Here is a 137,291-nt window from a genome sequence, read left to right on the forward strand (position 1 = left end):
TTTATCAGCCCTGAGGGTAATGTAAATTTTAAGCCCAATTTCCACAAGGTACTAGCTGTGGTTTTGGATTCTCAAGAAAAATATCATCCCATCCACTTCCATCTTTCAGAGCCCAGCTGAGACAGAGGAACTTGCTGTCTTCTGTGGCAACCATGTAGTTATACCACTCAGCAATCTGTTGAAGACCTTACCATTCAGCTACAAGAAGGGCAGTTAACTGACCAGTTACCACTAACACCTCTGGGAAATGCCTTGGCCCTCAAACTAAGGCCGTGCTTTTCTTGGGCAGCCCAAGCCAGTGAGTGAGCAGGTGGGGTCCTAAGCCTGGTCATTTCTGTGCAACACACAACTCCTCTGGGGGGAATATTTGCTCTAGAACCCTCTGTTCAGGCTGAGACTTTGTCAGAGCTGCATCATGCCCTCTTCCTGTTGCCCAAACCTGCTTCTTCTCCTCTTTCCCATTGTGGACGTTGCATCTGCGTCCTGGTCTAAGACTTTGCCTGTAACACGCTGATTCCTCCCCCTTTTACCTTTTCATGGGCACCATTTTCCAATAACTTTCTTGCACTTCAAACCGTGTCTCAGCATCTGCTTCCCAAGGACCCAACTAACACGCCATCTTTTGTTGTTAGGATGCATTTTTTCTGAACCATGCGTTTGGGGGGTGGCATGCGCTCAGCATGTAGAAGCTCCCTCACCAGGGATCAAATACAAGCCACAGCAGTAAGCCAAGCCACTGAAGTGATACCACTGGGTCCTTAACCTGCTGCACCGCAAGAGAACTCCTGAACCATGTATTTTCTGAAGAGAAGCCTTAAAGGGAATTTATCTGCAGGTGTTAGTTCCAACTTCTCACTTTCACGGGCTCAAGGCCTACACACTTTTCTCCTTACTCCTACTTTAGGCAGATGCAGCAGCTACTCATGTGCTTCCGAGAAGAGTGCTCGGTTTTGTCTTCGTTTCTGGCACAATAGTGTTTCCCTTTATTCCTTTTTGTATTAGCTCTGCAGTTAAAATTATTATGTTCTATCTGGAATTTTTAGGTGTTTGTATCAGGAATGTTTTGGATTTATTACTTTTTGACCAAAAATTTTAAGACAGAAATTAAGTGTATATACTTAATGTCTAAATTATACTTTTAGTGTTTTTAAATAATAAATTGTACAATACTCAGAAAGAAACTTGACAATTATGCCAAATCGGAATCTGTCATACAGTTGTCAAAGAATTAAAGCCTTCCTTATGGTCTGTAAGTCTATTGCTTCTTTTTCTTAAATTGAAGTATAATGATTTACAATATTGTGTTAGTTTCAGGTGTACAAAGTGATTAAGATTTTTTCCAGATTATGTTCTATTGTAGGTTATTATAAAATACTGAATATAGTTCCCTGTACTGTACAGTAAATCCTTGTTGCTTATCTCTTTTATGTATTGTAGTGTGTATTGGTATATCCCATATTCCTAATTCATCCCTCTCCTTCCCTCCTTTTTCCCTTTAGTAACCATAAGTTTGTTCTCCGTGTCTGTGAGTTTGTTTTGTAAATGAATTCATTTGTATGATTTTTTAATTTCACATACAAGTGATGTCATGTAATATTTGTCTTTCTCTGCCTGATCTGCTTTACTCAGTATGATAATTTCTAGGTCATCCACGTTGCTGCAAATGTCAATATTTCACTCTTTTTATGACTGAGTAATATTTTATTATTTATAAATGTTTTATTAGATACATCTCACATCTTTAAGCAGCCATCTGTTGATGGGCATTTGGGTTGTTTCTATGTCTTGGCTTTGTAAATAGTGCTGCTATGCTCATTGGGGTGCATGTATCTTTCTGAATTAGAGTTTACACATTTCAGATGTAGGCCCAGGAGTGGGATTGCTGGATCAGAGGGTAGCTCTTTTTTGAGTTTTTAAAGGAACCTCCATACTGTCCTCCAGAGTGGCTTTACCAGTTTACGCTCCCACCAACAGTGTAGGAAAGTCCTTTTTCTCTACATGCTCTTTAGCATTTATTATTTGTCGCCTTTTTGATGATGGCCATTCTGACCGTGTGAGGTGATGCCTCCCTGTGGTTTTGATTTGCATCTCTCTAACGATGAGTGATGTTGACACCTTTTCCTGTGCCTGCTGCCATCGGTAGGTCTTCTTTGGAGACATGACTATCTAGGCCTTCTGCCCATTTTTTGAATGGGTTGGGTTTTTTTTTTTAATCTGTATTGACCTATATGAGCTGTTTGTATGTTTTGGAAATTAACTCCTTATTGGCTGCATCATTTAATTGCTTCATTTGTACATGTACACCTTTATACACATTTCCAGGAACACGACATACAGGTAAGGGAGAGTCTAATGAGGTGACGGATGGAGTATGAGCAGGTGCTTGAGGAAGAATAGGGAGGCATCCATTCCATCTGCAGAGACGGGATGGCTGGTGGTGCTGAGACCTGACCTAGGGGATGAGAGGGAGGGCACCAGGGGGCGGGGGGGGGGCATGGTCTTCAGCGGGAACAGCATATGTAGAGATGAGGACGAGCACAGCGCTCTGGGAAGGGCAGGTGGTTCAGTGCATCTGGAGGGAGAGATGCAAGGGAAGTTGCAGGAGATGAGGATGGGGAAGGAGCCACCCCTGAGGGTGGGATGCTGTGCAGAAGTTTAGGTTCTCAGGGCAGGTGATGGAGTCACTGGAGGACTTTAAGTGGGGAGAGAGCTCAGACCTCTCGGAGAGGTCACCCTGGATGCAGCGGTGCAGGGTGGGGTGGGAGTCACAGACTGGAGAGCCACAGGACTTCTGGCAAGCCGTCACTGATGTGGGAGTACGCCCGATAAATGACAGAGAAAAAGAGAGAAGGTGACAGGAACCTCAGAGTTGGGGTGTCTTCCCCAGGATGGAGACGTAAAAGAGTAATAGTTACAGCAGAGGCCAGAATCTTGATGCTGTTGAAATGGTTCAGGTGCAGTCCTCACTCTACCTGTGAACACGACAATGATGCAGCACTACTACTTAAGGTAAGGTCTGAAGCCATGGCGACCATCTTTGGAAGCATCAGGAAAGATGCTTGCAAAAAGATGAAGGTAAAGAAAGCTGTCAAGAGGAGGCAGGCAGCAGATGGGTACCTTTTGATGGACAACAGAGGGTGGCTGAGATGAAGGAATGGCTGGGAACAATGCACCTCAATGTTCTCATCTTGGCCCATGATTTAGTTCCAGAACACACCCAAGCATCCCGGGGAGGACTTGTCCTGGCCTCGGAGAGGTGATGAGGGTCGTCCCGAGACGTGGCAGGTGTGGTCAGCCCAGCAATGGCCACCCTCCCCCACGCAGTCCACATCCTCATTCCCAGAAGCTGTGACTGTGTAGCCTTATGGGAGCAGGGACTTTGCGGGGGTGCTTAAATCAGGATCTTAGGACGGAGAGGTTGTTTCCGATGATCTGGGTGGGTCCAGTGAAATGCCAAGTCTTTATGAGAGGGAGGTAAGAGGGTCAAAGTCAAAAAAAGACGTGATGACAGAAGCAGAGGCTGGAGAGATTCCCTTCGAAGAGGAAGGGGCCACCAGCCAAGGAGCGCAGGTGGCCTCTAGAAGTTGGAAACGGTAAGGAAGGAATGCAGCCCTGATGACACCTTGCCCTTAGTGCCACGAGGCTCACTGTGCACGTCTGACCTCCAGGACCACAGGACCCAGCAGGCTGGTTGAAGCCATGACGTTTGTGCTGACTTGCCAGGGCAGCAGGAGGGGATGAGTGCACGGATTGCTGTCTCCGGCCTAAGCAGGAGCCCTGAGAGCAGAGGCAGAGCAAGGTTCCCGGGAATGTGCTGCGTGGGGCTTGTCTGGTCTCCTAACCACGGACGGGGCGTCCCCTTGGAGCCCCCCACCCACCCCACCCTGCCGCCCCGGTGGATTTTTTTCCATTATTTTAATTTTCATTTTCTTAAGAAGACGATGATCAAAACAAAAGAGACTGAAATCAAAACAGGAGACAGAACATAAACAACCGTTAGCTCTGGTTGGTGGGAATATGGGCATCAGCTGGCCTGGATCAAACAGCGTCAGATGGACTTCACCCCGAGACCAGGACTGCAGCAACCGCAGGCATCCCGGATCCCTTCTTGGCCTCTGCTCAGCCAAGACAAGATGCAAAGAGAAAACACCCTGCATGTTTTTCTTTGCTTTTCTTTTGTCTTTTTGCCATTTCTTAGGCTGCTCCTGCGGCATATGGAGGTTCCCAGGCTAGGGGTCGAATCGGAGCTGTAGCCACCGGCCTGTGCCACAGCCACAGCAACGCGGGATCTAAGCTGAGTCTGCAACCTACACCACAGCTCATGGCAATGCCGGATGGTTAACCCACTGAGCAAGGGCAGGGACCAAACCCGTAACCTCATGGTTCCTAGTCGGATTCGTTAACCACTGAGCCAGGAACTCCCCTGCATCTGTTTTTCTTTGATATCCTGCAATCTTTTCACCCAGCCCTTCCTATCTTCATGTACAATGCATCATGTTAAACTAGATAACAAAAACCAGACTACATTCTGAAGCAAAGTGACTAGATGGGTTTTTCTTTTTCCTCCAGAGGTCAGTTTTATCTGCAGTCAAACCTGTCTGGATTCTCCCATCTTCGCACTCAGGGACAGGACCTCCCTGGGTCCAGGGCGACCCTGTGCAAGAGGAGGGCGCTCAGAAGGCTCACCACACAGCTCCCCGGGGGGACACGCACAGAGGCATCAGCACCAAAGACGCAGGTCCAGGAACAGAACCTCCAAACCACCTTGGCGCTGGTTAGGTTTTATTTTAACAGGACGTTTCCTCTTCATTTGTTTTTCAAAATATCAGTTATATCAATATTAGAAGTGTAAACAGGTACAAAATATACAGTACATAGAAACAATTTTCTTAACTAGTCTATCGCCTAATAAAAGTACACACAAGGGAGCTGAATAAACAGAAGCCATGGCCTCCCCTTCCTCAGGGGAGACCAGTTCCCCGTGGGACACGGAACGAGCGGCTGCTTCAACACAACGGGAATGGATACTCGTGTGGCAGGGGGCAGCCTTGTGGTGGAATCAAGAAACCTGGGTGCATTTCTAATCCCACCTTTAAGAGGTCGGCTAGGGAACCAGCAAGCCTGTCCCTGACCAGCCCTGCTGCCTGGCCCCTCCCGGGGGAGAGCGCCTGCCCCGCCGGCCGGCTACCACAGCTGAGCCTCGGCTAAAGCTTGAGGCCTGAGGGTTTTGCTCAGGCAGAAGTGGGGCAAATCTTTGAAGACCTTAGGGCAAAACCCAAAAGCTTTCCTCCCCCAAACTGATGCTCCAGGAGGATGAGCTGCGTCCGCCCTGAGGGTCTTCCCTGCAGTGGGCACCAACCGTGCGCACAAGATGGGCCTCCTCGGGGTAACTTTTCCTCGCCTCCAACGAGAACGAATACTCGTCCTGCGTGCTTCGCTAGGTCACAGTGACGATCAAACCAGATTCGGTCGGAGAGCATGTGGGCAGGGAGCAGACATCACACAGAGAGCAAAGCCAAGAAGCATCTCGCTGGAGTGGAGCGCAGCCCCGCCTCCCGCCGCCCTAACAGCGATTTCAGACCCTTCTGCTGAACGAGGCCCAGGAGTCACTAACAGGGCGAGGGGCGCAGGGGGGCACGGGCAGGGCCAGCACTTCTGCGGAGCCTTTGGATGAGAAGAAACACCTCCGGGGGCGCCGGCTCAGGTCCCTCTCCCCCTGAGCCGCTTCCGCAGCGCCCAGTCTACCTCACCTCCCAGCCCCGCAGGGGAAGGTGGGGGGTCTCAACTCCCCTGGGCCTGTGCGCCAGGGCTCGAGGGGCCACGGAGGTCCAGGTGCCTCTCTGGCTGGTCCCCAGCTGGCCAGGCCTCCAGCACACTCACTGTCAGACTCGGGAAGGACACAGCCCACGAAACACACATACTCCAGAAACCAAAAGGACACTCTAAACTGGCGCTACTACTATTTTCCAGCTTTTGCTTCAAGAATTAAAAAAAAAAAAAAGAGTTCGTAATTAAATTACTGAAAACTCTATGCTGCTCAGTTTCACAGAGATTTCTGCCTGCTTCGAGGTGGAGGCTCCGGCTCCGGGGCTCCGCACAGCAGCGGGGGACGCAGGGCGCCCCCTGGCGGCGGGACAAGGGCCTTTGTACGCGCGGCCGCGGGGGCTCACAGGTCCCCGCCGTCGGTGGGTCCCAGGACACTCAGGCCGCAAGTCCAGTCGGTCACGAGGTCTGTGGCGGCCAAGGGTCCTTTGGTGCCAGGGCCCTTGAAGGGGTCCGGGGGCGCGGCGGGCGGCGGCGGCGGCGGCGGTGGCGGGAGCGGCTGGCCCCGGGCCGGCTTGGCCCCGGCCGCGTGGTTGCGCTGGTGCTTGCGGAGGTGGTCCTTGCGGATGAAGCTCTTGCCGCACACGGTGCAGGTGAAGGGCCGCACGCCCGTGTGCGTGCGGTAGTGGTCGATGAGCTTGGAGCGCTCGGTGAAGCGCTTCTCGCACTCGGTGCAGGGGAAGGGCCGCTCGCCCGTGTGCAGCATGCGGTGCCGGATGAGGTGCGCGGGGCGCGTGAAGCAGCGGCCGCACTCGCCGCACCGCAGGGCGCTGCCGTCCCGTGCGCTGCCCGCCGCCCCCGGCGCCCCGTCGGGCGGCCCGCAGCTGCGCTGGTGCGCGCTCAGGCTGACCTGCAGCTGGAAGCTCTTCCCGCAGGCGGCGCAGGTGAACGGGCGGCCCCCGGGGGGCGCCGCCGGGTGCTTCTTCAGGCCCGGCTTGTGGCCGAAGCCTTTGGTCCGGCCGGGGTATTTACAGGGGTCGGCGAAGGGGCGCGGGGCCTGGCCGGGGTCCAGCACGGCCTCCCCGCCGTCGGAGGAGGAGTAGGGCAGCCCCTCGGGCCCGGTCCGCGGGTTCAGGCCCACGGGCGGCTTACACCTGAAATTCCAGCCCCAGCGGACCCCCCCAAAGAGCCAGTCCCCGGGCGGGGCCTCGTCCTGGGCCACCGCGGGGCTGGGCTCGGCCAAGTCGCGCTGCTCGGGCCGGGCGGGCTCTCTCAGCCCCAGCACGGGGTCCTGGCTGGGGAAGGAGCTGCCCTGGCTCTCCCAGGCGCCTTCCTGGACAGGACTGGGGAAGAACCTTGTGGCTTGGCCAGGTCCGAACAGGGGCCCATGGGCTTCTAGGTCAGTAGGATGCACTGGGGTGGCCACCACCTCCTCTTCCTGGACTTCTGTTTTTATCACAATTTTTACATCTGCTGAGAAAGACAGAAAGACCAGGTATCATTCTGTCCCCGTCTCTCCTGCTGAAGGGAAGAGGTGATCTTTCATCGGGAGAGTCAGCTGCTTCTCGGCCCCACTCTCGCCACTCTGAGCCCGAGCCTCCAAGCCTGGGATCCAGCTCAGCAGAGATTGCCCAGGTGGTCGGTGGACTGCCTCAAATTATGGGTGAGGACCCTGTGTTCCAGAACCTTCACCACAGGTAAAACCACCATGGCAACTGCTCGCCTTGTTCTTGAACCTTCACCACAGGTCAGCAACCATTGCATCTGCTCACCTGTTCCACTTTCACTTTGGCTGTTATGGCTCACCAGGACATTATCCCAAGGAAGGAGCCCTGACCACTGGGGGCCAGGTGCCCGAGGGGCAAAAGCAGAGGGGAGCTCAGGTGGATCTGAGATCGACCATGGGTCCCCAGAGAGCAGCTGTGACCTCAGACATGTTCCTCTGGCAAGACCCTGTGTCTCAAAGGATTGTATTAAAATTAAACCAGAGTTCCCGTCGTGGCGCAGCAGCAACGAATCCGACCAGTATCCATGAGGTTTCGGGTTCAATTCCTGGCCTCCCTCAGTGGGTTAAGGATCTGGTGTTGCTGTGAGCTGTGGTGTAGGTCACAGACGTGGCTCGGATCTGGCGTTGCTGTGGCTGTGGCGTAGGCCGGCAGCAACAGCTCCGATTAAACCCCTAGCCTGGGAACCTCCATGTGCCACAGTTGCGGCCCTAAAAGGACAAAAGACAAATAAATAAATAAACCACATAAATATTAAGATTAAACTAGATAATGTGTGAAAACACATAGTATGCTGCTTTGCGTGCAGCAAGCCCTCAATAAATGTAGCCGGCTAGCTAATGATTAATATATTAGTAAAATAGTAAAAATGTGTTTTCCCTAAATGTACTTGAATTTCCTGAAGTCGTTGTGTTTTTCTGTTTGTTTTTGGCTGTGCCTGTGGCATGTGGAAGTTCCCGGACCAAGGACCAAACCCACTCCACAGCAGTGACAATGCTGTATCCTTAACCTGCTGTGCCCCCAGAGAACTCCTCCCCCCAGAGATCCAGGATTTTAGCACAGCTTGGGGGTGCTAAAATATGATAGAAATTGTTATTCAAATAACTGCCTTTTAAAACATAAGTAAATAAAAAACGAGTACATAAAGGCAGCAGTTCGTCCCACCCGTGGACACCTGTCTCTGGCTGTGTGTCTATCTAAGAAGTGGTTCTGGCTGGGCTGGGGTCTTTCCGGGCCAGAGAGGAGCCAGGGTTGCTGAGGCTGGGGACACGGACCTCCTGGCAGAGGAAGAGCTCGGCAGGACTGACAGGTTAACACAAGAAGGGATCCTGCGAAACACCGACCCTCTCCGCAAAGGCTGTTCCCGCCCAAGAGCTCGGAAGCGGGTGGGACAGGCCCGAGCCCCCGACAGCACCGGCGCTTGGCAGCCTGCCAACGGCCGGCCAGGGGCCGGGCCACGGCAGCCGGGAGCCCCTCCCGTCCTCCCGCGCTCCTCCCTCGGCCACCCTCACCTTCCGTGGAGGCGGCCGTGCTGAGCTTCAGCGTCCCGTCGGAGCAGGCGGAAGAGGGATGGTGGGGGGGGAGATCCGCCTGCCAGGAGGTGGGCGGGATAGTGGTTGAGAAGTTGGAGTGGACGCCTGCGGCGGGGGGAGAGAGAGGCGAGAGGCGGCAGGTTAGGGAAGGAAGGGGGCGGACCCGCGGGGGGACCCCAGGCCAGTGTCGCGGGACCTTCCTGCCTCACGACCCCCCCCCCCCCCCCCCCGCTCCCAAGCCCATTTTCTTCTGCCCCCTTCCCCGAGGCACCGCTGACTCTTGTCCCACACCCCTCTGGGACACGAGGCAGCTGGTGACGCGAATGCCGGGCGCTGGGACAGGCTGAGCAGGAGTGTGGCTGGCCAAGGGAGGCAGAGAGAAGCAGGACAAGGGCACTCTGGAACCGGAGGGGCAGCCCCTGCGGGAAGGTGGGAAACCTAAACCTCAGGCCCGCCCTTCCAGACCCCGTAGCCCCCAGGAGGCTTCTGGGAACTCCTCCTCCCAGCACAGCCCTCAGGCCCTGCATCCCTGCATCCCTGCATCTTCAGCGGCGCCACTCCCAGCCTCCGCCACTCACCGGAGGCCGTGTCGGTGGAGACGTCTCCTGCTCCGGAGTCCAGCTGGCTGAGCCCCCACGGCTCCTCCCCAATATCTGGCTGTCCGGCGGCCCAGGCCTCTACGCCCAGGGCCTGCTGCTCCTGGAGCTGGAGCTCGCCCTCCTGCTTGATCTGCATTAAGAGGTCAGGGGCAGGAACCGGGGCCCCGGAGCCTGAGAGAAAGAGAGTGCCTGCGTGTGGACATCAGAGGCCCTGGGCGGCCACACCACCAGCCGAGGGAAGGCACCGGGGCCTGGCAAAGGTCAAGGAGCGAAAAAGCCTTGTGCCAGGAGAAGGTGAGAGCACAGACAAGGGCGTGGGGGCTCCTGGCAAAGCATGAGGTGACATGACACTGAGGCAGCCTCCGAGGTGGCCTGAGCCTCTCCGGTCCTCCCGGAGGGAAGGAACCAACGCACAGCAAGGCACTCCCAGGGAGGGACCTTGGGCAAGACTGAGCTGCCCTGGGGAGGTCCTGCTCTCACTGCACACGCAGAAATGCTAGATACAATCCACCCTGTCTCCACAACCTGACCCTACCCATGTATTTACCTGAACACAAAAGAAAGATTCCAGATATAAGAATCAAAGACAAAACACAAAGTCAAATCAAGAGTTGAGTGAGAGCCAAGCACTGTTGCTGGAACAGGATGCAGGCCTCGGGGGCTGGGCTTTGAGAACAGAGCTGAGTTGCCTGCATCAGCCGGAGCTGGGAGGCTCTGTCCCATGCGGGAGATGAGGCCCAGGAAACCACCTGAGGGAGCCTCTCGGAAGCCACCTCCTGCTCAAGGCCAAGGGTGGGAAAGCCACCCGCAAGATGTTAGAATCCCGTGGCCCACACTGAGTTCACACCTACCCACATGGTGCAGAGACCCTCTGTTGAGAAATTCACAGAAAAACTGACTGAGAACCACGGCAACTCAGGAGGCCCCCGAACAGAGGCAAATTGCAAGCCCTCCCCACAGGGCAGGCCAGGCCCCCTCTTAAAAAGCTAAACGTATAAACCAGACGAGGAGTCAAATGGCCTGAGAGCCACAGCAGAACTTGCTCCCACAAACTGCAGAAAGAAAGGCTAAAGGATACATCAGCATAAGTATGTTTAAAATATTCAAAGACATAAAGGCAGGAACAGAATCTCTAAGGCAAGAACAGAAAATTATTTTTAAAAAGGCAAATGTGAAAGAGTACTAAATAGACATTCTAGAAATGACAAAAGCAGTCACAGAAATGAAAAACCCAGTGGCTGCCTTAACAACAGAATGAACATAGTTGCAAAGAAAATGAGCAACTTCGAGATGGATCTGGGGAAAGAGTCCAGAACACAACTTTGGGAGAGAAGTGGATGCAAATATGGAAGAGAAGTTGGGACGTGGAGGATTCAATGAGAAATCCCAACATATGTTGGTAGAAATTCCAGAAGGAGGGAATGAGAAATGGATGAATGGAAATAGGTAAGAAATAATAACAGAATCTTCCAAAACTGAGGCACCATAAGCCTATGGCTTGAGGGGAAACACCAATTCCTAAGTCGGAAATGAGGAATGCTATCTACCTAGATGCTGTGAAATGGAAAAACGGCAAAGACAAAAGGGATCTTAAAGGTTCCAAAGAGAAAAGAATGACATCGGACAGAAAGCACATTTCTTTCTTTCTTTTTTTGTCTTTTTGCCATTTCTTGGCATATGGAGGTTCCCAGGCCAGGGGTTGAATCGGAGCTGCAGCTGCCGGCCTACGCCAGAGCCACAGCAACACGGGATCCGAGCCGAGTCTGCGACCTACACCACAGCTCACGGCAATGCCGGATCGTTAACCCACAGAGCAAGGGGCAGGGACTGAACCCGCAACCTCATGGTTCCTAGTCGGATTCCTTAACCACTGCGCCACGACGGGAACTCCCCGAAAGCAGATTCCTATCAGCAAGTAGTACAATGTGTCAGAAGATAATATCGTCACATGCCGAGGGGAAATAGCTGTCGACTCACTTTCTGAGCCTGGTATAACTAGAGAATATACGAAAACATAAAACGATCTTTTTTTTGGGGGGGCCACACCATCAGCACATGAAGTTCCCAAGCTAGGGGTGGAATCAGAGATACACCTGCCGGCCTGCGCCACAGCCACAACCCTTTTTGTTTGTTTTGTCTTTTTAGAGCCGCACCCCACGCATATAGAGGTTCCCAGGCTAGGGGTCAAATCAGAGCTGTAGCCGCCGGCCTACACCACAGCCACGGCAACACCGGATCCAAGCCACGTCTGAGACCGACACCACAAGCTTATGGCAAGGCCGGATCCTTAACCCACTGAGTGAGGCCAAGGATTGAACCCATGTCCTCGTGGATACTTGTCGGGTTCATTACCGTTGAGTCACAATGGGAACTCCTATAAAATAATCATTTATGAACAGATACGCAAAGATTCTAAATGAAAGACTTACAAATCAAATCCAGTAAATATGCTTCAAAAAGAAGAGACAATACACTATGACCAAACTGGGTTTATCCTGAGACCTCAAGGATAAGCTCCCCTTGCAAAAGAGTAATGCGGTTCATAGACAGATGAGTGCAGAAGACAATGCCACTGTCTCAAGACACAGAAGCAGCCTGCAGCTCTTCCATTTCTCGCATATTGCTGGCGAGCTGTGCAGAGAAACTCCCCTCAATACGGAACATCTACAAATGATGGGTCAAGGGAGTTCCTGATGTGGCACGGCGGAAACAAACCCGACTAGTATCCACGAGGATGTGGGTTCAATCCCTGGCCTCACGCAGTGGGTTAAGGATCCGGCGTTGCCATGAGCTGTGGTGTAGGCCGGTGGCTACAGCTCTGATTCAACCCCTAGCCTGGGAGCCTCCATATGCCTCGGGTGTGGCCCTAGAAAGCAAATAAACAAATAAAAATGATGGCTGAAGTGTAAAAGCACAGAAATCTTTAAGGTAGATGACCGTTAAGAAGCTCTAGGAAAGCCCAGGTCAACCACAGCAAACTGGAGGGCGCGCCGGGCTCCCCCACTGCTGGGCTGAGTGACTGTGCACACGCAGGGCAGGGAGTGGGACAAGCTCAAGCACGGGGGGAAGTTGGGCTGGAGACACCCCCCCGCCTTCCACACACACCTAAACCTGGGACCAAAGGGCAGTGTTCTCAGCGCTCCAACCTGGAGCCCCCAAACCTCCACAGGTCGAGACTGTGATGACTCCAATGATCAGCAAAGGCAGACAGAGTCTCAGGGCAGCATCATCTACCTGGTGTGCGCGGCTCGCCGGCTGGATCGGGAGGAACGGGATGCCCATAACTTGCGAGTTACGGCCACAGGCCCGGGCTGGCCCCGCCGAGGGCCGAGGCCGCCTTCTCGCTGCCCGTTGCCGATGTCAACGACAACGCCCCCACCTTTGGCCGCCAGCTCTACCGGCCCGAGCCCCTGCCTCAGGCTGCACTGCCTGGCAGTTTCATGGTGCGGGAGATGGCCCAGGATCCCGACCAGGGCACCAACAAGAAAACGTAACTTCAGAATTACAATAATTAAAATAATAATTTAATTAATTAAAATAAAATAATTGAGATAGGTTAAACCACAGAATGGAAACAGCTGGACAGAGAAAGGTGAACCAACTAGAAGAGAAAGCAGAAGAAACGACTTAGAGCTCAGCAGAGGGACAGAGCTGAAGAGGTGGAGCTGTTCGTTCGGGAGCCCGGGAGGCCCACGTGAACAGTTCCGGAATAAAAGAGTAGAGGAAATGGGGGCAAGGTGATATTCAGAAAGACAGCACTGCCAAGTTTCCCGACGAGCTGAAAGATACCAATGATTAAAGCAGGATAGAGAAAAAAGAAATCCACAGCTAGACATGCTGTGGCAACACTGCAGCTCACCAAAGAGAGGGACCTAAAAGGCAGAGAAAAAAGGCAGATTATGCACAAGGACAATGGCTAGACTGCTAACTGACATCTCAAGAGCAACAAATTACCTTCTAAGGGCTACGAAAACGTAGCGGTCAAACTAGAATTACATCCCTTGAATGTAGAAAAGGAACAAAGATGTTTTCAGGCACAGAAACTCACAAACACATACAAACTGAGAGGTTAGTAGAAGCAGATCCACACCCCCTCCAAAAAAAAAACCCTTCTAAAGGGTGTATCTTTTTGGTTGTGCCTGTGGCATGTGGAACTGAACCCTCACCAGAGCAGCAACTGAGGCTACTGCAGTGACAGCAATGGATACTTAACCTGCTGTGCCACAAGGGAACTCCTAAAGGGTGCATTTTAGATGATAAAAATGTCTAAGGTCACCTCTAAAAGTACAGAAATAGAAAACACAACTTCCAAACTAATGAAAAATAATAATAGTCTGAGGAGTAAAATCTAAATGAATAATTTTCAAGGGAGGAGTGAGAAAAAAAAAAAAGAAAGAAAGAAATATAGAAAAAAGCAGGGCTAAGGTCTCAGAGCACAATTTAAGATCGTGCCTAAGAATCCGAACACAGTAGTGGCCATGGTCAGTGGCAGTGATTTAGACCAGGGCTGTCCAGCAGAGATCTAAGGGGGCCACACGCCCCACTTGAAGGTTTATAGCAGCTGCGTAACAATAAAAAGAAACAGCTGGAAGAACTTGAATCACGTTTATTTAACCCAACATATCCGAAGTATTCATTCAGACACATATTATTTCATCTTTACTTTTCAAGTCCTCGATAGTCACATGTGGCCGCAGCCCACTCTTCTGGACATTTAAAAGGTAAACTTTTTCTTTTCTTTTTTTGCTATATAGGGCCACACTCGCGACATATGGAGGTTCCCAGGCCAGGGGTCCAATCGGAGCTGTAGCTGCCGGCCTACGCCAGAGCCAGAGCAACATGGGATCCGAGGCGTGTCTGCAACCTATACCACAGCTCACGGCAACGCCGGAACCTTAACCCACTGAGCAAGGCCAGGAATCGAACCTGCAACCCCATGGTTCCTAGTCAGATTCGTTAACCACTGAGCCACAACGGGAACTCCTTAACAGGTAAACATTTAACAGGTAAGGATGATCAGACTAAAAACAAACAAGAAACTCAGCTGTATGATGTTTACAGGGGACACACCTAAACTACAAGGATGCAAAAGCACTGAGAGAGAATGAAAGCCATACTAAGCCAAATAAATAATTAAAAATTTTTAAAAATACGGTATCTGTACCATATCAGATGAAACAGACTTTAACAAAAATACTCATAGAAATAAAAGAGAATCACCGTGCAATGGTAAACTGACCAGAAAGATAAAATAATTCTGTTTCAAATATAATAATGTCACTTCAAAATCATAAAGCAAAGCTGACGGAACGCCAGGAGAAACGAACAGACCCCCTTCTCAGTGGGAGACTGACATACCACTGTCTCTAACTGATAAACCAAGCCAACCAAAGAGTACAGGACATTTGAATACTATCAACGAACGGACCAAATGGACGTAAGGAGGCTCTAAAGGCAAAGAAAACACAAGCTCCTCAAGCCACACAGAACATTAAAGAAAAACCAACACTTTCTAGGCTATAAAACAAACTTCAGTAAATTTTTAAAGATTCGTCTTTTACACAGCTATTTTCTAACTTAACACCATTAAGTTAGAAATCAATACGCTATCTCTAACCTCCCCATATGTACCAAATTTTTTTTTAAAAAAGCATATATATTTGTTTTCTAAATAACCCAAGACTCAAAGGACAAATCACAATGAAAATGGGGAGTTATTTGGAACCTAATGTAAATGAAAATATGATTTATCAAAATGCATGGGCTGCATCTGCATGGTACTTAGAAGAAATTTTATAGCCTTGTGTTTACATTAAAAAAGGGGAAAAGGTAAAAAATTAGTGGGTCAAGCAGTCAAAGCAAAATGTTGAAAAGAAATAACATCAATAATAAATTTTTAAAGTAAAAAGAAAGGAAATACTATGAGAGTATAAATTAATAAAAGAAGAAACAAAGAATGGAAAAAGAATGGATATATGAATATGCATAATTGAATTACTTTGCTATACACCTGAAACTAACACGACAAAAAAAGCAAGCATACTCCAATATAAAATAAAAACTAAATTAAGGAGTTCCCGTGTGGCGCAGTGGTTAACGAATCCGACTAGGAACCATGAGGTTGCAGGTTCCATCCCTGGCCTGCTCAGTGGGTGAAGGATCTGGCATTGCTGTGAGCTGTGGTGTAGGTCGCAGACACTGCTCGGATCCCGTGTTGCTGTGGCTCTGGTGTAGGCCAGCGGCTACAGCTCCGATTCGATCCCTAGCCTGGGAACCTCCATGTGCCGTGGGAAGTGGCCCTAGAAAAGGCAAAAAGACAAAAAAAAAAAAAGGATAAAATAAAATAAAAACTAAGTTAAACGGAAAAAAAAAAAAAAGAGGAAGAAACAAAGATAGAACACAGAGAACCAAATGTCGGTTCTTTGGAAAGGACATTAGCTAATAAGTCCCAAGCAGGATTATCAAGAGCAAAGGAGAAAGCACCAGTAATCAACACGAAGAATGAAAGAAGGACATAATTATAGATGTGCAGAGATTAAAATGATAGACTATTATGGATGCTATTCCAAGAAATTTGAAACCTCTGAGAAAATGGACAAATTCCTTAGAAAAACTAGAACTTCCCAAAACTGACTAAAGAAGAAACAGAAAACCTGAATAGTCCTATAAATGTTAACGACCTTAAATCAGCAGACAAAAATTCCCCTACAGAGAAAACCTTTCAAGGAATAGATAACTCCAATAGTATACAAACTCTCTGAGCAAATAAAAAGGAGGGAATATATTACAACATATCTTTAACCTCAAAACCAGACAAAGGCAGTCTGAGAAAAGAAAATTATCAACCAGTCTCATTCATAAACAACGATTCCAAACAAAATAATCAGCATATTAAATCCAGGAATGTGTATCAAGTATCGTAATTAAGTTGGGTTTTTTCCAAAATTGCAAGGTTGGTTCAACATTAGAAAATAACACAATTTACCATACTAGCAGGTTAAAGAAGAAAAATAATATATAACCATCTCAATAGATAACAAAATAGCATTCTATAATAATTCAACAACTTTTCCTATTTGAAACATCTAGTCAACCAGAAATATAAATGGCACCACTCAACAAAACCGTTAACAGATATTAAGTTCAATGTGAAAAGCTAAAAAGCATCTTCCTTTTTTTTTTTTTTTTTTTGGCTGCACTCATGGCATATGGAAGTTCCCAGCCCAGGGACTGAACCCACGCCTCCACGGTGACCAGAGCCAGTGCAGTCAGATCCTTAACGCACTATGCCACAGTGGGAAGTCCAGAAACAGCAGAAACCAACAGGGTGGAATACCTGTTGTCATAACTTTCATTTTAGGACTTTCTGGGAGTTCTCAGCCAGTGCAATAAAACAAAAGAAAAATAAACCTCAAAGATTTGGAAACAAAAACATTCTTATTACTCATAGGGGTATGATTACCTTCTCAGAAAACCTGAGACTCACCAGACAATTACTGGGAAAGTTATTAGCAATAATGAGAATTTTGGCAAGGTTCCTAGACAGAAATATCAGTAAATAAAAGACATTTTTGTTTACTCTTAGGGCTTTAAGGGAGCCTGTCATTTAGCACTTTTCTTCTCTGTCACAGATCTTAACAGAGAAATAAAGCAAAGGAGGAAGGCTGGGTGAGGGTGAACTCTGTTTCTTACTGATAAATGAGGATGCAGCTTTTATCTGTGGGCAAGAGGGGTCCTTAGTACTGACCCTCAGGTCAGGAAGTCACACACTGGGCCACAGTGAAGGCGGCTGTCCCCAGCCGAGCAGCAGGGACCACCTGTCCCTGGGGGTGGCCAGCTGCCCAAGCAAAGAAGGTTGAGTAGGGACTGTTCTTATCCAACCCTTGCTCCCAAAGTTTGCTCCCACACTTGCCCATGAGGTCTGTCCCTGGTGGGCCCCCTGGTGAGGGACCTAAGTGGGTGACAGAGAACAGGACGTTACATAACCAGGCCCCTGCTGCACGAGAAAAAGCCCTGAGAAAGGGTATTCCCTGCCCCCAAGCCCTCGCAACCAACAGAAAATGTGCCTTAAAAAAAGGCACCCGTGGAGTTCCCGTCGTGGTGCAGGGGTTAACGAATCCGACTAGAAACCATGAGGTTGCGGGTTCGGTCCCTGCCCTTGCTCAGTGGGTGAATGATCTGGCGTTGCCGTGAGCTGTGGTGTAGGTTGCAGACTCGGCTTGGATCCCGCGTTGCTGTGGCTGTGGCGTAGGCCGGTGGCTACAGCTCCAGTTAGACCCCTAGCCTGGGAACCTCCATATTCCGCGGGAGCGGCCCTAGAAAAGACAAAAAGACAAAAAAAACAAAAAACGAAAAACAAAACAAAACATTTGATACAATATAACATTTGTTCATGAATAAAAACGCTAGCCAGAAGCAAAAGGAGATTTCTTTTGTCTCTTTTTGTCTTTTCTAGGGTAGTACCCACAGCATGTGGAAGTTCCCAAGCTAGGGATCCAACTGGAGCTGTAGCCGCTGGCCTACACCACAGCCACAGCAATGCCGGATCTGAGCCTTGTCTGCGACCTACACCACAGCTCATGGCAATGCCAGATCCTTAACCCACTGAGCGAGGCCAGGGAGCAAACCCGCAACATCATGGTTCCTAGACAGATTTGTTAACCACTGAGCCACGACGGGAACTCCCAGAAGTGGAAGGAAATTTCTTTAAACTAACAGTATCTTCAAATGTCCACAGCAAAAATCACCCTAAATTCTGAAACTCTAGAAGCATCCCATGGACAAGGATGCCAGCTATGCCAGCTACTATTAACATGTCCTAGCCCCACTGCTACATGAGAAAAACAAAGTTATAACAATTTAAAAAGAGATAACTTTTGTGTTATCTATGGAGGGTACCATTATCTACATTAAAAAACAAGAGAATCTAAATTGACCGGTCATTAGAAGTAAAAAGAGAGTTGAGAAAATTTTTTCTTTTACTAAACAAAGTCAACAGCCTAAATGCAACAACTACTTAAAACATGCGATTTATTTAAAAGTCCCATTCATAATAGAAACCAGAACAATCAGGAGAAAGTTGTAAAGCCTCATTCAGGCACATGCAGAAGGCTTCACTAAACAAGTTTCCCATGGATGGGGGGCTTAATATTGCAATGAGGGTAATTTTCCAGAAATGAAATTATAAACGAAATGCAATGCCAATCAAAATTCCAGTAGGATTTCTGGGAACTTGACATAAAGATTTGAAATTCTTGTGGAAGAGCCAAGGTCCAAGCCTAGAGGCCAAAACAAGTTTAAAGAGCAGGTAGGGAACGCTTGGCCTGCTAGACGTCAAGGCTCACTGGAAACGAAGAGCTTCAGGGCAGAGCTAGACAAAGAGAGCAAAGAGAGGCGTCGAGAAGCCCAGGAAGGGTGCGGCCGGTTGGGAAGCTGCTTCGAGACCCAACTGGCATCGCACATCACTGGGGAGATGGAGGCTATCAGGCAAACTTCGCTGGAAAATCAGATGCCCTTGGGGTGGGGGAGGATGTCTTTAATTCTCCCTTGCAGCTTCCAGGGATACTAACTCTAGTTGGATTAAAGACAAACATGAAAAGCAAAAATGGAGTGAGGCAGGAAAGGTATTTTAGGACAGAAAAAGCACAGGTCACAAAGGAAAAGACGGCTATGCACTGGCGCCAAAAATTGAAATTTTGTCCAAGAGTGACAAGGTTAAAAGATCTGCCACGGACTGCAAGGTATCTGTAGCGCAAACATCAGACCAAGGGTTAGTATTTAGAACTGTATAAACAAGTCCTGAACCAACAAGAAAATGTGAAACAACAGAAGAGGAAAGAAAAAGCGAATTCACTGGAGAAGAAACCAAGGAAACCTCTGAAGACGACGCTCAGGGCGGCAAGGGTCCAATTCCGACAAGCGGGCCCTCCCGCCTGCAGGGGTCGGGACCCGGGGAACCACAGGACGGCCCTCTGCCCGCGGCAGAGGTGCAAGGCGGCCGTGCCCTCTGTGCCGGGGTGCCAGCTCCGGGTCCGCTCCCTAGACAGACAGCAGCACATACCCTCGACCACAGCGTTCAAGCACGCTCACCCTGGTACCACTTGTGAGGGTGAAAAATTCAAAAGAGCCTGAGCTCAACTCAACGGAGGGAGGGAAAATAAACTGCATTTTAGTCGCTTTGGGGACGCTGAGCGTCCATTAAAATGAACACGCTTTTTTTTTTTTTTTTTTTTTTTTTTGTCTTTTTGCCATTTCTTGGGCCGCTCCCGCGGCACATGGAGGTTCCCAGGCTAGGGGTCTAATCGGAGCTGTAGCTGCCAGCCTACGCCAGAGCCACAGCAACGCAGGATCCGAGCCGAGTCTGCAACCTACACCACAGCTCACGGCAATGCTGGATCGTTAACCCACTGAGCAAGGGCACGGATCGAACCGCAACCTCATGGTCCCTAGTCGGATTCGTTAACCACTGCGCCACGATGGGAACTCCAAAAGAATGAACACGCTTGATGGACATGCGCCAACAAAGATAAGGATGGAGCACGAAGTCCTGAGGGATGGATATGATGACCGTCAGGTGACTTTTCAAAACACGCAAAACCACATTCTAGATTGTTTACGGCTACACAGGTGCGTGAAGGCTTCTTGGACCACTTGGGATTCCTGCTGACGGTCTCAAGGCAGAGAGGGGAGCTGTGGGTGCCAGACAGGAGGGCGCGGGGAGAGTCTTGCCAGAAGTCCCCGCGTTTCCAGACCCCTATTCAATATTCAATCTCATCAAATGTGTGTGGAAGCCAGGGAGGCCTCCACACGCATGCGATATAATAAAACAAACCCAGCGGGAACCTCCCTCCCAAGGTCACAGCTGGCAGCTCCAGTGTCATAACCGTCTCTCCCATCCAGACAGCAGCCTGCTCTTCGTCCATTTCTCGCTTTCAGCCCTGTCCCTGGCACCTAGGGGATTCTCAACATATCTCTGTCGAGCTGAGCTGGCGAATGCTCTCCTGATGGAGGATGGGGCCGGCCCGCCCCAGTAAAGGGGAAATCTAATTTCGATGAAACAGCAAACGTGGAAGTCACGTTTCATGAATCACTAAACACACAAGACTTTTTAGAGACACAGGTGTTCAGGCGCAAGAGAAACCCAAGACAAGGGGTCTTGGGGGCAAGCAGGCTTGAGCCTGCAGAGGCGGGGTCTCCCTGGTCAAGGGACAGAGTGGCTGCACCCAGTCCACCAAGGTCTTCACGTCAGCCCTTTTGCTTTCCTCAGGCGTCCACCTGTCCTTTCCGTAACGTTCAAAAGTGTTGACAGGCCTGGGAAAATCTGAGCCCGTGGTGTCAGGTATCCAGACTCATCTTAAATAAATCCGTGGCTCTAATCATATCGAAACGTGGCTAGCCAACAGGCTACTCTTCCGCGATTCTAATCAATTTAAGACATTTGGGTCTTGGGCGGAGCCAAGGCAGACTCTTCCCAAGGCTCTGAACGAGTTACGTTTTGTCTTTACTGTCTTCTAGTACCTTCCTGTCTGTGTCCTCCTCCCTCCTCCCCCGATTCTGAGCCACTGGCACCATCTCTTTCCTGAAACACTAGGTGTGCTGCGGTGTCCACACTGGGAAGTGTTCCTGGAGTGTCAGCTAACAGGCCATGGGTCCTGATTCAACTAGCGGACAACTATGGAGGTTCAAATCAGCCTCGTTTCTCCTGGGCTCGCCCTCTCCGGCTCCTTACTTTTCAGCTCCCCCCTGCCGTCGCCCTGGCCCTGCCCCACCTCCTCACCTGGACTCGGGTCCACGGGCACATCAGGAACCTTGGGGCCAGCGCGACGCCAGCTGCACGGATCCTTGCCCTGCTCAATCTGGGAGAGGACCTCGGGCTTGGAGATGGCGTAGTCTGAGGAGAGACAGGAGGGTCAGCTTTTGTCCCGTCCCACTCAGAGCTGGGGCCAGGCAGCCCGGGAAACCAGGACGGCCCAGGAACTAGATTTCTTGATCGGCAAAGGGAGGTGGTTCTCAACCACAGACGATTTTGTCTCCCAGGGGACAGGTGTCAAAGCAGAGACATTTCTGGTTGTCACCATGGGGGCTGGGGCAGGGATGCCACTGGCATCTGCTGGGAAGAGGCGGGGGAGGCTGATAAACTGTCCTACAAGGCATAGGGCGGTCCCCTGAACGAAGCCTCACCGGGCCCCACGTCCGTGCCCAGTGGAAGCAACCCTGGGACGGGGCTCCGGGTTCAGAGGCCACACGTCCCTGCAGCCTGAACTGTTACGTCACACCCGCGCCTGCGCCCAGCCCCACTCAGCAGGCCTCGCTGCCTTCAGACCTGGGGTCACCCAGGCACCCCCCCGGGAGGTGAGAAGCACAGGAAGAAACAGTGCAAAGTCTTTCTCCAATGTGAGTTGGTCACACTGGGTCTGAGAGTGTAAGAGGCTTCTCCGCCTCAAGCCTCACAGGAGAGCAGACACGTGGGTGCTCCGAGCCTGGTTCGGAGAGCGGCCACCAGGCCCCTCGGTCTGGCAACCCATGAATGTCACCCAGCAGAAGACAGCTTTGGACTCAGTCACCCAGTGCTTATCCTTAGGAAGAAGATAAATGTGCCTGGTCCAGCTTCCCAGGATGTTTCAGCCTTGCGGCAAAAGACCACCAGCGGGAAGACAGAGGTTAAAGCTCCCCGGATCACTCTGAGCAGAGACATGAGGCCCACGCCTTACCCAGGGAGACCAGCGTCTCATAGTTGCCTCTCATCACGTGCTTGTACAGCTCCTTCTGCCACTCATCCAGCTTGCCCCACTCCTGCTCAGAGAAATACACGGCCACGTCATCAAAGGTCACGGGCACCTGGAACCACAGTGTCACACTCGCTCACCCACGCACGCCCAGGCCCAGGCCTCAGGTGTCCCGCCCCAGGCGCCCGGGGGCTCACCTTGGGGGCCTCGCCCTTGCTGCCCGGGGGCAGCCGCAGGATCCAGAAGTTGCGGTTCCTCAGCAGGTTCTCCATGTTCTCCAGGCGCCTCTGCAGCAGCCCGTACTCCTGCAGCAGCGTCCCCAGCACCGCCCACTTGCCCTCCAGCTGGTTCCCGAACTCCAGGGCCGTCTTCTCGCAGTCGGCCAGCTTCTTCTCGGCCATCCCGGTTCGACCTTCCAGGGAAAGCAGGCGGGCAGCCTGCGATTCAATCTTCCTTTCCATGGCCTGGATGGTAGCTGCCATCGTCCACGGAGAAATCTTTCAGAAATGCAAAGAAGACCAGCATCAACCATTCCACCTGCCAGGTTCCTTGAGCCCCTCCCCTAGGCATCCAGGAGCTGGGCTGGGAGCCAGGAGTGCCAGGTGGGAGTGGGGATGTTCTGTGTCACATGCCAGGTCTCAGCCTGGCGGTCAGCTCCTCTGGGGGTCTTAGACATTGCCTATGCTGGGCGGGTGGCCCCTGCTCCAGGCCCTGGCAGCAGCCCAGCAGACCCCCATCATGGACCTCACCCCTGCATCTGCCTCTAGGAGCCCCCCAAAAGCAATACTGCGTCTTTTTTTTTTTTTGTCTTTTTCTTTTGTGGCCACCCTGCAGCATATGATGCTCCCAGGTCAGGGATCAGATGCAAGGAAACCACTGTGCCGTGCTAGGGATTGAACGTGCGTCCCAGTGCTCCAGAGACACCACTGCCACAGTGGGAACTCCAGTACTGCATCTTTTCACAGCACAGTGAGTGGCCCATGGTAGGCCCTCAGCGCCATTTTGCTAAACAGTGCCATTTTGCTAGACTTGGCGCTACTGGGGTGTTTTGGTGGAGAAATAGTCAACTGTAGATTTAGCCCAGCCAGCACCTTCCATCATAATCGCACAGGATCTCTCTACTGATGATGACCTAGCGAAAAAAAAAAAAAAAAAAAAAACCACACCAAAACAGCTGGTTCACTGAAATGACACAAACACGAGTGTTGCCCAACTGCTTTTTTTAAAAAAAGCATCTCGTGTCTCTTTAATAAACAAAAAAAAACCTAATGACTAATTCCTCTCCACCCCAGGACAATCCGATTTTGTCCCCTCCCATGCAATCCCCCTCAAAAAAAACCCCTAAAAATCACTATTACTGCAAATATCCTCCAGCCAAGAGTTATACTTTTTGATACAACACGAGCCCCCTGCCCTAGTGAGACTGATTTTTTTCTCTCCTTGTTCCTACTCCTCCCAAGGAGAAGTAAGGTCTCCAACATTTTCGTAGCTGTCCCAAGACCAGTGACAACCTTACAGAGACTAGTGAGGAAGGTAAGACAAATGCCTCAAGGTCAGACTTTGATATATGCGGCAGCTACCAGACATGATAAAGAGGTAGAGGGATAAAGAGATGCCCCAGGGACTTGCCTGCCACTGGAAAAGTCACATGGTGGCTTGGATGGCCGGCAGCTGGGGACACAGAGGCAAGGGCACATTTTGCTTTGGGTGGGGCTGGCCCACCACCCTCCCGGGACACCCACATCTAAAGCTGGGACCCAAGGGTCAGAGAGCGTGTGCTGCTCTTTGCGCCTTCCAGCAGTGCCTGAGGATCAATGGTTTCTGACAGCATTCTGAAAATCCTTCCCAAGCAAGTGTTTGGGGACTATTTACAAAATGAAGAAATGACTACTAGGAAGCAGGGTGGAGTCATTTAGGGAAAGTCACTGAGAACTAGAACACGGGTGGACCCCTCCGAAGACAGTTGAGAGTTTGAGCAGAGGCAGAAGAAACTGCCAAGGATGGAGCATCAGGGATTCTGCGGTTTGGAAGGCAGCTGGACCAGATGACCTCTGACCTGAAGGAAGGGCTTTAGCGGGGCTCAAAGGATGGGGAGGAGCTGGATTGGCAGAGAAACTGGATGTGGGTGGGACTCTTGCTCAAGAGGTAGGTGGTTCTGCCCTGAGGCTGCAGGGACTGCCCTGGGCTGGCGCCTTGGGCGGGCTCAGCCTTGCCCCTTCCCCTCACTCCTCTGGATGGGTCCTGCCACACGACTGCCACCTCTAAATGTTTGCTTCAGAAGTGTCCTTTCACTTTATCACCCAGCTCCCCATCCACTGAAGTCCCACTCAACCTCCAAGAGCATCTGAGTGCCCTTATTACCATCTTGGTGTGGCTGGAAAACAGCACCTGCATAAACCCCAATCTTCTCAGCCAGGCACACAGCTTTCTTACATTTTAACAGGGCCAGGCAGCCTCACCGCGGCCTTCACACCATGTGGTGGGAGATATTTCTCCTGAAGCCCAGCGACTCACAGAACGGTGCGTGGACATGATGGGGCCGTCCTGACCCTCCTGCTAGCGACACTCTTGGCTTGAGCGCGGCTGATGCTAAAAGGACTCCAAATCCTTCAATGGCTCCCCACCCATCTGATGAAGTCCAGGCATCCAAACCCCTTCCAACTCTCTCTGCAGCCTCCTCTCCCACTGCCTCGCTACCGAAACCATCTTTTCCAGGCAAACAGGGTCCCTTCTGCCGTCTCTGGGTCCAAGCCTCCTCTCTACCAGAGAAGCTCCACCGGTCCAGCTCAGCCGGATGAAATCCCAGCCCGCCCTAAAAGCCCAGCTCAAATCACAGCAGCACAGGCCAGGGAGGTGCACGCACCTCCTTCTGTCTTGCTTCACCTTCGTCCGGGCACCCGTCTGCTCCCCGCAAGGCGCAGTGTGTGTCCCTGAACACAGAGCGACCCCGGCTTTGCACACACTTCCTGGCTGTGCGATCCTGGGTAAGTTAACTTCTTCAGGCCTCGCGTTTTGCTTGTTTCTCACGGAGGAGGCGGACCTCCCCCCCCCCGAGATGTGTGGTGAGGACACAATCACGCCTAACAGGGCTGCTGCCGGGCCCGCCTCTACCCACGGGAGCAGCTGTCTTGCGCCCCGACCCCGCGCGAGCTGGGCGCTCAGAGGGTGCTCGGTGTCTTCGGCGTCGCAGCCGCCCCGACACCTCCCAGGTGCCACCAGGCCGCTGGGGGGAGCTGGGCGGTGGGCAGAGAAAGGAGACGCGGGGTGGGGGGCGCGGAGAGCGGGGGGCCAGCGGATGGGCGGGGGCAGGAAGCCCCGGCGCCGGCAGGAACTCGGCGTGGGGCGGCCTCGGGGGCGGGCGCGGCCGGTTCCGCCCGCCCAGGCTCGGCCCGGAACGGGGGGCCCGGCCGGCGGGCGCCGTAGGCCCCGGCGGACCCCGCGCCCCGCTCGCCGGAGCCCCAGGCGCGGCGGCCCGGCCCGGCCCCCGGAGCCGCTCCCCAGGGCCTGCGGCGCCGTGTGCTGGGCCCGGGCCGCCCGGGCCCCGCGTCCGCGCGTCCGTGCGCGCGGGCCGCCCTTACCGGAGCCGCGGCCGCCTCGGCCATGGCCCTGTGCTGTCCGGCCGGGCCCGGAGGAAGTCGCCGCCAACGCCGCCGCTGCCGCGCGCGGCCCCACGCAGGCCGGCCCCCGGCCTCTCCGCAGGCGGCGCCCGCCCGGCCCTGCCGTCCCCGCCCGCGTCGCCGCGCGCCTCGCTGGTCCGCCCGCGCCGCTCCGCCCGCAGACGCGCCGCCGCCGTCAGCGCCCGGCCGGTCCACACTGCATCCTGGGAGCCGGCGCAGGCCCGTGAGGCTTCCTGGAGGCAGCGCGGCCGCACAGCCCCACCTGCAGCCCGGAGAGGCGAACGGCAGGCGCGGCGCCCGCCCCGCCCGCCCCGCCCGCCGGCCGAGCCCTGGTCCCGGCCCGCCCGCCGGCCTCCCGGGCGTCTGGCCCGCCGATCACCCCGGCCCGCCGCCCCGATCCCCCGACCCCCCGACCGCCGGCCCACCTGCCCACCTGCCCCTCGACCCGCTGACCCCCGCCGGCCGCGAGAGCCTCGGGCTCTGGTCCCCCGCGCCCCGAGGGACTCGGGAGCAGCCGGGCCGCCCCCGGGCGGGGATCGTGGCGACGGCGGCCCCTGCGAGCCCCAGCAGACCCGCGCCTTCTGCCCAAGGGCTCCCGCCACGTCGCCGCTGCTGCTTTAGGTCCCGCCAGGCGCTCTGGGCTTCTTGGGTGTGGACGCGGACGGCTGGACCTCACGTCCGCCCTTGATTTGAAATGCAAAGAAATTCTTCCAACAAGAGGAGTATAGTTCACTAAGCCCTGATAGGCAGCCGCTTAGAACTTTCTATAATTCTAAGATGACCCGTAAAAATATGTTCAACGGCATCAACAGCGGAACACAATACCATCACTTAAAATTATTGTGGTGAAGAACTTGGTATGGGAAGATGTTCATGGCATTTTAAGAGAAGTCTGTCCAGAATGATTTATGTATATATAATAATGATACTTTATGTGTGTGTATGTATGTGCATATGTGTGTGTGTATACATATAAATTGGAAGATTTGAAAGTGTATTAAGTGAAACCACAAGCCATTTTTATACATTTTCTAACTTAAATGTTCTTTATTTTGTCATAGGAGCACGAATATTTTATACCATTTTGTAATCACAAGAATAGTGTTTTTAAACCAGGGAGAGAAAGGCAAATAAATTGGAAAACTCCTCAAGAGGCGAACCGGGCTGGTGGCTGGAGGGAGCTTTGAATGGGGCCCTCGTGTGGCTGCGAGACGCATTTCCTTGCAGAATTTCCTCTTAAGTGGGACTCTCTGGATCCGCGGAACCTGCGGGCCACGTGCTCCGTGTCCTGCTGGGCTTGCGGTCTGGCAGCTGGGGTCTCAACCTGCAGATTGTTGTTTCTTGGTCATTCTGGGCTGAAGGTCCAGGAAGCGGCTTATCCCGGATGTGTTCTTCTTTATGTGTGAAAGCGGAATCTCCCCAGGAGCGGCCTGGGGCCAAGGCTTTCCTCAGACTGTTGCCAGAGGTCGTTTCCAGAGGCCTGATTTTCTTCTTCCCGCTGGTGCTGCTGGCCCAGTTGTCTTCTGAGGTCCACTTCCCGCAGCCCTCAGCTCCCAGGGATTTTGCCCCTCAGTGGGGCTGGGAGTCAGGGAGAGAGATTTTGGAATTGGAGCCCCTGCACCTTTTGTCTTTGGAAGGAAATTCCTGACCAGGCAAATTGGACCTACTCACTGTGGGAGAATGTTCTGGAATCTACTCGGAGGTTGTCTTCCAATTTTTTTTTTTTCCTCTCGCTCTTCTTCCACGTGTTTTTTATCCTTTCCAAATCATGCCTCCCCTCTCCCAGACCCCTGTTTTGTGGGCCGGAAGCTTGTATAATTCGGGGACTATTTTTAAGAAAATAAACCTTCACAGAATTACAAATTTTGAAGAGAAGGTAAGAGCTGGCGCAAGGGGTGTGCTCTGAAGCTTCCTTAGCTTCATAGTCAAGTCCTTGATTTTTCTTTTGTTCAAAGTGTAACCAAGCAGGACCCCACCTGGGCCTTCCTGGGACAGACCCCTCCCCACATCCTCTGCCCTAGCTTTCTTTTGAAGTGCCCAGATAAGGGAATCTGATGCATGTTTCCTGAGTTGTTTTATAGATGCTCAAACTCCCACCAAATGGAAGATGTTAAGTACACACGGCCCCCGGGCCTCAGAGCCTGAGGACTGACAGTGTTAATCCCGTGACACCGCCTGTCACCTCACCATCAGCCAAGCAGAGAATTGCGAGCGGGCCAATTCCTGGAGCTGCTGAATCTAAATCTCTGGGGATGGGTCCTTACTATTGTGGGGAAAGCTTTTTAGAAAGAAGGTCTATTTTTAACAAGCTCCTAGTAGGGTTTATGGGTGGGGTGGGAGTGGGGCTCGGATACACACCTGAACCTGGGGAATAACGACCCACCCAACCTGCCACTAAAGACTGGGATCCACTCACTGCAAAGCATCCTGGGTAGCTGGCCCTGCAGCCTTCAGATCTCCTTTCTCTCCTCTCCCCTACCGTGTCTGGTACAGGGTAGGTTTACAGAGCATAAATGAACCACTTCATACAAATCTTTATGTTTTAAGCCTTTAAATTTTAAAAAATTAATTATGGTTAATTTACAATGTTGTGTCAACTCCAGTCATGCATATGTTCTTTGTCTCACTTAATACGAATCTTGACTCCTTGTTCTATGCAGTGTGACGAACTATGGTCCCAAGAAGGCACTCTCCTCTGGGCTGTCACCACTCCCACCCCACCTCCTCTGCGGAGCAAGGGCACTGCGCACCCATAGCCCCCTCTGAAGGAGCCTGGCGAGGCTGGTGACCATGAGACCACATGTCAGCCCCAGGAGGGGAGAGGCTGAAGCAGGCGGTTCAGACTGTTTAGATGTGGGGGGTGCTGACCCCGGGATCTCCTGCAGGTGCCTCTGTGCTTGAGCACAGCCCGCGTTTTTCCCTCTGGTCCCTTAGTTCTGAGGTTTTCCCTTGGCACCGGGCACATGGCCCAAACGTCCAGTCCTAGGCCTTTCAGCAAGGTCATACTGCTCTTCACCCAATATTTCTAGTTCACTTCCCTGACGGATGCGGCTGGATTGTGCTTCCTGGCCTTTTCTGCCTGGATTGGATTGTGATGTGTTCTGGCCGATGAGTTGTCATTTCTGAGCTAAGCATTTAATTGGGGCCTTTCAAAGATTTCTTTCCCTTTGCCATGGTGACCGGCAATATTGGAGAAGGTGATTATTCTATCAGCCTCTATCCTGGTGACCTCGAATAGGTCTCCTAGCCAACTTCTGATGAGCACGTAGCACAAGCGTGAAACGAGCCGTTACTGTAATAAGCCCCATGACTTTGGGTTTCACAGTTACTGCAGCAGACCCCGGCCCATCCTGACCCATACCAGGGCTTGGCAGAAGTTGGCTGGGCATCAGGGAAGATGTCCTTGACTCCAGGTGGTGTCTGTTCAAGCTTGATGCCTCTCACACATGCCTTTCTCACACCCAAGGGAAAGAAGGTACCAAGAGCTTGCACAGAGAACCTGCCCTGCAGCCCTCAGAGCTGGAGAACCAGCGTTGGCTCTGGACTTCCTCTATGGGGCGGGCACTGGGTTCTTTCTAGAATCGCTCAGGAGGAGCCACAGGGGGCTCTGAGGGGCCACCTCCTTTCCAGCTCTTCTGCGGGGAGGCTCTGCCCGTCTCTAGGACCGGCTGGCTGTGGACCAGCCCTTCACAGACATTCACGCCATGGCACTCGAGGAGGGAGCCAAGACTGTGCCTGCCTTGTGGGCCGGCCACTGCGTGAAACGGCCCTCCGCAAACTGGAAGTTGTGTTGAGTCGTCATACTTTAATGATGCACAGAAATCTTGTAGCCCTTTTGTGACACGTCCACGCCTGTTTGAATTTTGAAAGATTGCATGCTTATGAACTGCTAAAAAGGGTTGATGACTTGAAACTTCAAGTCCCTCTCTTGCTCCCATTTGCCTCGTCTCTCTTGGCCTCTGTCCTGGGCCGGGGGTGGGGGGGGGCAGGGGGTGTGTCTCTGCCTCAGTCTGAGAAGCACAGCTCCAAGGAGGCTCAGTTTCCACAGTGGTGACATCACCCTCAGCCATCGGGAAGCTCCCGATGTGGCTTTAGAGAGTCTGGGGCAAGGTGGGTGTGTGGCAAAATGTGGGAGCCGTTTCAGTGCCCTGGCATTCACAATGGCCCTTCATGCTTTCTAGAATCTTCCATAGCCTCCGCTATTCTGATATGCTGAAGTGCCTGACAACAGCCTAGACAGGGACCCACCCAGGCCTCTGCATCATCCGTGAGATCAGAGCTTTGAGCCTCAGGGATGAAGAATTGAACTCCGGGACCTTCCAGGCTTCCTCGCAGAGGCAAAGGCTCTGGGCCTGGACTCCCCCTGGGGGGCAAAAGTGAGGTCACTTTGAGCCAGTAAAGTTGAGAAGCACAGCAAAGAATCTAGGTGGGTCTTACTTTAAGCAAACTCCAAATGTGGAAAAATCCAGACGTATGAAACAAGCATCAGGGCTTTTAGATGTTTTTTAAAGAATTCAAAATATTGAATTTCAGTTAGTGAATTGATTGGATTTTCCCATAACTAAGTCCTCTCTCCCACCCCAGCTTTTGAAAATTGTGTTTTATTTTAAAATAAAATTAGATTTCTCACCATGTACTTTCAGGAATACTTACTGTTCAGAACACGGCCAACCCCAGCAATGACACTGTTAATTATAACAGAAACAAGTTTATTACTCAGATTCTGACTCATGTTTACAAGAGATGTTGACGTTTTATAAGGCCGACCCTTGAGTCATCAATTTTTGATGACCTGGTGATGACTGTATTCCTTTCTGGAGGGACGCCTGTCACATCAAAGCCTAGTCAGACGAAATTAGGAGTATTTTATAGGGACACTGAGTCCTTTCTAGCTTGGCGAGGGACAAAACCTACTCAGTAGAAATTAGTCAACAAGCCCATACTGAGTATCTGCAAGTCCTCAGCCTGGTGTTGAGCATGGAGTGTGTGCAATCGAAGCGGCCATATTTTCTAAAAAAAAACACCCCAGGGTTTTTGGTATAACAAAGAATTTTTATGTCACGTTCTGGTGCTGAGAGATTGTCTGGGAGATGTAATTTGGACTCCCCCAAATAGAAAAATCTAGGACAATTTATAGGTTTCTCTGGATAAAAGAGAATATCTGAAATGACCATTGCCCCAGGAGAGCAAGCATACAAGGCTGTTAGTTGGACAGACACTGGTGAGGGTTAAACATGATGTTGACAGATGCCGCTGCTGCTGCAAAAGGAGCTGGATGCTGAGTGGGAGAGGCACCTGAGAGATCCTAGCAGGGAGACAAGGGGATGGCTGTGCAAACAACATGCAGTCGCATGCAGGACTTCTAGGTCTTTCCTGGGGGTCACGGTGGCTTTTCGACACATGCAGCTTGAGCGAAGCACTGCAGTGGGTATTTGCTAGGCAGACGAGGTGTGGGGGGTGAGGAACAGTCCAGACAAGGATCAGAATATCTGAAGCATAAGCAATGGAAATTTCAGGACTCTTCTACATAACGCACAGCAATTAGAACGTACTTTGAAACAAATGATGATGAACACAGAACGCATGTAACACCTGCGTGACACCTCACGTCACACTTAATGGACCTTTAACGCCTTCCACTCTCATACTGGAAAAGGAGGAGAGGCGGAACAATTTGCAATAGAAGCAGCCATTTCAAGAAATCAGGAAAAGAACCACAGATTAAACCCAAAGAATGTAGAAGAAAGGAGATGATGAAGATAAGAACAGAGAGCAAGTGCTCAGTGACCCAATCGACAAAGCCCAAGTCGGTGAAAAAACCAACAAAATTGGTGAGCCCTTGGCAAGACTGTGGAGAGAAAAGGAGAGAAGGCACAGGTAGGGACATGAAGCATGCTCCGTGACAGAGCCTTCAGAGCCTGGAGACATCGAAGGGATAAAAGAAGAATATTGTGAACAGCTCGATGCCAAGGCGTCCCAAAAGTTAGATATAATTTTCAAGGAAAATATCGAATCCCTTGAAAAACAACTTTCTCTCTTTCTTTTTTTTTTCTTTTCTTTTCTTTCTTTCTTTCTTTTTTTTTTTTTTTTTTTGTTGTTGTTGTTGGTCTTTATAAGGCCACACATGTAGCATATGGAAGTTCCTAGGCTATGGGTCGAATCGGAGCTGCATGCAACTGCCAGATCCAAGCCACGTCTGCGACCTACACCACAGCTCAGAGCAACACCGGATCCTTAACCCACTGAGCAAGGCCAGGGATCAAACCTGCGTCCTCATGGATGCTAGTCAGGTTCATTACTGCTGAGCCATGATGGGAACTCCTGAAAAACATGATTTCTTATAACTGACCAAGAAGAAACAGACACTTGAGTTCTTTTTGTATCTATTAAATAGACTCCGTGCCAGTACCCTTCTCAGGAGGAAAGCTCAAGTCTTGGAAGATTTCACTGGTGAAATCTTCCAAATACGGAAGGAAGAACTAATACAAATCTTATATACAATTTATCAGAGAATTAGAAAAATAAGGAATTCTTTCCAAGATATTTTATGAGCCCAGTGTGATTGATATTGAAAGCCAAGAGCTCCCTGCTGGCTCAGCAAGTTAAGGATCTGGCATTGCCACTGTTGTGACACTGGTTTGATCCCTGGCCAGGGAAATTCCTCATGACCCTAAAGCAAGACAAGAAAAAAAACAAAAACCTGGAAAGACAAGAGGAATAATATAGGTCAATCTCTCTTGTCAACTAGAGGACTCCAATAATAATTTTTTTTTAAAAATCCTTTTTGGCTACCCTGCGTTAGGTGGAGTTCCCTGGCCAGGAATCATATTTGAGCTGCAATTGCAACCTCTGTCAAAGGTGCAGCAATACAGGGTCCTTTAACCCACCGCACTAGGCCAGGGATGGAACCTGCATCCCAGAGCTCCAAAGAAGCTCTTTTTTTTTTTTTTTTTTTTTTTTTTTTTTTGTCCTTTTAGGACCCTACCTGTGGCATATGGAGTTTCCCAGGCTAGGGGTCCAATCGGAGCTGTAGCTGCCGGCTATACCACAGCTCACGGCAACGCTGGATCCTCAGCCCACAGAGTGAGACCAGGGATCGAACCCGTGTTCTCTTGGATGCTGGTCGGGTTTGTTAACTGCTGAGCCATGATGGGAACTCCCAGAGATGCTCTTGATCCCTGCTGGGCCACAGTGGGAACTCCCCAACAATATCTAAGAGGATAAAACATTAAGACCAATCAGATGCAGTCCAGGCATTCAAGGTTGAGTTGACATTTGAAAATCAATTAATACAATTCATCACATCAATAAATTCATCTTAATAGAATGAATAGAATAAAATTCCCAAAAGCATTTGAAAACGTCAACATCTATTCATGATTTAAAAAAAAAAACAAAACCAACTCTGAGCCAGCATAGTTTTCTATTATTGCTGTAACAGTCACAGATTTGGTGGCTTCAAACAACACATGTTTATTGTTTTACACTTCTGTGGCCGGAAGTTCAAGATCAGTTTCACTGAGCCAAAATCTATGTGTCCGGAGTGATGCCCTCCCTCCAGGGCCCCTACAGGAAATCTCTTCCTCGCTTCTGCCAGCTTCCAGAAGCTGCCAGCATTCCTCGGTTTGTGGCTGCATCACTCCAGTCTTGAGCTTCGTGTCCTACTGCCGCCTCCTCTTTTGTCTGTGACAGATCTTCCTCTGCCTCTCTCTTATTGGACACCTGTGTGACTGCACGGAGGGCCGCCCATGATAATCTCCCAGCTCAAGATCCTTTTACATCTTCAAAGACCCTTTCCCCCTGTGAGGTACACAGGTTTCAGGGATTACAATTTTTTTTTTTTTTTTTTTTTAGGACCACACCCGGGCATATGGAAGTTCCCAGGCTAGGGGTCAAATTGGAGCTACAGTTGCTGGCCCACACCACAGCCATAGCAACACAGGATCCTTGACCCACTGAGCAAGGAAAGGGATCGAACCCACATCCTCATGGATGCTGGTCAGATTCATTTCCACTGTGCCACAGCAGGGACTCCAGAGATTACAATTTGTTATCTTTGGGAGACATTATTCAGCCTTCCTAAAGAAGGCAGCATTATCCATCTATAAAGGGTGTTAGAAAACTTCTATAGTAAACGTCACATTTTTAAAAATTAAAGTATAGTTGATTTACAATGTTGTACCAATTTCTGCTGCACAGCAAAGTGACTCAGTCATACATATATACACACATTCCCTTTCTTGTGGTATCTTCCATCATGTTCTAGTCCAGGAGGCTGGATGTAGTTCCCTGTGCTGTAGAGTAGGACCTCATTGCTTATCCATTCTAAAGGTAACAATTGGCATCTACTAACCCCAAACTCCCCCTCCCTCCCCCGTGGCAACCACAAGTCTGTTCCTTGTGTCTGTTCTGCAATAGGTTCATAGTTTAGATTCCACATAGAAGTAATCTTACATGGGATTTGTCTTTCTCTTTCTGACCTACGTCACTTGGTATGAGAGTCTCTAGATGCATCCATGTTGCTGCAAATGGCATTTTCTGTTCTTGTTCATGGCTGAGTAGTATCCCATTTATACGTATACCCATCTTCTTAATCCATTCATCTGTTGATGGACGTTTAGGTTGTTTCCATGTCTTGGCTATCGTGACTAGTGCTGCAATGAACATAGGGTTGTGTGTATTTTTTTGAATGAATGTTTTGTCTCAATATATCCCCAGGAGTGTCATTGCTGGGTCATATGGTAGATCTATGTATAGTTTTCCGAGGAACCTCCATACTGTTCTCCATAGTGGTTGTACCAATTTACATTCCCACCAACAGTGCAGGAGGGTTCCCTTTTCTCCACACCCTCTCCAGGATTTGTTCTTTGTAAACTTACTAATGATGGCCATTCTGACCGGTGTGAGGTGGTACCTCATTGTAGTTTTGATTTGAGTTTCTCTGATAATTAGTGATGTTGAGCATTTTTTTCAGGTGCCTGCTGGCCATCTGTCTGTATGTCTTCTTTGGAAGGATGCATCACATTTAATGAGGAGATACCAGAAGATTTTCCTTTGGGATTGGGAAAAAGGCAGTGACAACCCTAACCACATCTATTCGATGATGTTTCCAAGGTCCTGGCTAGTGTGATAAGGAGAGAGAAAGGAATTAAAGTCACAAATGATTTAAAAAAGGAAGAAATAACATCGTCACTACTCACAGGTATTATTAGGTGTGCAGAAAATCCAAAACTGTACAGATGAACAACTAACATCGGCAGATAAATTACATGTCACTTGATAGAAGGTTAAAATATTTAAAAATTTATTTTTCTGTAAGACAGAAATTTAAGAGTTAGAAAATGTTCGAACAATTCTATTTACAGTAATATAAAAACTACTGAGGAATAAAGATATATACATACATCTCTTTATGAAACACTGTAGATTATCACTGAGAAAAATTAAAAGACCTAAAAAATGGTGAATATACTAAGTTAATAGAATGAAGAACTAAATACAGTAACAATGCCAGTTCTTCTCTCATCTTTATCTATAGACTCAGCAAGTCCACATAATTTTTCTGTGGATATTTATACGCTGATTCTAAAATTTGTATGGACATTCAAAAGACCAGGAACAGCAAGACATGTAGGAACAGCAAAGAGAATAAAGTTGGAGGGATTGCACTACCTGATACACCATGTACCTTGGATTCGACCCCCAGCCTGTTGAATCAGAACTACAGCTACTGGCCTATACCACAGTCCCAGCAACCCGGGATCCGAGCCTCAGCACCACAGCTCACGGGCAACCCTGGATCCTTAACCCACTGAGTGAGGCCGGGGATGGAACCCGCATCCTCATGGATCCTAGTCGGGTTTGTTAACTGCTGCGCTGCAACGGGAACTTCTAGTTTGTTACATTATGGATGAAGTTGAATTTGATTCATCAATTTAAGTGGTGTTTGACAGATTTTCTATATTCTGTTCCTTAATAATTTTCATTCAACAAATTTAGCATACATCAATGATTCTTTTTTTTTTTTTTTTTTTTTTTTTTTTTTGTCTTTTTAGGGCCGCACTCCCGGCATATGGAGGTTCCCAGGCTAGGGGTTGAATGGGAGCTGTAGCCGCTGGCCTGTACCACAGCCACAGCAATGCGGGATCCAAGCCACGTCTGAGACCTACACCACAGCTCAGGGCAATGCGGGATCTTTAACCCACTGAGTGAGGCCAGGGATTGAACCCTCAACCTCCGGGTCCCTAGTCAAATCCGTTAACCACTGAGCCGTGGCGGGAACTCCAACATTCATTAATGATTCTTATCTGAGTCAGTTTTTACAATGATGGTTATAAAACGATTGTTTTATATTTCTATCCTTTTAACATTTATAGTTTGACTTTTCTGTAAAGATTTCGTAATGTGGTCCTTTCTCTACCTAAAATGAAAAAAAAAAAAAACAAACTTACTACCCTGGATTCATGGATCATGTGATGAGCTATAATACATTCCTCTTTTGGTTTTGATGCTCAAATTGTCCCAGATTTAGCTAGTGGTGAGCCTCTTCAAGCTGGCCCTGTTCTGTTGAATGACCCATCAGTTTTTGAGCACTTTCATTCTTTCTGGCACAAAATATTCCATAGTTTATCTTTTAGGTTTCTTGTCCAGCCCTGGAATCAGCCAAACCTCTTGTTCTTTTAAATGGTTATTTAAAAACCACGATATGGGCATAAGGAGTGCTCATTGCAACTGAGTTTCTAGCACTTTTTCTGAGGGCAGAGTTACGTGTGTGTGTGTGTGTGTGTGTGTGTGTGTATTCACAAGCTACTTACAATTCCAGTCCAACTCCACAGTTCTTCCTTGCCTATCTCCGTTCCAAATTGATATCTCCTTTCTCCCACAATTAGAAATTAGGTTTTCCTAACCATCAATATATTTACTCATCTGCTGAAAATCATAGGTTCGGCAGGTGACACCCAAGTGACTTTCTAGGTCAAGTTTAGTACCTCTTTCTCCCTTAGAATGTTTACCACTGAAGGCGTTTCCTTCTTTGTGGTCATGTTATCAATGCGATATACCATAAGGTTTGGAGGTTATTTATATTTATTTTCAGGTTCATCTCTTTGTACTTGAGTTATTTTTTTGGAAATGGAAGACGTTAAAATGATATAAAAGTCGAGGCTATCTAAAAATGTACACGCAGGGAAGACCAATTCCCTACTCCATCCCTTCTCTTTCTTTGTCTCTCTCTCTCTCTTTTTTTTTTTTTTTTTTTTTTTTTTTTTTGCTTTTTTAGGGCAGCACCTGCAACATATGGAAGTTCCCAAGTTAGAGGTCCAATTGGAGCTGCAGCTGCCAGTCTACAACACAGCCACAGCAACACCAGATCCAACCTGCGTCTATAACCTACGCCGCAACTCCAGATCCTTAACCCACCGAGCAGGGCAGGGATTGAACCCACATCCTCACGGATAATAGTTGGGCCCGTTTCTGCTGAGGCACAACAGGAACTCCCGTCCCTTATATCTCTTTCCATCCACCTCTGCCTAATGTTCTATTTCTTGATCTGGATGTGAGATTACACAGGTGTATTTTTTTTTATTCATCAAGATGAACACCTATGATCGATGCATTTTTTTTTTTTTTGTCTTTTTGCTATTTCTTGGGCTGTTCCTAGGCTAGGGGTCCAATTGGAGCTGTAGCCGCTGGCCTACGCCAGAGCCACAGCAATGCGGGATCCGAGCCGCTGTCTGCAACCTACACCACAGCTCACGGCAACGCTGGATCGTTAACCCACTGAGCAAGGGCAGGGACCGAACCTGCAATCTCATGGTTCCTAGTCAGATTCATTAACCCCTGAGCCACGACGGGAACTCCATGATCGATGCGTTTTTGTACATTTCATACATGAGCGAAAAAGTGAGAAACAAACCCAGTGAGATGTGCCAGTCAGTATTCATCAGAGAAGCAGAATCACTGCACTATTATCGAACAAAGGAATTGTTATGCAAATAAGACTACGTGATGCTATCAAGAGCTGGGAGAAGTAACAGTCCAGAAGGGGGAGTTGGAGGATCAAAGAACAGTCACTTCCGAGCCTTCCTAAAGCAAGACAAGGTGGAAAAGTCAGAGAAGCCAGGAAATCTGTGCTTGGGCAGCCAAGCACATCCCACCCCTGGAGTGAGGTCATGAGGACACTGGTGAAAAAGTTGATAGAAAATTACCACCTCTGGGAGTTCCCGTCGTGGCGCAGTGGTTAACGAATCCGACTAGGAACCATGAGGTTGCGGGTTCGATCTCTGGCCTTGCTCAGCGGGTTGAGGACCTGGCATTGCCGTGAGCTGTGGTGTAAGTTGCAGACGGGGCTCGGATCGCGTAGGCCGGCGGCTACAGCTCCGATTGGACCCCTAGCCTGGGAACCTCCGTATGCCGTGGGAGCGGCTCTAGAAAGGCAAAAAGACAAAAAAAGAAAAGAAAAGAAAATTACCACTTCTGCTAGCAACTGCTTCTGTAGGTCCTCAGCCAGATATCTGGTGATGGCACTGGGGTTACTGTTGATGGACAGGCAGTTGGGAAGAGAAGCTGGACACAACAGGGGAGAGCCCGGATAGGCTGGCATCTGTGAGTGTCTGTGTCTGTCTGTCATAGCACCTAACCACAACAATGAAGGGCTCTGCTGCTTCATTCCACTTCCCAAATAGCATGTGGATGCTGATTTTGGTCAACCTTAACTTGAACTTGTTCGAGAAAAATGACCCTGGAAAAGTGGTTCCAGCTATACCAAACATAGCTGAGGGTGCTCCCTAGTCATTAGAGAAAAGCAAACTAAAACCACAACGAGATTAAAATCACCTAATATAATTACACACCTGTTTGAATAACTAAAGCTAAAAAGAGAGACCATACCTTTTTTTTTTTTTTTTTTGTCTTTTTAGGACTGCATCCTCGGCACACGGAGGTTCCCAGGCTGGGGTCGAATCAGAGCTGTAGCCACCGGCCTATGCCACAGGCACAGCAACACGGGATCCGAGCCAGGTCTGCAACCTTCACCACAGCTCACAGCATTGCCAGATCCTTAACCCACTGAGCGAGGCCAGGGATAGAACCTGCGTCCTCCTGAATGCCAGCTGGGTTCGTTAACTGCTGAGCCACGATGGGAACTCCAGGTCTTATCAGTTGTTGACAAGGATATGGAGCAACTGCAGGGCGAATACACTCTTGGCTGACTGTAAAATGTTACAATCGCTTTGATTCAGCTGATCTACTCACAGGTGTTTAACCAAAAGAAGCGAAAGCATATATCCAAAAATCTGTATGTGAGTGTCATAGCAGCTTTATTAGCAATAGCCAAACACTGGAAATCAAATAAATGACCATAAACAGGTGAATAGCGGGTGGGTACACAAAACTGAACAGAGAGAGCACTACCGAGCAATAAAAAGAAATGATACATATGCAGCAATATGGACAAATCTGAAAACAGGCTGAGTGAAAGGAGGCAGAGAAAAAGAGTGCGTGATGTCTCATTCCATTTTTATAACCAACAAGAAAATGCGAAGTGGTCTATGATGACAAAAGCAGACCAGAACGTGCTTTGTTCTGCCCGCTCTTGTCAGGGGACCCCAGCCATGATCCTCCACCTGGATGGCACTGGTTTAAATGCCCACACTTTTGTTTGGCAGGCCTAGAACCAGCCTTATTTTCAGTACTTCTCTGGGAGACCAGCCTTCTGTGTTCCCAGGGTACCAGCACCAGCTGGGCGGTGCTCTTGCCCCACAAGCTGGAGTCCCAACACGTTAGAGGGCCCCCCTCCAAGCCTCCTGCAACCTCTTCAGTTATTCTCTTAGCACTAGGGCAGCTGCTTCCTGGTTATTATCTCTGCACTGTCTCGAGGCTCTCTTTCTGCTGTGTTACTTCTCCTAAACCTAGTTAACCAATCGCCTGTATCACATTCTCTCTGCTGAACAGCCTAGAGTGCTTTCTGTTTTCCGACTATTCCTGGGCTGACATAACGATTGACATGCGTCTTCTGATCTATGACTCTCCCTTTCGCTTTCTTTCTGGAGACTCTCAGTACACAGAAATTCCTACTGTCAACAAACTAGAATCGACCAATCCTTTTCTTCATCGTATTTACGTACGTCTTAATTAATCAATCCTTCTCTTATTCCAAGGTCATAAGGGTTTTCTGTTACTTTTTCTTTTAAAAGTTTGCAGATTGGTCTCTTATACTTAAGTCTTAAATCCTTCCAGAATTTACTTTGTGTATGGCCATCCAATTGTCTTAGCACCATTTATCAAAAAACCTGCTCTTTCTCCATTGTGCTACAATGCCAGCTCTCTCGTTTATCAGTTTCTCTCTATGGAGAGGTCCATTTCTGGTCCGATTCTGCTCTATCGGTCTTGTGTGTCTATCCTCGTGCCAATACAACACCATCTTACCGATTTTATGTCTTCACATCTGATAGCACTAGTTTCTTTGCCCAGCTCTTGTTCTTCAGGAAAACACTAGCTATTCCCAGCTCTTCCTTTTCCTACATAACTTTTCTTTTTGGCCGGTACTTGCAGCATGCGGAATTTCCTGTGTCAGGGATTGAACCTGTGCCCCAGCAGTGACAACACTGGGTCCTCAACCACTAAGCCACCAGGGGACTCCTCCCACATAACTTTTTGCGTTAGCATGTCAAAGACGATAAAAATCCTAACTGGGATTTTGACTGGAATTGCGTTAAATCTCTAGGCCAATCCAGGAGCATCGACATTGCTGTGAAGTTGTTAGTTTGGGGGACCACCTAAAAGCGTGCCCTTTGCTTAGGTCCCCTGCAACGTCTTTCAGGGAAGCTTTAAAATGTTTTATTATTATTATTTTTGTCTTTTTTTAGGGCGCACCCGTGGAGATTCCCAGGCTAGGGGTCAAATCGGAGCTGCAGCTGCCGGCCTCCACCACAGCCATAGCCGCAGGGAATCAGAACCGCCTCTGCGACCTACACCGCAGCTCACGGGTACTTCACCGGCTGAGCAGGGCTAGGGCTCAGAACCATGTCCTCGTGGATGCTAGTCGGGTTCGTGACCGCTGAGCCACGACGGGAACTCCAAACAAGAGAAACTTTAATCGAGCATTTCTCCGATTCCTTCCTGGCTTTTTTTACTTTTCAGCAAGAGAGGGAACATTTCGAAGGAGCCAGAAGACCCGTGAGGGAGAATGACCGTGAGAGAGCGTCTTGAGCTGTGAACTGGCTCACCTCCGGGAGGAAGGGCTCCAACCCAAACGCGGGAGAACGTACTCGCACAAGTTTGGATAAACAGCAGCAGTGTTCACGTGGCTGGTGGTACCTGAGGTAATTTGCATTTACCCCAGACAAAAATGTCTTTGCTAGTTTTTCTCTCTTTCCTTCCATCCAACAAATAGTTATTGCAAACCAACTTTCATGCTTAGGGTTGGGCTAGACACTGTAGAAAGATACAGAGAGTGTAAAAAAATCACTGCATTAAATTGAGGGGTGATGGCGGCTATGCCCCCTTTGGCTGGGTTCCCTTCACAGGCCCCTGTGCCTTCTGAGCTTCGGTCTCCTGGACTCGGATGTAACAGGCATTCTCACCACCTCTGGGTGAAGGCCTTTTCTCTACACTTTTGGGGTCTTTGGGGCCTTTAAACCTTGGGGATAGCGTTGGCCAGGGGCCAGGTTCACCGTGCTGTGCCTCGGGCCAGGGGTTCATCCAGCATAGAGTCTCCGGTCCTGTTTCTCAGGGAGGGCCCTGGTTCTTCGGCTGCGCTGACCCCCTGGTTTGAGGTCCCCCTGAGACTGCTGGGGAGGCTCTCCAGGCCCCAGGACGGGGCTCGTCACCTCTTAGGCAAAAAATTCAAACAATTTGTCTGGATTCAGTCAAGACCTTTCTCAAAGCCAAGGACAAGTGGGGCAATGGAGCCCCAGACCATCCACAGGGCAGGGGTTTGGCGGGGGAGGAAGAGAGGGCTGAGGACAAGCTTAAGGGGCTTGCTGAGGAGAGGAAGGAAAGAAGGGGTGGTCCAGCTCTTAGCAATGATTTTTTTTTTTTTTTTTTTTTTTTTTTTTTTTTTTTTTTTGCAGCAGGTAACTTCAAAGTGGTACTGGGAAAAACGAGACTACGAGAAGGTTTTTAGGGGCCAAAGTTGGGACGGGATTTATGTGGAAGAAGAGGGCCAAAAGGTGCTCATTTTCTGGAAGGCAAAATTCCCATCTCTCCAGAACTTTCTGAGAATCGTAGAAACGGCAGTGCACAGTGGGTGTGGGCATTTCAATACAGGTGAAAGGGTATTTGTTAGACACTATACCTTGCAAGGGGGTATAGCTCAGGGGTAGGGCATTTGACTGCAGATCCAAGAGGTCCCTGGTTCAAATCCAGGTGTCCCCTGAAGGTCTCACACCAAATGGCCCTTTCAGGTTGGCTTTATTCACTGCTGAGATTGAGAGGACAACCAGTAGCTGGGGGAGGTGGGGGTAGAGAGGAAACTGGTCCCCCTCATCTCCGAGGCTGGGGCAATGGAAAGTCCCAGAACCAGAAATGTGGTTCTAGCCAAGACCATGCCAAGGCCTTACATCATAGCTCGGCTGGGCACTGTAGCTACCTGCGGCTGCTGCGGGACTTCCCCAGGCCCCTCCCTAGGGATTCGGAGTTTGTTAAGCCTGGGAAGTTTTACTTTTCAACAGCACTCTTTCTTTTTTTTTTTTCCATCCACCCACATTACAGAAACAGGAGATGATTTTCCTGGGTGCCCCGTTTGGCCAAAGTTCTGGATCATTCTAAAAGCTCTTCTAGGAGAACACTGGTGGCTTTAGGTGACTTGCCTTGAACTGGGGGGAGGGGAAGCTGCAGGGCTGCCAGGTGGGAAGGGTCAGGGCTTGGGGGAAGGAGAAAATGAGAGAGAAGGGGTTTAGTTTGCAGTGGAGCTGTCCTCCTGGGCTGATGACAAACAAACAGAAGTACTGATGAGGCCACACGGGTGCTTATCAGACAGCGATCACAAGGGAGGGGCCTGTGTGTTTGAACCACACTGACCCCATTTTGTCAGCTCCGTCTCTTGCCCCTCCCCTTCTGCAAGACAGCTTTAGCCTTCTCACCAGGAATGCACCCCAGACAGACGAGTGTCCATCAACCTCTTCCCTTGTCTGCCTCTGAAAGGCACGCTGGAAGAATATGCCTTTTGCTGACAGATGGTTAATGACTTGCAAGGGTTAATGGTTATGAGACCCCACAGGGGAGGCAAAAACCTCGGCTGCCATCCGTGCAGACACGCTTCTCCCGCAGCTTCTGTCTTTTGCTGTGGCCCCTTTAAATGCCCCTGGACCCCACTGACAGCACAGAGTGCAGCTGTGAAGGCCAGCCCCACCTGTGGTGTCATCCACAATAAACTTCATACGGCTACTCTATGGAGTTGCCTGCTTTGTTTTTCACTCTTAAAGTTCCTTCTCCGTTTGGAGGACTTTTCTCAATATCTCCACCCCTCAGTACCCCTTTCAGTTCTCTGCAGATTGAAGAAATGCCTTTTCACCTCTGGGTCCTGTGGAATTGAGTCTTCCTAGGACAGAAGAGAGCTTCGATAGTTTAGAGCTTTTGCTAGAAAAAGCCTCTCTAGCTTCTTCTTGCAGCCCCAGGTGAATTTCTCCAGGGCTGACCCGACCCCCACTCCCAGTGATGCTTATTCTCAGAGACTTGCTGATGCCGCCCTTCATGTGGGCACTGTCCCACCTCTGCCACACACAGGCATCAGCATGGGGGGAATGGGAGCTTCGACGCCTCCTGTGTGCTCCCCCACTACCGAGCACAGGGCTGTGCTTGCCGAAGGGCTGCAGGGGCTCCGTCTTGAGCTGCTTCCGCACAGAGAGAAGGGAGTTGACTGCGGGGACTGCCTGCTACCTGCTAGGGCTGCAAGCGTTTGGGCAGTGCGGCTGCAAGCAGGAGGCTGTGTGGGACTACCTCCCTGCCCCTGCCTTCACACAGGAACCTCTGTCACCTGCCTTGAACAGGGACACTGGAAATGTTCCCTGGAGTCTGCTTCCCATCTAAGCAGCAGAGACTCACAGAGCTCTCAGGCGTGAGTGAGCTTCGAGCTGTTTTCTCAGTAAGATAGGTGATCAGCTTTAGAGAGTCTTTCAGCGCTGACCAGGGAATGTTGGAGGAAGTCTGGCAAAGGCAGTGGTTTCTGTACTACTGGGTGCTGTCATTCTTTGTGGTGGCATCTAGATGGTGGACCCGTTGTCTCTTGAAGGTGCTCATATTTCAGGTCAATAAGCCCACATCATGACCACACGGGGGCGCTTCTAGCCAATTCACTCCTGCATCCGACTTCAGCGTGTGCGTTTACTGCCCTGCCTTATTCCACTTGAACCTCTTATTCTGGTTGTCAGGGGACGACTCCACTCAACCCCTCGATACACTCAGAAACAACAATATTTAAAAGTAAATATTGTCCCTACCGTGGCACAATGTATTAAGAATCCCAGCCCTATACTACTCAAAGCAATCTACAAATTTAATGCAATCCCTATCAAATTACTCATGACATTTTTCGCAGAAGTAGAACAAACAATCCAAAAATTCATATGGAACCATAAAAGATCCAGAATTTCCAAAGCAATCCTAAGGAAAAAGAACAAAGCAGGAGGCATAAACTTCCCAGACTTCAGATAATTCTACAAAGTTACAGTCGTCAAAAGAGTGTGGTATTAGCACAGAAACAGATATATTTTTCCATGGAACAGAACAGAGGACCCAAAAATAAATCCCAGACACCTATGGTCAGTTAATCTTTGACAAAGGAGGCAAGAATATAAAATGGGAAATGCACTCTCTTCAGCAACTGGGTTGGGAAAACCAGACAGCTGCATGTAAATCAACAAAACTAGAACACACCCTCACACCATGCACAAAAATAAACTCAAAATGGCTTAAAGACTTAAACAGAAGACAAGACACCGTAAAACTCCTAGAAGAGAACATAGGCAAAACATTCTCTGACATCAACGGTACAAATGTTTTCTTAGGTCAGTCTCCAAAAGCAATAGAAATAAAAACAAAAATAAACAAATTGACCTAATCACACTTACAAACTTTTGCACAGCAAAGGAAACTATATATATATATATATATATATATATATATATATATATATATAAAGCAAGCTATGGAATAGGAGGAAATAGTTGCAAACAACGCAACAGACAAGGGATTAACATCCAAAATATATAAATAACCCACACAACTCAACAACAAAAAACCAAACAAACCAATTGAAAAATGGGCAGAAGACCTAAATAGACATTCCTCCAAAGAAGGCACATAGATCGCCACCAGGCATATGAGAAAATGCTCAAAGTCACTAATTATTAGAGAAATGCTGAGGCACCACTCACACCAGTCAGAATATCATTAATAAGTCTCCAAATAATAAATGCTGGAGAGGGTGTGGAGAAAAGGGAACCCTCCTACACTGTTGGTGGGAGTGTAAATTGGTACAACCACAATGGAGAAAGGTATGCAGGTTCCTCAGAAAACTGAACATAGAACTACCATAGGACCCAGCAATTCCACTCCTAGGCATATATCCGGACAAAATTACAATTCAAAAAGAACATGAACCTATATGTTCATAGCAGCACTATTCACAATAGCCAAGACATGGAAGCAACCTAAATGTCCATCAATAGATGAATGGATTAAGAAGACGTGGTAAATATACACAATGGAATACTACTCAGCCATAAAAAGAACAAAACAATGCCAATCCCAGCAACATGGATGCATCCAGAGATTCTCATATTAGGTGAAGTCAGTCAGAAAAAAAGACAAATACCACTATATCACTTATATGTGGAATCTAAAATATGGCACAAATGAACTTATCTACAGGGCGGAAACAGACTCACAGACGTGGAGAACAGACTTGTGGTTGCCAACGGGGAGGGGGAGGGAGTGGGATGGACTGGGAGTTTAGGGTTAGTAGATGCAAACTATTCCATTTAGAATGGACAAGCAATGAGGTCCTACTGCACAGCACAGGGAACTGTATCCAGTCTCTCAGGATATAACATGATGGAAGATAATACAAGATTTTATTATATATATAATACAACATATGTATATGACTGGGTCACTTTGCTGTACAGCAGAAATTGGCACAACACTGTAAATCAACTGTACTTTGATAATATAATAATAAAAAAGAATCCCTGGCCCTCTGATGTCACCCATCTGCAGCACAGTTTGCAACTGCAACTCAGATTAAATCCCTGGCCCAGGGACTTCCATATGCTATGAGTGTAACCATTTAAAAAAAGAAAGAGAGAGAGAGAGAAAGAGAGAAAGAAAGAAAAAGAAAGAAAGAAAGAAAGAAAGAAAGAAAGAAAGAAAGAAAGAAAGAAGGAAGGAAGGAAGGAAGGAAGGAAGGAAGGAAGGAAGGAAGGAAAGAAAAGAAAAGAAAAATTCTGAAGCCAGTCCTGCATAATCCCTGCAGGTTTTTCCCTCCAAAACAAGGGGATAATAATAGCCAATAATAATATAATTGAGGCTACAACCTGCTTACACACATCAAATATTAGCCTAAGAGACATGAGTTACCACACTCTAGGAAAATAAAAAAGCTCCCAGCTAGGGAGTAGGAAGTTCACCAGCTTCCCCAGCCGCCCCCACCAGCCCCTTCCAGGTTAATGCACAGATGTGCCAACTGAAGGGATATATACCTTCAGGTGTAGGTCCTGCACATGTCTCCAAAGAGCTTGGGCAGGATCTCTTCAAGGTGCTGTTTCGTAATGAAGAACAAGAGAAAAACAAACTCTAAGTCCCTTCCAGTGGTAAATGTCAGTGCTCCTCCAGGATGCTGCTGTCACCACAGACTGAGGACAGGTGAAGGGTAGGAATGTGGGACTCTGGGACCTGGGGGAAGACCTCTCTGGGCTGAATTTTCAAAGGAATAAAGAGCTGGTCTTTCCAGCTCTCTGGACATAAATAGAAACCTTCCATCTGTAGGACTTGGGTGTGACTACAAAGGTGAAAGGTCGTTATTAGGCACCTGCACCAGGGAGGTGGGGGTATAGCTCAGGGGTAGAGCACTTGACTGCAGATCAAGAGGTCCCTGGTTCAAACCCGGGTGCCCCCTGCTCTCTTGGGTCTTCCATTCACAGAAGCTCTTGCTCCTTTTTACCTTCCTCTATCCTCCAGTTATCAGGAACCTCCCTGAGACTACTGGGAGCTACAGGTCAGCCCTCGAACAGCAGCAGTCCAGGTGCAGGGCCTCTTCCTGTGTCAACACTCTGGGTAGCCTTCCTCTTACTGGCATCTGGATCTTTTCCTTCTGTTTCTCGTTTCTCCAACTCTGTTGGATCCCCAAAGAGAAGGCAAGACTGAGACAGACTGCCGGGCTTTTTCAGGGCAGACCAGAGAGCTGTGGATGCAACTGACTTCCCGGGAGCAGACAATAGATGGTAACCCTAACTGTCACCCTCACCCCACCTTCCGTCCAAAACAGGCTCAGTGGAGTGGGGGGTGAGGCGTGGGAGTGGGGATGGGGGGGTCAGACCTATAGACACAAAGGGCTGGGAGCCCAGGTAGGGGAATGTGGGTAGTTTTGGAGACCTTTGGCCAGCTCTTGGGCTAAACCAATGGACGGGGAAATGGGCTGGGGGTTCATCAGGCAGCTTCTGTCCTTTTCTCCTTGTGGATGACCTCGCGCAGGGACTGAGGCCTGGAAGCTGCAGGCCTGAGGGAAAATGCCTTAGGAGGAGCCAAGTCTGATAGCTTCCAAAGAGAAGGGCCTGGTGGAGACAGTGTAACTTAATTGCGCAGAGTTGAGTGTCGCCACACAGATGAAAGGTGTTGTTTAAAGGTTGTTGCCAGGCCTGGGGATACAGCTCAGCGCTAGAGCACTTGAGTGCAGGTCAGGTGGCCCCAGGAACAACACTAGAGGCCTCCCAGGGTGGCATAAAGCAGGCCATGTCATGCCCCTACATGTGCAATGGCGTGTGCGCCTCCTCAAGTCCCCACGCAAGGCTGCCCTGACTTGAATCCCCTGCTGCAGAGACCAAGGCACACGTGGTAGGTTTGAGAAACTACTCTACTCAATGGATGGTCCTTCCATCACCCCGCACACCCCCTCCTGCTCCCCCAGCATCAAGGAGAAACGGGGCCAACTTGGTCCTGTGGGGGCTACTGAGCGCTGAGCTGTGTTTCTGAATTCCCAGGGTCCTCACTGGCCAAGGTGTGAACCCCCGGGCTCCTCCCCTAAGGCTGTGCATAAGAAGGACAAGGACACCTTGGAGGTGCAGGCTTGAAGGAGGCTGCAGATTGCATCCTTTGTCACGCCATGGAGTTGAGAAGGCGAGTTATTCCTTGTAACAAAGGAACACCTGGAAAGTTCCTGTGGGACATCTGGTTGGGATTACAACTGTCACAGCCTGCCAGATGCTCACAGGAATGAATGAGAGAGTGTTGTCTCTGATAAGTGGCTTGACCTCACTCGTGCCTCAGTTTCTCCATCTGTAAAATGGGGATAATAATAGACCCACCTCATAGGTTTTTTTGGTGAGAGCTTGAAGTACTTAGAACAGCAACTAGTACCCAAACATCACTTGTATCACCAGCTAAAACCTACCCTCAGGTCAACAGACAGATGGTGGCTGTGCGAGTCCTTTTCTTGTTCAACTGCTGTTTCAGGGAGTGTCTTTGAAAGGCCATGATTTTGGACTCAGCAGATGCTGAGCTCTTCTTCCAGTGGACAGGAAGCGCCAGGGCCCACGTCCTCTGGAGAAGGTCACGAACCACCGGAGCAGAGAGGTGCTTGTCTCTCTGTTCCCAGGGGCAGAGGCGCTGGGATTGGGTGGAGGCTGATTCTCTCAAGGAAAGGTCACTGGACTGCTTGTGCTGCTTGAATTTCCTTCCGGTCTCTAAAGAAGTCTCCCTACAAAGCCCAAGTTATGGAATGGGAGTTCCTGTTGTGGCTCAGTGGTTAACCAGCCCGACTAGTATCCATGAGGGTGCAGGTTCGATCCCTGGCCTCACTCAGTGGGTTAAGGATCCGGCATTGCAGTGATCTGTGGTGTAGGTTGCAGACGCAGCTAGGATACAGAGTTGCTGAGACTGTGGTGCAGGCCAGCAGCTCCAGCTCCGATTCAACCCCTAGCCTGGGAACCTCCATATGTCACAGGTGCAGCCCTAAAAAGACAAAACAAACAAACAAACAAAAACCCCCGCCACATTATGGAATAAACTCCCCGAATCTGTGTTAAGCTCACTGGGTTTGAACCAATAGCCCCTATGTGTCTGAGGACTCCAAGGCCAAGGACAGAGAAGGACCACCCTCTGTGACCTCCTCTTAGTGTTAAGAGAATGGAATCATGGTGGGGACGGGGGCGGGGGGGGGGGCGGTGCCTGACCCTGCGGCTCCCCTAGAAACTTGTGGCCAGGGAGGCTGAGTAGTTTTGATGCGGAAGCAGACCGCCCGCGCCTGGTGCAGAGGAAGGAAGCCAATGAGAAGCCTCCTGGGTGCAGGGCCTGGTCCTCGAGGGCCGGGAAGGAGGGCATTTCAGGCGGCAGGAAAGACTTCTACAGAGGCTCAGGGGTGGAGGGCCTGCTGTGGCTGGGAGGCACCTGCTTCGCTGTCACTTAGATCTTAGGGCCGAGGCGTGTCTGGGGAGAGAGCAGGGCAGGTAGGGGCTCTGTGGGCCTCACCCAGCTGGGGTTCCAGGCCGGGTCCCTCCTCCCTGCCTGCCCCCCCCTCCTCTCCCCAGTCACCCACAAGTCTCCTCCAGGGCTCCCCTTGTTGCCTTTTCCTCTGGTGGCCGCTCTTTCTCCCAGTTGCGGGCCTTCTAAGTTTGTTAGTGGGCAGAGCAAAGGCTGGCGTCTCCCGCAGAGCCCTGCCCCGGGTCTCCTTCCACCTCAGCATCACGGTCAAGGTCAGCCTCTCCCCAGCTTCTCAGCCAGGGGAGGAGGAAAAGCAACTGCTGGGCTGCCGAGGCCCCGAGGGAGAAGCTGGGGGGTGAGAGGGAGAGCTCCCAACATCGGTTTTCCAAAGAGAAGGTTCCCAGCTTCCTGGACAAGAGCAGAAGCAGGTCTTGGCGTGAGTGTGCAGACAGATTTGCCCACGGATCAGAGGGCCCCGGGGCTCAGTATGGTTCCTCTCCAGCAGCATGGCCTGGTCCTTGCATCATGTTAGCTCAGGGATAATTTGGATGATTCCTAAATTCACTCAGCCGCCTACTCCTGACGGTTCCTAGGAGTGGATCACCTCCATGATTCTCCATCTCTATTAACTGCAGAAGAGGAGGGTCATTTTTGTCCCAGACTGTAGTTTAGCAGAAAGTGCCCTGAACCGACGGTCGGCCCATGAGAGTCAGGCCTCATTAAATGGGTTTGCACAGACATCTCAGTCACCGGCAGTGTCTGTTTTTTAGGTGCCCACCATGATGGAGCCAGGCCTCTGACTCTGAAGGCCATTCTACAGCCAACGTCAAGGCTTCTCCCGGCTGCTGCTCACACCCTGGGGCCCTTGGCTGGGGCGGGGTGGGTGGACACAGGCTGCAGGGCTTTTGAGGACAGAGCTTGTTGCTTCTTAGGTGGCAGGCTGAAGAGTGGTTTGCCAGTTCCCAAAAGAGGTCCTTCCTGAAGTGGCGGCTCTTAGATTTACAGGCAGCCTGGGCGTGGCTAGACTGATGAACAGTATTAATTGTCACCACATATAGCAGAAGGGGGTATAGCTCAGTGGTAGAGCATTTGACTGCAGATCAAGAGGTCCCCAGTTCAAGTCTGGGTGCCCCCTATTTTTCCTGATTCTTGACCTTTGTAATTCATGCTGCATTTCAACTTCTTTATGAGGCACAACATAAAATTTTGTTGTTTTGTTTTGTTTTTTCTGGAACCAGCAAATGGTGAAGCTTTACTATGGTTGTTGCGGTTCTTAGTTCTAAATGTCAATGAGAAGCACCTGAAGAGTCTATGAAAGTGCCCTTTCCCAGGCCCCACCCCAGACCAATGAGCTCAGCGTGTTTGGGCTGGAGCCCAGGGACCGTCCCCACTCCCCAGAGCCCCTGGTCTGCAGCTAAGTTGAGAACTGGCTCTAGCAAGGCTTCTAGGAAGGCTGCTCAGACCCAGGTAAACTCAGCCCAGCCCTGCTGGCCCAGCCTCTTGTGTTCTGCATCTCCTGTTCCTGTTGAAGTGGCCATTATTTCTGCCTTGACCTTAATGGCTTCTTCCAGGAGCAACTGCTGGGTCAGCGTTTCTTAGTGTCCCTAGTTTCCCCCTGCTCAGCCCAGTCATTCTCTGTGGGATGGGGCAGCACTGGATTCTGTTTTGTAGCCAAACCCCCAGGGTCCGTGGCTGCAAGGAGTGAGCCCTCACGGGGCTGAGAAGCTTTGCAGAGGCCGAAATATCCACACACAGAAGTGTAAGTTTAGGTTGTGAGATTCTTGAAGACAATTTCAGGTCTTATTCAAGCTTTAAAAGTCAACTTCGGCTGAAGGCAACCATCTCAAAACTAAAGAACACGGTGACTTTTCAGGGTTTGGAGAACAAGCAGCTGGGCATCTGGGTAAAGGATCGCAGAGCTCCTTGCGGTTCAGAGGTACAGCCGTCGTTCAGAAGTGCAGTTCATGGGAGTTACCTAGTGGTGCAGGGGGTTAAGGATCCAGCCTTGCTGCCCCTATGGTGCATTGTGCTGCTGGGCGGGGCTGGATCCTGGCCGGGCAACTTCTGCAGGCCTGTGGGTGTGGTCAGAAAAAGAAAAAGCACAGTTCATGAGTTTTATTATCCTTGACACTAGTCATCTTCTATGACCTTTCTCACAGCCACCGAAAATACAGTTCGTGATGCCTCGGATTTATCTAAACACCCAAAGTCTATCCTTTAGATAGGCTAAAGACAGGTTCTCATAATAAGACTGTTTGACAACAAGTCTTAATCTCTTTACGCTGAAGGGCAGGAAAACACAGCCATTTAAGACAGAGCAGGGTCAAGCCTAGTCTTCCTTTTATTAAGTTAGTTGATGTGCAATGCTGTGTCAATTTCTGCTGTACAGCAAAGTGACCCAGTCATACACATATACACATTCTTTTTCTCATATCATCCCCCATCACAGTCTATCCTAGGAGACTGGACATAGGTTCCTGTGCTATACAGCAGGACCCCTTTGTCTATCCAGTCTCAGTGTAATAGGTTGCGTCTCCTAACCCCAAACTCCCAGTCCATCCCACTCCCCCGTCACGCCCGCTTGACAACCACAGGTCTGTTCTCCACGTTCGTGAGTCTGTTTCTGTTCTGTAGACAGGTTCATTTGTGCCATACGCTCCCTGCCTCCTTCTCTCCTCCGTGCAGATTCATGGGCTCCGGCTGAGGAAAGGGAGCTGGAATCACCTTCTAAAATCAGTGAAAATGACTGGAAACGCTATCTAGTCACTTACGATGGAGGGTAACATGAGAGAAAGAATGTATATATGTGTGCGTGACTGCGTCACTTTACTGTACAGTAGAAAATTGACAGAATACTGTAAACCAACTATAATGGAAAAAGTAAAAATCATTTTTAAAAAATAATAACAAAAAATAAAATCAGCGAAAATGTAAAAATAAGAACAGGTAAGGCACATCTGTCCTTAAAAGCTCGTCTCATTCTTTTTGCCCAGTAAAGACCTCCACCTCTGTAATGATATGCAGAACTCCTTCAGCCACTGCGATGCCCCTTCTGTCTAGTCAGCTCGAGACCTGCCCCGCCGCATCCAGATCTTCACCATCCCTCTGCTTCTGCACATCCCCTGCCCACGCCCAGCCGTCCAGGGTCAAGGGCAGGAGTGTCAAAGCCATGGCTGTGGCAGCGGAAGGCCTCGGAACCAAACTGAGGCCAGAGCGCCCCGCCCCCCAACCTGGGCTGCCGGTCACTGGGAGGAGGTGGAGCGGTGAGAGCAGGCATGGGCTTCAGGGAAATGAACTTCAAGCTCCGAGGCAGACCTCCTGCATCAGGAGAGTTGGGAGTGAGACCAAAGCACTCTAGTTACCAAACCCTGAGAAGATGCCAAAGGAGAGTGGAACTGGGAACCACCGCTTTAGCTCTGTGCCCGTTTTATGGGCTTGAAAGAGGCCGTAATTGGGAGATGTACCCAACCAAGCACGCACACCTGGTTAATAACAGGGTTGGGGCCAGAGCTACCAACCAGGGGCTGCGGTCTTCTTCCCCCAAGGGCCAACCCTGGGGCGAGGCACGACGGGGCCGGCTGCCCTCATCGGCTTCCCACTCCCCCGAACGAGCCCTCAACGGGTGCGGTGAGACAGGCCTTCCCAAGAGGTGGCCCAGAAGGCTTCCGCACGACGCTGGGTACCAAGCTCGCAGGGGCCTGGAAATGCGAACTGCGCACCTCGCCACCGGCGCTCAGATGCTCCTGCCAGGAGCCCACGGCAAACCGTTCCCCAGGGGCACCATTTCCTGCTTGCGGCCTCGGCAGGGAAGCGTCTTCCAGCAACTCAGTCGCCCCGTGTAGCTCCGGTCCCCCGTGCCCCCGCTGACCCACCTCTCCGGGTGACAAGCTGCTCCTCCTCCCTCAGCTGAGCGCCCAGAGCTTCCTCCGCCCTGCCCAGCGCCTGCCCCTCCCGTCTCCCGCTCGCCCACTTTCGCCTCCTTGGACCCCCCCCACCCCCGTTCCCTCGGCCCATTTGTTCTAGAATCCCCCCACCCCGCCCAGTCCTCCACCCCCGCCCCGCGTTGGACCAGGGACCAGACTTTGCTTCCTTTCCACCCTCTACCTTTACCTCTTCTTCTTTAGCCCAAGGCCAGTTTTGGGGGCCGCGCTTCGGATTGAGGCCACGGTTCTGGGGAGCGGCTCCACTTGCCTCGGAAGACCCCACTTCAGGGGGCGTCCGCACGCCCGGAGGGGCAGGGGTCGGGCTTCAGCCTGCCCGGTTTGAAGGCCAAACCCCAGACCCCACGGGGCTTCCGAACTGGGATGGGGACCCTCTCCCTCTGCGGGCGGTGCCCGCCTCCTCCTCTCCCTCTGCAGGGGCCTTGCATGTCCCCCTCCTGGAGCCACAGGCTGTGTCGATTCTGAACCAAGAGCACAAGGGTTCTGATGGGCGGGAAAGCCTCCCTCTCGAGACGTTTCCGTTACTGCAGCCAGTGGGTGGGGCCGGGGTGCTGCCAGCCTGGGTGCTTTGGCCACCATGGGGGTTTGGCGGCCTTTGGAGTTTGTTGGGATGTTTGCATCGAATTCTCTCCAGTCTCTCATAAATCCGCTTACAATTCCTGGAGCACTGTTCTTCCCTGCTAAATGCCCAGCGTTCACACAAGAGTCCAGGGACGCTATGAATTTGGCTGAGTGTAGCAACGGATCAGTCTGCCTCTGGGGCTCCTTGCCCTGCGGTGCCTTAGCCCTCTCAGCGCAGCCGTGGAAGCCGTGTGTCCGGCCTGTGCACAGAAGGAAGAAGCTGGGCCTTCGATCCAGCCATGCTTCGTGACCAGGATCAGCCACTCTATGGGGTCTCCTGCTCTCCACCTGCCCTGGGTTCCTGCTGACCACAGGCAACCTTTGATTTAGCCATTTTGCCTCTCTGAAGCCGATGCTAAATTCCCATCCAGGAAGGTCCAACAGGGTTTTTACTGATTTCAGTACAACTAGGTCTGACAGCCCCCAGTTCCCACCCATTTCCCATTTCCTTAAGCAGCTCTTGCCTGCAGATCACTCCTGAGACCAGTTTCTGTACAGTGGCAGCACAAGTGCTGGCCTGACTGTCCAGGGGAAACAGGCCATCAGGAACCGCAGCCTTGGAGGAGGGCAGGGGAGCCAGCCTCAAGGCGATGAGGGGCCAGAATCACAGCCAAGATCACAGCACAGCAGCTTGTGGGCAGGAGCCCCCAGACCCGGAGGGACACTGGATGCAGCCAGCAGCGCTGACTGAGGGCGGGAGGCTCCTGCCTCTGTGCGATGCTCTCTCCATGTTCAAAATCTGAGCCATGCCATGGAAATATTTTGGCAACTTGTTTGGTAACAGGTTGCAGAGCTGTGCTTTCCGCCAAGGCGCAGCACTGTTCTGGGCTTTTGCTAAAACAGAGGAAGAGGGTTCCAGCGCTGGGCTAGCAGAGTGGAAGACAGGAGTCCACTTGAGACCACAAAAAAAGGGAGTGACCAGAGCCTTGGGGTTGGGTGACGAAGCCCGGGGGGTTTGTGAGACTCAAGGGGTCCAGACCCCACCTCTTCCCTCTCATCCCCCTAGAGATTTCAATATGGGCAGACAGCAGCTGTTTCAGGGGTTAAAAAAGGGTACCCACCAGGGGGCACCTGGACTTGAACCAGGGACCTCTTGATCTGCAGTCAAATGCTTTTCCCCTGAGCTATACCCCCTCCTTTGCAAGGCTCTGGTTTATGACTATTAAGCAGTGAGGGCCACACCCTCATCCCCTAGAATCTCACACCTTTGTTCTCTGCATCCTAGTCTGCCACCCTTGGGTGCCTGGTGGATGGACCTCACTGCAAACTGACCCTTTTCTGGCAGTGAGCGCCTGGCCCTCTGTGCTTTGTGAGAACCCAGAGCCTCCTCTGCCCTGACCTGAGGTCTCCCTGCCTCCATACCCCCCTGGGGCCACTACACTGTCCCCTCTAGAGCAAGTGGATGGACTCTGGGTCTCCTTTACCATCCTCCCTCAGCCAGGGCCTTGGCAGAGCCTCCAGAGGCTTGGTTGGCACCCGGACAGGCATCTGGCTATAAACGCTGCCGCCTCCACAGCGAGGCCCAAAGGCAGTCCCAGCTCCTACAAGAGGCCCAAACCAGCGGGTGGGTACCACTGGAGAGGTGCCAAGCCCGGCCCTTTAGGCCCTGCCCACAGCAGGAGAGACCACCCCCTCTCTGAAGGATGGGCTCCTTTTCTCTGTCAGATTTGTGGCCACGATGTCACTCACTGCTCCTTCTTAGCAGCTAAAACATCAGAGGGCTGCCACCCAGTAGGCCGTGAAGGACCATGGCAAAGACCCACTAGGAATGGGATTCAATTCTTTTTTTTTCGGCTGTGCCCAAGGTATGCAGAAATTCCTGGACCAAGGATAGAACCCGTGCCACAGTGATGACAACTGCCAGATCTTTAATCCTCCAGGACACCAGGGAAGTCTGGATTCAATTATTCTTATAAAACAGAGATGTTCAGTGTGGTAAAAGGAAGAAGCCCTAAGAAGGTGGGGGGGTGTCTAAGAAGAAAGAAATGTTGCTTCTTTTAAGATTATTAAAAAAAAAAAGAACATCTCATGTCAGTTCCTTGCCTGTTGGTAACTTACAGATGTTCAACACAAATAAACAACGGAAAGGACATAAAAAATTAATCTCACCAGCAAAACAACTGCTGGTCTTAAAACGATATGGCACTAGGCTAGGGGAAACTAATTTTTAAAATCAATTAATTAATTTATAATTTCAAATTATAGCACAACTTTAAAGATTACTTTCCCTTTGCAGTTATTATAAACTGTACACCCGTGTTGTGCAGTACATCCTTAGCCTATCTTACGCCCACTGCCCCATCCCTAAATTGCCCCTCCTCCTGCTCCCCACTGGTAACCACTAGCTGTTCTCTATACCTGAGTCTGCTTCTTTTATGTTATATTCACTAGTTTGTTGCATTTTTTAGATTTCGCATAGAAACGATACCACATAGTATTTATCTTTCTTTGTCTGACTTACTTCACTTAGTACAATTCCCTCCAACTCCATCCATGTTGCTGCAAATGGCAAAATTTTGTTCTTTTTTATGGCTGAGTAGTATTCCATTGCGTATTTATCCATTCATCTTTTGATGGACACTCAGGTTGCTCCCGTGTCTCGGCTACCATAAATGGTGTTGTTATGCACACTGGGATGCACCTATCTTTTCTAATTAGAGTTTTCATCTTTTCCAGATACATGCCCAGGAGTGGGATTGCTGAGTCACATGGCAACTCCACCTTCAATTTTTTTCGGGAAGCTTCACACTGTTTTCCGTAGTGGTTGTACCAATTTACATTCCCACCAACAGTGTAGGAAGGTTCTCTTTTTGTCACACCCTCTCCAGCATTTATTATTTGTAGACTTTTTAATGATGGTCATTCTGACCAGTGTGAGGTGATGATACTTCATTGTAGTTTTGATTTACATTTCTTAACAACAGATCTTGTGGAGCATCTTTTCACATGGCCGTCTGTATGTGTTCTATACAGAAATGTCTAATTAGATCTTCTGACCATTTTTTGATGGTTGTTTTTTATATTGAGCTGTATAAAGCTGTTTATATATTTTAGACATTAATCCCATGTCGGCCACACTGCTTGCAAACATTTTCTTTGAGTCCGTAGGTTGACTCATTTTCTTTGAGTCTGTAGGTTGTCTTTTCGTTTTATTTATGGTTTCCTTTGCTGTTTAAGTTTGATTAGGTCCCACTGGCTTATTTTTGCTTTTATTTCTTTTGCCTTGGGAGAATGACCTAAGAAAATACTGCTATGATTTATGTCAGAGAATGTTTGCCCATTCTCTTCTAAGAATTTTATGGTATCATGTCTTACATTTAAGTCTTTAAGCCATTCTGAGTTTATTCCTGGGTATGTGGTAGCTTCATTGAATTACACGTGGCTGTCCGGCTTTCCCAGCATCCCTTGCTGAAGAGACCGTCTTTTCTCCATTGTGTATTCTTGCTTCCTTTATTGAAGATTAATTGAGCATAGGTGTGTGGGTTTATTTCTGGATTCTCTATTCTGCTTCATTGATCCATATGTCTGTTTTGTGCATACCACACTGTTTTGATTACTGCAGCTTTGTAGCACTGTCTGAAGTCTGGGAGGGTTATGCCTCCTGATTTGTTCTTTTTCTTCAGGATTGCTTTGGCAATTCTGGGTCTTTTGCAGTTCCATATAAATTTTAGGTTTATGGAATTCCCATCATGGTGCAGTGGAAACGAAGCTGACTAGGAACCATGAGGTTGTGGGTTTGATCCCTGGCCTCGCTCAGTGGGTTAAGGATCTGGTATTGCCATGAGCTGTGGTGTAGGTTGCAGACACAGTTCCGATCTGGCGTTGCTGTGGCTGTGATGTGGGCTGGCAGCAGCAGCTCCGATTAGATCCCTAGCCTGGGAACCTCCATATGCCGTGGGTGCAGCCCTAAAAGGACAAAAGATGAAAAATAAAAATAAAAATAAAAATAATTAATTAATTAATTTTAGATTTATTTGTTCTAGTTCTGTGACAGATGTCGTGGATAATTTGACAGGGATTGTGTTAACTGTGTAGATTGCTTTGGGTGGTGTGGCCACTTTAACAATAGGAATTCTTCTAATCCGAGAGCATGCGATCCCTTCCATTTCTTTGAGTCCTCCTCAGTTTCCTTTACAATGTCTTATCATTCTCAGAATACAGACCTTTCACCTCCTTGGTCAAATTTATTCCTAGGTATTTTTTAATGTGATTGTATTTTTTTAATGTGATCTTTTTAAACTTTCTGATATTTCATTCGTAGTGTAAAGAAGTGCAACATATTTCCGTATGTTAATCTTGTATCCTGCTACCTTGCTGAATTTGTTTATCAGTTCTAATAGTTTTTGCGTGGAGTCTTTTAGGTTTTCTATGTAGAGTATCATGTCATCTGCAAGTAATGACAATTTTGCCTCTTCCTGTAATCTGTATTTTGATTACGGATCAGAGTGGATTCTGAAAGTCTTTATTTAGACTATGTGTGAACTTTATGTATGCTAATGAATAAAACTGAATGTTTTTTAATATCATAAAAAGTGATAAAGAAATCAGTCCATTAGGAAGATATTACAACTCTAAATCTAAATGTACCCAGTAACGTAGCGTCAAAATATATAAAACAAAAATGGACAGAACTAAAGGAGAAAAAGACAAATCCTCAATCACAGTGGGAGACTAACTTTCTCAATAGCTGATACAACAGGCAAAAAATATGGCAGTAAGGATGTGTGAGAATCTGAATAACGGAACTGACACAAACATGACCTACTTGATTTTCACAAAATTATTATTTTCAAAAACATTAGGACACAAATAAGAAGAAAGGATATTGTGATAAAGAAAAGGGACACAAAGGGATCCTTGGGTGGGGTCTCTGGCAGTGTTCTAGTTTTGTCCTTGGCAGTGGCCATGTGGTTATCTGTAAGTATTAAACTGTACTAAATTGTGTATATAACCACATGTATACTGTTCTGTACTCAAAGTTCACAATTAAAAATCCATTTGCTCGTATTTTCATACATGACTGGGGAAAGTACACATCAATATGTCATTTCTGGTGAGAAATTTAGCAATACAAAGGCATAAAATGTGCACATGCAGAAATTCCACGTCTAGGAATTAATGCTAAAGCAAAACCAGATGAAAAGAGAGACACATCTTTAACAAGACCCTTTGCAGAGTTGTCTGCAAGCATGGATGGAAATTAGAAACCGCATAGATGTCCAACAAAGAAGGGATGGCTAAAAAGAGTAGAGCAGTAGCCGTATCGAGTTCTATGTGGCCACTAGAAAGGTGTTGTAAAAGTTTTTTATTGGCATGAAAAAGTAAACAAGACTTCCAATGGTAAAAGTCATCATAAAAGAGGAAGGATAGCTTCATTTTTGTAAGAAAGTTATATGCACATTGTAAAGGTATATTACCCCTGAGATGAACTATTTGCTTTTTTCCAATTTAGTTTTGCTTTTAAAAAGGACAATGGTTTCAATTGCCTGTGTCACTTAAGAGATGCTCGTGTCTGAAAAGAAACTGTTTCCAGTAAGGATTGAAATGGGTCTGTGGAGACAGGTCCTGCTCCCAGATCTCACCCACATCTCTTCCCACGGGTGTTGCATGGAAGACCCAGCATCCTGGCTGGTGTCTCAGAGAAGGGTGACATCCCGATTCAGGGTCTCTGACCTCATTTTGGTGACTCCAATGGTTTTATTATTTGGGAGAGTCTTCACATTTCTGCAGAACCAGGAAGACTTTTTTTTTTTTTTTTAACAAAGCTTCTGTCCCTCCTCACCTGCTGACCCAAATATGTCATCATGTTGCTCTTCCAATTGCTAGAAAGTAAGGAGAGAGCGAAGGCAGTTGTGTCTGTTTTTCAGCAAACTTCTTCTCTGAATTGAAGAGAAGAATTTATTGGAAACACACCACAGAAGTGCCCAGAGGCAGAGAATGAGGCTTGGAAAAGGCAGGACGGAGTCAAACGCCCAGATCCTGAAGTCAGCCTCGGAGATTGCAACAGTAACCTCACAATAAGGCCAGAGTGGACAGAGAATTGCATTGGCACAACCCAGAAGCAACCATTCTGGATGATGTGTCTCTTGTCCAAGGCTCCAATTCCAAGGACAGAGCATCTGCACGATGCAACTAGTATCAGAGCATACACATCGCTTGGTTGTAGAAAGTCCTGGAGTCCAGTCTTACCAGACTCCATCCAAGGGAAAACTGGGGTGTCATTAGGAAGGGGAAATGGATGTTGAGAAGCCAAAATACTCCCATCTGTCCACGACATTTGGTATTATTGACACATTTGCATCCAGAAATATTTAAGAATGGTTGCTGGGTTTGCAGTATAGGAAGAATTGTCACAAGTGGACATAGAAGAGAAGGGGGAAATTGGGAATTCAGTGTTTTCCTGTTCTTTATCTTTTACTTGTGCCAAATATCCCTTTGAATTCAGTTCCAGGGCTGTATCTAATTACAAAGTGCAACTTATTATTGGATATTATTGGATAAGAAACAAAGTCTAGGCAGTCACAGACATTCGAACAAGAGATGTTGAAGTTATGTGTGTGTGTGTGTGTGTGTGCACATGAGTTAGATATTTTTAAAAAGTTTTAGGGATCACTACGAATATAAAGACGTGTATACACGTCTGTAGAACTTGACAGCTAGTAAACACTAGTTCTATGCAACTACTCGGAGAGATGCGTTGTGCCTAAGCGTTTTATCGTCCTTGGCACCATCACTTGAGTAGCAGGAAACACTCTCAACAAAGACTAAGGTGGGGACAAGATGCAGCAACTTGCCCTTCAGGTTTGAGGAGGTGTCCTGATGGCCTCTTGGAAATTTTGCTGGAGTAGCTGTCCCTGAAGTGGCACGTGATACAAGAAATGGGGACACTGGACCCAACTATGACTGTAATCTGGCGATTTTGCCTTTGTTTTTCAGCAATCTCCATCATACAGCAGCACGGGCTGAGGTTTTTAGTGCAGTCATTGGGAAGTCTGGCCATTTCCATCTGTGTAGGGGGAGAGAATGCTGACATTTGAGTTTTCCAGTGTATGTCTGAGAGCTGCCCAAGGCTGTCAGACTCAGCTTGGCCCTTCATTCCACTCCAGAACAACAGCTGGTACCTGACGGTGTTGTCCAAGAAGAGGTGATTCCCAAAATCTTTAACCACGACCACAGACCCTGACCAGTCAGAATGGACGGCAGCCGGAAACAGCCATTAAATGCCTACCGGACGAACAGGCAGCCTTGGCTCCAGATGGTCAGACATATCTATGTGATCAATTACTCGGCTACTTTACCACTGACAGCCTTGGGCTCCCAGGCTCTCAGCCCTGAAGGATCGACTGGATTTCCCCTTTCTTCAGTCCCAGGTAGGCCAGAAAACCAATCTTACATCTTAAAGTTCTTTTGCCTGCAACTCACGCCAATTATTGTATCAGTCTAGGCACATGTTACTGAAACAGAAACCAGCGGGCCAATCACTGTCTGGGTTGAGGGGGCTCGTGGTACTGAAGGAAAGGCTGGGCTGGAGGTGCAGGTACGTGAAGCAGGGGATGGTCCAGGGATGCCAGCCAGACTGACGGGCAAGTCACACTGGTCGGGGCGCTGCCGGGCGGTGTCCAAGCTCTGCCAACCCTGGATTTGTGTAATATGAGTGTAATACGAGTCAGAAGGGCCAGGGGCACAGAAGGACAAAGTAGCCTTTAATTTTGGCTTCTGCCCCACTGCAAGTAGAGCCATTTCTTCACCTGAGCTCACACAACGGGGAATCCTCAGCACATGGGAAAAGTTGAGGGGGAAGAAAAAGAAAGCAACACATCTGAACTGAAAGCAGGGGCCTCTGAATCACTGATCAAATACTTTACTCAGAAACAACCAGTGGTGGTGTCTGTGAGCGTGTTTCAATTAACGAGCGGAACTGAGTTACTACGTATGAGCTGTCACCATGCCTGGCAGTATTGTGCCACTACAGTCTGTCACCATGCTACCATGGTGGCCACATCCTCCCACCTCTGCACACCTAGCCCTGGTCTATGCCGACAGCCCTGCCTCCCACCTTCCCTCGAGTCAGGAGTGCTGAAGACACTAGCCTGAAAATCACCGATGTTGACCGCGAGACCTTGTGTAGAATTACATAGGGTGGTAAGTTCCAAAATAATTTTCCCGCCACTTAGAATCACTGAATTTTAGGATCAAGTGTAGCAGGTGAATGTGCTTCCCCAAAACAAAAAGTTCCCAGGCATCTCATCAGCCCTACTAAGTCAGAATTTTTGGGGGGCCAACTATACGGAAGTATAGTTGCTGCACAATATTATATAAGTTACAGGTGTACAATACAGTGAGTCACAGTTTTTAAAGGTTATACTCCATTAATACTTATAAAATATTGGCTATTTTCCCTTATTGCCCCTCCCACCCCACTCCTCCCCCACCCCCCAGTAATCCGTATTTTTAATAAGGTCGCTAAGTAACTCTGATGCAGTCGAACTGGGTAACCTTTGATTCAGCATGTCCTCCACAACACAAACTTCAAAGAGGAGGCACCCATTAGGAACTGAAACACACGTAGATCTGCTCCAGATAGCACTAGCTCGACTGGCACAGGGGAAGAGTAGTGATGAAGGTGATTCCCGGTAGGAAAGATGCTAAATGGGAAGGTCAATGTAAAACAGATGCTGCATACCAAGGTCAATTATCCATTATCGTCTGGCAATAAGTACAGTGACCACCAGGGGGCGCCTGGACTTGAACCAGGGACCTCTTGATCTGCCTCAAATGCTCTACCCCTGAGCTACACCCCCTTGCTGATGTGCTGGTCTTCCTTAGCATATTTCACCTATGTCCTCACACTCAAGGACTCCATGGTGGGTCATACATTCTGTTCACTTCCAGTCAGTCTGTGGAACCTGGTAGACTCACCACAAACTGACCCAAGACGGCCTTTGGGCCATGAGTTCAACCTTCCGTTCCCCAGAGACCCCTCACTTGTCTAACAGGCACTTTTCTAGTCTGTAGCCACAACCGGGATTCCTTCAAAAAACGGAAGTCTCTTCTCCCCTGGCTCAGAACTTGGTGAGCAGTGCGGGGTCGGGGGTCGGGGGTCGGGGTGAAGACGTCAGAATCACAGCTGTATTGGTCAGCTATTCCCACAGTAATGCTTCAAAACAAATGACCCCCAACTTCTGATTCATGCAACAATAAGCATTTGTTTTCATGTTCACAGGGCCGTATCATGGATGCCAAACAGCGGGTCTTGGCTGGGTTTTACCCGGTGGCCCTGCTTCAAGCTGTGGGTCCATCTGTGTTTGGTTTCTCTTTTCGTGTTGGGCTCAGGCCTGCTCCCTGTCCATTCTGAAGTCCCAGCTGCAGGAGTTAGCAGCTGGCAGAGGAAGTTTATCTTGTGGCAAAGGCAGAAAGGCAAAAAGGCAAGCCCACCAATGCAAGCAGCTTTCAAGTCTCTGTATCACACGTGTGCACTAACATCCCATCAGTGGAAGCAAGTCCAGGACCAAGCCCAAAATCAAGGGCAGGGAGATAAGTCCTCCCACTTCTAATGGGAGGGTCTGAAAAATCCTGTGGCAAAGGGCACAGGCATAATAAGTGCCTCTTAGGCCCAGAATAAGAACTGAGGCTAACAGTTTAATCCACCATGGTCTGCCCTCTCAGGCATAATTATCTACATCTCTCCCACATGCAAAATATACTCAGCTTTATCCGAAGTCCCCAAAGCCTCCTTCAATCAGACAAAGTCCAGGATCTCCATTAGATTCAGGTAAGGCTGCCCTTGACCTGGAAACCTATGAACTTAAAAGACAAGTTATCCACCCCTCACACAGCCAGAAGTCAGTGACAGTGCAGGAACAGACTTACCGCAACAATTACATTCAAAGAAGGAAAAAAGTGGGAAGCACACAGTCAGAGAAATTGCCATGCTCCCTTCTACCTTGGGCTACAGTCAGAGCCTCCCTCTAGATACTCATTTTGGTAATTTGCCAGTTTTATTCACAATAAGACTGCATAGCGAGTCACTCCCCCAAACCACTACACACAACAATAAGCATTTATTGTGAGCGTATAGGTTTGCAGGTTGAATGTGAATCAGCTGGTCTGGGCTGGGCTTATCCGGGTGGGCGGGCTTCAAGCTGTGGGTCTAGCTAGCCTAGGCTCTTCTCACCTCGTTGAGCTCAGGGTTGGGTCTTGTGTGTTCAGGCTGAAGGAGAGATGCTTGCAGGGTAAGCAGATCTCACCATAAAGGCGCAAATGCCAGAGGGCAAATCCAAACTTGCAAGTGGACCCCAAGGCCCTGCTTGCGTCGTGTCTGCCAACAGCCTGTTGACCCAAACAAGTCACATGGTGTGCCAGTTGTCAGTTTATTGACTCAAGGCTCCAAATTCACCCTTTCATACCTGCTTGCTGAGGGATATCGGACTGGATCCTCGGAGCCTTTCTTCTTTAAGAGAGCACAGTGTTACAGTTGTCGCTAGAGGGCGCCGTTGGGATGCTGCAGGAGAAAGATCTCTCCCCAGTTCCCATAGCGTTTGCTTCTTCCCCTCCCCCGCTTTGGCTCCCGCTGCAGGATGCGCAGTGGTGCAGGTGCGTGAGGACACCTGAGGTGCTCTGCCCCAGGCACACGCCCAAGAAGGACATTCCTTGGTGACCTCTTAGCCCCAGCTGGGCCGATAACCACTCCTGTACCTGCTCCGCCTCAACTCTATACACCTGCCTGCCAGCCTCCACTTGCCTCTGTCCAGAGGTCTGGTTCCCACATCCTCCCGGTGCAGACCCTGCACACTCCAGGCAGGCCTCACACTTCCACGTGGCTTACCTGTGTCCCCAAAGGTTGCTTCTTCCTTGCCTGGCCCCTGTGAACAGGTCTGGCTGGGGCAGTCTGGTGATTGGGCGGCCACCCCACTTCCTTGGTGGGGTCTGAGTCCTAGCTTTGGGGAGGGGGTTTCCCCTTCTCAACTGGCCCGTGCTTAGGCCCCTCAGCCCAGTGGTACCTTTAGAGTTTTCTTCATACCTTTATAGTTACTCTCCTTTCACAGTGCAATCATTCTTTATATTAAATTTCCTCTGTTTAAATTACTATGACGTGTATGTCTCCTGACTGGCCTAGACTGGCACACGCGGCGGAGACCAGAGCCAAGCATTGCAGAGCACATCGGCCGCTGAGGGAGAAACAGGAAAGTCCCAAAGGCCTAGAAGTAGAGAGAGCTTCCTTACAGCCAAGAGGTCAGTCCACTACAAGTCGCTGTGACTGCGGAGAGAAGACACCTTGAAAACCAACAGAGTCTGGGGAAAAGCTGGTGGCAAGAAGACAGTGTTACTAAAGTAATTGTCTACCAGGGAGGCCACCTGTTTTTGTTCGGCAACAAAATCGTCTGCCAGCAGGGGGCACCCGGACTTGAACCGGGGACCTCTTGATCTGCAGTCAAATGCTCTACCCCTGAGCTGTACCCCCAGGCACGGAGGAAGCTCCTCTTTCCCTTAATTCAGGTGTGTTGCCACACCCAAGCTCTCCACACCGTCGTAAACTGTGCTCATCCCTGCCTGCCTCTGAAACTGGCGAACCCACCACAACCTGACGGGAGACCCTCGCTTTGTCAGGAGTTCACCTCTCCAGCCCCCGGAGGCCTCTCCCTCCTCTGAGAGGCATGTTTCCCTCCTGGCACAGCCAGAGCCGCCGGCACCGCACCGGGCGGGCAAGGAGGCACCAGGCTGGAGAACGAGGGCTTTTACGGCTGGAGCCCCAGCGCTCCTCGCCCTCCGCGCCGCCTGCCGCCCTTCCCTCCCCCAAAGCTCCCCGAGCCCCCCCAGCCCCCGCCCTTCCCCCACGCTCCACCTCACTCTCTGCCCTCCTCCCTCCCCGCGGCCGGTCCCCCTGGAAGCGGGGCTCCAGGTGCGGGGAACCCGCCCCTGAACCCTGTGGGCAGCACCACGCAGGGCGCTAAGGCGAGGCTCCCTCCCCCGAGGTCCTGCCACCGGCTGTCTGGTCCGCTCGGGGGAAGGCTCTTCGGTGGTAAGAGGAAATGAGCTCTGGAGCCTCGAAAAGGCAGGGAGGCACACGACGTGCATGCTGCTAAGTGCAAGAGGCCCGGCCGAGAAGTTAGGTGACTTTCTGGAAAAGGCCAAAGTGTGAGGACAGCAGACAGGTCAGGGGTTAGCAGGGGCTTGCTAGGGAGGGAGAGCAGATGAATAAGTACCCCGGGGGAATGTTTAGGGCAGGGAGACTCTCCCATCCCGTATTGTAAGGGTGGGCACTGTGGGTGAAAAATACCACTAACAGAAGCCACCCCCACTGTGCACCTTGAGGGACTGAGGATGGAGAAGAGCAGGACACTGACTCTGATAAGAAAGGTGCACACAAAGGGAGGATTTCAGGGAGCACCTTCCTCTGTGTAGAAAAGTGACAAATTCACTCCCTTGAGATGCCTGGTTCTCTTTAATTAACAGTCATCTCTGGATGTTCTGATTACCTGGACTTCTGATTCTGACTTTTGTTGCAAAACTCCTATATCCAGTTTCTCCCTTACCTCTATGGACCTGTCCCCAGAGCCATCTTGGAGGCTGCGTCCCCAGTTTAAGTCCTCAGTTTTGTCCACCACATGAAACACGGCTCTCAACTTCTGGGTTGGGCCTTTATTAGTCAACAGTTTATGATATGATGCATTTGTCAAAACCCCCAAAGCTGTACAACTGCAAAGCATGAACCTTAATGTAAACCATGCACTTTGGTTAATAATAATGTATCAATACTCATTCACCATTTTTACTAAAGGTCACAGGAATGCAAGATGTTAATGATCAGGACAATTGGGAGGGGGCAGCAGAGGTGAGGGAACAGAGGGGAGCTCTTTGTGCCTTCTGCTCAGTTCTTCTGTAAATCTGTCTACTTAAAAAAAAAAAAAAAAGCACAATGTCATGGAAACAACCTAAATGCCCATCAACAGAGGAGTGGATAAAGAAGAGGTGGTACATATACACAACGGAATATTACTCAGCCATTAAAAGGAATGAAATACCGGCATTTTTAGCAACATGGACGGACCTAGAAATTATCATGCTAAGTGAAGTCAGCCATACAATGAGACACCAACATCAAATGCTTTCACTGACATGTGGAATCTGAAAAGAGGACAGAATGAACTTTGCAGAATAGATGCTGACTCACAGACTTTGAAAAACTTATGGCCTCCAAAGGAGAGAGTTTGGGGGGTGGGGGGATGTGCTGGGGTTGTGGGATGGAAATCCTATAAAATTGGATTGTAATGATCATTGTACAACTACAAATGTAATAAATTCATTGAGTAATTTAAAAAAGGAACCCATTAAAAAATAAAAAAATAAAAAATAAAAAACTGGATAAAATGTCAAAAAAAAAAAAAAACCACAACGTGAGAGTTGTGGGTTAAGTGTTATTTGGGGCCAAATGAGGATTAGCGCCTGGGAAATTGCTCTGAGGAGGTGAGAGGGGAGCCAGGATATGTAGGAGTTTAGCAACATAGGAAAGAAGGTGGGAACAAAAGATTCCTGTTAATAACAGGAAGCTAGATATCTCAGGTTAAGGGATTTCGCGCTTTTCTGGGCATAGGAAGATGCTTGCTGACATCAGCCCTGTGATATGCTTCTCGGCTGTCTGGGCCAGGTCACATATTTTCACCATGTGAGTTTGATCAGAGCTTACCCTAGGGAGTGGCTGAAGTCACTGATGACTGCGACATCCTTTGTTTACTGACATGGCAGGAAAGTTTTATTTCTCAACCTAAAACTGCTCTAAAAAATAAAGTCCATTCATTTGTTTAACGTGACAACAGGTAGGGCCACCTGGATGATGAATCGGAGACCCGTGTTTAAATGCTCTACCTAGGAGCCGTTATTATCTAAGTCACCTTCCCACCCACAGTGGGATCTGGGTCACCAGGTGTCCACAGCCTCCATAAAGCCGGCCGGCGTCTGCTCCACCTTTCTCAGCAGGTCGCCCTCCCCTCCCCCTCCTCCCAAGTTTCTTAGGTCCCTGCAGAGGGCATGGCTTTGATAATCACTTTTAGGCAAAATGCACTTTAGAATTATCCGGTTTTGAGATAGGAGGTAGACAGGCCCCAGGCTGAGCACCTGAATCTCCCCTGTGGACAGATACTTCAAGATAAGATGACTGGAGGAGCAGGAAGGAGCTGTGCCCTTCATGGATAAAAGATAATGAGACCACATCTCATTCTTGAGGTCAAGGAGACCTCCCCAACTACACATGCGCAGAAAGTTTCAGCAGGGTCAGAGACGGGAGGGGGTGCCAGACCAAAGTACCGCCTGTGAGCGTCCCAGAGACTCCCGCTCTAGAATCCATTTTGGCTAAAAGATGCTGCGTGCACACAGGGGAGGGCCCTGAGTCAGGCCAAATGTGGCCTCAGGGCCAGACAAAGCAAGATGATTGGCAGTGGAGTTTCCTTGTAGCACAGTAGGTTAAGGACCCAACATGGTCCCTGCAATGGCTCAGTTCACTGCTGTGGCACAGGTTTGATCCCTGGCCTGAGAACTTCCACATACCTTGGGTGCAGCCAAAAATGAAAATAAAAATAAAATAAAATAAAATAAAATAGCAGTTTCCGCTGTGGCACAATGGGCTCAGTGGCGTCTCTGCAGCACCAGGGCACAGGTTCTATCCTGGACTGGTACAGTGGGTTCAAGGATCCAGCATTGCCATGGCTACACTGCAGGTCACAACTGTGGCTTGTATCTGATACCTGGCCCAGCAATTCCGTATGCCACCGGGCGGCCAAAAAGAAAAAAAAAAAGAAAGAAAATAAAAGTATCCAGATCCCTCCTCATAGACTCTGGGGCACAGGCCCAGGAAACCGCTCAGGCAATTCTCTTCTTGCTGGTGATGTTTCACGGCCACTAATTCAGTCAGATCCCTTGACCTACCCCTTTGAAAAGGAACAGTCAGCAAAAAAAGACCAAAAAAAAAAAAAAAAAAAAAAAGTAAAAAAAAAAAAAAAGGAGTTCCCGTCGTGGCGCAGTGGTTAACGAATCCGACTAGGAACCATGAGGTTGCGGGTTCGGTCCCTGCCCTTGCTCAGTGGGTTAACGATCCGGCGTTGCCGTGAGCTGTGGTGTAGGTTGCAGACGCAGCTTGGATCCCGAGTTGCTGTGGCTCTGGCATAGGCTGGTGGCTACAGCTCCCGATTCAGCCCCTAGCCTGGGAACCTCCATCTGCCTCGGGAGCAGCCCAAGAAATCCAAAAAGACAAAAATAAATAAATAAATAAAGTGAAAACAGTCAATAGGAGAGCTGACCGAACTCTCTAAGGTCAAGACCATACATTTAATTGTGGATGAAGAATGCCTCCACCAGACCATGTTCCGGGTCAGAGGGTGACCTTTCCTACCATTTCTTTTTCCCTTCCAGTCCTGTCAACTAAGCTCTTCTAAAGAAAGTACCCAAATTTCAGGGGTGGGGTTAGAGACCGGAGGTCCACACAGCTATTACCTGTGTGGATTCAGGATGGGAAGAAAACCAGCAGGGGGCACCCGGATTTGAACCGGGGACCTCTTGATCTGCAGTCAAATGCTCTACCCCTGAGCTATACCCCCACTGCTGGCCAACAGTCTTAACTAGCATCATTTCACTGTTGCAACACCCAGGCATCCTCCATTACCGTGTAATTGCCATCCAGCCTCTGGAAGCCGGCGACAACCTGCAGAACCGCATCTCTCAGTGAGGCCCTCTGATCATGACCCTCCCCTTCATTCCCCACAGAAATGCTTACTTCTTGTCAGATGATTCCTCTACAGATTACAGGTCAGCTGTTTTTTTGTTTTTCTTCTATGTGAAACGAGTTATCATTCATCAATCTGCCTTTTTTCCCTTTTTTTGCAACACCTGCAGAAGTTCCCCACCAAGGAACAAACCCATGCCACAGCAGTGACCTGAGCCACAGCAGTGACAAAATTGGATCCTTAACCGCTGGGCCACCAGGGAACTCCCTTGTCCATCTACTTTTTGTCCTGTGGGTTTATATAGGGTTTTTTAAATTACATTTATATAATTAGGAAAACTTCATTTTTAAAAATTGTATATTTACGTGAAAATATAGACATAAATAAAATTACACAGCTCTAACAGATGATCTGTATTTTAGTAGAAGTAAAAAATTCAAACCGTATCTCCAATCTCTGCAGCTTCAAATATACTGTTTGCACTGTTAAATGTGTAGGCTCTTAAAAGTACAAATATTCTCAGATTAAACCCAGGATAGTCATAATTACTAAGGATTGTTCAAAATGTATGTTTTCTCATTGTCTCTAGATTACACAATTCCTTTCTTTACTATTTGTGTATTACTTAAAATAAGTTGTAGCTAAGAATTATAATCCACAGTATTAAGCATTGATAAGCATTTCCTTTTAGCTGTGAACTATGACATTTCAAAATTAAAAAAAAAATTGATGCTTTGGTGAGAAGAACAATTGAATAATAAAGTTGTCTTTACTGATATTTTATACAATTATCAAGTAAATATTTTTTTGGTATGAATAAAAGTATCTTCCAATCTAGAATTCTGAACCCAGTAAACTAATACCCAAGCATGAGAACAAAAGGGAGACATTTCAGATGTGCAAAACCTTAAGCGCATTTGTTGGAGCAGAACCTCCCTGAATTAACAACTGAAGGAGAAAGAAGGTGGATGAAGCCAGGGAGAAACAAAGAAATGCAAAGATGGTGCAGGACTCCCGAGCTGAACCTGGAGCTGCCCTCCCTCCTGAGCTAGGGCCTGCTACTTGACATCTTCATTTAGAGATGCAACAGGCTTCTCAAACCAAATACGAGCGAGACAAATTATTAGTTCTCACTCCGAACCCAACTGTGTTGCCCAACTAAGTAAAGGCACGATTCACCCAGCCACCTGCCAGCCACCGTCAATTCATCCTTTTGCATCCAAAGCCAAGGGCAAGCCCTGTTGGTTCTGCTAAAGGACACATGCATCTGAGGACATCTGGCTGCACACCACCAGGACCTGCTGTCTAGGCCCGAGCCTGTTGTCACACTCCTCTGACAGGTCTCCATTCTACCAGTCTATTTACGTCCACTAGGTACCAAAACGATCTTTCCAAACAGCAGTTGGATTCTGTGTCCGGCTCGGTTCAGTAGCTCCCTACTCTGCTCAAAATGAAATCCAAGTCCATACTCCTTGGAACCCACAGGAGCTGGCTCTGTCTGCTTCTCCCCACAACCCCCTTTGCCTTTCTTGTCCCCACACCTGCCTCCAGCCAGACCAGTCTTTGCTATTCCTTGAAAGCGTCAAACCCGCCCCTTCTGGTCACTCAGGGCTCCGCCCAGAGTCTGTTCATCAGCAAGGTCTCTCCTCTGGCCACTCTGCCTAAATGCACCCCATCCCTTTTCAGCCCTTTGCTCGGTTTTCATTTTTCTCACAGTCCCTCTAATGACCTGCATGACAGCAATATAAATTTTCATTAATTATCAGTTATTCCCACTGCGATGGAAGCTCCACCAAGGGAGCACCTGCATCTGTTTTCTTCTATGTGCCTGCCTGGCGCTTCGTGAGCTCTCAGAAATATGTGTTGAATAAATGGATGAATAAACATTAAACAAAGAAAGAGATCAACATGCAGACAAATATATTCAAACAGCTAATAAATGTGATGATGACAATAATTTCTTTGGGTTTACAAATGTGTAGTGGTGAAGGGCTGTAAAATACTAGGTAATAACACAAGAAAATGAAATGAAAGAGGAGAGTTTGAGAGAAGTTAAAATACTCCACACTCCCTATCTTATTCAGAAGAGAGAAAATATATTAGAAAAATTAAGTATCCATGTTCAAAAATCTGGGTACCACCAAAAAAATAACATGTAACTTCCAAGTCAGGAGGAAAAGTAGGGGGAGAGTGGATAAGGAAAATGAATCAATCCAGAAAATAGTAAAAAGGATGAAGCATAGGAGAAGCAAAGAAGAAAATGGAAAAAAGGAAATGGAAAGGTGATAGGAACGAGTTCAAATCTATCAGTAATCACAGTAAATGTTAACAAATTAAACTCAAATCTATCTACAGCTTGTGGTTCATGAGAGACATTTTCAACATAAAAACAAAATCTGAAAATAAAGTGATCGAAAGGGTATACCAAGAAAATATCTTAACTAGGAGAAATTTTTACAGAAAAAATTCATTTAAAGCAAAAAGAAAAAAAACATGAATAGGAATAGAAGGATTTTGCATTATAATAAAATAATAAAAGGAACAATCCCTCAAGATAACACAATCATACTAAGCCTTAAACTATCTAAAGCAAAAATTGACAAATTATTGAAGGAAATGAGAAATCCAAATTCTTCAGGGATTTTTTTGTACCTCTGTCAGAAACTGACAGATCAAAAAAAAAAAAAAAAAAAAAAAAAAAAAGAGTTCCCGTCATGGCGCAGTGGTTAACGAATCCGACTAGGAACCATGAGGTTGCGGGTTCGGTCCCTACCCTTGCTCAGTGGGTTAATGATCTGGCGTTGCCGTGAGCTGTGGTGTAGGTCGAAGACGCAGCTCGGATCCTGCGTTGCTGTGGCTCTGGCATAGGCTGGTGGCTACGCTCCGATTGGACCCCTAGCCTGGGAACCTCCATATGCTGTGAGAGCAGCCCAAGAAATGGCAAAAAGACAAAAAAAAAAAGAAAGAAAGAAACTGACAGATCAAATAGGTGAAAAGATTAGTAAAAGCTGAAGGAGGTTTAAATAACTAATAAAATAAGTAAAGATATACATTATATATGTGTAAATCCCCACCCCACCCCATGCTAGATAAAGAGCTTCTTCAGAGCAAAAATTTATAGGAATGGCAGGCATGGCTGCAAAGGCAAATGGTAGGGCTAAGGCTTACCTTTACAGATGGGGGTATAACTCAGGGGGAGAGCATTTGACTGCAGGTCAAGAGGTCCCTGGTTCAAATCCAGGTGCCCCCTACCTGTCCATACTTTTGCTAGCCATAGCTGGAATTAAAGATCCAGTTCCTTTCTGTCATTCCAAATCTTGGGATACTGAGCCACTTAAAATCTGGGGAAAAGTCCAGGGTAACTAAAAATTCTGAAAACAAGTTCTTCCAACTCTGACTTTTCATTTTGTTTTTTTGGCTGCGCCTGCAGCATGTGGAAGTTCCCAAGCCAGGGATCAAACTCAAGCCACAGCAGTGACAATGCTGAATCCTTAACTGCTAGGCCACTGGGGAAGTCCCCAACTCTGACTTCATTACCACAGGTCTTGTTCTTCATAGGCTTGTTTCTACATGCTTTCATTGCCCCAAATCAGAAGTGTGCTGGTAAGCATCTAACAACCAGTTCTTGGGGGCGGGGGGGGGGACCCCAACACTGATTTGTAGTGTTTTCCGATTTTGTGCTGTCCATAATCTCACTATGTCCAATTTTAAGCCACAAACATAAGATCACCGATCATGGAAGTGGGAAGACATGCTAACAGGTGACTCTTTGGTGCAAGCCAGCTTGAGCACACCACTGTGCTCACACTGTTCCCTAATCCATCTTCCTGCAGTGGCAGGGGCTCTTTGACCCTCACGTTATCCTCATCTGACGCCTGATGCTTACAGACATCAGAGCTGTGGCTGACATAAACTCGCGCATTCCCTCAAGACATCTTTGAGTCCTACTCAATACCAGTCACAGGAACGACAGAGCTGAGCAAGAACTGTCTGGTGAGCAAAAGAGTCAAATGAAGACATGGTGGAGCGAATGATAAGGATAGCCAGACAAAAGAAGGGTGCTATTTGAAAATGGAAGGATTTCTGTAACTAGCAACATGTTAGACTTGATCTTCTGAAACTCCTCCTACTCAAAATACCTAGAAATGCAAGGCAAACTACAAACGACAAATATCCATTTACAGGTATAGCTGAGCTCTCTTGGCAGCAAATATACCTTGGGTTTCACGCGTGGAGGGTGAGCTAAAACCCTGAGAGCTGAATCTGAACTGACCTCAGGAATGCCTGTGGTAGCTGTGGTGAGATAACCTACATGCTTGAGTCCTAGCCACGTGAGTCCAGGAGATTAGGTCTTGGCCGTGGGATTCCTTTTCCTCATATAAACTCAGAGTCTTAGAGAGCCACGCCACTAGTAAAAGAGTGGGCTAAAGACACCAGCACAAAAAGATGAGAAAATAATGCCATTTGCAGCAATGTGGATGGAACTAGAGACTCTCACACTAAGTGAAGTCAGAAAGAGAAAGGCAAATATCATATGATATCACTTATATCTGGAATCTAATATACAGCACAAATAAATCTTTCCACAGAAAAGAAATCCATGGACTTGGAGAACAGACTTGTGGTTGCCAAGAGGAAGGGAGAGAGAGCAGGATGGACTGGGAATCCCGGGTTAATAGACGTAAACTATTGCCTTTGGATAAGCAATGCGATCCTGCTGTATAGCACTGGGAACTGTATCTGGTCACTTGTGATGGAGCATGACGGAGGATCGTGTGAGAAAAAGAGGGCATACCTGTATGTGTGACTGGGTCCTTGCTGTACAGTAGAAAATTGACAACCAACTATAACAGAAAAAATAAAAATCATTTTAAAAAAAAGGACAAGAAGTCTTTCTCTTCTCAAGAGGGAGGTGACATCTCCCAATAGAATTTATAACCACAGATTGATTCTCACACTTGTTAGGGCTTTGGATTTATAGTAACCTGCATGGCTCAGAAACTACCAAGCTGAAAGTTACCATTAAAAACTGTGTTCAGGGAATTTCTGCTGTGGCACAGTAGGTTAAGAATCTGACTGCAGTGCCTCGGGATGCTTCAGAGGTGTGGGTTTGATCCATGGCCTAGTGCAGTGGGTAAAAGGATCTGGCCTTTCCCCGGATGTGGGGTAGGTGGCAGCTGTGGCTGGGATTGAATCCCTGGTCCAGGAACTTCCATATGCCGTGGGTGCAGCCATAAAAAGACAAAACAAAACAAAACAAAACAGCCTGTGCTCACTAACAATGATTCTGGAGTGCCCTGAAGAAAAGAAGCAAATGCAAACTCTTAAGAGCATGAAAGCAAGAGGCCACACAGAATGCCACTGAAGAAATCTGGCTTAAGATGCACTCACAGTTCAAAATAATAAAATACATGAGGAATCAGTCTACCGTGAGTGAAAACCATCGCACAAAATGAAAAATGTCAGATAGCTGAATTATAAAATAGATAATATAAATTAAGTATGGTTAAAATTACTAAGTATATGAAGAATTGAGTATATGAGAATATATGATTTTTAATAAGATCAAGCAGATTCATTTAGAATGAAAAAAACAATCACTGAAATAAATAGTTTTTCTTTTTAGAGCCACATCCATGGCATATGGGACTTCCCAGGCCAGAGGTCAAATCAGAGCTGCAGCTGAGGCCTATGCTACAGCCATGGCAATACCAGATCTGAGCCGCATCTGCGACCTATGCCCACGGCTTGCAGCAAATGCTGGATCCTTAACCCACTAAGCAAGGTCAGGGATCCAACCTGCATCCTCCCAGAGACTGTATCAGGTCCTTATCCCACTCAGCCACAAAGGAAACTCCTAAAATTAATAGTTTAACAGCAGATTAGACAGAGAGAGAGAAGAGAGAGAGATCTGGGAGTGAAATAGAGTATAAATCTTAAGAGATAATCAAGAATGAAGCATAGAGGTCTAAAAAAAAATGCAAAACATAAAAGAGTGGCTAAGAAGGTTGCAGAATAGAATTAAAAGTTCCAAGAAATATCCCATATGAATTCTACAAAGAGAAAATATAAGGGAGGAGAGGCAATACTAAAAGACATAATAGCTGAGAATTTTCCAGTCTTATACAAAAACATGGATTTAGGAATCACGAGTTAAAAAAAAAAAAAAGATAAATAAAAATAAATCCAGGCATTCCCATCATGGCTCAATGGTTAAGGAATCTGACTAACATCCATGAGGACGCTGGTTGGATCCCTGGCCTTGCTCAGTGGGTTAAGAATCCGGCATTGCCGTGGCTGTGGTGTAGGCCAGCAGCTACAGCTCCCATTTAACCCCTAGCCTGGGAACCTCCACATGCCGCGGGTGTGGCCCTAAAAGCAAACCATCATCATCTGCATCTAGGTACACTGCAGAAAAACTTCGTGACGCCATAGACGAAGAGACACTCTTAAAAGCAGCCAGACAGAAAAGACAAATCTTGTGCAAAGGAATAATAATTAGACCAGCAAGAGATTGTCAACAGAAGCAATGAAAGCTGGAAGACAACAGAATAAGGTAGTAAGACTGCAAAAGAATTCTCTATTATTCAGCTCAACTATTGCTAAGGATGGAGAGAAAAATAAGATATTTAACTTAAAGCATTTACTTCTAACATATCCTTGCTGTAAAAACTTTAAAAAGTTGTACTTCAGAAAGGAAAACATGGAATCCAGAAGACAGGAAAAAGAAAAAGAAAAAATAGTGAACAAAGATACTAGTGAGCATGCTGATAAATCTAAACAGCATAGATTATGTAAACTTATACTCAAGTCCTTCTATTGTTTTGAAGGAGGGTGGGCTGTATAATACAGTTGGACTATATTAAAACAAATACGTGTGTAAGGTTTTAAAGAGTAATCATAGAAAAGGAAGGCATATATTTCAAATCCATGGAGTAAAAAGATGCGTGAAGAAAAATTAGTCGATCCAATAGAAGGAAAGAATATAGAGAAATGCATTGAAAAATCAGAATCAATATAAAGCACAAAATAAGATGGTAGAAATGAATTAAAAAATATTACCAATCACAATAAATGCAAATAGATGATTTGCCAATTAAGACGGAGGTTGTCATATTGGATTATACAACAACAATAAAATCTAGCTTCATGCTCTTATAAACCACCCACTGAAACATAAATATCTAGGACTTTGAAAGTAGTAGGAGAGGAGAAGATATATTAAGCAAATACTATCCAAAATAAGTTAGTGTAGCAATATCAAATCAGGCAAAATGGATTATAGGTTTAAAGTACTGTTCAGGATTAAAAAGAGTTAATTCATAATAATATAATAAACACTTTCAAAGGGAAATACATTTCTAAACTTGTATGCACAGTCCCAAAATATGTAAAGCAAAAATTGTCAGAAATACAAGAAGAAATTGACAAATACACAATATTGATAGGAGATTTTAACTTATCTTTCTCAGTAACTAATAAATCAAAAGGTCAAAAAAATGATAAGATATAGAAGACATACACAACACAAAACAAGCTTGATTTTAGACCTAACTAGATCCCTACAACCAACATAAGAATATATATACTCTCTTGAAGCAAACATAGAACGTTTTGAAACATTTATGGCATAACTTGGCCACAAAGCACTTATCAGAAAATCCTAAAAAAAAAAAAAAAAAAAATTTCAACATCACATACTAGTCTTTTACTACAAGGCAAAACTCAACTGCAAAAAGATAAAATTTGAAAAGACCCCTACATTTGGAAAATGAAAGGTACTTTCAAATAACCTCATAGATAGAAAAAAGAAATTTTAAAAATCAGAAAATATTCAAGTTGATTACAGCCAACACCTTTAGGGGAACCTAGATAAACTGTCTGGAAAAACTGTAGCTGGCAAGTTCACCCGAAGCCAATGCATAAAATGACCAGAAAGCCAAAAGCCAAATAGGATGAAAGTAAACCACTGAATATCAGTGTGATGAAAAACTATTTGATTGAGAATCTTAAAAATTTTGTTCCAGCTGCACTCCTCCCTTTGTCTCTGGCCAGAACTGGCAAATAAACACTTTGACCTGAATTTAGGACAGTTCACAATCATTTTTGTGATGCAGACACAGAGGTAAGGTTGGGTGCAGGCACCGGGCAGGAGGTAAAACTAAAACTGTGCACTAGAAAGGAGGTTTCTCAGTCACTGGGAGAATTGGCCATTTGCACATGGATTTCTGGCAAACTGGTCGTTCAGTAGGATGCTGCTGAATTGCTCTAAGCAACTGCTGACTCAGTCTGCGAGGGGGCCCAGGTATGGCCAGGAAGGGGGACTGAGTCAATGAGGTACTAAGACTCTGTACTGTGCTAAAGGGAAGGTGTGTCTTTCTAGGGTAGAGGCATTACTTTTTTTTTTTTTTAGTTAAGGGATTTTAGAGTTTAGGGATTCTGAGACTGCGGGTGGCATTTGGGGACGAGGTGGGAGAAGGGACACCAACAAGGAGAAAGCTGACCTTATCAGGAAGATGGGACACAGGCTCAAAGCAGAGGTAGGCACTCACCAAGCGGCGCTGTGGCCTTTAGGAATCCTGAGATCAGATGTTGACCTTCACACTGTCGTTGTCCGCACGTGAAACCTGGTGACATCTCAGATCCTCAGGACGATGCGCTACACAGACACCGGTGCTTGTGTGTGGAGGAGGGGCTTTGCCCAGGCGTGGGGCTGGGCAGTGACAGAGAGTGGTCTTCCCGCGGCCTCTCCTTGGAAGCCGGGCCAATGTTGTCAACACTATACCCCAAAGTTCTGGGAGGTGACCAGCAACAAGGCCAGCGGGGACCCACGGCAGGCTAGAGTGGCTACAGGGACCAGCACCGGGTTTTCTGGGCGTGAAACTCCCATTCCCCAAATATTGGGGAGGAAGAGAACTGCAGGGGCCTGCTCGCCCGGGAAGCGCTCTCTGCGTGGCGGGCGCCTCCTCCTCGCTAGACCCCTGCAAGCTTCCGTCTCGAAGAGCAGGTTTGGTCCCACGAGGCCAGCTTCTCCGAGCTGTCCTAACAAGGGGTCCTCTTGCTGGGCTCAGCCGGTGTCCTCTCTCCAGGAGGGGAGGCCGCCACTCCTCCCCAGCCCCGCTGCGTCCTTTCTAACCTGGAGAATATGGTAGGCTCACGCTTCATTCATTCATCACACTTATTTGAGGGTCTACTACGTGCCAGGAACTGTGGGGTTACCACAGGCAACAAAAGAGACCAGCGAATGGGCACACAGGTAGGCGCTCTGGTGAGCGCGGGAAGGGGTGACAGATCTGAGCATGCGCTGGCTGGCAGCCCCTCGGACCCACCCACCACCCCCTCCCGAGAGGTCCTGGCGGGAGCCCCCTCCCCACCTCTTGGGACCGGATCCCCCCAAGGCTTCTCAGGGGGCCCTGGTCTCCTTGGTTTAGGGGATGCGTCCTCTGGCAGTTTAATACGAGCATCCCCACCTGGCACAGAGGATGCGCTGAGTAAATGTTGGATGCAAGGATGGATGGATGGATGGATGGATGGATGGATGGATGGATGGGTGGGTGGATGGGTGGATGGATGGGTGGGTTCAGGCGTGCAAGCACACCGCAAGCCAGCCGCCTGGTGGATCCTGGCCCCTCCGCGGGGTTTCCGGCTGAGCCAGCGGGGAGGGGCGTCCACCAGGCCACCCTGGACCCGCCCCGTCCTCACCTCGCCCCTCACCCGGCCAGCGCCGCGGTGCCTTCCGGGAAGTGTAGTTCGCGCCTGCGCCCGAAGCGCCGCGGAGGCTGGACTCCCTGTCTTGGGAAGCGAGCCGCTGAGCTGGTCCAGACGCCCACCGCCGCCCCTGCTCCGCGCTCCTTGCCCCTGGCTGGGTTTCCTTCTGCGCTAACCTAAGTCGCCGCCGCCGCCGCTGAGGGTCGCCGGGCAGCCTGCGGGCGGGGAGCCGGTGACCCGGGCCGCGCCGGAAGCCAGGAGCCGAGGCTGAGCCCGGGATGGCGCGCCAGGTAAGGCGAACCGGGATCCCGCCGCGAGCCGCGGAGGACAGATGGACCGAAGGGCGCCTCCGCGGATCTCCTGCGCGTGGCGATGTGCGGACCTCGCAGGCGGGGGAGGGGGAGGGCCCGGGACCCGGCAACTTTGGGATCCGGCTGTGCATGGCTGGGGGCGGGAGAGGCTGGTGCGCAGGATTTGGTGGGGAGAAGTCCAGGTTCCCCGACGTCCCCCTCCCTTTTCCCCGCTCGGCCGTGGACATGTGCTCGGAGCCTGTCTCCACCTTTGGAAACACTTTCCTTTGAATTAAGCATCACCCTCTCTCTGGGAGCGGCGGGCACAAAGGCCTAGGAGGAATGAGTGTATCTGTTTACTTTTATTCTTGGTGGGATCCTTGACCCCGGTTGGGATCGGGGGAGGGGGGAAACAAAGTCCCAGGTTTTATCCATTAGGTAAGATATGTAGGTCTGAGAGCCGAAGGGAGAACCCATCTGTCATAGCCCGGGACCAGTTCGGGCCAGTTGTGTGCGGGGCTGACAGGGTGCTGGGAAAACATGGCAATACCAGGGGGGACTGGCTGCAGGTTCTGGGCCCTGGAGCTAGTTTGGTAATAGTAGTGGCTCCTGAGCTTGGACCAAACTCAGGCAACTGTAGACCCCAGGGTTTGAGGACCGGAGCAGAGGCGGGTGTTGGGAGAGTGGCTGGGGCAGTCCGTGGCCAGGCAGAGCAACACTGTGCCAGGACCTTGGTATCATCGGTGCCCCACAAGTTCCTGGGAGAAAGGGCAATGCCAGGCAGATTGGGTGCTGTGGAATCAGGGGCTGTCTCCTCCGCAGATGTGGTGATATGTAGTTAGGGAGCCTCAGGACACCCTGGCTCAGATATGCCCACTGGCCTCCTTCTGCCACAGTTTCCTCCTCTATAAAATGAGGGCTTGGACCCCTGATCTTTCAGATCTGATGTTCCAGGAGGTGTTGTAACTCACACGTGTAGCTTCCTGGAGAAGGGGCCCAGGAGTGGCCTGGGGGAGAGGTCAGTCTGTCAGATGAGAGAGACAGGGAGAGCCTTCTGTCTTTCTGTCCAGCACAACTCTCAAGTGCCTAAGCCTACGGGAACACAGCCCACAGGTGGTGGCAGCAGAGTTCAGGGTCTGATCTGGAAGCCCCAGTGGGAGCCTGAAGCACTGGGAGAGCTGGTCTGCACCAGGAAGGACCTAAGGGCCAATCTGTGGCCTGAGTGTTTGCACATCTTGCTCACTCCCTTCTTTGCATGTGCATTCATGAACGCACACACACTCACTCCTCTTCGTCTGCTTTTTCTGGGTAGGGGGAGACCAGCGATGGAGAGCCCCCACCCCACCCCCCCGCCCCAGCCCCGGCCACAGTCAGTTCCCGTTCCCGTTTTATGAGAACTTTGTCATAGAAGAATTTATCTTGAGGCTGACAGGGTGAATGGCCTGGAAACCATCTCTTCCGGATGTCTAAAAGAGCTGGTATATTTAGCCAGGAGATAAAGAGGCACCCAGGGTCAGGAGTAGTGTGGGTACAAGCCCCACTGTGTAGCTGGAGGTGGCAGCCTCTGACTCGCAGGGAGATGTTAGGCAGACGGATTTGGCTGCAAGAATAGGAACCCTAGCACTTACTACGTCCCGGCATTTGTTCTGGACACTTTTCCTGTGTTAATTCCTTTAGTCTTCACAAAGTCCCTATGAGAGAGGGTGTTATGATCCCAGTTTGTTTTGTTTTGTTTTTTAATGGTCACACCTGCGGCACATGGAAGTTCCCCAGCCTGGGACTGAATCCAAGCCGCAGCTGTGACATACACTGCAGCAGTGTCAATGCCAGATCCTTTAACCCATTGTGCCAGGCCAGGATTGAAAATGTGCCTCTCAGAGTTCCCGTTGTGGTTCAGTGGCTAACAAATCCAACTAGAATCCATGAGGATGAGGGTTTGATCCCTGTTCTTGCTCAGTGGGTTAAGGATCCTGCCTTGCCGTGAGCTGTGGTGTAGGTCACAGATGTGGCTCAGATCTGGCATTGCTGTGGCTGTGGTGCAGGCCAGCAGCTGTAGCTCGGATTTGACCCCTAGCCTGGGAACTTATATATGCCATGGGTTCAGCTCTAAAAAGCAAAAAAAAAAGAAAAGAAAAGAAAATGCACCTCTGCAGTGACCTGAGCCATGGCAGTCGACTGCTGCACCACAGCGGGAACTTGAATCCCAGTTGAGTTTGCTGAGCCCATAGCTAATAGGAAGCAAAGCAGGAATTGGAATTCCAGCAGCCTGGCTCCTGAAGTCAAGCCCAAACCCCCATACTCTGCCCGTTTGTGTGTCCAGAACTTCTGAACTCCTAGATGAGGCCGGCAATAGTGTAGTGAGCGCCCCGTTGCTACAGGTAATTAAGTAGAAACTGCAGAGCCCTCCTGTTTTGAGTAGAAGTTGGCGCTAAATGTTCACAGCCCCTAACGGTGTCCAGCGGTTGTGGGTGATTTCTAGTTCACAGACATGCTGCGATGGCCCGCTCACCCCTGGGGGGGAGGAGAGGGTCCTGTTCACTCCGGTGGTTTTCATTTCCAGCAGGCCGGGCAGGTGCTGCCCAGTCCTAGCCCGACTGGACTGCAGCTCTGCCCTGGCCCTGTGATCTTAAACCTAGCGTGTGGCAGAGTCACCTGGGAAGCTTGAAAATGTCGATTTCTGGGCTCTGAAAAGCACGAAACATGTCGTGATTTGGTAGATCTAAGATGAGGTGAGAAAACCAGTCCTAATTAAAAGGAAACTGTGAAGTCAAAAACCCTAAAAACCCTTTTGTTTTTTTCCGCCGTTAGGTTGTAAGTAGCTTCCGATGAGGGAAGACAACACACAGCATTTTGCACCCAGTTCGCTAAACAGAGAAGCTGTCTGCAGACTTGAACTAGCTCTCCAGCCGGAGGAGCGTGCTCGGCTCTGCTGGGCGCTTCCTCACCCCACTCTCTGCTCCAGCAGGGCCGTGCGTTTGGACTCTGCCATTTAGCGGTGGCCACAGGACCTTTTACATTTGTACTTAAGACCCTTCCCCTCCCCCCCCACCTTAAAAAACTTGTTAGATCTGGCGTTGCCACTCGGATTCAATCCCTGGCTCAGAAACTTCCTTATGCTGTGAGTGTGGCCAAAAAAGAAAGAGAAAAAAAATCATATTAAATGTTCAGCTTTTGTTAACAGGTTACTAGGAATGAGAGTGTTTGTTACCGATACTCTCATGATCTATCCCTATGAACTCTTTTTTTTTTTTTTTGCTTTTTAGGGTCGCACTGGCAGCACGTGTAAGTTCCCAGGCTAGGGGGTCAAATCCGAGCTGCAGCTGCCGGCCTATGCCACAGCCACAGCAATGCGGAATCCTTAACCCACCGAACAAGGCCAGGGATTGAACCCGCATCCTCATGGATACTAGTCGGATTCATTTCCGCTGTGCCACACAATGAACTTTATTGGGTAGTAATAATTTTCTAAAAAGAGGAGCTTTGATGCTGGGTTTGTTAAGGTTTACCACTCTCATGATTTGTTATGGTCACAGTCAGGCATGTCTGAAGGGGCACCGAGATCTCAGTGCAAAGGCCCAGGTCCTCGCCGTGGCCCCTGGCTGTCTGCCAGCTCGTGCAGCTTCTTGCTTTGGGACGTTCACCCTACTCACGGGGCGAAGCAGCTGCCTTTGTGGGGCCGTTCTGTCGATCAAATGAGAGATCCGAGGTGCTTGGGAGTGTGGTGCCATCACTCCTCTGCTGATGTTTAGGCCCCTTGAAAGCTGCCCGTGTGCGACACCCCACTTAGCATGCGTGAGAGGGTCAAGTCAGAGAGGGAGCGGGAGCGCCATGGAACTGGGAGGCTGGCCGGGGTCTCGGCACCTGGTCCATGTACAGAACACGGCATGCTGGGGAAGCAGACTCAGCCACGACCCCCAGCTCTCATCACCAGCTAGGGAGGGAGGGGTTCAGGCTGACATCACTTCACAGGGAGGCTCGTGTTCCCTAAGGAGGGGCCTTGTTAGAAAACTGGACCCCCCCCCCCCATAGCTCAGTAGATGGTACCAGCATGATCTTCCCTTGAGCAAACTCAGACCTGCTGAGCCAGCTCTGTGTGGAGCTGCCAGAGATGGAGAAGCCATGAGCCTCCAAGGCCATCTGACTTGTCTCTGCTTACCAGCCTCCTGTAAAGGGGCATGCGTGGAACTGTTGTTCTGCAGGTGCAGAGTCGGATGTCAGTCAGATGCACCCCTAGCTTATAGTTCTTAGAAGAATCGGCTTACACTAACCAGGCTCACAAAGGACAGATAGATAAATCAGAATATGCCACTTCCTTAATTTACAGTGAAAAAATAGAGCTGTCGGTCAAACTGGAACTGTATGGTGGCTGGTTAAGTCTTTGACCATCTGCCATGGAATCTGAACTGGCCAGCCAGTGTTCTTGGAGGCAAGCACAGAGGTTTGCTGCAAGAGCCAGTGGCTTGGAGCCAGAGTGGCCTGAAGCATCCACTGCCATTAGGAAGAGCCCTGCAGTGCAGGACAGACACTTGTGTCACCTGGGCAAGGCTGGGGACACCCAAATTCTTCGCTTCCAGCGCCCTTCTCTAGACCCTCCAGGCTGCAGGAACCGCACCAGCCCCTCAGCCTGCCCTCTAGCCTCCCAGACAGGTCCCCAGTCCAGGTCCTGGGCATTCCAAACTCCCCCCATCGCTTGGCCCCTCCAGGTGGCTGATCTTCCCCCAGGGCTTGGTTTGGGGGACACTTACTTTGCTCTAGTGTATTGGTCACGGTGGGAGTTTAATACATCAATGAAGCAGTTGTAACTTCCCGACCTTCTCCTGCCCCCTCCCACTTTTCCTTGGGTATGGCAGTGAGAGGATGGGACTGTTGATAAGGGGTCCCCAGCCTCTCTGACTCTGTAACCTTCTCTTTTTTGGCTATATCCATGGCATGTGGAAAGTCCTGGGCCAGGGATCAAGCCGGTGCCACAGCAGCAACCCAAGCCACAGCAGTGACAACACCAAATCCTTAACCACTAGGCCACCAGGGAACTGCTGGGTTTTTCGGCTTTTTTTTTTTTTTTTTTTTTTCTTTTTAGGGCCGTACCCGCGGCCTATAGAGATTCCCAAGCTAGGGGTCAAATCAGAGCTACAGCCTCCAGCCTACGCCAGAGCCATATCAATGCAAGATTCAAGCTGTGTCTGCGACCTACACCACAGCTCATGGCAACGCCGGATCCTTAACCCACTGAGCAAGGCCAGGGATCGAACCTGCATCCTCAGGGTTACTAGTCAGATTCGTTTCTGTTGCACCACAACAGGAACTCTGGGAACTCCTGTTTTTAAAAAATTAGCACGAAATGTTTCTTATCTTGCAAAGCTGTAAGGTAGGAGCTGGTGTTCTCCAGGGGTGAGCCTGGGTCCTCTCTGCACCCTGAAACAGACCTCAGAGTCATGGGCTCCCAGGCCAGAGGAGTGAGGCTAGGTCAGGGCGGGGGAGCTTGGTCATCTGGGAGGGATGGGACTGCGGCCTGCGTGGGCTTTGGCGGCGTCATCTCCGGCAGTTTAGTGCCTGCGTGCTGCAGGGTCCCCGTGGAGAGGTGGAGGTCCCCACAGCGGGCCAGGGCCTTGGAGGTCTAGGGAGACTGGAAAGCGAGGGCGGGCACAGACCCGGGTCTAGGAGAGCAGCTGGAACCAGAGCCCAGCTGGCTGAGCCCGAGGGTCCGTGGAGGAAGCGGGGAGTCTGCGGCTCTTCTGTCTGTCATGGGAGGCGGGTGTGGCCGGCGGGGCTGGTGGGCAGGCTCTGCCGCTGCAGACTTGAGGCCTGCGTGGGGTTTTCCTTCTCGCTCTTCCTTGGGGCGGGGCTGGGAGGAGCCATATGGACGTTTTACACGCTTGATTCTTGGCTGTTGGATCATCCCCGCTGAAAATATGGGCTGTTTGTTCTTTGTCGTATGTCTCCACTTTGCTTGTAAACTTTTCAAATGCTGTGGTGTTAGTATCCCAAGTCCTTGCTCATTCAAAGTGAAGTTTGCCTGTTGCTCAGTGAGTCTGTAACACGGTGAACTTGGGGGTGCCGGCAGTTCCCGTCCTGGGGGTGACCTTTTCCTGGGCCCAGGCCACAGGGCACGAGACTGTCTGTATTAGCTTCTCAGGGTTGCCGTAAAAAGGACCACAAACCTGGGGGACTTAAACAGTACATTTATTCCCTCACAGGCGGGAGGGGAGACGTCCAAAACTAAGACGTCGGTGGGGCCACGTCCCCTCTGCGGGGTCGCAGAGGGGGTCCTGCCTCACCTCTTCCAGCTCGTGGCGGCCCCGGGAGGTTCCTGGGCTTGTGGCCGCATCACTGCCATCTCTGCCTCCATTGTCACATGGCCTTGGCGTCCCTGGGGTCTGCCTCTGCTCCTCTTGTTCTAAGAACTGCAGCGGTGTTGGGTTCAGGACAAACCTCATCCATCATGACCTCATCTTAACTAATTACATCTACAGGACCCTGTTTCCCAATAAGGCCACAGTCACAGGTACTGGGGAGAAGACTTCGCTGCGTCTTTTGGGGGACACAGTTGACCCCCATCACTGTCTCTTGAGCAGATGCCTATTGCCCCTTGGCCGGTACCCACGTGCCGAGCACCCACTCCGTGCTCTCACCACTCCCCCCTCCCTGGTGTCCACCTGGACACACAGGCTGGGTCCCCAAGCTGGGGACAGCTAGGCCAGCCTCACCGGGAGGGAACCAGCCAACTCCCCTGAGGTTGTGCCCACAGGTGTCCATTGCCTTCCGGGACCTGGCCGTGCGGTTCTCCGAGGACGAGTGGCGGCTGCTCGGGGAGGGGCAGCGGGCCCTCTACCTGGACGTGATGCAGGAGAACTACGAGGCGCTGGTCTCCCTGGGTAAGGATGGGGAAGGCACGCGGGCGGGCACCACCCGGGGCCTGGGTCTTCATCTACACAGTGAGCACTGCTGGTGGTGGCACCTGAGAGCCTGGCACTGAGCTAGGGGCCGCCTGGCTGGTCAGCGTGCCGTCCTGTCTGTGGACTAAAGTAGAGTTCTGGGGGTGATGCTGGGGGGCGCTGAACATCTGCAGAACAGCACTGGGCTCCGAGGTTCCAGCAGTCCCTGGGGTTTGGGTGTCACAGGGACCCATGTACACGGGTGTGGGGATGTGGAGGTGGCTGGGCCGCTCAAGTGACGGTGTGTGGGGGCGGAGGCCAGCGCCCCCTCCTGGGACTGTCTCTTTTCTTCCCCAGGGACAGCGGAGCTGCTTCCACTCTCTGCCTTCCTGACTCCCATGGAGCCTGGAGGAGCCAGAGGGGCTGGGGATGGCCAGGAGCCTCCTAGAGGAGCAGGCCCCCTGGGTGAGTAACCTTTGGCAGATGAGGACTGGACCCCTTTGGGGGTCCTGGTTCCCCGGGTAGCCTGGGCCTGGTTGGACTCACTCTTGTCCCTCCCATGGTGTGGTTGTCAGCCCCTCCACTCCTGAGGGGACGCTGCGACCTCAGCCCTCCCCACCTCACCAGGCTTCCCACACTGACCCCTCCCTGATCTCTCACCCTCACCCCTCTGGGCCAGGAGCCCGGTACACTGTTGCCTGTTGCACGAAGTGCTCAGACGAAACTTGGGGTCACCCTTGGCGAGCATCCTCTCTTTGGGCCCCCTCCTGCCACTACCCCGGCAGAGCCAGCTTGGAGCCCCTGGGGGTCCAGAGACCTCGGATGTTGGATGTGGTCTGTGGGGTGCCAGGAAAGGCAGAGGGCCCGGGTGCTGGCGGGTTGGGGAGCCCTCCCTAGCACTTCCCTTGGGGAGTAAAGGGAACACGTGACAGAGCACAGAACTCAGTTACACACAGCCCCCAGCATCCTGGTCCTGGCTCTTCCCACGGGCGGGTCGCCTGCTCTGAGCCCAGGTCCTCCTTACCTGTGGACACTGGCCTCTCCTTTGCGGCCCCTCGAGCGGCAGGAGAATGACATGAATTCAGCGTGAAGACAGCAGAAGCGTGGGTGCTGTGCTGATGCGGGCGGGGTTCCCTGTGGCCTTTCCGCAGGAGGAGCCCCTCAGCACAGCCTGCACCTGACCGCCCTGGTGCAGCTGGTGAAGGAGATCCCCGACTTCCTGTTCCGGGAAGCCAGCCCGGAGAACGGGGGTGCCGGCCTGGATGGGGAGGGCACCGGCCCCGGGGGTGAGTGCACAGCGGGCGGCCCCTCTGCCTCCACAAGAGATGTGCCATGCACCTGCCGGGCCCTGGTGGAGTCGCCCCATTACACAGAGGCCCAGGTGGCATGCTGGCCTCTGAGAGTGCGTGGGTCCTGGGGAGACAGCGGCTTCTGACTTCCTCGCGGTGGTCCTACCTGGCTGCTTCCTGCCCTCGTGGCCCCATCGCCTTGTGCCCATGTGGCAGGCAAGGCCATCCCTGTCCTGTAGATGAGGAAGAGGAAGCAGAGCCTTATCCGAGTGGCCCCTAGCCAGGCCCCCCAGCCTTCGCCCTTCCTGCCTCATCAGACTCCCCTTCTTCTCCGGGCCCTGTTTGCCTGCCACACTCACCTCCTTGGGGGTCTGTGCCCACCAGTCCCAGTCCCGAGGGTTCCTCAAGTCTGCTCAGTTGATGGGAGGGTGGCCGGGGTCTCATCAGAACACGACCACTCACTGCTGGGAATCTGCCCCAGAGCCCAGGGACGACAAGGCAGAGGTTGCTGAGGTCCTGGTTGTTAGGGGGATACAGCAGGGAGGGGCCAGGATGGGACAACGCTGGGGACATGCTACCTCCTTCTGGGCTTACAGTCTAGTTCCAGTGTCCTCTCCCTCCTCCCTGACAGCAGCCGGGACAGAGGACGCATGCCCCCTTCAAGGCCTGCTCACCCACCTTCCGGACACACCTGTGGGCCAGCCCAGCGTGGCTCCCTCCCCGAGCAGCAGCTCTGACCCGCCCGGAGCCAGGGGGCAGGGGAGCCCCCTCCCCATCAGTGAGTGGGACCCAGCAAGGGGCCTTGCACCCTCTTCTTTTTCTCCAGGACTTCGTTTCCTGCCTTGCGAACTGGGGTCAGGCTCCCCAGGGCACAGGCCCCGTGCCCGGCCTCTGGGGACCAGCGAGCAAGCAGGATGCTTGGCCCCACGCCAAGCGCTGTGTGCAGTGTGCCTGTGCCACTGGACCTGACTTCTCCCCAGGGCCGCCGTAAGAGCAGGAGAGGACACGGGTGGCCAGTGCAATTTCTCTGTCTCATTTTATTTTAAAAATTGTTGCAAATTTTACATTTGTCTAAAGAGCTGTTTTTAACGAAAATGTTTAAAATTAATATGGCATGAATATGGCACTCCTGAAAAACAGACCCCATTTAGCCTGTGGTTTCAGGTCAGGCACCTTTGCACCTTTGAGAAGCAAGTACAAGCCTGGGGCCCGTGCCTTGAAGCTGTGGGCATCCCTTGCTGAGCCCCAGTCGCAGGCCGGGGTTGGGGGCGGGTCTGGGAGTGAACAACCTTGGTGTCACCTTCTCACCGGAAGGCAACTTCCCCAGAAGGAGGCGGGAACAAGCTAGCTCTGCCACAAATCCAAGTTCCTAGGACTCGGCTGCCCTTGGGGGATTTAGAGGCCAGAGAGGCCTGTCCTGAAGGACACCAGATCTGGGCGATTTCTCAGGGTCAGGATAGCCTTCCTGTCTCTCCTGCAACAGGAACTGCTGACACGCCGAGGCCTGTGGAGGAGGAAGGCCCAGGAGCCCCAGGTGAGGAGCCTATAGCCCCCAGACCTGTAGCCCTGGCTGGAGAAAGGGCCTTGGGAGTCAGGAGGGAGGGCCCGCCGGGGCAGGCGAGGGCTCTCCCACCCGGGCCTCCTGCCAGCCCTCTGAGGACTGTTCTCATGGGTGGGAAATTGCGCCCTATGGGTCCCTCAGCTGCCACCGTCGAGGCTCCACTGACTGGGCTGGCCTTGCAGGAGCCACAGGGGCCTCTCCCGGGAACAGCCCTTTGCAAGGCCTCATCAACTGCCTGAAGGAAATCCTCGAGCCTGTCCCCCAGCACCCCGAGGCACCCCTGAGCTTGCCGCCCCGAGTCCCCAGCCTGGGTGTGTTGCGGCTGAGAGCAGAGCCGGGGCGCGGGAGCCCGCCCTGGGCAGGTGAGTTCCCTGTGGCCTGTCTCCCCAGGCCAAGGTCTCTGCGCCCGTGAAAGCTCAGGCTGCAATTCTGTAGACAGTTCTCTGTAAATATAATGCCTTCCCCGAGGACCGTGGCCTGCTTGGCTGCTCCAGGACCATCCGTGTGGTATTTCTGGAGCCAGGAGGCTGTCTTAGGAGAGCAGCGCTGGTCAGCAAGTAGAAGAAAACTCAGGCCTGGACTTTGCCCCGGATCCTCTGGGTTCTTTGCTTGTCCTGACGTGGGACGTCTGAGAAGGAGCTGTTGAGTGCCGCGAAGTGGGGTGCTGGCGGGGGACTTGGGGATCGTGGCGACACAGTGGAGGCAGGAACGCCGGCCCTGGGCGACTGTGAAAGGCTGTGAAGCCTTTGAGCCTCATCTCCCGTCTGTCAAAGGGGGTAATTGTCCCTGCCTTGGAGGGGTGCTGTGAGGCTCAGGTCCACTAATGATGCTGGAGGGGGGCGGGTGTAGAAAGCTTGGTCCTCCTCGAATTAAGTTCTCTTCGGGCCCAGAGAGCCGTCTACCCGTAGGGACCTAGTCCACCCGCTTCCTCTGTTGGTACTCAGAGGAATACCACGTGCTCTGCCTGCAGGACGCACTTTGCCGTCTTCCTATCGTCCGTCCACTTTGGAGGCTGTGTAGACAGGCTTTTTGAAATCATGCCCTGAGAAGACAGCGACCTGTGCACAGCTGAGTGAGTTACAAGTCGCCGGGTAACTGTGTGTTCCTTGTCCTGCAGTGAAGACAGAGGCAGCCTCAGGGCATTGCCCCCTCCAGGGTCTGCTTGGCTGTCTGAAGGAGATCCCAGAAGCCCGGGGCAGGCGTCCCAGCCCCTCGGGAGTGGGGGACCCCCGGCCACCAGAGGACCCAGGGGCCTGGAGAAGAAGCTCTGGAGGTAAGGGCTGCTGGCTGGGCATCCTTCTCCCCTGCTCCAGACAGCGCTGGAGGTGACCCTCCCCAGGGAGACACTCAGGCCCACACGTCCCTGTGTTGGCCGGAGTAGCCAGACGTTGGGACGGTCACTGTAGGAGGAGCTGGGCATGTAGGAGGCACCTCCGCGTGGTCACGCTCCAGGTTGGCTCTTTGAGTTGGAGCTCAGGGTTCCTGAGGGAAGGGGGAGGGTTGGGAGGGAGAGAGGCAGAAAATAAGACATCACTCCTGCAGTGGACATTTGGGGACCACTTTGACATGGGGGCTCTTGTCACATCCATGTGAGCTCACTGGTGGTTGGTAGTGTCCCAGAACCTTAAGAGACAGGCCTGCTGGCCTTGGAGCAAGGACCCTGACTCGGTGCTGCTGGCTGGCATCCCTCAGTAGAAATCGGGGGGGGGTGGGGGTGATTTGGTTCACCTCCTGGTGATCAGGCAGCGGACACGTTGGAGCTGAGACTGCGGTGGAGGCCAGGGGCCTTGGAGCCCCATCCTAATCCTACAAAGGCCTCATGAGGGGGAGTTCCTGTTGTGGCTCAGCAGGTTAAGAACCCCACTAGTGGGGTTCCCGTCGTGGCTCAGTGGTTAACGAATCCAACTAGGAACCATGAGGTTGCGGGTTCGATCCTTGCCCTTGCTCAGTGGGTTAACGATCCGGCGTTGCCGTGAGCTGTGGTGTAGGTCGCAGACGCGGCTCGGATCCCGCGTTGCTGTGGCTCTGGTGTAGGCCAGTTGCTACAGCTCCGATTCGACCCCTAGCCTGGGAACCTCCATATGCTGTGAGAGCAGCCCAAGAAATGGCAAAAAGACAAAAAAAAAAAAAAAAAAAAAAAAAGAACCCCGCTAGTATCCACGAGAACATGGGTTCGATCCTTGGGCTCATTCGGTGGGTTAGGGATCTGGCGATGCTGTGAGCTGTGGTGTAGGTCGCAGACTCGGCTCAGCTCCCCCGTTGCTGTGGCTGTGGTGTAGGCCAGCGGATGCAGCTCTGATTCCACCCCTAGGCTGGGAACCTCCATATGCCCTGCAGCCTTAGGAAGAAAATAAAAAATACAGGCCTCATGGGGGGCTTCCCACAGGGCCCCGACCCCTACAGACCCCTCCTCCTGGGCCTGGGCCGGGAGCTGGCAGTGCGCTGTCTGCGGTGAAGACGGAGGAAGGCTGGGCCCAGAGCCCCCCTGCGCCTGTGTCCTGTCAGCTCAGCAAGCAGACCCACAGCCCGCCTGCTTCCTGCAGTCCCGGGGACAACAGAGGCACTGCCCGCGTCCAAGTGCCGGGCTGGGGCCCTGCAGCTCAAGGTGAGACCTGGAGTCGTCTGCTCAAGTCGTCCCGGGTGGGCCTCTCAGGACCCCAGGGTTCTGCCAGCACTCTGGGGAGGGGAACCCAGACTGTCACCCCTAGCCCCCACCCTCCTTAACCCAGGCCCTTGCTGGGACAGCCTTCTGTCGCGAGGACCTTCATCTTACGGAGAATCCCTGACTGTCAGGAAGCTGGCTGCCGCATGCGGATCTCCCACCCTGCCCCTGGCCTGGGGACAGCTAGTGTCTCCCCCAGACCCAGGAAGCAGAGAGCAGACCAGAGCCCCCACCGAAGGCTGTCCTGCCCAGCAGGCTCACACGCCGGGCGTAGGACTTGCCACTCCTGAGGAAGGCAGGCCGGGCAGCCGGCTGGGGCTGGGCCGGGGGGACGTGCCGAGGTGGTGACAGGGCCATCTCCCCCGTCCCAGCCGGCAGTGCCTCGAGCTCACCCCTGGCAGCCCTGGAGGCCTGTCTGAAGGGCATTCCCCTGAGTGGGTCGTTACCTCCCCAGCCGCCGGCCACCTCTTGGTCCCGGAGCTACCAGCCAGGAGACCCCGGGTCTCAGAGGCCCCAGCCGCCACCCCTGGGATCACACAGCAAAGGTAGACCGCGTGGCCTGGGGGTGGCATTTGCCCCTGGGCACAGAACGGGGGATGCCGCAGGCCCCACTCCCCCAGCCCCCTCTCAGGCCTGCCCCTGCCTGGGGGGAGCCAGTTAAGCCCTCTGCCGACCGCCTCCTCTGAATGCTCTCACTTACCCTCTGTGCCCCTGAGACCCGCGGCTGGGTTGACGTGGGTTAACGTGCTGCACTGTGGGCTCACTAACCTACCCTAAAGGAGGTCCCCGGGGAGAGGGGTTGGGGCAGGTCTGGGCACCGTTCACGGCCCAGGGGACTTCCTCTCCTGTGCTTTTCCCATAATGCCCACCGTGCTGCTTCCCGCAGAGGGGATCGTGGGGCCGCTGGCACTGGGCCTGCAGCGCTGCAGGGGAGACGGCCCTGCCCCCACCCAGGGCTCGCAAGGGCCCCCCTCCAGCCTCTCCTCATCCAGCAGCGCTGACGAGGACCTGGACTTCCAGAGCCCGGTGGGCAGCCAGGGGCATCGGCCCGGAAAAGGTGAGCCGAGCAGCCTGAGGCCGAGGGCGGATCCTGGGAGAGGTTGGGGGGCCGCTCCTGTCCCACCAGCCAAGTCAGGCCGCGGGCCCAGTGCTGGCAGCAGGACGGGCGTGGCCTGGCAGAGCAGGCGAAGGACCCATTTGCGGCAGGGGTCTGTAGTAGTGACTTGGCTCAGAAGAGGCAGGACAACACCTAAGATCTGTTAGAACATAAAAAATCTCCTCTAGCATCGGATTCTTCCTTCTCCCAGCCAAACAGAAGTCACAGTAACATCAGACTGGCTTCCATGAAAAAACCCCGAGGGGTTTGTGTAAAACCACCTTTACGGGCTTGCTTGGCCCCTCCACGTGGAGGCTTCTCTGTGATCTGCCACCTCCTCGGGGCCTTGCAGGGTTCCCCAGGGTCCCTCTCGACAATCCTGGTGCTTTCCTCTGCCTCATCCGAGGGTACCCCAGTCCCTGGGTTCACCTCTGTGTCCTGGCCTTGCTGCTGTCAGAGGAAAGGCACTTTGCTGGGCCAGCCCCGGCCACTGGGCAGGACAGGGGCCTCTGGTGTCCGTGAGCCTGGGTTCCTGCACCTGCCATGGTGCAGCCCCTTGGGGGTGAGGGCTTTTCCCTCCCAACATGCAGCTGGCTTTTCTTTTCCATTTTTAGTGTTTAATAGGTAACATTATCATTTCGTCTTGGTTGGAAAGCTGGTCTGCCTCCCGCCCGCCCTCCAGACCCCTGCCTCCCCAAGCCCCCCTACTGCGGGTGCCTGCGCTTGCAGGAATGCCGTGTGTGGCCGAGCTCCCTGCGCCCAGCTTCTCCCTGCTCTGTCTTCACACTCCTGAGGTCTCCCTCCGCTTGGTCTTGGCTTCCGGTGCTGCGCCGCCCCCGCCCCCTTCCCACAGCAGCGCAGCAGCAGCTCCGCGGTAGGGACACACACTCGTCATGTGTGTCCTCTCTCCGTGTACCTGATCGTCTGAGTCACCTGTACAGCAGGCGATTTCCCTCTGCCTTGTAGAAGCTTCCAGCCCAGCTCCCTCTGTTGCCCCAGAACTCAGCAGCATCCATGGGGAAAGCCATGTGCAGGGTTCCTTTTGTGACACTATAGGTCTAGCCCCACGAACATGAAGCTCTGGCAGCTTCTCTTATCTTGTCCTCTGCCTGGTTGAGCATCAGCAGACACCTTCAGGCAAGGGCATGGCTGGGCTGTCAGCTCACCTAAGAAGGGCCTTTCCTTTTCTCGAATTTCATTCCATCTAGTTCCTGTTGCTTCCACAGAGATACAACTTGTGCCCTTTGTTTTTTCCCGAGCTGAAATGCACCAGTGGTGCCCTTCTAGACCTGCATCATCATTAGCATTTTCTTTTTCGGGTACCGAAAGCAGCCTGGCATTCGAGCCTCAGGGCCTGTCTCCCTCCTCACAGCCCGCTGACCAGTTTCTCTGTAGACAGCTGATGGGGAGACCTCTCCCAGTGCTGACCAGAGGCAGGACTGACACAGTTTGGGGCCAGGTCTCCATCTGGGTTCCCTGAGCTGGCATGACGGGGCCTGTGGTCTGGGTCCGCCCCCCACCCCAGCAGCCCCAGCTGCACTGGACACGGAGCACAGGCCAGGCTCCTGGGGTTCATGGGACAGAGCTCTGACCGGTCAAGACCGTAAATGTTGGGTTTTCACAGGAAGCCCCGTGGGGAGCTCCCCGCTCCAGGGCCTAGAGAACTGTCTCAGAGAGATACCCACGCCCAGGCTGCAGCCGGCCTGGTCCTGGTCCCCAGCAGGGGACAGGGGGCCACGGAGAGGGGAGCCCAGGAACTGGACAGCAGACACGGAAGGTAAAGCACTGCCCAGTGTCTGGGGCTGTCCTGGGAGCTGCCTCCCCAGTCACTGGCAGGCCCACATCCCAGCCTGAGATGCAACGATGCCGTGGAAACGGTGGGGCTAGAGGCTTGCCAGCACCTGCGTGTGAAGGGGAGGCGGGATGGGACACCCCAAGCAGGGCCCTTGGCAGCGGCATGTCCATGTCCTGGGCATGTTGGCCCCACGTGCCTTGGTGTCTGCCACAGCCCCTGGGCTCTGGGTCCCCAGGAGTCCAGTAGCTGGTCCCGGAAAACAGAGGTCCCGGAGGATCGGGGTGGCTCCCGGGAACTGCGGGGCTGGTGTGTGTCCCACACTAGGAGCTCGTGCGCCCCAGCATCTAGCAGAAGAGTTGTTCTCTGTCCAGTGACTTCCTGGCCTCAGTGCCAACACAGGGCCCTGGGGCTGACCGGCCTCTCGGTTTCTCATTAAAACAGGACTGAGGGGCGAGGCCTGTGAACCAGCCCATCATGGGCAGCGCGTGGGGGACGTGCCTACCAGGAGCCTCCGGCTGGCTAGCCCGCAGGTGCCTGCCTCTGGCACCGTCCCTGCCTGCTACCAGCAAGGCCTCAAGGACCCCGGGACCACCAGGCCAGGACGGTGGAGGTGGCTTCAAGACGGTGAGCTGGGGTCTGCCCCGAACCTACTGGCCAGTTTCCCTCCAGATAAGATCTTTGAAGAAAGAATCAATTTCCCCTTCTGGGCCTCTGTTCCCTCCCTACCTCACACCATCCCGGGCTGCCGGCTGGAGCACGTGTGCTGCTGGCACTGCCAGGTGTGCTGGAGACAAAGCCACCCAAAGTGCTGGAGAGTTCAGGGTGGAGAAAAATAGGAACATTTTGTGCTCTGGATACTGGCCCTAGGTAGGTAAGATGCATGTCTAAGAAGTTCGGTGAGCCCAGACTCTAACATCTTCACATACACAGAAAAGCACTGAAATCATTCATTTGATGAGTTCCCACTGTGGCGCAATGGGGTCAGTGGCACCTTGGGAGCCCTGGGATGCAGGTTCAATCCCAGCCCCACACAGTGGCTTCAGGAGCTGTCATTGCTGAAGCTGTGGCTTAGGTCTGATTCCTGGCCGGGGAATTCCCCCTGCCCCCCAGAATCATTACCTTGAGGTGTCTGCTTTTGTGATTAGCGGTGATCTTTTGATGTTCCACTACTTGTTTATTTCAGCAAAAATTCCCGTTTCTCTTGGCTCCTTCTTTACCTCTTCAGAGCTGTCCCCCTGGGCTTAGTCCTCAGTAAGATCTCCCGATAAAACTGAACTTGCAACTTGGAAAAAAAGAAGCGCTGGAGAGAAGCGGGGGGAGCGCTGCCTTTATCCAGCGGTCAGGTCTCTCTACAGGCAGGAGGCTTATTTCCTTTGTACCAGTTGCCTCTGGGTGGAGGGGGGTCTTCCGCTGCCGCAGCTGCCGCTTGGTTGAACTTCCAGCAGAATCCCTCTTAGGTTGGCTGAAGCGGGCCATAGGGTCTGACTTACTTGAATAAATACAGTATTTCTAATATTGCCACGGGCAAGAGCTGCCTTTGGTGACCTACTCTGGACACCCCTTGGGCTCCTGGTCCCAAGTGAGTGCAGGTAGGCGACCCAGGGCCTGGTGGGAACTGGACTGCCAGTGATTTCCAGGGTCTTGAGACTTCTGGAAGGTTCCCGGGGGGGGCGGCGGGCCAGGCCAGGCTCTGGCTTTGCTTCTCTCCACCTCCGAGGGCCAGTGCGGAAGCTGTTCAGGGTCCACCAGAACTTGCGAGGAGCGGTCTGCTGGGCGGAAAGGGGACTGGCTCTGCCATAGGGCCGATGGACAGAGGGCTCTTCTGCTGTTGTTTGCCCAGGGCCACCCAACAAGCCCTCCCCACTGCACTGCCTGGAGAACTCTCTGAAGGGGATCCTGCCTGGGGGGCCCTTGGGCTTCGCCTGCCTGGTTGGCCCCAGCCCTGGCTCCAGCTCCTGCTCCAGTGTCAGCAGCTCAGAAGGAGAAGACTCGAGGCTGGAGCCCGAGCTCTGGCAGCCCCTCCTGCAGGGTGAGCTCCTTGGGGAGAGGAAGGCTGGAGCAGTGCCCTGGGGGGCTGGCACCCCCTGACCCCAGCCCTGTTTGTCACAGACAGGGACCGCCTTCCCAGCCACAAGGGCCTGGGCCTTCCATCCCCACCCCCTGGGGGTCTGCGCACTGCCAGCCGCCCTGGTGACGGCCCGAGGGGAGGCAAGCCCGGGGACCGCCACGGCCTCAGTGCAGGTGAGCCCAGGGTCTCCTGAGAAGGGGGCGCGTCCCCTGGAAGGGCCACACGTCCAGAGACTGAGTCGTCAGAGCCCACTGGTCACTTGGCCTTACTCTTGCCAGAAAGCTCTCTGCTTTTGTCGTACTCGAGTTCCCCATAGGATGAGCGGCCAGGAGAGGACCTGAAGCTGTTGAGGCACATGAGACCCCAGGAGTGTTATCTGAGTGTGTTTATTTGGACAGCCTGGCAGTGATCTTCATGTGTATGTGTTATAGACACAACATGTGCATGTGACACACACTTCGGTAAATGTACCGTTGCGTTGGTCCAGCCTCTGGATGCTAAGGCTCTTAGCCAGGAACGCCTGGAGCATCCTCATTCGTGGGCAGAGTCGGTCCCATAGGCTCCCCACACCCCCCGCTCTGGGCCATCGTTCTGGCTGGGCCGGCCCTGGCAGTCTTAGTGTGACGGTGGGATGTGCCAGGGCAGAAACCACCGGGGACTTGGAGGCACAGGGCTTATCACTCACAGGTCCTGGAGGGCACGGTACTCGGTGAGGGGTGGGGAGAGAGTGCGAGGTCCTGGCTCGGTCTTTATTAGGCCGATGGTAGGGTGTTTAGGGTTTAACAGTTCGCTCTTCACTGCTTTGCTTAAAGCGTGGGCGTGGAACGCGGGCCCAGGAAGGGAGAGTCACTCAAGTGGTCAGTGGTCTGGGAGTTCCTGCCGTGGTACAGTGGGTTAAGCGTCCAAATGCAGCAGCTCGGGTTGCACTGGGGGTGCAGGTTCAATCCCTGGCCCGGGGCAGTGGGTTAAAGATCCTCACAGCCGTGACTCGGATTCAGTCCCTGGCCCGGTAGCTCCCATGTGCCACACCGTGGGTGCAGCTATAAAATGAGAAAAAGAAAAAGTGGTCAGTAGTCTAGGTCACCCAGATTTGGGGGGCCACCGGGTTCCTGACCCGGTTGTATCGCCAGTAGCTGCGTCATCCAGCCAGCAGTATGTTTGTCCCAGATGGACGTCTTTGAAGTAGATGCCTCGACAGTCAAGCCTCGTGGCAGGCGCTTACACTTCATGTCTGTTCATATGGATGGTAATGATTCCCATTTAAAATTGGGGGGTAATAGACAAAAAGTGTCAAAAGTGAGGTTCCTCCGCCTGGGAGGCCTTAGAGGTTGTCCTGCCAAGAACGCCAGGAACGGCTGCCTGGCTCGCGGTCCAGACCTGACCCCGTGTTTGCTCCCAGCAGGAAAAGCAGAAGAAAAGGCGGGAGGTGGATCCCAGTTGCCCTGGAGAGACGTGTGCTCGGAGACCCCCGGCCAGCCCGGTGCCCTGGGCGACATCAGCAGAGGTAGGGGTGGCTGGGGTATAGGGTCAGAGAAGGGGGCTCCCCGCCCTCAGGCTGGTGACTCCACTAGTCCTTGACCTCTGCGCCGGCCCGAGCCATACCCGTGTTCCTCACTGCCCAGGGGGCCCCTAGCACGTCCCTGGAGGAGCCTCACTGAAGTGGCGCCTGCGGGCTGTGGCCCCTCCACCTGCTCTCTGCAGCCTCCACCTCCCACTAGAGCCGAGGCATCAGGCCGGAGCTGCAGAGGACCCGGAAATAAGCCAGTTCCCGCTCACCACGTGTGCCCTGGCCGGCTGTTCAGCCAGAGATGGGCTCCCTGACAAGCCGGGTAGATCCCTCTTGCATCTCATTGAAAAGTATTCAAAAGTTGAAAGTTTGATTTTTTTTAATTAATTAATTAGTTATTTTTGATTTTTTTTGTTTTTTTGGCCCCGGGCAGCACATGGAGCTCCCCGGCCAAGGATCAGACCCGAGCCAAAGTTGTGCCCTAAGCCGCAGCTGCATCAATGCTGAATCCTTAACTCGCTGTGCCAGGGCCAGGATTAAACCTGTGTCCCAGTGCTCCCAAGATGCCGATGCCAGTCCCATCGCGCCACAGCGGGAACTCTGAAAGTTTGAATTTTGATTTTTATTTTTTGGCCATGTCGAAATACCTGCCGTGAGAACGGCTCTGGCAAAGCGATGTGTGTCCACACCCCAGACACTCTCTGCTCCTTCTGCAGGGGCTGCTGTGGATCCCTGCCCTGCTTCTCAGCTGGAGAAAAGGCCGGGGCTGGGGTCCTGCCAGTCTCTGGGGTCAGCCCATGGGCCCCTGGCCTGGAAGCCGAAGCCTAGTGAAGAGTCCAGGGACATGGGGCCTGGAGACAGAAGACCAGGTGTTACAGGTGAACTGGTGGCTCCCCACCCTCTCAGATCCTTGGGAGCCCTGCAGGCCTGGGGGCCGCTGGGGCTCAGTGTCTGCACGGGCACCCCTGCTCCCACCCACTGTACTTCTGCTGCTCAGCTCCTGGCAGGGCCAGCCGGCCGGACTCCCCAGTCTCAGCTTGGGGACACTTCTTCTTAACACCCTTTCAGGCTCTTTGGGGTCATAGGTAGGAGTCTCTCAACTCCAGCTCACTTCAGGTTGCTTCTTTCTTTTCAGTGTTTTCCTACAGAGATAGCGGGCTTTTTCATAAAAGCACACAGACACTCTTTAGAGGCAAAACAGAAACTGAGACTTTTCCCAGAATAGATATATCCGGAATCCAAGTTTGCGGTCTGAGAAGACTTTAGAGAACAAATGAGCAAACTCGCTCGGTAATGAGTGGCCTGGCCACGTGTGTCCCCAGAGCTGTGGTTCTGCATCCCCTGGGTCCGAGGACAGCCCTAAACCGCATCCGAGACACACAGGAGGGCAGGGTTCTCTCCAGGGCCACTCTGGGACGTGTACCCAGATCTTCACACCCAAAGCCTGCAGTGGGGGCTCCCTTGTGTCTTGGTCCTGGCTCCCCTGGAGGTACAGCTGCTTTATTAGGAGCGATGGGCCGTCCAGAGGCTGCTAGACCCACTGCCCCACCTCAGGAGAAGGACACCCAGGACCACCTTCCTGAGGAGCTTGGCTGGGAGGCGTTTGGGTCCCTGGGCCCCAGTCTTCACTTTCTCTCTGACCGTGGGGGTCCTGGGAAGTGCAGGCTGGAGCCGGGCTGGGGACTCAGACGTGGCGAGAGCAGGGCTGTCCTGCAGGCCAGGTGGTAACAAGGCTTCCTTGTGAGGCTTGCCTTGGGTGGAGGCCGGTTCCAGGGGAACCTGGGGTACAGGAGCAGGTGATTTTTTTTTTCTTTTTTTTAAGTAACTTAAGACTTAAAGTCCTGTGACTGTAACATCTGAATATGGAGGGTGAAGGTCAGGAGCTGATGGGGACCCTGTGGTTTGCTCACAACCAAGAGCTCTGGGTGCTGCTGCAGTCCCCTGGTCACCCCACGGGGAACGCCCAGGCCCCTCTCGGGTCCTCTGCAGATGCTGCCCATGGCCTTGGACTCACATCGTCTGCAGTTTCTCCAGGCCCTGCCGCTGACTTCCTGGGCACATCAGTAGGGCCAGGCCTTTTCTTAGAAGGTGGGAAGGCCACTGTCCTAAGCAGGCTTGGTTACCATGGAGACCCGGTCTGTGATGTATCTGCCCATGAATTCGGAGCTCAGCCCTGATGGTCCCCAGCCTGAGTCGCTTCTGTCCATCTGAAGCCAGGCCTTAGGTGGGGACCCTGCGGGGAGAGAAGGTCCTGACAGCTCTAAGACTCTCACCCACCTCCCACTCTGGTTTCAGCAGGAAGCCACAGGAGGCCCCTTCCCCAGAGTCAGCCCGAGCCGTCCCCCACAGCCACTGTCCCTCCGGCTTTGCCGCTCGCCGCTCCGCGGCCGCCGTGCTCCTGTGGGAGTTCCCTGCAGCAGGAACTTCGCAGCCTGGGTGCCGCCCTCTCGGAGAAGCTGGATCGGCTCGCCGTGGCCCTAGCGGGCCTGTCTCAGGAAGTGGTCACCGTGAGGACCCAGGTGCATCAGCTGGGGCGGCGCCCAAGGGGCCTGGGGCCAAAGGGCCTCCCCCGGGGCCCCCGCTGGGCCAGTGGCCCTGCTCACAGACCCCGGCCCTACTGGAGGCACAAGGGACCCACCAGGCCGAGACCAAAGATCCTGCGGGGTCAGGCTGCAGAACCTTCTGGGCCCAGCTCTAGCCCTTCCCAGCAGCCCCTCTCCTCAGCATGCAGCAGGCGCGCTATGCTGACTGTGTGTCAACCCCTCGGACACACTGGGGGCCGCCAGAGTCCCCTTCCCCCTTCACTGCCCGCTGCCTTACCCTCCCAGGTGGCCCCGCCTGGGGCCAGTGCAGATGGGGAGCCCCTGGCCACAGTAGCTGCACCAGCCAGACCCCTAAACTGGCCGAAGGATCCAAGCAGCCTGTTGGCAGAGCTCCAGAGAGCCCTTGAGGGGGAACTGTGGGGTGGGGAACACAGGGACCCAAGCTGGGGGCCCAGGCCTGCCCAGGATGCTGCTTCTCCTGGGGGCCAGCCTCTCCCCTCGCCCCCCTCCAGCAGAACCTTCCCTGGGTCTGGGCCGTGAAGGGGCCGGGAGTCCGCCCTTGACCTGACTGCCTGGACTCCAGGATGCCGCTTCCTCAGCCACGCCTCTGGCCCTCTCCACTCAGGTTCATTGAAATGTCATTTCCCGTCCCCCAGATCAGCCGAAGCTGGCAGGGGGTGCACAGGCTCCGAGTGCTCAGGCACTCCCAGCAAAGGGGCTGTGAGAGAACCTCTTCCCAGCGGGTGCCGAGAGGGGCGTGGCTCCCTTCTTCCTGGTAAAGTGTGGGGAAGACCTCGGCCCCCTGGTCTAAGCTGGATGTACCTGCAGGGCAGGTGCTTAAAGGAGTTGGTTGCTACGGGGAAGGCCCCCAGGCTCCTACCGAAAGGGGTGTGGCTGAGTGGCCGTTGCCGTTGCTGTTGCCGGCAGTGGGGACCAGCTGCCTGCCCTCCTGCACCCTCGGGAAAGTTCAGCAATCTCCCGAAGGCCGCAGCACCTGTGTTGGCTTCCTGGGGGCGCAGTAACAGCACCGCAGGCCGGGGTCTTAAGCAGCAGGTGTGTTCAGTCTCATGGTTCTGGAGGCCAGAAGTCCAAGGTCAGAGGCTCGGCAGAGTGGGTTCCTTCCGAGGCCGCTCCAGGCCCCTGTCCGTGGCTTGTCCTCCTGTTCACAGGGAACAGGCTCTCCCCGTGCTCATGTCTCCAGACTTCCCTCTCCCCTAAGGACTCCATCCGCATGTCCCCACCGTGACATGATCCCTTCCGTAAAGACCTTGCCGCCGAGCAAGACCACATTCTGGTTCTGGGGTCAGGACTCTAGATGCTTGAATCTGGGGAGGTGATGGTGCAGCGTTACCTCCTAACACCGGAAGGGGCTGAGCTAATCTTGGGTCCCTCGTTGGAGAAGAAAGCATGACCAAGGCCACCAGGCTTGCCTTCCTGGTGGCCAGACTGGCCTGCCCCAGGCCCTACCAGGCAGTGCAGCAGGAACAGCCTGCCTGCCAGCCTCCCCAGTTCCCCCTCCAGGGTCGGATCTGCTCCCAGTCTTTTCCCACCCAAGGCCTTTGCCTTGAATGTTCGGAAGCTGTGCACATGTGTTGCCTAGGAAGGCTGTGCTGTCAGGGCACCTGGGTGCGGCGCTGAGCAACTCGGCACCCAGAAGGACTATAGCCATGACAGCCACACAAGGGGGACCTTGTGGCTGCTGTGTGTCCCTAACATCGGGGCTTTAGGGACACGCATGGGGCTTGGGCCCTGCTCCTCGCTGCCCCTGTGGAAGGAGCAGGCCAGTGATGCCGATGGTGGGGGCCCTGGGCCAGGCAGACAGACAGACATTAAGAGGGGCTGTTGGAATGAATGGAGTAAATCCCAAGATAACTATTTTGGAAGCTGACGTTTGTAAGACTACTGAAGTAAGATGTTTAAGATACAGTTCACAGTCAGCCATTCTCAGTAGAGAATGGGAACAGGAAAGTTCCAGGTTTTCCACCCAGGAAGGCCGGCCCAGCGCCTTTCCAGGCAGAGGGAGCCACGCGGGGCATCTTTCAGAGCCAGCACAGAGGGTGGGATGTGTGGGAAAGGGGGCAGGTGCCCGCCGGCCGTGCTCAGCCCTCCCCCACTGGCCTGCCCGCCCCCCCATCTCGCCCTCTCAGCAGGGGTGAGCAGGGTACACCACCATCCACCTCTCTCTGGCATTGGAAGGTTTGGTTTTGTGGGCTTTGGGACAAATATCAGCCTTCACACCAGTGCTGTGTGGCGGAGGTGAAGGAACGGATGGGCTCAGGGCGGGGGACTGCTCGTGGGCACAGGCCCCCGCCCCCCGGGGCAGAGCCTGGGTGCCCGGCTACTCTGCCCCCTCCCCCCCAGCACAGCCTGTCCGCCTTGCCACAGCCAGGCCAGGGGCTCCTGGTCCAACCGACCCTGCAGGACGTTGGCATCTTTAGGAATGTGGCAAATCAGTAAAAGGAATAGTGAGACGCTCCACCCTCTGCAGCCCCGCCCGTCCCCCAGGGCCACTGCCACACAGTCCAGACGCCTTTAAATGATTCACGGAAAAGCTTCCTAGAATCACTGACTTGGTGAAACATCCGCATGCGGTGTCAGAGTTTGGTACCGTGTCCATCTCCACCTACTTCATGAGGAAATGCCCCTTTGGTGGGAGAAAAGGGACATTTTTGTACTCAGGAATTCCCGGGGCTGAGGTGAGGGCAGAAAGCCTGCCTTCCTGCGGGGCTCACTCCTGTCAGGGTCCTCACTGTCCCCGCGGAGCTCATGCACATCAGCGTCCTCTGTGTCCTACCTGCCACCTGCCAGCCTGGGGCCACTGTAAGGAAAGCGGGAAGGTCCCACCTTGGCAACTCAGCCTGTCAGTCAGTGGGGCACCCCAAAGTCTCCGGGCACCCCAAGGGGTCTGGTAGAAGGGGATCTGAGGTGGAGGGGTGTGGGGGCCACGATGTCGCTGCTCTCTCCTGAGGGAGCTGGACGCACAGGTGGAGCAGACCTGCTCTTGACCTTCCAGTGACCTTGTGATTTGGATGCGGCTTCTGTAAAACAGCCTGCTTTGGGGTTTTATTTTTTAACCCAGCTTGACAAAGTTTGTTCTTTACTCAGTGCCCTTAATGCAGCTCTGTGTACTATAATTGCTGATATATTTAGATGTGAATATACCATCTTATTTTCTGCCTATGTTTGTCTCACTTGTGTTTTTTGGGGGGCGGGGGTAGTCCCTGCTTTCCTGCTCTTTTTTTTTTTCCCTGTCTTTTCTGGGGCTGCACCTGCGGCACATGGAGGTTCCCAGGCTAGGGGTCTAATCGGAGCTGTAGCTGCCGGCCTACACCACAGCCACAGCAACACGGGATCCGAGCAGTGTCTGCGACCTACACCACAGCTCACGGCAATGCCGGATCCTTAACCCACTGAGCGAGGCCAGGGATCAAACCCTCAACCTCATGGTTCCTAGTCAGATTCGTTTCTACTGCGCCACAACAGGAACTCCTATTTATTTATTTAGGCCACACCTGTGGCCTATGGAAGTTCTTGGACCAGGGGTCAAATCCAAGCCATAACTGCAGCCTATGCCCCCACAGTGGCAATACCCACTGCACTGGGCTGGGGATCCAGCCCGCACCCCGCAGAGACATCACTGACTGGATCCTTAACCCGCTGTGCCACAGTGGGAACGCCCATCTTCTCCACTTTAAAGGTAAATGTTTCTGGCTTGGTGGTCGGAGCCACTTACACAGATTCAGTCTGGAGTGGGACCTGGCATTGGTGTCTGTCTGTCCGTCTGTCACTCTATCACGTATCTGTTGACTTTCAGGTGGTAGCAAGCAGAAAAGGAGACTCTTCTTAGTCTGGGGTGCCTCTCACCACCCATCAGGTTGCCTGGGGACCAATTCCTCTGTCAAACCAAGGCAGAGCGGCTGCATTTAGGCAATTCCGATTTAGGAGGCAGTTGCTGGGATCTGGTAGGAGCTTCAGTTCCAGGGCCTTGGCGCCATCTGCAGGGAAGGTCGAGCAATTTACAGACCAAAGCCTCTGCTGGTGGGTCCAAGGAAGGCTGAGAAGCCAGGACATCAGCACCTCCTATTCCTAAATAATTTAAAGGAACCCCTCAAAGTTTCCACTCCGTGTAGGAGGACGTCCTGTGTGTGGTTCCTGGATGTGGGGCGAGCACCTGTCTTACTGTTGTCATGTTCCTCTGCCTAAAGCACAGCTTGCTGCCAGTGGCGGGGTGGGGGAGGGGGTGGGCAAGTGGCACCAGCATCCTTCAGAGACTCCCCACTGACAATGGAATCAAGTCTCAGTTCTTACCCTGACATCCAGAGCCTTCCGTGAGCTGGCCTTGACTTAGGTGAACAATCTGAATGCAGAGGGGAAGGTCAAGGTGGAGGAACACGGAGACCTGGGTCCCTCTTCTCATCCATCTACCAGACTATGGGCCGGCACTAAATGGGAGGGGAGAGCTTCAAAGTGGGTGAGGTATTAAAGTTTTGGTTAGTGCAGGCCAGAATTTTTCTTTTTTTCTTCTTCGTATGGCCACATCTGTGGCATATGGAAGTTGCCAGGGCCCTGGGAGTCGAATCAGAGCTGAAGCTGCTGGCCTACGCCACAGCCACAGCAATGAGGAATCTGAGCTGCATCTGCAACAGCTTGTGGCAACTCCAGATCCTGAGTGAGGCCAGGGATCAAATCCGCATCCTCATGGAGAAACATCGTGCTCTTAACCCACTGAGCCACAGTGGGAATTCCAGACCAGGCCTGACGCCTTCATAATTGAACACAAGGCTCTTCAAACACCTAAGACATGAGGGTTCCACCTGTGTGATGGTCCAGGAGCAGGTGTGGTAGTGGTCAACTAAGACGGCTGTGACCCTTCCCACCCAGTCTGCTCACTGCTTTGTATGCAACTTTGCAGCTGCTCCCTCCAGTGGTTGCCCACCTCTTGAACCTGGGTTGGCCTTGGGTCTTGACTTGATCAAGGGAACATACTAGAAGTGATATTTGCATATTCTGGAGCCCTTAGCTCCAGAGCCCCTTACAGATTCTGCTCCCGCCGCTGGGGATAAGAGTTGCCATGTCAGGAAGTTCAGGACAGGCCCCTGCAGCGGGAGAGGGGCCCCAGCGGGCACCGACCACCAGACACAGAAATGAGGCCAACCTGGACATCTAGGCCCCATGGAGCCCCAAAGCCGCAAGATGATAGCAGCAGGATGAAAGACCCCAGCTGGGGCCAAAAACGTCCTCAGGGCCCAGACTGCACTGCTACCCCACAGAACTGTGAGCAGGGAGCGGTGGGCACTTTGGGTCACTCAGTGTTGGAATGAGAGTCACGCAGCAGTGGAAATGCAATACAGTGGAGACGGGCATCTGACAGAATGGGCTTGAATGCGATGGTGGAAGAAAAAGGAAAGTTGCTTCTCGCTTGCCACTGACCCAGCCCAGCTCATTTAATGAACTGGTCACCTTTGCAAAAGGCAGGTACCCTGGGGTCGCTGGCAAGGTCCTCAATATTTCCCGTTCTCGAATGCCTCAGTACCCACTTGACTTCAAACAGACAATTCAAGGGAGTTCCCATTGTGGCTCAGCAGGTTAAGAACCTGACTGGTATCCATGAAGATGTGGGTTCAATCCCTGGCCTCACTCAGCAGGTTAAGGATCCGGCGTTGCCGTGAGCTGTGGTGTAGGTTGCAGACATGGCTCAGATCTGGTGTTGCTGTGGCTCTGGTGTAGGCTGACAGCAGTAGCTCCAGTTCAACCCCTAGCCTGGGAACCTCCATATGCCACTCATGCAGCCCTAAAAAGAAAAATAGACAATTCGAGTTTCTGGGCACCTCTCCTTCCCACTCAGCAACTGTTCCTCCAGTCATCCCTCTTATGGAGCTATCGAAAATGCCAAAGACCGTTCTCTAACCCCTGATGGGTGGTGACTAGCACTGGCCCCAGGAGGAGAGGAGAAGCCTGCCACCTTGACTGAGAATAGAAGCAGGGATGATGGGTGAGCTGTCCCTGCTGTGTTTCTGCCCTGAAACAAAGCATAACAAAGGCAGATGAGACACAGTGGCATGTGGGCCCAGCTGCAGCTGGAAATGAAGAGCCTCCATCACTCTAACTCCTGGCTGAACACATAGAGGCCCTGGGCTCTGGTTAAAACCCAGGTTGGCTCCCCCAGGGGTGTACTCTGGTGCCCCTCCCCAGCCTCTAGACTCAGAGGTGATGGTGGGGGGTAGAGGGGCCCTTTGGTTAATTATACCTCCTGATCTGGTCCCAGCCCTTCAGCCCACTTACGGGGGGTTCAAATACCCCCCTCTCCCGAGCCGGCTGAACAGATTGGGGGTCGAAGGGCCCAGGGGGTGATTATCCTATCCTCATGGTGGGTCCCCAGTTGCCCTTAGGCTCCTCCCCTGGTGGAGAACCAGACACCTGCCAGCAAGGTCTGCCCTGCAAAACCATGCATTCCATCTTTCCCTCCTTCCCCCCACCCCCACCCAGTCCCTTGGGAGCCTCCATCTTTTTCCAGGCCTCTGTTCTTACAGGTGCAGGATGAGGGGTTAAAATTTCAGAGAACAGGGATCTTCAAGCCAGCTTCAGGGGCCATGAAGGCTGTGGGTGTGCCTGGGGTGGGGATGGGGGTGCACGTGAAATCACATGCTAACTGTTGTTTCTTTTTTCTTTTTTAATTTTAGGGCCGAACCTGCAACATATGTAAGTTCCCAGGCTAGGGGTCGAATGCCAGAGCTACAGCCACAGCCACGCCAGACCCGAACCACGTCTATGACCCACACCACAGGCTGTGGCAACACCAGATCCTTAACCCACTGAGTGAGCTCAGGGATTGAACCTATGTCCTCATGGATACCGGTTGGGTTCGTAACCTGCTGAGCCACATGAGAACTCCTGCAAACGGTTGTCTCTGTGCACATTTTTCTGGGGAGAGTTTCAAACGTCTTAGCAACGTACTCGGTGGTCCACAGGAGGTCTACAAAGTTCTCAGGCCCTCCCAAACTAATATTTTTGGTTTTCCGTCCTGCATCCTCTCCCAAGGGAGACACCCTCCTCCTCTCAGTCTGTGTGCTGTCTTCTCACCGGGTACCGGGCATACGGAGCATCTGGAGGAATCACACACAAAGGCCACATGTTTCAAGGCACCTGATAAAACGGGGAAGAAGCAGAGTATGTGAGATAACACCAGACCCCTACCTCGGAGGGTTGCACCTGAGCAGTCAATTTAGCTTCAGCATTCTAGAAGCCAGGGGCAAAATGGATTGCTGAATATTTATTCTCTCTCCAGATTTAGGCTCTGGCTGTGACCATGACTTAGCCTGAAGCTAAGACTCTGAAAAGGCGGATTCTAGGATCTAAGGAGGGGAGAGATGGGCGGGCCTTGCAAAGGCTCCGCCTCTTCCAGCTACACAGTCCAGCAAGCATCCAGTGAGCCTACGAGGGGGCCGGACTCGCCCCCACTCGGCCTGAGGGACCAGACCTCACCCACAGAACAGCTCCACCGTCTAAACCTTAGTTTCCTTCCCTGTGAAACGAGGATAATCAAGGGGACCTCAGAGGATTAAAAGAGCCGAGGTCACGATAAGCACTCGGCAAGTTTTATTTATATTATTATTATTATTATTATTTTAATTTCAGGTGTTAGGAAGCCCACCTGACTGACGTGGCCTTGGGTACCTACAAGAGGAGATCCCTGAGGCTGGGCCCTCGGGAGAGACCACCCGGAGGAGGCCCCATCCGGGCTGGAAGAAGAGGTGGGATTTGAAAGGGGAGTCAGGGTGAGTGGACACTTCGTGAAGGAGAAACCAAGGGGAGGCAGGGAGGGGAAAGACCCGGCCGACTCGGGGACAAGAGCAAGATCATTTAGGGCTGGGGAGGGTTTGGACCCAGGAGGTTGGGGAAATAGGTTTAAAAGGTTTCTGGGGGTGGGGGCAGTGGCAGAAGGCTTTAAGTTAAAACCCCAAACATTTACTGAGTGCTGGCTGGGCAACAGATGCCAGGCTGGATGCTGGGGAAGCTTGCGACCCACAGAGGGAGCAGGACGCATCCCCTGGGACAGAAGACAATGTGCCAACTGTGCCAACTGCAGAACTTGGATATGCCGACAGAAGACGCGTCTAAATTGTAGGAAGTGACCGAAGGTTTCTAGGCTGGGGAATAACAAGTTAAAAGAAAGACCGACCTAACAGTTGGAGAATCAATTGGAATGTGGGAGAAGCTGGAGGCCAGACTGGACAGGAGGTATGGATGGAGGGTGGTCAGCAAGCCTGGGCTCAGCTTGTGCGGGGAGGACCGGACAGCATGGGGACCAGCAGGAAAGGATCTGAGGACCAGCTGCTTGGAGAGAACTAGCCTCACCCCCAAGATACGGCCCCTCTGGGAGGAAGCTGGGGCACAAGGCAAAGTCCTGGGGGCCCTGGAAGCCCTGCAGGGAAACCTTGAGCCAAGAAAGCCCAGCGAAAGAAAGGGGTGCTACCCTGTAGGAGCTGCCTGGCAGGCTTGGGGGGAGCCGAGTCCAGCGTCCGGAAAGCCTGAAGCAGCTCGTGGCGCCCTCGTGCTGTTACGTCATGACATCATGTGATGATGCTACGCAAGCCTTGGACGGAAATCCACGTCCTGGGAGGACCAGCTACGTCCCAGCCCTGAGGCTGACCTAGTCCTGCCTTGAAGTTCGGTTCTCCGTCAGGTGGTTGGGAAGGTGGTTCCTAAAAGCCATCTGAGGACAGTGCCTTGTCGTGAGGGCCCCCAGAGTCCCTGCCTTTGAAAGCCCTGCTTCTTCATGACATGAGGCCATGGCGCGGCCCTTGCCAGCCTTTCCCCAAATGACTGCTCCCAGGAAAGGACAGAGGTCCCCATTCACGACAGAGCAGTCACCTCTGATTGGGGTGAAGTACAGGCTTGTCTCTGGTCACCAAAACACCAAGACGCTAGAGAGCTTGCTCCCCACCCGGAGGCAGGGTGGGGGTCTCCATGGGCTTTTGGAGTCGCTTTCCGTCCCCCATGCTGCGACCACACACCAGGTCCCACCACAATGCCAAAGGGGAGCTCTCGAGTCTCAGGGGCCAGGAAAAAACCTTCGCTATTGGAGGCCAGTCCATCCTGCTTCAGTCTGCCGGCCGCTGTCCCTCCGTGTGCGGTCCAGAAGCCCCCAGCTCAGCACATCTCTGAGCCACCTCCACACGGCTCCTCCGTCTAATGTTTCCCCACAGACAAACCCTGGATCCGGCTGGCGCGCGCGCACACACAGTTACAGAAACACTAACAAAATAGTCACGTTTGATAGAAGAGACCACGGTTCCCAGCTGCTCCTACCGTCTCCTAAGTCAACTGTGCTTTTTCTTTGTTTACAGTCGTGTCGAAGCTACTTTCCTGTTATAGAAACGAGGGAATATAAATTTTAAAAATTGCTCGTAGAATAAAGGAACAAGGAGTGACATTTCGGTCATTGCCATTTCTGGAACGCTCTGGTGCCTCATCTCCAAAGTGTTTCCCAGCCTGTCCGGGGGAAGGTGGAAGTCGAGTTGGATCTGAGCTGGGCTGTCCACGCCCCCCTCCCTTCTCCGTGGAGCCAGCCCCACCCCCACCCTCCAACGCCAGGAGCCTGCATTTCAGTCTCTCCTCCTCCAGCTGGCACAGCATCTTGGTAGCTGTCCCTGTGATGGGCTGAAATGTGTCCCCTAAAGGATATGCTGGAGTCCCCACCCCTCGTACCTGTGAATGTGACCCTATCTGGCAATGGGGTCTTTGCAGATGTAGTCAAGGTAAGATGAGGTCATTGGGGTGGCCCTGATCCAACATGACTGGGTTCTTAGGAGGAGAAGAGACACAGAGACAGACAGACACGGAGAGAGGAGGCCACGTGAGCACAGAGGCGGTGGTTGGACTGGTGAGGCCACAAGTCAATGAACAGCAGGGGTTGCCAGCTACATCGGAAGCTGGGAGTGAGGCCAGGAACAGATCCATGCCAGAAACTTCGGAGGGAACGTGGCCCCGCTCTGATCGATTTTGGGCTTTTGGCCTCCAGAACTGAGAGGATAAATGTCTGCTGTTTCTCTTCCCCAGTTTGGGTGCTTTGCTCCAGGCCCTGAAACAAACACTGTGCCTTTGGCGAAGGAGTCCGGGAGCACAGACCCAGCTTTTCAGCCTCTGCTCTGTGGGCATCGGGGAGGCCAGCAGGGCCGGGGAGGCAGGCGGACAAGTGTCAGGCCATAGTGGGACCCAGAGGTGGGCTGGGCTGGACGGTGTCACCAAAGCCTGTGACATAGGCTCTTGTCCCAGTTACAAGCCGGTTATAGCGGACAACCACCCTTGCACATCCCGCCTGAGGGACGCCATGGTCCGCAGTCAGTTCTGGAAAGGGCACATTTTCCAGCTGATACACAAGCTCACTTTCAGTTGTTTCCTGCCTCTTCTCAGGGGTCTGCCACCAGGAAACGTGGCTCGGCTTTTCCTTTCCAGGGAGACAGACGTCTGTCAACGACGCGGCAGGTGAATGTGACCACGTGCCCACCTGGCTGAGAGCCTAGTCCGAGGAGGGGAGGTCTGTGCAACCCCCCCACCCCAGGTGCACTTCCCTGCTCCTCACCCTTCACCCATGGCCCTTGGCTTACTTCCCTTCCACCCAGACCACTAGACGCACCCACTGAGTGCCCCAAAAACCACGAACAGGAGGAAGCCTCTCTACAAGGAGACAGCATTTGTTGTTTAAAAGTACGGCTCTAGGAGTTCCTGTCGTGGCTCAGTGGTTAACAAATCTGACTAGCATCCATAAGGACACAGGTTTGATCCCTGGCCTTGCTCAGTGGGTTAAGGATCCAGCGTTGCCATGAGCTGTGGTGTAGGTTGAAGACGTGACTGGGATCCTGCATTGCTGTGGCTGTGACTGTGGTGTAGGCCAGCAGCTACAGCTCAGATTCGACCCCTAGCCTGTGAATCTCCGTATGCCGCAGATGCGGCCCTAAAAAAAAGTAAAGCTACGGCTCTAGGGAAATGTACATCAAAATCACAGTGAGAGGAGTTCCCCAGTGGCCTAGCGATTAAGGATCCAGCGTTGTCACTGCTGTGGCACAGCTTCAATTCCTGACCCAGGAAATTCCACATGCTGCTGGAGAAAAACAAACAAACCAAAAAACCAAAACCCAAACCAAAACAAAAAGCCTGCAGTGAGAGATCACTGCGCACCTGTTAAAATGGCTACCTTCCAAAAAACCCAAGATGACAAGTGTTGGTGAGGAAAACCGGGAACCCTTGAGCGCTGTTGGTGGGTGCAGAAAACGTGCCTTTTTAAAGCACGGCTCTAAAATCAAACCACCAGGTTGCTTTCCGTCACATATTCTGTGTGACTCGCCCAAGTAATTGAGACTCTTTGAGCTGCTTTTACCTCATCAGAAAAACTCTACCGAGAACAACGATGCCCTCTCAGAGGGTGGTGGAGAGGACAGGGCAGCGCTTGTCGAGCCTGGAATTTGTAGAGTCCTTAGCACCGAGCAAGTCTTGGAGACATTTAAATTTATGACTGCTGTTATTATCCCCAACATCTCACAGACTCACAGCGATGCACGTTCGTGGACTGAAGGAAGGAAGGAATGACCTTGTTCAAATGGCCTAATTGCTCTATGCTCAGTTTCCACATCTATAAAATGGGAACAATAATGACAGTTACTGTGGATGGGGCTGTGTTAATATGTATGTAAAGAACTTAGGTCAGGGCCAGGCACATAGCCAGCATGAGATGTATATTAGCTACTGCTATTATTCAGGTCATAACAACCAGCCCTCTTGCACTGCCTGCCCCTTCCCTTGCAGTTTCTTCAGGGAGGTGTGGTGCAGGGGCCCGCTCCGTAAAGGGCTGCGAGGAAGCGTGTCCTGATTGATTGATGCCTCGCTGGCAGAGGACCTGCAACGGGGTGCAGTAGTGATGTGCGGGTGGCTTGGCACTGGCCCTGAGCTAGACAACCTGTTCTCATTGCAAACAGGATGCAAATACAGTCTGGTGCTTAATTTCTTTGCACTGTTCTGGGTTCCTCCCACCTCCTCCCTGTCTCTTGCAGCCCTCACCTCCTTCAAGACTCGCCAGGACCCTCCTCCTAGCAAAGCCACCCTCACTGCTCCAGCCCACACCCTTCCCTGCTCCAAACTCCTCCAACACCTGTATCCTGTAGAACAGAGTGTAACCCCGGCCCACAACGCTGCTCATGACCATCTGCGTGTTTTGTGAAACTCAAGCATCTCTCCATCTCATGTCGTGGTTTGTATCTTGGCTTTTTCTTCTTTGGAGCGTCCCAGAGCAGCCAGCATTCTGGGCCTCAAAGCCACCCACTGCCCATCTTATATCTGGACTATAAATACCCCGAAGTCAGGATCTTCTGTTCAGTTCCCCACAGCGTTTGCACAAGGCTGGGAAGACTGTGAAGCTCGCCGGCCTTTCTGGGTAGAGTGGACGGTAATGCCACTGATTCAGCCGAGCCTGGGGAACACCTGGAATCTTTAACTCAAGATTTGCAGGGATCGAGTTCCCGTTGTGGCTTAGCAGTAATGAGACCAACTAGCATGTATGAGGACGCAGGTTTGATCCCTGGCCTTGTTCAGTGAGTTAAGGATCCAGTGTTGCCATGAGCTGTGGTGTAGGTTGCAGACGAGGCTCAGATCCGGCTTTACTGTGGCTGTGGTGTAGGCTGGCTGGCCACTGCAGCTCCGATTGGACTTCCAAATGCCATGAGTGTGGCCCTAAAAAGACCAAAAAAAAAAAAAAATGCAGGGATGTCCAGCAGGCCACTCTGACCATCATTTCTCTTTCAACCCTACAGAGGGAGAGGAAGGAGAGACTGGAGGAGCCCACACAGAAAATTCTCTGTCCTCCTAATTTTGTAAGAGGCAGACTCCACTAAAGCCTGGATCAAGGACTTAAATCCCCTGCTTCATTTTGCTCCGATTCCACTGCTGCCAAACACCCTCTTTATCACTAGTTTAGCTTCCAAAGCGCAGTGTTACCTGGATGGAAAATAGGTGCATTCAGAGGATCTGAGCATTTTCTGACACAAAGCACACCAGCTAAGGGCTTACAGGGATCCCCTGCTTTTTGAAAGTTTGCTTTACACCACTTCACTTTGACAAAAGACCTCTGTTAGTACCTGCTTTTAGGACCAAAAGGCACCAGAAGAGGGGTTTTTGCCTTTACGAAAAGCTTGAATAGCGTCCAGCATTGGTTTTGCCCTTACGAGGCAGCGCATCCCTAAGCAGCGAGGGTGACCCTGCAGAACTCCTTCCTGGGAACCACGCTCAGCATCTTAGAGGCAAGCCACCAGAGTCTTGACCCGCGTCTGAGAGCATCTGTGTTTCGTCTCCATTTATTCTGCGCATGCCTCCGCAAATGTCCTAGGGTGATTGCTTCTTCACTTTACACCATTCTGGCTTCTGAAAGTTTGCACAGGAACGCTCTCCTTTCAGACAGCGGAGGAAGCCTGCATTGAAGGCACACCTGGCTGGCTTCTTCATTGACCATCTCCCCTCCTCCTCAGAGTGGAAAGGCAACAGCAGCTTAGGAATGGAGCAGTGTGAGATTTATGAGCCAGTTCACGGGGGTGGTGCTTGAAGGAGCCAGCTGAGCCCTGGGGATGGTCTCAAAGCCCCAAGCGGGCGAGAGGCACTGTCCTCTGTCCTCTGCTGTGCTCTGACTCAGGAGGGCAGCCGGGTTCTTTCTCCCTCCCCCAGCACAGTGGTCAGCACCAGAACGGCTGCGGGGCTGGGTTCCATCTAAGATTGCCCAGGTCTTGCATATTTAGAAGACTGGGATAGGAAGGCGGTGGGAGCCTGGAAAAAGGACCAGGGGGAGGGGCGACGCCCTTGCCCTGTGCACCCATCCTCTGGGGCTAACTTTAGAGGGTTCTCATCCTGTGAACCTCCCTGGATTTTCCCTAGGTTTTGGATGCAGCTCCACAAGCCCTCTGTGCCAGCTCTACACCCACACCCCTTCCTCCTGAAAGCTCTGAGAGGGTGGGGTCCTGTCTGTCTTGCTTACTATTGCTTCCCAATGCCTAGTGCCATGCTTGGCACATAGCAGGCATCCAGTATATATTTGCTAGGGTTATTTTTGGTGGTAGTGACATTAGAATTTTAAAGGGCCTCAGTTCTCATCAACGTCAATAATCTTACCTTAATGAGAAAGCAGAGGCCCAGGAAAATGAGGGCTCTGCTCCAAGTCCTACGAGAGGCTGAAGAGGAGTTCTTTGGGGGCACAGTGGATTAAAGATCTGGTGTTGTCATGGCAGTGGCTTGGGCTGCTGCTGTGATGGCTTTGATCCCTGACCCGGGAACCTCCATGTACCACAGGCATGGCAAAAAAAAAAAAAAAAAAAAAGAGGCTGAGGAAAAGTCAAAGGTAAGTCTTCTCACTCCAACACCAACACCTTCTCCCATCACCAGCCAGCTCAGCTCTCCTGTGTGCCTAGGCTGGGGAAGCACAGCTACAGAGATGTCTGGATCACGCATCCATCATAAAGACAGAACTTACTGGGGAGTTCCCTTGTGGCACAATGGGTTAAGGATCTGGCATTGTCACTGCAGCAGCTCAGGTGGTTGCCATGGTACAAAATCTATCCCTGGCCCTCAAACTTCCACATGCCGCAAGCAAGGCTAAATGAATGAATGAATAAATAAATAAATAAATAAAATATCAAAGAGAGAACTTAATGGAAAGCGTGAGGGGAAGCAGCCTTCCTCTGTCACTAATGTCCTTTCTCACAGAGAATGGCAGGTGGGGCTGCTGTTCTGAGATCCCCTTGGGAGAGCCGCAAACAGTGGCAGAGCACCAGCGCTCCAGAGCCCAGGGTGGCAGTGGCACAGTGGCATCTCTATGGGAATGGCCAAGGAGAAGCTTGCCCCTCTCTTTGCATCCCCTATGGTTCTGGCCTTGGCTACCTGGCATGAGAAATATATACTTATGTTTCTTTCTTGTCCTATCGACTTAGCAATTAGCTGTATGGTATTTTTGTTTGGTAGAGCCCATTACCAGCAGCTGGCTAAAGTTAAGTTACCCGGTGTAGGAAGGGAGTGTCTGTGTGGATTAAGGCGGGAGACTGGATAAAATAAGGGTTCCATCTTCCAACTCATTTAACAGCCCCAGAACCTTCAGATTTTCATTTTAATGAAACTCTAACTGTATGGATAACCGTTCTTTCCCTCGCCCTGAAGAGGTTCCTGACTTAGTCCTTGGCCAAGAGTGGTCCAGGAAATGACTGCTTTCTGATGAGGTCTCTTGGTGGGGCTTTCCAGGGGCTCAGGCCTGAACTGTTCCCAGCAAGCGTTCACTCTTAGCCTGGCTTTGTCACCGTCAAAGCCGTTTATCTTTTCCAGTCTTCTCCCCAGCAAGATGGAGTGGGAAGGAAAATGGCCAGCAGGAATCCAGGTCGTCACCCTTACTTGCCCAGGAGGTGTGTCAGGCACGGGTCCCTGGATCCAGTGAGCCAAAGGCAAAGGCAGGGTCAGAAGAGGAGTGTGGGTGCCGCCACCTCGGTGGGAGTGGGCCAGGCTGGGGCCGAGAGATCGGATTCGGAGGCCGGGTGGGCGGCTCCGCCGTGGATGCGCTCGTGTCGCACCAGGTGAGTCTTGCGGCTGAAGCTCTTGCCGCACTGCGGGCAGGAGAAGGGGCGGGAGCCGGTGTGGATGGCCTGGTGGCGGACCAGGTTGGTTTTGGAGCTGAAGCGACGGGCGCATACGGCGCAGGCGTGGGGCCGACTGCCCGTGTGCACCGCCTGGTGGCGGCCCAGGTGCGACTTGCGGCTGAAGCGGCGGCCGCACTGGGCACAAGCGAAAGGCCTGGCGCCGCTGTGGGCCCTGGAGTGGGCCACCAGGTTGGGCCGCGAGCCGAAGCGGCGGCCACACTGCGCGCAGGCAAAGGGCCGTTCGCCCGTGTGCACCCGCCGGTGCCGCGCCAGGTGCTGCCCGTGGGCGAAGCCGCGCCCGCAGTCCGGGCAGAAGAAGGACCGCTCGCTCGTGGGAGCGCCCTCGGGCGCCGCTGCGCTCCGGGGCGCGCAGGCCAAGGGCTCAGTGGCGGCGGGGTCCACGGTGGCGCCCAGTGCGCACTCGTCGCATCCGAAAGGGCGCCCCCGGCTGCCGTGCAGACCCTGGTGCGTGGCGGGATTCTTCTTCCAGCTGAAGCTCAGGCCGCAGTCGGAGCAGGAGAAAGGCTTGGGCCCGGGAGGGGACTGGGCAGGGGAAGGGGGCGAGGCGGGAGCGTCGGGGGAGGGCGGGGCGCGGCCGGCCGCCTCGTGCACCCTCTGGTGCCGCACCAAGTGCTGCTTGTGCGTGAAGCTGCGGGCGCACTGCGCGCACTGGTAGGGCCTCTCGCCGGTGTGGATGCGCTGGTGGCGGATCAGGTGCGTCTTTTTGCGGAAGCGCTTCTCGCATTCGGGACAGGGGAAGGGCCGCTCGCCCGTGTGCGTCTTCTGGTGCGAGCCCAGGTGTATCTTCTGGCTGAAGCGCTTGCCGCACTCCGCGCACGGGTAGGGCCGCTCGCCCGTGTGCGTGCGCAGGTGGCGGGTCAGGTGAGCCTTCTTGCTGAAGCGCTTGTCGCACTCGGAGCAGGGGAAGGGCCGCTCGCCGCGGTGGCTGCGCTGGTGCAGCAGCATGTGCGCGCGCTGCGTGAAGCTGCGGCCGCAGTCCGGGCAGGCGCAGGGGCCCTCACCGCGGTGCAGCCTCTGGTGCAGCCGCAAGGTCAGCTGGTCTCGGAACCGCCGCTCGCACTCCCCGCAGCCATAGGGCTTCTCCGAGGTGGGGACCCACCCGGCCAGCGCTAGCCCACCCAATGTCCCTGGGACCCCAGGCTCCAGCTTATACGTGGCGGCCAGAGGCCCCAGGTCAGGCGCTGGAAAGGGGCTGGAGATTAGTGACAAATGCTGAGGCCATTCCGCCTCCTCTTCTGCCTCCTGATCCTCCTCCTCCACCTTCACCTTCCGAATCATCCACTCATCCCCTGCAAGGTCAAAACAAGATGCGTCCGTTAAGTGCCACCTTTATTCATGCCACGTTTGTTTGCCAACAGGACCACTACTTCCGAGAGCCTGGAAGCCTAGCCTCTGCTCCTTCCACTCTGCTGGAAAGTTCCTGGGAATGACTAGATCCGAAGATCACTGTAAGTGTCCCCTCCTTGGCTTGCGTGCCTCCGTAGCACATCCCTGGCTCTGCAGTAGGCAGCATGCACAAGGTTCAGTCCTCAGGTTTCACTCTGGGCTCATATGCCCACGTAGCTACCCCAGATCTTCCTCCAGCCCCCTCCTTTCTGGAACCGCAGTCTCTCATCTCCAGTAGAGCAACTCCCTTCGTGTCCTGCAAATAGTCTACATCCCAGAAGGTTTATCACCAAACACCCCACCTTCCCAGATCTAGCCCCCCGCCCCAACATTAGGCCACAAACCTCCTCCTCCTCCCAATGGGCTGGCCTTGGAAACTTGACTCACCTTTAGCGCCTCCCTGGCTTGCTAACCCCGCTCCAGTGGCCACAGAGTACCTTTGTATTCCTTCCTGTTGTTCCTCAAAGTCTCCCCCTGCTCCTTCTTTCCTGCCTCTACAGCCAGGTGGGAAATCCCAGTTCAAGAGGAGGACTGAGGGAGTTCCCTTTGTGGCTTAGCAGGTTAAGAACCCAACTAGTATCCATGAGGATGTGGGTTTGATCCCTGGTCTTGAAGTAGGTTAAGGATCCAGTATTGCTACAAAGCTTCGGCATAGGTCTCGGATGCGGCTCGGATCCTGCGTGGCTGAGGCCTAGGCTGGCAGCTGCAGCTCCAATTCAACCCCTAGCTTAGGAACTGCCTGCCATATGCCACAGGTGCGGCCCTTAAAAAAAAAAAAAGAAAAAAAAGAGGATTGAATTTACTGGCCTTGGGGAACCGATGGATGGTGCCAACCTCTGGAGAAGCAAGGTGGTCCGTCTTGAGGAAGAGTTTTGAGATGAATTCCTCCAGAGGGGCTTTGCAGTAGCCCAGCCAAGGGGAAGGGGCTCAGGGGCCAGATGGGACTGTCCACTTGGCCTCTCCTCTGGGACTCAGCAGCAGTGTGATCATGATTGAGTCACTTAAGCTCTTTGAACTAAGGTTGTTAGCTTGCTTAGGTGTCAGGGTTGGTCTAGTTCATGGTTCCTAAATCTGGTGCCAGATCATAATCTTCTGGGAAGCTTTCACAAAATGCATCCATGCGAGCAAGGCCCCTGAACCTGTTCTCTTTCTTTCAAGCTCCCCAAGTGATTCTTATTTGAGAACCTTGGAACCATGATGGGAGTTCTGGTCTGGCTCTAAAAGTCTGTAATAGCCTGAGTCTTGGTTACCACACATGGACTAGGACAATGAAATTTACTCCCGGTTTCTTTTTACTGGTCCATCAGTTCCAAACAGCTATATATCATACTGTGGTATTGCTTTTGTTTTCATTGTGCCACTCTTCTGCCAAAGAACCATCAACACCCCCTATGATTTATAGGATAAAATAAGTATAAAATAAGTTCTAGCTGCATCTGAGGCTCACCCCAACCTGGTCCAACTCTCTCAATACTCCCAGGCATAAACCTTTCACTTCAGGCAAGCTGGTCTCCTCCTACCCCAATTACATATCAACTCTCCTACTCTGAAGTCTTTTTCTCAGCCTAGAATATTCCCCCCAACACACACACACCCATCAGAGCTCACACACGTCTACACCTCTCTTAATATGGAGCAAAAGCCAACGAAATCTTTGGCAAGTCCAATGCATGAGGATCTTATATAAACACTTACTGTTGACATTTATACGCTTCCTTGTGACATGACTTTAATGTTATTCATTCATTCATTCTTCTTCTTTTTTAATGGATGCACCCACGGCATCTGGAAGTTCCCAGGCCAGGGACTGAATCTGAGCCACAGCTGCCAGATCCTTTAACCCACTGTGCCAGGCTAGGATCAAACCCTCGCCTCTGCAGTGACCTGAGCCACTACAGTCAGATTCTTAACCCACTGTGCCACAGCGGGAACTCCTGTTATTCATTCTTTTAATCCTTGATTCTAACTCATATTGGAATCAGATTTTAGTTTCTGGAGGGCAGTCATCTTGCCTTCTGTTTCTGTATGTGTCTGATAAAAATGAGGCCAGCTATCATGTAGTAAGTATCAGCTGGAAGTGAAGCACTGTATATAAACTCACAAACTCACAAAAACGCTGCGAAGAAGGTATGATTCCTAGTGAACAAACTGAGGCCTCTGGAGGTGAGGTGGCCAATCCAAGATCACTCAGCCAAAAACAAGGTGGAGCAAGGACTCAAATCAGGCCTATGTCCCTCTGGAGCCCATCTCCTTCCGTTCTACCAACCAGCCTAGGCCTAGTGGGCACTAACTAAACCCTTGCGGGCTAAGTGACATGATTCAGGCAGACAGTGGCAAGGTGGGTGGCCGTGGAAGGAAATGATGGGTGGGACTGTGGAGGGACAAACCAACTGTTTGATTGCCTTGGGCAGCTGTAGGGAGTCAAATACAACAGATCTGCGGCATTTGGGAGCACGTCTGGGGAGAGACAAGGAAGAGGTTGATCAGTGTCACTTGTCTTCACGGGAATCATAATTCAAGTCATCAGCTGGAGGAGCCAGGATGGGACGTGGAGACTTCCGGAGAATGTTGAGATGAGAGTGTGTTTCTCTGTGGTGAGCAGCCTCTCTGGTTCCCGGGTCTGGGGATGTAGAATTCCCTCTGGGTGCTGAAGCTTTATAGCAGAAAGGTGCCAGGACCTGATTCATCTTGGGTTGGAAGTGCCTGGAGGGGCTGCCTCATCAGATAGCTGCTAGGGAGCCGGCAGGGCTCTGCTTCCCCCAGCTGACCCCCTGCTGGGATGGAGCAGTGGGAAGACTCACCTGGGCAGGAGCCCATGGGCTCAGCCTTCCGTGGCGCATATGCCCTGCTGCCTCTGCTGGGAGCTTCAGCTTGTTCAGTGGGGGCACCTTCCTCTGGCCTGGGGGCCTCACACCCTGGCAAAAAACAGGCTGCCTCAAGGACATGGCAGACATCAGAGATGGACAGAGGCCCCCCCAGTGCTCAGAAGTAGGGGCTTTTGAGACCCCAGTTCCAGCCCCGCCCCCAGGCAGGGCTGCACCTCCCACATCGCACCTGCAGGGGCTGAATTCCCGGCTGCCCCAGGGCAACCTCAGGCCTCTTTAAGCAGGGCAGCCGCTAAGGTCTCTAAAGCCGTGCAGGTTGCAAGAGCCACAACTGCGAGGAGTTTCTGGAATATGTGTGTGTGCGACAGCGGAAGCAAGGAAAGGTCCCTCACTGAGGTGGACATGAGGCTCCTGGGAAGAGGACAGGTACCTCCCAGCACCAGATGGACCCCAGTTCCAAGGCCAAACACTGGAGAAGATGGCCATGGCGGAAAGTGGGTGATACACCTGCCGCAGGCATCTTCTCCCCGCGCGGGCTTAGCGCCCCATCGCTGTCGAATCTCAACTTGCCCATTAAACTTCCTCTCTCGACCCTGCTTAATCCTCCAGGCTGCCCTGCCTCTGCCTACAGTGGTCTCCGGCCCCTTCGCCCTGTTCACGCCCCCAAAGCAATACCCTCGTCTAATGCAGGTCCTAAGTGTTCTTATTTCTACATTCATTGTTTGTTGACTCTCTGGCCTCACTAGGATTCAGCTCCAGGAAGGCAGGGATCTTTGTCTACTTGGTCACTGCAGTATCCCAAATATCTAGAAGAGCACATGGCGTTTAGCGGGTGCTCCATAAATACTTGATGAACAAACGAAGGAAGACTCGACCCTGAGCCACGTTCCGTGGTCCCCACTTACTTACCTGAGCATGTGCCCAGCGCTTTCTCTTCCTGGGGAGGGGCCATGTGCTCCTGGCTGTTATGAGACCCTTCTCCAGGCTCAGTTTGAGGGGCCATTTCTGGCTGTCCCACAGAGAATCCTGTTACAGGCAAAAAGGATGGGTCCAAAGAAAGCGTGAGGTACGCAAGTGATCCGAGGTGGGGCCTCTTCCCTTCCTAGCCTGCCCAGGGGGTTTCCCCACTGCCTGGGAAGGAAGTGTCTCTTAACTGGCACAGACAAGGGACAGCCAGGCTCCCTAGAGGCCTGGCCAAGTATCAACCTCAGTCCCTTTGCACTGAGTCATGGACAGGTGACAAAAGACAACAGGTTTAAATATCCTGGTGTTCTGTGAACACACATGAGCATGAACCGTGTGGTGTAGCACAGCCTCCAACATGGGCCAGGCATTCTTTCTAAGGAAACCGAAAAGGATGCTGCCCACTCCCCTGCCCCCAACCCAGGTTCCTTCGGTTCTGCTGGCTCACCCAGGGAGCTGAGGCCCTCCAAGCTCTCTCTCATGGCAACCCAGGGGAACTCCTCCTGGGCTCAGGCTCCAGACCCTAAGGAGAAAGCACATCCTTGTTCAGATTCTTCTCAGCTTCCACCTGAACCCTGGCTCTGCCCAACCTCTCCCCATCAGCTGTCCCCAGGAGCTCCCAAAGTGATGTCCTTGCACACAGGTGAGGGAAGGTGGATTTCAGAGAGCAGGGACCTTTGAAGGTGGCCTGAGGAGAAGGCCTTGAAGTCATTTGTGCACACTGAATCCAGGTCAGCTCTGGAAATCAGTCTCGCCCCCACCTTCACCTGGCAGGTGTCTGGGAGCCAGCCCCAGCCCATCAGCGCTCTGCACCCCCTAGTGCCCGCGCCTGGGGATGTCGGGAATCACCCGCCGCCTCTCTGGGGAGACGGTGAAGGGTGGGAGGACAGGGTGGGGAGAGGGGACTTTTGTTCCCTAGGCCCTCCAGTTGTCACAGCCTGAGCTGATGAAACATGAGCCAATCTAGGGCTGGAAGTGAGTATCACTATTGGGCCACTGGTGGGGAGGCCCTCAGAGCAGAGTCCTCACTGAAGGCAGGAAATTGTCCGGCTTCCTCTCCCCCAAACCCCACCTCAAATCCATCGCCCCTCCCCGCGGGGCTTTCCCAGGCTGGGACACCCGGCCCTCAAGCCCCCATCCCTGCTCTCCCTCCAGCAGCCTTCCCTCCAGCCCGCCCTCCTCCCGCTCCCTTCGCCTTCCGCCCTCCCTCCGCCGCCGCTGGCCGGCTCCCCGGCCCCGCCCCGGCCCCGCCCCCTGCCCGCCGCCCGCCGGCCCACCCCTCGCGGCCCCCTCGGGTCTGCCCTCCGCGGCCACCGCCCCTCTGACCCTCCGCTGGGGCAGCCTCCGCGGCCGTGTTCCCCTCCCCCTCCCCAGGCTCTGGGCCGCCTTTCCCTTCCCTCCCGGTTCTCCCCCCCTTCCCCTCCCCGGCCGCACACCCTCTCCCTTCCTTCCCCCTCCTCTTTTCCTTCCTCCCCAACACCGCCCTCCTCCTCCCGCCGCTCCCCTCCCCTCTCCCTCTCCTCCCCCACTCTGGTTTCCCTTCCTTCTTCTTTCCTCTCTTCACCTCAGTTCCCTCCCCCCTCCCCAGCCCTCCTCCCCCTCCCCCCACGCCACCCTCTCCCTTCCCCCTCCTTCCCTCCCGCAGCTCTCCTTCCCCTCCGAGGCCCCGGCTCCCTTCCCCCTCTGCCTCCCCAGCAGGCTCTCGCTTCCCTTCCCTCCCCGTCCCCACTCCCCCGGACTGCTCTTCCCCTCCCCCTTCCGGCCCGCTCCCCGAGCTCCCCTAGTCCCCTGGCCCCCTGAGCCAGCCGTACCGCACACTCTGGACGGATCCCACCGGCCCTGCCCCTCCCAACCCCGCGTCCCCGCACACCTCCGCGTCCCCGCACACCTCCGCGTCCCCTCCCCTCTCTCTCAGGGGCTCCTATCCCCATTTCTGCTCGCCACTGACTTCTCGCCCCCTCCCAAGTTTTCCTCCCGCTCCGACCCCTCCCTCCACTCCTTCTGTCCCCCAGGGCCCCTCACCGGGACCTCATTCCACGTCCCGGCCGCTCGGGGCTCCGGGGCTCACCTGTCAGCGCCCTTCTCCCCGCCTCTCCCAAACACCCGATCCCCGCGCCTCGGTTTCCTCCCCTTCCCTTTGACCCCCTCCCGCTCCCTCTCCCCTCTCCTGAGACCCCCGACTCCCTCCCCTCCGGAGCCTCCCACCGGACTCTCACCCCGGCCCCCGCCCATCCCTCCCGATCCCGTCTCGCCGCTCCTCCTGAAGCCCTGACCCCCCCCCCCAGCCGGGTCCCCTCCCCTAGTCCCATCTCCTCCCTCTTCCAGCCCTTGCCCCTCCCTGCCCTTGCCCCCCTCCGACCCCACCCCACACCCTCCGGCGCTCCAGGCGCCTGCACCCCGGGGCTGTCACCTGCACTGCGCGGGCGGTGGTTGCGAGTGCGGGTGTGGCCGGGAAGCACCTCCACGGCCCGTATCCGGGGGGACGGGCGGGCGGCCGGGTCTCCCCGCAGCTGCTGCCCGGACCCGGGCGCCCCCGCCTCCTCGGCCGGCGGGCTCCGCTCGCGATGGCGCCCGCTGCCTGCAGCTCGGGTGCGGACTGCCCGCAGACTGACAGACTGACAGCCCCGAAACTTCGCGGGGAGGGGAGAGGAGAGGAAAAGACGCGGAGGGAGCGGGAGCGGGGAAGCGGCGCCCGGGAGGGGGAGGGGAACGAGGAAGCGGGAGGGGACAGGGGGCACCCGGTGGGGGAGGTCGGGGGCTGGGTGCCCCGGAGTGGGGACGATGCCCAGCGGGGTTAGGCGGTCAGGCGACGCGCTGGGGGGGACGACGGCCCGCAGGAGGTGATGCAAAGTGGGCGTTAAGGGACGGGGGAAGGAAAGAGGGGGGAGGAGAGTGGGGGGAAGGGGTGGAGGAGGGAGAGGAGGCAGGGAGGAAGGGCACTCGGGCGCCGAGGGAGGAGCCAGGGGAAAGGTGGAGCGCGGGGCGGGGTGGGGGGCGGCGGGGAGTGGAGGGGAGAGGAGGGGGCGTGTTCAGGGGCGGGAGGCCGTGCCTGCGCTGCGGGCTCAGAATCGCGGGCGCCCGCCGGGAGTGTGTCTGCGCCGCGCTCCCGCGACGGGATCTAGTCTCCCGACTGTCGGTTGGTGGGGTCGGTCTGGGAAACTCCGGGCCAGCCCCTACTCTCCACCTGGATCCCCCCAGACCCGCACCCCCCCGCATCCTGATCGGAGAGCTCAAAGGAGACCAGTCGGGGCCCCAGTGCGCTCCAAGAACGGGCTCTTCCAAGTAGAAATTGGGATGGGGGCTTTGAACCAGGTCCCCTGGGAGAAGGCAGGGCTGGACGGGAGGCGGTGGGGAGTGAGGCAGGAGTGGAGCACGGTGACGACTCCAACTGCGGGGTCCCGGGGAGCCCGCCGGCGGGAGGAGAGAGTTCCCTGGAGGTGCTGGGGGAGGGGCGGGTCCCTCTGCCGCCCGGGAACCTCTGCCCTCAGGTGTCCCTGCCCCAGGGCTCTGATGCCCCTCTTCAAAACGCAGCGGGGGCACATCTGTATTTGTTGATGTTGAGGGTGAGAGGCTCGGCAAGGGAGGGTTCCTCGAAACCCACTGTGAACGGTTCTTCCACCTTCTGCCTGGCCTGCTCAGTAGCCCTCGGGAGGGTCCAGGAAGAAGAACACGGCACTGTGTGCACCTGTGTCTGTCCTTTTAAGACCTGCAGTGCGAGTGTAAATTGTGAGGTGCCTGGGGAGAGTGTCCAGGCGTGCGTGTGTGAGAGACTGGCAAGAGCAGAGTGTCTGACTCGGGACCCTTCTGAGGGCACCATCCTTCCCAAGGGACCCACTGCACCTTCTCTTGGCTCAGAACCAACGGTGGGACCAGAAGTATGGCTGGCGTGGCTGTGGTTCCTGGCAGCCCCCCACCCCACAGGTGGGGTCAGCATGTGGAATGCTTGGAGGGACCTGGGATCTGAGGCTCAGGCCACATTCCTGGCTGAGTGTCCTTGGAGCTGTAACCTGGAAGTAACCAGGGATGTAGCCAGGATTCCCTGGGGAGTGAGCCCTCTTCCAACCGGATGCTGGGATTAGCCCATCCTGTTGCTTCGCCCCCAGGGCTGGGAGCTGGCTCCAAGGTCCCTGGGCTTCCTGCCCCCACACTTCCTACCCCAGGCCCTCCTGCCTGAGGCTGGCTCTCATTCCCCTGCCTGGGCTTCCTGCTTCTGGACCCCAGCGACCCTGGGAGACTCAGGAGACTAGGGTGGACCCAGCCAGGCACACACAATCACCCTCAGTAAGGAGTTGGACGGCATCGAGAGAGGGCCCATGTCATGTCGTCCCCTTGTCCCCCCACAGTCCAACCACCCTGGACACCCTGGTCCTTCTGCTCACCGACTGTTTCTGGAGTGCCTGGTAGGAGGGGCGCAGGAAAGTAGAAAAGGAGATTTTAGGGCTGAAAGGCCATATCAGTCACTTGGCCGTGTGACTCTGAACCATCTTGTGGGGTCATGACACGCCCCCCCCCGAGAATCTAATAGAAGTTGTGGAACTGTTCTCAGAAAAACATGCACACACAGACTTTCAAAGCCCCTATCCCACCTGGAAGTCCTGGGAGGCCCCTGGGGGTTTTACTGGTAAAGAAATTGAGGCCCGGTTGCCCAGAATCCACATAAATTGGTGGTAGGGCCTGAGAGTGTGCAATATCAGCGGTCCAGAGTGTCTGGCGGTGGCCTGGGACACGTGTGCCACGCACCCCATCCTCCCCATCTCTCTCACACACACACGCGCGCACACATACACACACACACACACACACACTGCAGGAAGGAGGCTGTTTCCAGGGAGAGCTGGCCTCTGAGGGGATCGTATGATGTAAAGCCAGATCCAATCCAGTTCCTGGCAGCTGGTGCTCCAGGGCACGGGGCTGAGGTAAAGCCTCCCCAGCCCGGGGCTTCGCTGCCTGTCTCAGGCTGCCTGGGATGCGCTGAGACCAGGATGCAGTGACAGCAGTGTGGCCTCTCTGCTCACCTGCCCCAGCGTTGCCCCCACCAAAGGCTCACAGTCCCCCGAGGTGACCTGGGGGGGGCGCCATGCTGCTCCCTGCCCTCCTCTTTGGGATGGCATGGGCACTAGCTAACGGGTAAGCAGCCCACCCTGGGGCCCTCCGACCAAGATCCTTCTCCTGCCCCAGGATCAGGGCCCTCTGGGGCAGCGGGCCTCCCCTCCCCACCTTCTCTCTCCCAAGCTCAGCTTCCACCTGTCAACTAGCACTCTGCTGGGACTGGGGTGACAGGGTAGAGCCTCTGGGACAGAGGAGCTGGTGACTTCAGCAGTCTGTCCACATCCATGGGCAGGCGATGGTGCAAGCGGACAGAGACCATCTGGGTGGAGGAGGAAGTAACCCCCCGTCAGGAGGACCTGGTGCCCTGCACCAGCCTCTCCCATTACCAGCGCCGGGGCTGGCGGCTGGACCTGACCTGGAGTGGCCACGAGGGGCTCTGCCCCATCTACAAGTGAGTGACATGGAGCCTGGGCCGGCAGCAGAGCCTGAGAGAGCGGTGGGGGGACATCCTGGGAGTTGGGAAGGACTAAGCAGTGACCTGCAGAAGAGTGCATTTGGGAAGTAGGTCCTGGGCGGGCTCCAGAAGGACAGAGGGTGGGGGCGTGGACGAGTGGGCACTTCCATGGGCAGTGCAGGGCCAGTCATGATGCCCTACCCTTCATGCATCTTCCTGAGACCATTCTCGCTTTGCACGTGGGGAATGAAAACCAGAAGGGAAATGACATGGTGAAGCCACTCAGAGGGTAGGTGACCAGATCGAAGGTCCAGGCCATTCCCGGGACGGGGCTGCACACACTAACATCCTCTCCCTTCCCCTGCTCTCTGGACCCAGGCCCCCAGAAACCCGGCCTGCGGCATGGAACCGGACAGTGAGGGTTTGCTGCCCCGGCTGGGGGGGCCCCCACTGCACCCTGGGTAAGCACCCAGATTAGCCCAGACCCATGGCCTCCTGGAGGGAGCAGGCTGGGGAAGGAAGCTGGGTCTGGGCTGACTGTGTCTGCCCCCTTCTCTTTCTGCCCACCACAGCCCTTGCAGAAACCAGCCCTGAGGGCCACTGCTTTGCCACAGGGCTGTGCCAGCTGCGGGCAGGCTCAGCGAATGCCTCTGCAGGAAGCCTGGAGGAGTGCTGTGCCCAGCCCTGGGGACAAAGCTGGCAGGATGGCCGCTCCCAGGCGTGCCTCAGCTGCTCCAGCCACCAACTCCCAGGTGGGTCCTCAGACCTCAGCCTGCGGGACAGGCATGGCCCTGGCCATCCCCTGCTGCCCCCACAGACACTCTCGCTTAGAGTTCTTGAGCTCTGGGCCTCTCTGGAGCTCATGCCATGCCCTCTCCTCTCAGATGAGGCACCTCCCACCCCTGCCCACCAGAGGGACCTGCACTGTCCGCCTGCCTCTGACTTCGAGGAGCCCAGCATCCCCCCTCCCCCGCCATCCCCCTCCTTCCTGCTCAGAGACTGGGTCGGTGTGTCTCCCCCAGGCACTGTGCCCTCTCCAGCCCTCCTGCAGCCCCTGGCAGGGGCCGTGGCCCAACTCTGGAGCCAGCGCCAGCGTCCCTCAGCCACCTGCGCCACCTGGTCAGGCTTCCACTATCGCACCTTTGACAGACGCCACTACCACTTCCTGGGCCGCTGCACCTACCTGTTGGCGGGCGCTGCAGATTCCACTTGGGCTGTCCACCTCGAGCCCAGGGGGCACTGCCCCCAGCCTGGGCACTGCCAGCTGGTGAGGAGGGAGATGGGGACGGACGCAGGGAGGGAGCTGATGCAGGAGGAGGAGAGCCACTGACAACCTCTTCTACTCCGCATCTGGAGCAGGCCCGGGTGATGATGGGACCAGAGGAGGTGCTGGTCCGGGGCAGAAACGTCTCTGTAAATGGGCAGCTGTTACCTGATGGGGAGTCTCAGCTGCTCCCAGGTAAGAGCTCCATTCGCTCCTCTGAGACAGCCTGCCTATCCCCAGGGGACAGTTGGGTGGGTGCCTGCAGCCTCCCCTCCTCCCACTGCTGTTGGGAGGCAGCATCTGGAAATGAGAGAGCCCGTGAGGTGCCAGGAGGTCATGGACCTTGTCCCCCACCCCTGCAACCCACCCCCGCTAACCCCCTTGCCACACTTGTCTCCTGGGGCAAGTCCCTCTACCCAAGTCTCCTGAGCCTCAGTTTCCCCACCTGCCCCCCCTGAGTGCTCAGAGCAAGGCCTCGTGTGCTAATCGATGGGACGTGGGACGTGCTCCTACCAGAGTTTTGTCTTGCTTGGGGTCCACAGAGTGAGGTAGGGTGGGGTTTCCATCCGTGTGGGCATGCATGCATGTGTGGGCATGCTGTGTCTTGTAGTTTCCTTCCAGTTTACTCTCAAGAGAGCATCCATGGCGTTCATGAACTTCTCAGAGGTCTCTGATGGGAGAACAACGGCTTCTGCTTTACAGGATGTAGATGCAGAGCTCTCTGGAATAGCGGGATGTCCTTTCCCGGGCGTGGAAGGGGAAGGGATTGTGACCGCCCGCTTCTCCCGCCCAGGGCTGAGCCTGCAGTGGCAAGGGGACTGGCTGGTGCTGTCAGGGGGACTGGGGGTCGTTGTGCGGCTGGACGGGTCCAGTTCCGTCTCCATTTCCGTGGACCATGAGCTCCAGGGACAGACTCAAGGCCTCTGTGGGGTCTACAATGGCCAGCCTGAGGGTGAGTGGGGTGAAGCTTGGCTGCTGCTGCAGGAGGGGTGGGGAGACAGGGGACCCTGGATGCAACACCTCTGCCTCATCTTTCCCCAGATGACTTCTTGGAGCCTGGCAGGAGACTGGCTGGGTTAGCTGCCACCTTTGGGAATTCCTGGAGGCTCCCAGACTCAGAGGTGAGGCTGCGGTACTGGGTTCCCTTGATCCCTGCCTGCCCACAACACCAGACCTTTCTGACATCGCTAAACCTCTGTCCTGTCTCTTTCATCAAGCGACAGGGAGGGGCAGGCTAGGCTGAGGCATGTGAGGCACTGCCTGCAGACCCTGCTGCCTACATGCAGCGGCCCTCCAGGGAAGGCACTCACTGACCTGGCCACTAATGAGCTTTGGTTAACTAGCTCGTTCTCTAACCTCCTCCCACCTGTGGGTTGACAGTGACCCTGGCTACCCACACCCACCTGGGCTTGCCACTTTGCTGCACCCCCATCCCAGCCCCAGGATGTCTGGGCCGGGGGCCATGATGGCAGGGCCTTGAAGCAGCTGTGGTGGCCATTTTCCTGGGTCCTGGTTGATGTATCTCATCCCGGCCCCTTGGCCTGACTCCAATTGTCCCCAGCCTGGGTGTCTGGATGCAGTGGAGGCAGCCCAAGGCTGCGAGGACCCCCTGAGAGGCACAGAGGCGGGCATGGAGCCTGGCCAGCTTCAGGCTGAAGCCCAGGATGTGTGCCACCAGCTGCTGGACAGTCCATTCAGGGACTGCCATGTCCAGGTATGGGTGGGGGTGAAGGTGGCATCAGGCACTGGAGGGGTGGGAAGGGACAGGGCTAGGGAGGTGCCAAGGGGGGCACCTGGTCCTGGCACTAAATTGCTTTGGGCTGTCGGTCAGGGCACCTCCTCTCTGCCCTCAATTTTATCCCTGGGAAATGAGTTGGCTCCTATATATGATCTTCAAGTTCCCTCCGAGCACTCAGGAGTTTGGTCATAGAGCAGGGCATCCTGGAAGTGAGAGGAGGGAGGCGCTGGTGAGTAGGAGAAGGCTGGTTAGCTGAGGGCTGTCCTGTCTGGCAGGTGCCCCCTGCTGAGTACCACGAGGCCTGCCTCTTTGCCTACTGTGCTGCGGCCCCCGCGGGCAGCGGGCGGGAGGAGCGGCTGGAGGCCATCTGTGCCACCTTGGCCAACTATGCCCAGGACTGCGCGGCGCGGCGCGTCCTCCTGCGCTGGAGGAAGCCCGGCTTCTGCGGTAGGGCTCCTGCCTGTGACACAGGGAACAGACTCAGGGCCTTCATGTGGCTCCTACCCCCCCCCCCCCCCCGCCCAGCGCCCTCTCTGGGGGCTACCAGGGCCTCCTGGCCCTCCGGGGACAGCAGTGTCCGGAGTGGGTAGGGGAGCTCCTCGTTCCTCACGGCCTGCCCCTGTGCCCGCAGAGCGCCAGTGCCCGGGGGGCCAGCTGTACTCGGACTGCGCCTCGGCCTGCCCGCCCAGCTGCTCGGCAGTGGACGACGGAGGCGAGGGGTCCTGCGGGGAGGAGTGCGTGAGCGGCTGCGAGTGCCCGCCCGGCCTCTTCTGGGACGGCGCCGTCTGCGTGCCCGCCGCCCGCTGCCCCTGCTACCACCGACGCCGGCGTTACAACCCCGGTGACACCGTGCGCCAGCTGTGCAACCCGTGGTGGGTCCGCGGGCCTTGCTTTCGCTGGGGTTAGAGACCGCCTGGTCCCCTCCGACCCCTCCCTAATGCTGTCTCCTCCACCTGCCTACTTCCTGGGGCCTCCTTCACAAGTGACCTGAGATCCCTCAAGGCACAACTGATGGCCCCGCTTAAAAACCTACCCGGTGACCTCCCCCAGCTGACCGCCAGCCGAGAGGGCAGAGGGGAGGGCTGGCGGAGGGAGGGACCAGAGTGTTGAAGGACGGGAGGGCGAGGCTTGGTCCCCCCGCCCCCCCACCCCCTGGGGCCGATCTGGAGCGCGCCCCCCTGTGCCCTGTGCCCGCAGTGTGTGCCAAGACGGCCGCTGGCTCTGCGCGCAGGCGCCGTGCCCCGCCGAGTGCGCGGTGGGCGGGGACGGGCATTACCTCACCTTCGATGGGCGGAGCTTCTTCTTCCGCGGCGGCCCGGGTTGCGGCTCCAGGCTGGTGCAGGTGTGCAGAGCGCCCACTCCGGGAGCAGGCGCCTCGTGAGGGTGCTCTGGGGGAGAAGTGACTGTGAGGAAACCACTAAGTAAATAAACAAAAGGCACAGTCGTTCGGGGAAACGCTGCGAGGGAACCGCTGCTGGAGGGAAGATGGCAGCCGCGGCCCCATGCTTGCCCTTTGGGTTATCTCCTCCTTAGGTTCCCCTGAAAGTGCCCACATTGTTGTTGCCACCCCAGCCCAGGGGCACAAAGCAAAACCCGTCCGTCCTCACAGTCCTTTCTCACAGATGAGGCAGCTGGGCTTGTCACATGCCATTTCCTGCAAAACAACCCCAGGGGAAACGAGGGTCCACCTTCCTCCCCAGGCCTTCCCCCCCCCCCCCCCGCCCCGGGAAAGTTAGGTGACTTCTCAAGTTCAGGCCCAGGCCACCTTCTTTCACGCATGGACAACAAATAGGCACTCGCACATGACACACTCATACGTGTGCACGTAAATTTAGCACACGTGCGTGCGCACAGGCACACATGGAGATGCGCTTACATCCCCACTGGAAGCAGAGAGCCGAGGTATGTTGCCCCAACATGCACACACACGAAACATGCACATACAAAAACCCACTGCACACACACATGCCAGCACTTGGCAAGGGTTAAGTCCCTGCTAGAGTCTGCCGGGCTGGCAGGCGGTCAGCACATATGCTAGGCGACAGCTGCCCCCAGGTGTGGGCTGTAGGTGTCCAGTAGAACAGGAGGAGGCAGAGGAGGCAGTGAACAGACTCTGTGCCTGGGGTCTGCCCCACCCCCATCCCACTCCTCACCGTCTGTCCCAGGACTTTGTGAAGAGGGAGCTGCTGATTGTTCTGGAGCATGGGGACTGCGACTCTGGGAACTGCCTCCGTGCCATCTCTGTCACCCTGGGGGACACCCACGTCCAGCTCAGGGACTCAGGTAGCCTCAGCTCTCAGAGTACCTACCTACCAGGCCTTCTGCTCCCGGCAGCCCTCTGGAGTGTGGCTCAGGCCCCAGGGGCTTCCTGTCACCCCACCTGGCAGACCTGGGCTCTGACCAACACCTTCAGTCCTCACTGCCCTGAGGATCCTGAGCCCAAAATCTCCCCCCAGACTCAGCTTCCCCCTCACTCTGCTGCCTCTGAAGCTGACAAAATCCTGTGGAGAGTTTCCAAGGCATCTTCTGCCCCAGCCTTGGGGGGAAATACAATTCGTATAGTTTTGAGGGATCTGAAGGCTCCGAAGGCATAACCAGGCCAGGTGGGCCCCTTGAGGCCTGGACAGTCAGGGCCCAGTCCCTCCATCTCTCTTCCCCTGCATCTGCTCCTGGCTCTCTCTGCGCAGCTCCTCCTGCACATTGCCTCCAAAGGCAAAGGCAAAGTGGGTACCAAGGGTCACGTGGGGGATGCTCAGGTGGGGTGGGTGACCTCCCAGGGGTCACTCTAGTTCCCCTTGCTCAGGGTGGGCAGCCCACCATGATACAAGCCCTCCTACCTCCTTCTCATGGTCCCATCCTGCAATGTGCCAGCCTCATCAGGCCAGCCTAGCCCCTTGGGGGTGGCCCCATCACAGGCCCCCTATTGCAGGAGCAGTACTGGTCGATGGGCAGGATGTGGGCCTGCCCTGGAGTGGTGCTGGGGGCCTCAGCATCACCCGTGCCTCGTCCACCTTCCTGCTGCTGCGCTGGCCTGGGGCCCACGTCCTCTGGGGCACATCGGACCCTGCAGCCTACATCACCCTGGATCCCCGCCATGCCCACCAGGTGTGCCAGGGGGTGGGTGAATGGCAGGGCAAGGCCGCAGCAGGCCTGGATTTGACTGTCCTGCTCCCACTCCTGTGGCCCAGGTGCAGGGTCTGTGTGGCACCTTCACCTGGAACCAGCAGGATGACTTCCTGACACCCACTGGAGATGTGGAGACCAGTGTTGCAGCCTTTGCTAGCAAGTTCCAAGTGGCAGGTGAGGGAAGGTGTCCTTCGGAGGAAGACAGCACCTCACTTTCCCCCTGCAGCACCCATGCTCAGAGCCGTGTTTTCGCGGAAGCAGCCTGCGCCATCCTGCATGGCCCAGCCTTCCAGGTAACCAGGTTGGGGGTGCACCCATAGGATGTGTCAGTATCAGCCCTGCCTTCCTCCTGGGCTATGGGGAGGGCCCTGCTCTGCGCTGTGGCAGGGCTACTGAGCACTGGGATGTGACAGTGGGGCCCAGAGAAGATGGGGAATCCTTGGGGGAGGAGCTAACCCATTCCCTCATCACCCCTCCAAGGAGTGCCATGGGCTAGTGGACAGGGAGCCATTCCACCTGCGCTGCTTGGCAGCTGTGTGCAGCTGTGCCCCCGGCAGAGACTGCCTGTGCCCTGTGCTCGCTGCCTATGCTCGGCGCTGTGCCCAGGAGGGTGCCCTGCCTTCCTGGAGAAACCAGAGCCTCTGCCGTGAGTCTGCTCAGCTGGCCAGCCCCACCTTTAGGCTCCTTCTTCCAACATCTAAGAGTGGCTCAGAGGAATCCCAAAGCTTTGCAGCAGGGGAGGGTTCCCAGAAGGACCTCTGATCTTGGCAGATTACTGGGTTTGCTTCCTTCTTTTGGAGACATAGGAGGCGTGGGGTCTGGAGGGGTGGGCAGAGCAGCAGTGGCTGTGCATCTGACCTGCATGCATCTCTGTGCCCAGCTGTCCTGTGTCCTGGTGGCCAGGAGTACCAGGAGTGTGCCCCAGCCTGCGGCCAGAACTGTGGGGAGCCAGAAGACTGTGGGGAGCTGGGCACCTGTGTGGCTGGTTGTAATTGCCCCCTGGGGCTGCTGTGGGACCCCGAGGGCCAGTGTGTGCCCCCTAGCTTGTGTCCCTGCCAGCTTGGGGACCATCGCTATGCCCCTGGCAGTGCCGTCAGGAAGGACTGCAACCACTGGTGAGAGCAGAGGCCTTTGCAGGGAGGCAAAGAGCTTGGGGTTGAAGAGGTGGAGCTTAGGGAAGAGGGGCAGGGCATGAAGCCCTGTGGGCTCCGGGCATGTGGCATAGGCACAATGAGGTGATAGAACGCTGATAACGTCCACACAGTTGTGGAGCACTTTAGGCCCATAAAGCACTTTTATGCACATTACCCTTAGTTAGTTAGTTAGTTGGTTGGGTAGCTGATTTTTGGCCATACCTGCAGCATATGGAGGTTCCCGGGCCAAGCTGCAATGCCAGATCCTTAACCCACTGTGCCAGGCAGGGATTGAACTGGTACTCTGAGCCACTGCAGTCAGACTCCCAATCCACTGGGCCACAGTGGGAATGAATGCCACATGACCTTATTTAATCTTAATTCTTACAAAAAGCTGGTAAAGTAGAAAGTGGAAGAATTGTTCCCATTTTGCAGTTGAGGAAACTGAGCCTCAGAGAGGCTAAAGGGCTTGCAGAGTCACGTAGCTTATTGATGATCAAGGGCCCGAACCCAGATCTCTGAGTTCCAGCTGAGTGCGGTCCGGAGGCTCTTCCGAGGGTTAGGAAGTAGTAGTGAGTTACAGACATACGGAGGCCACGTCGGAGTCCGGGGCCTGGTGGGTGAGGGGGAGACTTCAGTGAAATCCTTCTCCGACCTGTGCTGGGAATAGGGTTGTTCCATGTCTCTGCCCCTCCCCAGAGCCCAGAGAAAGGCTCCTACTGGAGCTGGGGCAGGAGAGGTGACAGTATCCATCCTAGATATGGCCAGGTACAGTCCCACTTCCCGTGGTTGTCACAGCTGGCATTGGGAGTGCGATGCTCAGGTCTCCAGTGTCAGATCTGGAATTTCTCTGGGATCCTGAGGCTTTCCCAGGTCTGATCAGGGGCTGGAAGGGGGTCCGGGTTTGAGCCTGGCCCTTAGCTCCTTCCCAACCTCCTGCAGTGTCTGCCGGGAGAGGGGACTCTGGAATTGCACTGCTCACCACTGTGCCCCTGAGCGGGCCTTCTGCCCTGGCGAGCTTGTCTATGTCCCTGGTGCCTGCCTCCTTACCTGTGACAACCCCCATGCCAACGGCTCCTGCCCACCAGGCAGCATGGGGGGCTGTGTCTGTCCCCCGGGCAACGTGCTGCTGGTGAGTCTGGGAGGAGCCTGCATGAGGCACCGTGAGGCCTTCCCTGACTGGTGCCCTGCCCTGCCCTGCCCCCAGGCTCTCTGGACCTGGGGGTGCACTGCCCTGCCCTCGGGCTCTCTGGACCTGGGGTGGGGGCGCATCAGGCAGTCCTCCAAAGAGCCTTTTTGTCTCTGGCTTTTGCCCAGGATGAGCGCTGCGTCCATCCCGAGCTCTGTCCCTGCCGTCACGGTGGCCAGTGGTACCCTCCCAATGCCACAATCCAGGAGGACTGCAACATGTGGTATGCCCAGCCCCATGACTTGTAACCCTGCAACCTGTGACTCCTGGCTTTGGGCTGGGGGGCTGGGAGGGGTGGGATGTCCAGGCTGGCCTGGACTAGGAGGGCCTCAGGATTTCTCCACCTGGCTGCCTCTCCGGATGCAGCCCCGGGTCCCTCTCTTCGTGATTCTCCTCTCCCCTTGCCCACAGTGTGTGCCAGGGCCGTCAGTGGCACTGCACAGGCCAGCGGTGTGATGGACGGTGCCAGGCATCAGGTGCCCCCCACTATGTGACATTTGATGGCCTGGCCTTCACCTTCCCTGGGGCCTGCGAGTACCTGCTGCTGCGAGAGGCCGACGGCCAGTTTACAGTCTCTGCCCAGAACCTGCCCTGCGGGGCCAGTGGCCTCACCTGCACCAAGGCGCTGACCGTGCGGCTGCAGAGCGCTGTTGTGCACATGCTCAGAGGTGACTGTTACAACGAAGGGGGACATTGCCAGGGAGGGGCGTCCCAGGTGACCCCACAACTCCACATGGGTAGCCGAGGCCTGGGGTTCCCCATGTCACCCCAAAGCTAGCCATCAGTGCACTGCAGCTGAGGCCGCTCTCTTGATTGGGAATCATAGTTCTGGAAGGCTCCAGGGAATGAAGGCCCAGAGAGGTCTAATGACTTGCCCCACATCACAGAGCTAGAGAAGCAAAGGAAAGATTGGAGGGGTGGCTGCAGGGGGCCCTCATGGGATCTTGGATCCTTTTTACCCCAAGGCCAAGCCCAAATATCTCTCTGCCTCCACAGGCCAGGCGGTGACAGTGAATGGGGTGAGTGTGACGCCTCCCAAGGTCTACACTGGCCCTGGGCTGAGCCTGCACCGAGCCGGCCTCTTTCTGCTGCTCACCACCCGCCTGGGCCTCACCCTTCTCTGGGATGGAGGTCAGCTCCCCACCCCCCTCCCTTGGCCATCTAACCTGTGCCCTGAGGCTTCCCCCAAGCTCTTCCCTCTCCATACACGTGGCCGGAGTCTCTACATTTTGTTTCTGTAATTATGTTTTGCTTCGTTATGAAAGCAGTACCTCCTGGGGTTCCCACTGGAGTTCAGTGGCATCTTGGGCTTGCTGGGACACAGGTTTGATCCCTGGCCTGACAGAGTGATTTAAGGATCCAGAGCTGCTGCAGCTGCAGCTTAGGTTGAGACTGTGGCTCAGATCTGATCCCTGGCTGGATATGCATATGGGTGCTGGCCCATAT

General features: G+C 53.0%; 4 protein-coding genes, 2 long non-coding RNA genes and 7 other non-coding genes across 46 annotated transcripts in view; 7 read left to right on the top strand and 6 right to left on the bottom strand.

Annotated features, from left to right (window-relative positions):
• Positions 1 to 4,765: 4,765 nt before the first annotated feature.
• Positions 4,766 to 25,918, bottom strand: ZNF746 (zinc finger protein 746). Of its 6 annotated transcripts, none has more exons than XM_085004993.1 (7): positions 25,703 to 25,918; positions 22,322 to 22,621; positions 22,110 to 22,191; positions 21,176 to 21,289; positions 9,379 to 9,570; positions 8,780 to 8,905; positions 4,766 to 7,233 (listed from the first exon to the last, which is right to left on the bottom strand). In XM_085004993.1, the coding sequence occupies exons 1-7, from the start codon at positions 25,724 to 25,726 to the stop codon at positions 6,167 to 6,169; spliced, it is 1,905 nt and encodes a 634-aa protein (XP_084861119.1). In that variant the 5' UTR covers positions 25,727 to 25,918; the 3' UTR covers positions 4,766 to 6,166. The 6 variants fall into 6 exon arrangements, with proteins under 6 accessions (XP_084861119.1, XP_020934346.2, XP_084861116.1 ...); XM_021078687.2 differs by having other exon boundaries at positions 4,766 to 7,236; XM_085004990.1 differs by having other exon boundaries at positions 22,110 to 22,236.
• On the top strand, positions 24,947 to 30,373 carry LOC146395119 (uncharacterized). Its single transcript, XR_014833375.1, has 3 exons — positions 24,947 to 25,108; positions 26,803 to 27,617; positions 28,402 to 30,373. It is a non-coding gene; the product is annotated as an uncharacterized LOC146395119 (long non-coding RNA).
• On the bottom strand, positions 26,759 to 79,388 carry LOC106506878 (uncharacterized). Of its 6 annotated transcripts, XR_014833370.1 has the most exons (8): positions 78,203 to 78,936; positions 49,491 to 51,447; positions 48,348 to 48,653; positions 46,441 to 46,499; positions 34,942 to 35,053; positions 32,727 to 32,953; positions 30,395 to 30,426; positions 26,759 to 29,593 (listed from the first exon to the last, which is right to left on the bottom strand). It is a non-coding gene; the product is annotated as an uncharacterized LOC106506878 (long non-coding RNA). The 6 variants fall into 6 exon arrangements; XR_014833371.1 differs by lacking the exon at positions 30,395 to 30,426; XR_014833366.1 differs by lacking the exons at positions 26,759 to 29,593; positions 30,395 to 30,426; positions 32,727 to 32,953; ... (1 more) ...; positions 46,441 to 46,499; positions 48,348 to 48,653 and adding exons at positions 36,981 to 37,480; positions 38,768 to 40,629 and having other exon boundaries at positions 48,898 to 51,447.
• TRNAC-GCA (transfer RNA cysteine (anticodon GCA)) lies at positions 42,043 to 42,115 on the top strand. The gene has a single exon. It is a non-coding gene; the product is annotated as a tRNA-Cys (tRNA).
• TRNAC-GCA (transfer RNA cysteine (anticodon GCA)) lies at positions 46,785 to 46,856 on the top strand. Its single transcript has one exon. It is a non-coding gene; the product is annotated as a tRNA-Cys (tRNA).
• Positions 50,439 to 50,510, top strand: TRNAC-GCA (transfer RNA cysteine (anticodon GCA)). Its single transcript has one exon. It is a non-coding gene; the product is annotated as a tRNA-Cys (tRNA).
• Positions 55,000 to 55,071, bottom strand: TRNAC-GCA (transfer RNA cysteine (anticodon GCA)). Its single transcript has one exon. It is a non-coding gene; the product is annotated as a tRNA-Cys (tRNA).
• Positions 65,327 to 65,398, bottom strand: TRNAC-GCA (transfer RNA cysteine (anticodon GCA)). Its single transcript has one exon. It is a non-coding gene; the product is annotated as a tRNA-Cys (tRNA).
• On the bottom strand, positions 69,453 to 69,524 carry TRNAC-GCA (transfer RNA cysteine (anticodon GCA)). The gene has a single exon. It is a non-coding gene; the product is annotated as a tRNA-Cys (tRNA).
• On the top strand, positions 72,829 to 72,900 carry TRNAC-GCA (transfer RNA cysteine (anticodon GCA)). The gene has a single exon. It is a non-coding gene; the product is annotated as a tRNA-Cys (tRNA).
• Positions 79,389 to 79,440: 52 nt separating the features above from the next.
• Positions 79,441 to 104,221, top strand: KRBA1 (KRAB-A domain containing 1). Of its 19 annotated transcripts, none has more exons than XR_014833350.1 (18): positions 79,441 to 79,648; positions 86,394 to 86,520; positions 86,878 to 86,985; positions 87,672 to 87,806; positions 88,441 to 88,587; positions 89,293 to 89,343; positions 89,553 to 89,732; positions 90,488 to 90,643; positions 91,757 to 91,975; positions 92,404 to 92,577; positions 92,919 to 93,089; positions 95,365 to 95,547; positions 96,764 to 96,952; positions 97,033 to 97,164; positions 98,394 to 98,495; positions 99,215 to 99,376; positions 100,797 to 103,281; positions 103,563 to 104,221. XR_014833350.1 is itself a non-coding variant. In XM_021078711.2 (18 exons), the coding sequence occupies exons 1-18, from the start codon at positions 79,637 to 79,639 to the stop codon at positions 101,579 to 101,581; spliced, it is 3,192 nt and encodes a 1,063-aa protein (XP_020934370.1). In that variant the 5' UTR covers positions 79,441 to 79,636; the 3' UTR covers positions 101,582 to 104,221. The 19 variants fall into 19 exon arrangements, 18 of the variants coding, with proteins under 18 accessions (XP_020934370.1, XP_020934371.1, XP_020934372.1 ...); XM_021078711.2 differs by adding an exon at positions 94,753 to 94,905 and having other exon boundaries at positions 98,391 to 98,495; positions 100,794 to 104,221; XM_021078712.2 differs by adding an exon at positions 94,753 to 94,905 and having other exon boundaries at positions 98,391 to 98,495; positions 100,797 to 104,221.
• An 11,942-nt stretch (positions 104,222 to 116,163) lies between these two features.
• Positions 116,164 to 124,853, bottom strand: ZNF467 (zinc finger protein 467). Of its 6 annotated transcripts, none has more exons than XM_021078766.2 (5): positions 124,303 to 124,853; positions 122,341 to 122,415; positions 121,839 to 121,955; positions 120,906 to 121,019; positions 116,164 to 118,007 (listed from the first exon to the last, which is right to left on the bottom strand). In XM_021078766.2, the coding sequence occupies exons 2-5, from the start codon at positions 122,372 to 122,374 to the stop codon at positions 116,518 to 116,520; spliced, it is 1,755 nt and encodes a 584-aa protein (XP_020934425.2). In that variant the 5' UTR covers positions 122,375 to 122,415; positions 124,303 to 124,853; the 3' UTR covers positions 116,164 to 116,517. The 6 variants fall into 6 exon arrangements, with proteins under 6 accessions (XP_020934425.2, XP_084861134.1, XP_084861133.1 ...); XM_085005008.1 differs by lacking the exon at positions 124,303 to 124,853 and adding an exon at positions 124,109 to 124,131; XM_085005007.1 differs by lacking the exon at positions 124,303 to 124,853 and adding an exon at positions 123,961 to 124,042.
• A 1,986-nt stretch (positions 124,854 to 126,839) lies between these two features.
• Positions 126,840 to 137,291, top strand: part of SSPO (SCO-spondin) — a 53,452-nt gene continuing 43,000 nt past the window's right edge. Inside the window, exons 1-21 of the mRNA XM_085005017.1 lie at positions 126,840 to 127,019; positions 127,234 to 127,392; positions 127,774 to 127,856; positions 127,968 to 128,147; positions 128,418 to 128,662; positions 128,755 to 128,854; positions 129,453 to 129,611; positions 129,701 to 129,780; positions 130,221 to 130,373; positions 130,673 to 130,844; positions 131,029 to 131,269; positions 131,595 to 131,739; positions 132,563 to 132,680; positions 133,327 to 133,502; positions 133,586 to 133,816; positions 134,004 to 134,169; positions 134,404 to 134,638; positions 135,599 to 135,788; positions 135,974 to 136,068; positions 136,257 to 136,513; positions 136,842 to 136,976. Of these exons, the coding sequence (XP_084861143.1) occupies positions 126,970 to 127,019; positions 127,234 to 127,392; positions 127,774 to 127,856; positions 127,968 to 128,147; positions 128,418 to 128,662; positions 128,755 to 128,854; positions 129,453 to 129,611; positions 129,701 to 129,780; positions 130,221 to 130,373; positions 130,673 to 130,844; positions 131,029 to 131,269; positions 131,595 to 131,739; positions 132,563 to 132,680; positions 133,327 to 133,502; positions 133,586 to 133,816; positions 134,004 to 134,169; positions 134,404 to 134,638; positions 135,599 to 135,788; positions 135,974 to 136,068; positions 136,257 to 136,513; positions 136,842 to 136,976 (3,370 nt within the window). The 5' untranslated portion in view covers positions 126,840 to 126,969. The remainder of the gene's footprint in view (positions 127,020 to 127,233; positions 127,393 to 127,773; positions 127,857 to 127,967; positions 128,148 to 128,417; positions 128,663 to 128,754; positions 128,855 to 129,452; positions 129,612 to 129,700; positions 129,781 to 130,220; positions 130,374 to 130,672; positions 130,845 to 131,028; positions 131,270 to 131,594; positions 131,740 to 132,562; positions 132,681 to 133,326; positions 133,503 to 133,585; positions 133,817 to 134,003; positions 134,170 to 134,403; positions 134,639 to 135,598; positions 135,789 to 135,973; positions 136,069 to 136,256; positions 136,514 to 136,841; positions 136,977 to 137,291) is intronic.

This window comes from Sus scrofa, chromosome 18 (assembly GCF_054392235.1).
Source record: "Sus scrofa isolate SSC_HxYL_T2T_F1_AM1 chromosome 18, Sscrofa_HxYL_maternal_Yorkshire_Landrace_v2.0, whole genome shotgun sequence".
In the NCBI taxonomy this organism is placed as follows: domain Eukaryota; kingdom Metazoa; phylum Chordata; class Mammalia; order Artiodactyla; family Suidae; genus Sus; species Sus scrofa.

What these genes read in the sequence shown, in the direction of transcription:
- ZNF746 (XM_085004989.1), bottom strand. Translation starts at nt 25,726, where the DNA reads ATGGCCGAGGCGGCCGCGGCTCCG. An exon ending in CTCCACCGACACGGCCTCCG is followed by an intron (nt 8,906 to 9,378) that starts GTGAGTGGCGGA and finishes CCCCCGCCGCAG; the next exon opens with GCGTCCACTCCAACTTCTCA. An exon ending in CACGGCCGCCTCCACGGAAG is followed by an intron (nt 7,237 to 8,779) that starts GTGAGGGTGGCC and finishes TGTCTTTCTCAG; the next exon opens with CAGATGTAAAAATTGTGATA.
- KRBA1 (XM_021078711.2), top strand. An exon ending in CGGGAGCCCGCCCTGGGCAG is followed by an intron (nt 89,733 to 90,487) that starts GTGAGTTCCCTG and finishes CTTGTCCTGCAG; the next exon opens with TGAAGACAGAGGCAGCCTCA. An exon ending in CAGAAGACCAGGTGTTACAG is followed by an intron (nt 99,377 to 100,793) that starts GTGAACTGGTGG and finishes CTCTGGTTTCAG; the next exon opens with CAGGAAGCCACAGGAGGCCC.
- ZNF467 (XM_021078766.2), bottom strand. Translation starts at nt 122,374, where the DNA reads ATGAGAGAGAGCTTGGAGGGCCTCAGCTCCCTGG. An exon ending in AGCGCTGGGCACATGCTCAG is followed by an intron (nt 121,020 to 121,838) that starts GTAAGTAAGTGG and finishes GTTTTTTGCCAG; the next exon opens with GGTGTGAGGCCCCCAGGCCA. An exon ending in GCCCATGGGCTCCTGCCCAG is followed by an intron (nt 118,008 to 120,905) that starts GTGAGTCTTCCC and finishes TTGACCTTGCAG; the next exon opens with GGGATGAGTGGATGATTCGG.